The sequence below is a fragment of the Talpa occidentalis genome, unplaced genomic scaffold, assembly GCF_014898055.3.
Source record: "Talpa occidentalis isolate TD23 unplaced genomic scaffold, MPIMG_talOcc4v2.1 talOcc4.2, whole genome shotgun sequence".
Classification (NCBI taxonomy): Eukaryota; Metazoa; Chordata; class Mammalia; order Eulipotyphla; family Talpidae; genus Talpa; species Talpa occidentalis.
Genome location: NW_023602073.1, coordinates 148,585,306 through 148,716,969, shown reverse-complemented (window position 1 = coordinate 148,716,969; position 131,664 = coordinate 148,585,306). Strand labels below are relative to the sequence as shown.

Genomic DNA, 131,664 nt, shown 5'->3' with positions numbered 1-131,664 from the left:
AAATGCTCTCCATAATACAATAACCTAAGTACAGAGATAATGAAAATCTAGGCAAATGAAGACTCTCATGGAACAGAGACGATTTCTACTAGCTGTGGACCCCTGTCTTAATCTTGGCACTGCATGTTCAGAAAGCTGAAAGGCTGGAAGTCTCATACTTGAATGGCAGCTGACATGATCTCAGAGAGGAATGGACTTTCCAGTCAGACATGAACATTCCAAAATCTGAGCAGATACCAGTATAGTTAATTAGCTACTTCCATGAAAGGAGGGACTTAGATGAAATTTTAAAATCTTTGGTGTTCAAGAGCTAGCAAAAGAAACTGGATGCTTTTCACAGGAAGTTATCGCAAACTTATTTCATGGTTTGTGAATGATGGAGGGACATTTAGCACAACCTGAATGTTAGTTGTTGCCGGTTGCTCTGGGGTTTCAGAGACACAGTTTGTGGAGCAAATGGTACATTCTGGTAGAGGGCTCTGCCTGGACCTGGGTAGTCCTCTCTAGGGACCCCTGGGTCATGGGACAAGCTTCTTGGGGGCTAGGTGCTGTCCCATCTGGAGCACATATATGGGTAAAAATGATTTTTTTTAATTTTTTAAAATTAATTTTTTTTAATTTTTAAAAATTTTTTTTAAAGTACCACTTCTTGGTACTCCTTCCCAATTCTGAATGTGACTTCACACCTTTCTTTGAAGCTGTAGTATAAGACTCAGGTTCGGGGTGAAGATTGAAGAGATTTGTCATTCTCTGCATCTCACATGGGGTATGTGGACCTATCAGTTCACTGCTGAGTGACAGGAACACAAGGAACCCCAGGGTAGGCTGGGGAATCCACTTTAGCCGAAACTTTGTGCAGGATAAGCTGAACAACCGTGTTTACACTAAGACAAATGCAGTGATATTAGGGAGTAAGATGGAGAAGTGCACATGATTTCTGTCAGTGAAAACAAGGAACTTCAAAGAAATTTCTGTCTTGCAGAGGCTGCCTCTTGGTCCTTGGAAGTAAAATAGATGCTTGTTTGATTTCTTTCATTAGTGGTACTTTAGAAGAAATGTTTGGAATTTTTGTTGAACATTCTCATTTGACATCCGTGGAAACAGAAGCAACCAAGAGGAAACGTCTAACTTGTGAATGTGACTCTAACTTGTCATGTGCGTCCCTTCTTCAACGTAGCCTTGGCTGTTTCTTCCCACTCTCAGCCCTAGTCTTGGTCAACCAGAACATCCAGAGCAAACCTGATCTAAGGTCCAAGGAAGAGCAGAAGTCAGCCCCAGCTCGTCATCCCTGCTCTGCCACTAACCACGGTGTCACCTGAGTAAGGAGCTTGATGTCTCCTCCCCTCAGCAATAAAGAAATGCACTTAAAAATAATGAAATCCAAATGCACTGTCCTCACCTTGCATGACTGCTGGAAAGGTCAGATGAGGTAACAGATTTGAAATGAAGTTTGAAGTGCTGTAAAAAGAGCTGGAGTCCACTTTTCAACAAATGGTGCTGCTAAAATCGAATATCCACATGCAAACAAGTGAACTGGGATCATCACTTAACACCCTGTACAAAGATTAACTCAAAATGCCTCAAGAGCTAAACATAAGACAAAAAACATAGGACAAAACCTTCATTACTTTGGATTTGCAATGGTTTTGGGATATGACACCAAAGGCACAGAGAGCCAAAGAAGAAAATCGATCAGACTTAATGAAATTTCAATAACCGTGTATATGAAAAACATTTGCAGAGTAAAAAGACAACCCAGAGAAAGGGAGAAAAATATTCGCAAATCAAATATTTTCAGCAATTGATATTCAGAAACACAATTGAACTTCTACAACACAATAACATAAAGAACTCTTAAAACACAAAATGCAAATAACAAAAATGCAAATAACCTGATTAAAAAATGGGCGAAAGACTTGAAGAGACATTTTTTGAATAGACATTTCCTTACAGAAGGTGTACAAATGACCAATAAGTACATGAAAAGGTGTTTAACATCACTAGTCATCGAGAGAAATGCAAATCAAAACTACAATGAGATCCTAACCCACACCAGGTAGGCTGGCTACTGTCAAAAGCCCCAGAGAACAAGCGCTGGCGAGCAAGGATGTGGAGAAATTGAGGTGAGCTCACAGGGGTGCGAGCTCTCGGCGGGAATGTAAAATAGTCCAGCTGCTGTGGAAAATGATGGAGGCCCCTTAAAGAATTAAAAATAGAATTAACATATGATCTAGCAATTTCACATGTGGGTATCTCCCCCCAAGAACAGAAAGCCGGGTCTCAAAGCGGTATCTGTACACCACGTTGAGGATAGCGTTATTCACAATAGTTAAAACATGCATGAGAGCGACTTGTGTCCATCGAAGATGAGTGAATGAGTAAAATGTGGTAAATGCATACAAAGAAGTATTATTCAGCCTTAAAAAAGGACAATTTTCAATAGACTACAAGACGGGTGACTCCTGAAGACATTATGTTGAGTGAAATAAGTTAATTACAAAAAGACAAACACTGTGATTCTACACACATGAGGAACTTTAGGTAATCAAAATTATAGAGACAGGGCCTCCCTGGTGGTGCAAGGGGTTAAGATGCAACCTATGAAGCTATCCACAGCCATTGCAACTACCAAGTTCGATCCCTGGACAGGGAGCTACCCACAGGGCACAGCAGACCTCTCGTGTCTCGCCCGCTGCTCCCCTCAGCAGTGGATTTCAGTCAGTCTGCCTGTTCTGCTCCCCACTCTGTCTCTGGTGAATCCTCTCATCCTCCATACCTCTGGCCTGTACCCCAGTTCTTGTATGCATAGTTAAATAAATCTTCAAAAAAATTATAGAGACAGAAGTATTAGTGATGGTTTCCAGGAGATGGAGCGGGGGGAGAACGGGGAGTTATTATTGAACAGCTACAAAATTCCAGTTTTACAAGGTAAAGAATTATGGGGATGAATGGAGGTGATGATCACCATGAAACATGAATCTAATACCACTGAACTGTCCTTGCAAAACTACAATTTTGTTATGTGTATTTTACCACAATTTAAAAAAGAGCGCTGTGGCCCAGACTCTGAGTCTAGAGCTTTAAGGCCATTGGATGGGTGTTCGTGGGCTACACAACCTAGTCTAGTTCCAAGCTAGTTCCTTGACCACTGGGGATCCACCAGTTGCCTCCACTGCTGAACTTTGCTTTGTTCCTTTACTTCCTCCTGGTTCTGCCCCGGATGCTGCAGGGGGAACGGGCCAGAGTCGAAGGAGACTCCCGGCCTCCCCCTCTGCTGGGAATCTGCAGGCGTCTAAGCTCTGAGAGCTTGAGGAGGCCCAGCCCGGCGCTGCCCCCAGGCTCTCTCAGGCCCGGCCTGCTCATTCATAGATACAGCAGAGGAAGATTGGGGAGGTCGGCTGGGGTGACCTCCTGCTCCTCATTAGGACCCAGTTCACCTCCCCCACATGGGCCCTGGGAGCCCTTGGGTTTCGGGGCCCCTCTGGGTGTTGCTGTGATGGGCACACACGGTCCCCTCACCCCCACCCTGCCCCCAGCGTGTGCTGCTTCTCCTGAGGCGGAGTGAGGTCAGGGGCTGCGCTGGTGCGACTGCGTGTCCCTGTCACCTGACACAGAAGAATGTCGTGAAATCCACGAGTGAGAGAGCAAATAGATGCACGAACAAACACGAGTCATATTTTTCAATTGTAGGTTCCCCAGTGAGAAATTCATTGTGGTTCATGATTCCCTGAACTTCTTATCAAGTCTCTCTCCACAGCTATTACCAGCCTTGGCCCCAGCCCAGCTGGTGGGGGCTCAAATGTCACTGAGACAGTATTTAGAAAGGGGAGTTTGTTTAGCTGTGCTGGTTCCGTCCAGTCCATCCTTCTGAAGCCGCTGCTGAGCCTCGTGCTGGAAAGCTCCCCGATGGGGCAGGACTCGGCAAGAACACACAGGCTTGGCGGAGGGACGGGCCGGTGAGGCAGGGCACCAGCCACAGTAGCTTCCGGCCCCCCATGATTAATTCCATGCTCATTCATTCTGTGTGGTCTTTAGAGAGACAGCAGAGTCTCCAGGTCACGCTGACGTTGATGACCCCAAGAGTTCTCTCCACCGGTGAATGAAGTAACGGGGACTGGAAGGCTGTGGAGAGGCTGAGCAACACCCTGGGCTCGGGGTGGCTTTGCAAGGTCAGGTGGGGCAGTTACGTGACTTCTGGCCATGGTACCCCTGCAGGGAGAGGAGGCGGCCGTGCCTCTGAGATGTTGGCAGCCAGCAGTGACCAGTGACAGGAGAGGGACATTGTCTGGGGAGAGTCTCTCTTTATGGTTTCTCAGTCATGGGCTCCAATTCAGGGCAGTTTGCTTCAGAAACCAACCAGCAGGGGTCCCCATTTCGATCTACCCCCACTTCATAGTTAAACAGTTAAAACTGCTGGGTAACAAGACAATATTTTTCACAAGTTCCCAGAGACAGGTATGTCAGGAGCCCCGACGCCCAACTCCCCTCAGTCTAGAAACACGGAAGGGGAGGCACCCCGATGGCTGGGCCTTTTTTAAAGGTTGCTGTGTTTGTTTTTAAAGACAAAGCTGGGTTTGCGGCTTGCCCTGGAAGGGAGACGGCCGCTTCCACCAAGGCTTGTGAGCATCTGGGTTATTTACTAAGACTCTGAAGTGGTTTAAACGCTAGTCTTCAATACGGTGTTCAGTTAGGGTTGTTTCATTGCTGTAAAACCTGCGAGTTAGTGCCCAAGAGGAAAGGCTTAGAGGATCTTCCAAGGCTGAGGGGTATTGTCCAGGTCTTCCTCTGGCCACATGGCAACAAAATTAGTCTGGGGAAGCCCAGTCCTGCTGTGGAGAGCAGGCCGCCCAACGCTGCGCCCCGTGGACGGCCACTTCCCAGCTTCCTCCCGGATGGACCCTCCTTTCTCCCCACTCCTGGGAGCTGGAGCTCCTGGGAGCATCATAGCATGATCCAATAATAGTCATAACAGTCATCACCACACTGGTAGCCGACACCTGTTTACCCTGACTAAGCTCAGGCAACTGACCAAGCAGTGCACACAGACCCCTCTCGTTGAAGCTTTGTCACAAGGCTGTGAGGTGGGTACGGCTTCATTCTCTTTTGTTTTTTAATATTTATTTATGCATACAAGAACTGGGGTGCAGGTGGTGAGAGGACTCTCCTTAAACATTTTATTATTCCTACAACATCTCCAAGCACAGCCCAGATGTCTGCTCCAGGAGAGGCCGACTGCCCCACAGGCTCCTCTTCTTTGAACCTGGCAGGAAGTGCAACTGCTAATCGTGCTTAGAGGTTTGGTAGCTCCTGCTAAGTTTCAGGGGTAGAGGCCACCCCACTTCAGTGCTGTTTGCCTGTTTTCCTGGGAAGGCTTCCAGGGAAAAATCGGTTTCCTGGGTCACTGGCAGGCGCCCCTGGCTGTTCATAAAGGTGTTTCTGCTGGGATGGGCCCAAGGGGCTCTGAGGCACATGATCACAAATTAATGATGAAAAGACCCTTCCCTGGGCTAGAGGGATGGATATTCAAATAAATACAAGAAAACTGTCAGCATCAGCGGTGACGGCTGTAACGTGGGAGACAGGGTGGTGAGCAGAACAGGCAGATCGACTGAGGTACACTGCTGAGGGGAGCAGCAGGCAAGGCAGGAGAGGTCTACTGTGCCATGTGGGTAGCTCCCTGGCAGGGATCGAACTTGTGCTGCAGTGGCTGCGGATTGGTTCCTAGTGCTGTATCTTAACACCTTGCACCGTCGGGGAGGCCCCTTTATTCTTATTTATAAATTGGGATAATAACACCAGGGTTAGATAACCAGGATCAGGTGTTAGTGCTCAAGTCAACATTCAAACTAAGTCTCTCTGACTCCAAAGTCAATTTGCTCCCCAACCCCCTGCGCCACCAGGGAGGCCCCCGACCCAGCAATCTTGAACTGTTTATTTTTCCTGGGAACAGAAAGGGGCCAAGGACGCCCACCTTATGCAGGGGTCACTCCTGTTCTACTTTCTTGTCTTAGGAACAGGGATAGCAGTGGGGGAAGGACTCACAGTCCTTGACGGGTGGGGGGAGGGAGATGTGAACCCCAAGTCCAAGCTCAGAGTGGAAGTCAGTCCTAGAGATGAGGAAGAATGACTCTAGGACTTCTAAATGCTCTGTCCAGGCTGTCTGTTTAGCTCGTGCTGGTTTCCCCAATTTGAAAACACAAGGGAGGCTCTATGGACTTGCTTCCTGGGCAGCAGAAGAGCTGAGGGGAGGGAATGGAAAGGTGGAATTGACTTAGGGTATGGGGGGAGGGGAAGAGAGCCGGGGGAGGTGTGTGAGGATGCTCTGTCAGGAGATGATGCAGGCTGAACCCTGTCCCCCAGAACAGACAAAGAAATAGGAGCATGGGGTGACTTGGGGTCTCAAAAAGGCCCCACAGAGTTGCTATGAAACCTTCTGTGGGTAAATGAAGTTGGTCAGGCTTTTATGCCACTGGCCTCCGTGGCTATCACCTGCGGCCTTGATCTTGTTAACGCAGAGGGCGTGTGGCTGTGGACAGCTGAGCGTGTGTGTGTGCGCCTGAGTCTAGAGGTCAGGGGTATAAGGGTGGCGTCATCCAGGGACCGGGGGTGCTGTGTGAGAGGAGGAGCCACAGCCACGAGGGAAGAGAACACGAGGGCGCACCAGAGACCAGAGCGTGGAGAGATCCGCAGGTGCTCAAGTTGCCGTCCCCCTGCGGGCTCCCCTGTGTAGGGTAAGTCAAGGGTCAGGCTTTTCTGCCTCCCGCCACCAGGACTGATGATGGATCTGCGGTCCTGAATGCGTGCCCGATGGCGGGCCCCTGGAGCGGGGTGCGGGCCTATGTAGGTGGGGGCCCCTGGGCTGAGACTGGGCCTATGGGGCGGCGTCACGGGGACGCCAGGAGACCAGCCCAGCCCAGGGAGAGAGCGCGGAACAGCAGAACCACGAGGAGAGAGAAGCCGAGGCTGCGAGAGAAGGCCGGAGAGCCCAGGAGGAGTGAGGACTCACCAGGGCCTGGGAGGTCAGCCCGCCTCCCGCCCCCGGCACCCCTGCCCGCCGTGTACCTGAAAGATGTCAACTAGAGCCTGCAAGAGCCACCGAGGGCTCCAGGACCCTCCTTCCTTCCCCTGCCTGCGCGGGTCAGAGACCCTGCTGTCCCTCCTGCCGCTCCCCGCGTTACCCCTGACCGCTGGGACGACGACGACGCGCGGGCCCCGAGGGCTCCCTCACATCACTAGGGCTGCCGTGCACCTGCCCGGCCTGGGGTGGCTGCGGACACCTCCACACATGGTCGTTGCTTTTCAACACACGGTGGACTCAGTGACGTCTCCGAGACCATGACGTCTCCCTGTAAACCCCCGGGTTGAAATGGGGTTTATCCTGGTTGCTGTGTTTCGTCTGCTCTGGTCCGAGACGGCTCTGTGCATGGAGAGGGCGGGCGGGGGCAGGAGAGGAAGCGTGTCTTGGAACCAGGTTCCCAGCGGAGCAGGAGGGAGCTACTGAATGAGGAGAGCAGAGCCAGAAAGGAGGACAGAGAAGCAAAGGGAGGACGGGGCCACACCCTGGCGCCGCAAAGCCCCTGCGTAGCCTTGAACTCACCCTGGGCTTGTTGGGGGAGCGGGCGTGGAGCAGGGAGTTGGGGAGCAGTGAAAGACGCAGGCCCCGAGCGGGCACCGGGCAGAGCGGGGCCGGGGCTGGCTCAGCTGGGGCAGCACAGGGACGGCTTGGGCAGCAGGAGGCCAGAAAGTGGGGCCTTCAGGGACAGCAGGTTACGTGGTCATGGACACGCTCGGCAGGAGGAAGGCGGGGCCCGAGGCCCAGGAGAGACAGGGCAGGGCCCCGTGAGAGGCGAGAGTGGAAATAGGAGGAGGTGGAAGAAAATCACGTTGGAGTGAAGGCCAGACCCAAGGTGCAGAGGTCCTGGAATTCCTTCATTTGATGGACAATTTTATTCCCCAGGGAGCTCTGGGCTTGGCAGCGGATGGCTGGGAGACCCGGGGGCAGGCTGTGGGTGATGCTCTGGTGCTGGGACATCCAAAAGCCCATCTCCTCCTGCTCCCGGGGGGTGGGGACGCTTCTGTGTCATTATCAGGACGCCCGGCACCCTCTGAGGGCTGCAGCTGTGGCTGCTGCTGGGACAAGAACCAGGAGTGAGGGAGAAGTTCTTGACATTAGGGCCGAGGCTAGACGGCTCCGTGCGGTGGAAAGTGACGGAGTCTTCCGAGCCATCCACGCTCTCCCGGCTGCGATGTGCTCTGGTCATGCTTCTCTTTCTCTTGTTTCGCAGTTGAACGATCCCTTGCATGGAGGCTCGCACACCGAGCTTTAGGGAATTGCCTGGCAGCTCACGTCTTCACCCTCCACACGCTTCCTGTTCTGGGGTGACAGCTCTGCCTCCCAATCACCTTGACCTTCCAAGCTGTGGAATTCTGAAACAATGAAGTGATTTTGGAACAATTTGTGGAAAAAATACGACCACAGATCAGCACGTTCCAGTCTCCCGCATCCCTAATTTGCTCTTTTCACCACCCAAGAGGGAGCAGTCCTGTGGCTACAATGAGCATTTTGGAGAAGCTGAGTATCCGTGGACCTTCATGGAGCTCGGCACGCCACTACCCACTGCTCATTGTGAGGAGGAATGGGCAACGCGTGGATATAAAACTGAAGGCAACACATGGCACAGGCTGGGCCCTGGTTGATGGCCGCAGCTGAGTTCCCTGCTGGCGCCAGTGCCAATGAGCCTTGTGCTAAGCTGCTGACTTCAAAGTGTTCTAGTACCGAGAATTCGTCATAGAAGTCTCCAGAAGCCTGGGAGCATTGCCTGAATCAGTGGGTCACAGGGAAAAGGAACTTACTCCTTTTGCTAACAGCTGTTGCGGCTGACCTGTGAGGAGCCACACGTGAAAGGAACCCTCTTCCCTGAGCCCCGGACCTCATTCCCCTTTCACTGGCTGGAGTCACGCTGTTGATGTGTTGCTTCTTACTGATCTGCCTTCTCCGGTGAGCGCCTGCAGCCAGCGGGGTCTGTCCCTCCTGCTCCCGCTGGGTTATGCCCGGGGCATCGTGGATCTCCTCCCATTTGCTGGGTGCTGCTGTCTGCCCCTCTCCAGGGTCTCATCTCCAGAAGTGAGGACTCTTCCCAGCTCCCTTGCTTTCCACCTTGGAAGCCAAAAGTGGGACCTGCGTGAACAGGGGCTCACTGAGTTTGTGTTCGACAGCGAAGGCTCTTGCCTTTTCACTGACGACCTGTGGCACTGGCTTACATTCTATTACCCAGTTGTCTCTGTTATGGATTTATATAAAAATATGTTCTTGTTTTCTAAACACATGCTACTTCTTAATGACCTGGGAATGGGAAGGCAGGTGGTCGAAGACACTTGAGGCAATGTCCGCCAGGAACGGACCTACAGTTGAACAGATTGGAGTGTTAGTGAATGTGGTGTAGGGGTGGGGTCATGTACATGGGAAATCTTGGGGTGTCTGAGTAAGAGGAATCACAGGATTCGTGTTGCAGTCAGTGTTTTTGGGGCTTGGAGGAAGGGTAGCTTTGCTCGGCTGTGGAAGCTGCCAGGCGGTAGGTATTGGGCACTTAATGTTTTATCCTGAAGGGAGTGGACAGAAGAGACAGGAGCTGCGATTGGGAACGAAGCAGCAGCCTCTCCTATTACCCAGGACAGGGAGATGTTGGGCATTTGCAGTGTCTCAGTCCATCTTGGTGACAGAAAGGCTTTGATGTCTTGTTCCGTGACATTGCTTTAATGAAATCCACAAAGAACAAAGGGATAAATCTGCCCTTCTCTAGCTGTCCCCCTTGCCTGCAGCTGGTCCTCTTCCTGGGCCTGACCAGGTAGAACAAAGGCCTTTGCCAATCTCTGGGGCTGGGCCCAGCCCATGGAGACATTGGGCTCCTTGGTGAAGTTGTTTCCTATGGGCCTAGCTGCAAGTGTCAGGCCTGGAGGCCCAGGGCGCGGGGCTCCCTCACCGAGAGTCACGGAGAGAGATGGGGAGGCCTCAGCCTTGACTGAGCTGAGGCCCTAGGGAAGGTAAGTGATCTCAGAGCTGACAGTGGAAAAAGCCTGCCTGAAGCTCAGGTGTGACCTGTAACTCTGTGTAACACACACGTGTCCTTTATGAAGGTTAATTTTGATTTAACATGTTGGTCGTTACGGCCTGTAGGGGACATGGTGAATTCTTCTCTAATTTGGCCTAAATAAATGGGTCTGTTTTTTAAAATGTTCACTAGAGACTCACCTTCTTAAGGTCTCTGTTCTTCTGATCCCATCAGAATCTTTGCAGTGAATCACGGGTGTAATTTTCTTGGGCTCTAACACCTCAGATCCACTGGGCAGCAGTTATGCCCTCAGCTAGCAGACTGGGGCTCAGCAAACAGATTTGAGCTGGGGCGTGGTTGCAAGCATTTCAGTAAGATTGATTTCTGTTAAAACTTGGTAGAGGAAGGGCCTCCCCTGGTGGCGCAGGCGGTTGAGCGCCACGCTGTGAAGCTGTTTGCAGCCTCTGCAGCGCCTGTTCAATCCCAGCTGGTGGGCTACGGTCCCACATGGCGCAGCAGACCTCTCCTGTCTCGCCCGCTGCTCCCCTCAGCAGTGCATTTCAGTCAGTCTGCCTGTTCTGTTCCCTACTCTGTCTCTGGCACCCTCCCGCGCATCTGGCCTGTACCCCGGTTCTTATGTAAATGAATAAATAAATCTAAAAAAAAAAAAAACAAACTTGGTAAACAGGAGGGTAACAGAGGCAGAAGGCACAAGCTTTGAGGCCAGACATCCCTGGCCTCCCACTTCTCTGCTGTGTGACCTTGGGCTAGTTACTGAACTTCTCTGAGTCTCAGTCCCTTCCTCTATAAAGGGGAGATAAGTTTTCCTACCCAGGAGTTTGCTGAGAGGAGTCACCTGTGACAATGGGAACCATGTTGCTCACAAGTACCGTTCATGTCCTGTGTGGTGGCTCTATTTACTGCTACCGGATAATTGCCGCTCCCTGGTCATCCCTCTAGGTGGGGGTCTGTTCTTCCAGGGTGTTTGGGGTGGAAGGGAGACGACGCTGAGGGCTTCCCTGGGGTCTTCTTTTCATTCCTGGCTGAAGGGGAGATGCTGGTGTTGTGGAGGATTTGATCTGGATTCAGGTGAGCTGAGGTCTGTCCTCAGTTGAAGGAGGGCAATACTGAGGGCAATACTCAGGTGTATGACTTTGGACACATCTCTTAGTCTTTTTGAGTCTCCATTTGCTTGTTTATAAAGTCAGAATGGTGATGCCTGGACACTTTGCACCACCCACAGGTACTGTAGGAATGACATGAGAGGCAGTAGCAATCAACACGGTATTTATGGTGCAGGGGCAAAGTGTGTTGTGCAAGTGTGGCATCCGTGATAACAGGTGACATGTAAGCTTCCTAAGATGTACATGTGACCTTCTACGTTGAAGCTGCCGTTAGAAATGTAGGAATTGGAAATAAATTCTCTCCACAATGTTGCCATTAAAATGCATGTCTATAAAGCATATTCTTTTTGTTTCTTATTTTTCTTTGTGATAAAACATATCCAGGTAGAGATTTTGTGGGTTTACCTCTGTGTAACTGCCGCTCAGATTAAAATCAGTGTTTCTAGCCCGAGGAGGGATCATCTTGCCCCTTCCTTGCCAATGCCCCTCCCTCCAGGTCAGCCCTCCGTCACCACTGAATGGTTTTTCACCTGTTCTTGAGCTTCATATAACTACGTGTCCTCCTGCTCATGTCTGTCTTTGTTCTCATCATGATGATGAGGTTATCACCCCCGTCACCCCAGCCTTTGTCTTTACGGGGATGGTGGAAACGAGGCCTTTGATGACCAAGCGTCTGCCGTCTGCCAGCCATTATGTTGACGGGCACGGTGGCTGCTTCTGGTTTCTAGGGATGGCAAGTAAAACTCCCATGAACTTTCTTATCTTTTAATATGGGCTCTTACTATAAAATTACAGCTGTGTTTCCTAGAAAACATTTTGACCTTGGCAAGTAACAACAAGCATTTAAATGAAGGCATCCAGGGTAAAGCACCATACTAATTTCCAGTCGGCTCATTCTTGCAAGTAACTCACGTTGTAAAGCGGCGCTTCCGGCATGACTTGGCCTCTGGCGCCGGGTACATGGTCCACAGTGTTTTCATGCCGCAGAGTGGGAACCGTTAATGTGTTATAAAGTTAAAAAAAATTAAAGAAATAGAAAATAAGAGAAAAACTTGAGCTTTGTTGACTGGCTAAAGTGTAAGTATTTTGTCTTAGCCCTTTGCGTTCTGCTTGCAGTTATAAAGGGAAAATTGTCCCAAGCCTCGTCTGGACAGAATCCTGAGTGTGGTGAAGTCACGACCTCTTTCTGCAAAGAAATGAGCATTCCAGATGAAACACTGAAGTGCTTTCTGCTGGACTTTCATGGAATTAACCGCTTAAGCAAACCAGTTACCTGCTCGCCCAGATGACTGCATTAGTTAAGAATCAACTGACCTCTACCCGAGCATTGATTTTCTTGGCTTAGTCTCGCTCTAAGCATCTTCTTTTTTTTAAGTTCTCCACTGCAAATGGATGCTTTACCAAAGACTTTTTCATTTGTAGCCAGATTCTGAAAGTAACTCAGGAATGGGCTCCTAATTAGACTGATAAGAAGTTTCCTGAACACTGTGTAACACATACTTGTTTCTGTGGATCAGGATCAAAAAGGTGTGAAAGTTACTGATTTGTTGTATTTTTTTACAAAGGTAAGTTTATAACTCTAAGTTTCAATGACTAGTTTCTCACCCCAGCAACTGAACACGCATCACAGCACACCCACCCCCAAATATCCAGCACCCCTGTACCCACCAGAGGCCCCTCTGTCCCCCCCCTCCCCCAGTAACCAATATTCTGTGGTCAGAGTCTTTGCTTTTTCCCCCTTTATATTCCACAAACGAGTGAAACCATACAGTATTTGTCTTTCTCCTTCTGACTTACTTCACTTAGCATAATCCCCTCAAGGTCCATGTATGTTGTCGTAAAAGGTGAGATTACGTCCTTTTTATGGCTGAGAACTATTGCACTGTGTATATGCATCACATCTTCAGCCTTTCATCCATTGTCAGTACCATGGGTTATTTCCACATCATGTCCATTGTAAGCCGGGGTGATGGGGGGGTGAGAGGATTCACCAGAGAGAGTGGGGAGCAGAACAGGTGGATCTACTGAAATACACTGCTGAGGGGAGCAGGTGAGGCAGGGGTGGTCTGCTGCACCATGTGGGTTGCTCCCTGGCCGGCTGGGGATCAAATTCATGCCGAGTGTCTGGCAATAGCTTGATAGGGCTGTCTTTAACCCCTGTGCCACCAGGGAGGCCCCATATGGTATTTCTATTTTTACCTTTTTGAGAGCCTCCATCCTGTTTTCCATAGTGGCTGCACTGATGTGCATTCCCACCAGTGGTGTCCAAGAGCTCCCACGTCTCCACTTCCTCACCAGCTCTTCTGAAGGTCACTGAATTCAGGGAAGCATCTTGGTGGCTGATGGAGGGAACAGAACATGTGGGGCTCAGTAGTTTCCTGGATTCTGACACTAGATCTCCGTGGTGGTCAGAAGAAGGGGCCCTCACCCACAGACAGCAACTTTGAGAGAGGAGTTCAGGTGAGGGGCTGTGGCTGACACACAGATGATGCACACAGGCCCCTGCCAGGAAGCCCCTATGGGCTGCGTGGTCTCAGACAGAGCTGTCTGGTGTGGCCGACCGGGCAAAGGTGGGGTCTGAAGGTAGAGGCTGAGAAGCTGAAATCAGAAGCAGCCACTGGGATAACAGTCCATGGATCTTGGATCTTCTAGAAGGTTCTGGCCACGGCAAGCAGCAACTAGGGGCGTCACTAGATGGTAAGGTCCAGGAAGGCAGGGAGTTGCCTGTCTTACTCTGTGAGGTGTCCCCTGACACGTAGTGGGCCCACAAGGAACAAATCACCAAAATTGGCCCTTGCTTGTTCTCCAAGCCCTCCAGGAAGAGTGCTGTGGTCCTGCTGCTCCTTCCTGCTCTGCCTCCCCTCCCTGCAACCTTTTGGGAAGCGGCTCTTGGGCACGCAGGACTGTTCCATTTCCCCATGGGCCAGTGTCTGTGGCGTGCTGCGGCCATGACTGTATCACACACCTGGAGCTGTCGGGGCTCGACTTCACCCTCCAACACAGACACCTCCTGCAAATATCACAGAACACCAGCCAGGAAGTAACGATCCGTCAGGACTTTCTGGCTCTTAGTCTGGCCTGAATTTCCTGTCCTGCTTGCTGGTTAAAAGGAAAATAAGATAGTTTTGGTGAAATTCTCTGAGGAGAGGAGGGAAAATTCAAGAGTATTGCTGAAAATTTGAAAACTAATGACCTAGAATGGCCCTATACTTTATTATTTTTTAAATTAATTTATTCAAACTGTGTCCTTGAAACACATACCAAGTGATTTTGATGGATGAATCAACCAAACCAAGATGAATAGCCTGGTTGGCTGCACACATTTCTCATTCCAAGCCACAAGCCAAACTAAACTCGCCCTCACTTTATAGCTGCAAAATGTGCTTTGGAATATCAACTGCTGCATCCACTGCGGTTATTAAAGGGACAGTGACACGTGTCAGGGTGGACTGGGTTATACTTGGGAACAGAGTCCCCTAAACCTCTGCCTCAGTGATGACTGCAGTGGTTGCTCTGGGGTCAAGGATATAAGTCCAGCAATTCCATTTTTCTAGACTTTACCTGACAATCTCGGTTCGGTAATTCTGTACCTGATGTCAGTTTAAAAGCTATGACCCCTTCTTTCCCTCCCACCCCACTCAGTTAGGATTTTTATGGCCCCTGTATTTTACACCATGTGAACTATTCTCACAGTGACCCTGGACTGCGTAGACAATGGTGGTCCCGGTAGCCGATACCACTTAGCCTGGGTGTGCAGTGGACTGTACCGTCTGTGTTAGTGCGAGCTCACTCTGTGAAGCTTGCCCAATGATGAAATCACCCAGTGACGCATTTCTCAGACTGTATCCTTGTCGTTAAGTGATGTGTGTCTGTAATAAGAATTTCTTTTGGGGCAGATATGTTTAATCTTGTAAGAGGCATTGTGAGAATTGTAAAGTGCATGAGATTGACCTATTCCCCCTCAAAATGCAGAGGGCAACTCGTACACACAAGAGCCAAGTCAGGGGCCCACGAGTTAAACTGTGTGGGCAGAAATAGAAGAAGTTAAAGGAGATTTTACAATATCCTAGACGTGTGATCATGAAAGAATTGGAAAAATATCTCCTCCCTGGCCTTCTATTGTATTTTAGAATGGTAACTCACAGTATATCAATGTGTATATTTTTCTGATTTTCTTTTCTTTTTCTTTTTTAAAGACTTATTTATGTATACATGAACTGGGGTACAGGCCAGAGGTGTAGGAGGGCGATAGGATTCACCAGAGACAGAGTGAGGAACAGAACAGGCAGACTGACTGAAATACACTGTAGAGGCAGCAGCGGGTGAGACAGGAGAGGTCTGCTACGCCATGTGGGCAGCTGCCTGGATGGCTGGGGATCAAACTCATGCTGCAGAGGCTGAAGACAGCTTCACAGTGCTGTGCTTAACCCCTTGCACCACCAGGGAGGCCCTGATTTTTCTGGTTTTCATAGTGTATTGAGAAAACATTTTACCCGATTGGTGTTTCACTGAAAATTCATCAGGCACCCTTTCTTGTAATTCTAGTTACTAGCTATTTTTCTGTGATGCTAAAACAGATGAATGGAGAAAAATTCAATCATCTGTTTTTTGCTTACTTTGCATGATTGAATTTTAAACTCTTCTCCCAAGTGTTGGCAGGATGTAGACTGAGACATGGCAGTGATAGAGATTCTAATCATGGGTTAATGAAAGCTGCAAGGATAATCATGGACATGTTGTCTTCTGTTTACTGTATGACACTGAGATTAATTTTATTTTAATTAGGATCATTACTGTGGCCTCAATTTCCTTAACGAATGCCAGGTTAAGTTCATTACTTATTTCACAGCTGTGAATATTTCCATTCTTTGTTAACATTTGTCTATTCCAGAGATCAGATTTTTCTTTGTTTATGTAAGAATTTTTCCTTTTGTTTCATGCTTGTGATGTTCAGCTTGTTCATTCTGTCAAAAACTGAATAGAAATAGCATCTATGATCACTGTCCCTTAGGTTGAATGGACTCATTTGACTTAGGGTCAACTTTCCATCATCTAACAAAACTGATTATTTATTTATTTGTCTATTTTTAAAGATTTATTTATTTATACAAGAGCTGGGTTACAGGCCAGAGGTGCGGGAGGGTGAGACGATTCACCAGAGACAGAGTGGGGAGCAGAACAGGCAGACAGACTGAAGACACTGCTGAGGGGAGCAGTGGGCCCAATAGGAGAGGTCTGCTGCCCATGTGGTTATCTCCCGGCCTGCTAGGAATCAAACCCGCACTGCAGAGGCTATGGATAGCTCCACAGCGCTGCGCCCAACCTGCTGCACCACTGGAGTGGCCAAAAAAACTGATTTATTTTTAAGAATAGCCTTAGGTGACCCCTTCAGTTACGTCAAACACAAAATATCAATAATGGGCTGAACTGTACACCCTCAAATTCATGTTGAAGCTCTAACCCCTAATAAATCAGAATAGGACTGTATTTGAGGCAGGGCCTTTAAAGAGGTGATAAAGTGAAAATGAGGCCTCCAGGCTGGGCTATAATCCGATAGCCCAGTGTGACTGGTGTCTCTATGAGAAGAGATTAGACACGGACAGCAGCGGTGGGCACAGAGGGAGACCATGTGAGGATATACCTTGTAGGTGGCCTTCAGCAGAATCCAATCAATACTTTGATCTTGGACCTGTAGCTTCCATAACTGTGAGAAAATAAAATTTCTCTTGTTAAAGCCATCCAATCTGTAGTATTTTTTTTTTTTTATGGTGGCTCTTACCAGCTAATACAACTTCCAAAGACAAATTTATTGTTTCCCCATCCAAGCCCACTCACTCTGCGGCAGAGGCACTTGCTGTCCTCTGGTTACTGCGTCATCTGCCTGATAACCCTGCCTGCTGCGAGCAGGTGGGGCTGTGCACGCCTTCTGGTCTCTGGGCAACATGGACCACTTCCTGCTAAATCAATGAAGGGCTTGTCTGAGACCCTCCAACTATCTTGTCACAACAACCAAGGAGGTGTTGCTCCAAGAAGGTGGGGTTTCCATCAGGTCCCTGAGAGGCCACGCATTACAAAACATCCCCGCCAGTGTGGGCTGTGACTTCCAGTGAGAAACAACTCAGTGCCTTAAGGCTGGGGGTGGGGTGGGTGGGGGGATCTAAGTTATTTCTTAAGCTTCACTTTTTTTTTTTTTTTTTAATCACGACCAGTACAATGAGTTCTATGGGAGTATATACTTAGCCAATATTTGAATTCCTCTCACTTCATAATTTTATATCAGATGATCATCAGTCTTTTTTCCTACTTTCACAACATTCCACAGCCCCTCCCTTCCATTGAAGGGGCTGCCATAGTTATCTCCTTGAAGAAACAATGTGATGATGCTAGAACACTGTCCAGACTCTGTTCTAGGGCTTTATGAAGTCATTTAATCTTATTACCTATGTGATGGGTACTATTATCATCACCTTTTTCAGATGAAAAATTTGAGGTACAGAATTTACGCAATTTGTTAAGTTCACCCAGCTGGTGAGTGGCAGAACTGGGATCTGAACTTTGTCAACATGATTTCCACTACTTTAGAATAAATTCATGGCATTAAAAACATTACATTCTAGTTGCAGAGCATCCTCTCCACCTCTTCTCTCATAAAGGACAACCCACTATCCCTTATCACTTCTAACCTTTCACCCTAGTTACTGTCTAGATTACTTTTGTTCTCCAAGCAAATCCTGACTTGCCAACCTCTGATTGCTCAAGCTCTTCCACCGAACATGGTATTTCCTATTTTTTCTCATCCCAGGCCTTACCTGTCAACATCCTGTGAATTCTGTAATGTCCCACTCATTTGCCACCTCTTCCAGGAAGGCTTCCTTGGGCCCTCTTCATTCAGCATTCCCATAACCCCTTGCTTCCCTGTGGGCACTCATGGTTCTCCTATCTGTGAATGTATCTGTTTCCCTAAAGATAAACTCCCTGAGCATGGGACCATGCTTTCTTCGTCTTTAAATCTCCTCTGCAAGTTGTGAGTATAGCACATCACACCTAATTGTTGGATAATAAATGTTGCATGCAATTAATTGAAAGGAAATTTCCTTGGGTGCCTTGCCACTTGAAGAACAAAAAGATGTTTCCCTTCTCTCTTTGGTCACCATGCTTAGAATTCCCAAATCACTGTGTGAAAGTGACTTTGTTCACATCAGAACATTTTTTTCTTCATTTCTCTCTCTGCTTTCATTTCTCTGAGTTTGATGCTATCATTTCTCATCTGTGTCATGTTAGCAAATTGCTCCTTTGGTCTTTATATTAGAACTGAATTTCACTGGATTTAATTATTTCTTCGCTTCTAGGTATTGATTGAGTCTTTTATCCTAGTGGTACTTTTCAAGTATGTGGGAATATGTGTTCCAGTGAATTGAAAGGCAAGAAAAGGATGGTGTTCCTGCCTCTCCTCTTTTCCTGTCAGTCTCACCTCTGAGTATTTCATGAGGCCTTGGTCCTCTACTCTCAGGTGTGGGCAGAAAGCTGCTCAGTTGGTCATTCCCCCCAAGAATGTATCTGTGTTAATTACATGCTCACATGGGCATGCTTCTTCCATGGGGTGACAGTTGCCCTGTAAGATGGTGTCCGGTGCTTTTGCTTGTCACCTCCCTCACTCATTAGGGGTGCAATCCCATGTAAGTCATAAGATTTTGTGGACATGATGGGGTGTGACTTCCAAGACTAGGTTATAAAAGACATTCTGCTTTCACCTTGCTCTGTTAGATCTCTTGCTCTGCGGGACACCAGTAGCCCAGCTAAGAGGATGCAGCGCAACTCTGCATAGTGGGGTAGGCCTCCCATCAACAGCCAGCACTGACTGGGTAGTCCTGGGAGTCACCATCATGGAGCTAGACCTCCAGCCCCAGTCAAGCCTTCAGCTGATGGCAGCCCCAAATGATATTCTGTTTATAATTCGTGGAAGAGTGGAGTCAGATGAGTCCAGCCAAGATATTCCCAAAATCCTAATCTGGAATCCTAGAATCTGTGAAATGAAATATGTTTGTTTGTAAGCCACTGAGTTTTGAGATGGTTTGCTGCGAACCAATATATAACTCATAAATATTGCACATGAAGTTTGGTTTTACTTTGTGAGTTTATAGTCTTTTGCATTCAGTTCTAATAGTATTTGGGGTAATTACACAGAGTGTGACTTTACAGTAGAAATAAAAATCAGTGATCTAGAAGGAAAAATTGCCACAGTTTGTTCAGATGCTCAGTACAGACATGTTGCCTGAATTTCCTATTTCAGTTGTACCTGAGCACCTGGAACTGCCCCCAAGGTATACGCCCCTCTCTGCTTCACCCCCAGACTCCTTGTGCTCCTTCCCCAGTTACCCTCATCTCTCTCATAGGTGCCCAGAGGCACCTACCAACTCCAGGTCAACCTGGACCCCCGAGCTCTTCATCTACCTGACTGCTCTGGTGAGGCAGCTGTGACTTCGATGAATTTGCTGAAATATTTCCATCAACCATAGAAGGAGCAAAAACATGCTGAGAAACCTCTCTAGGTACAAAATCGCCAAAGAGGACAAATCTTTTGGCAACTAAAAGAAAGCGCTAAAATCAGTGGAGTCTGCATTTCTTTACTTAAAACAAACTAGCTCCATGTCCACACTGCCATACTAGAAAAACCAGAAACAACAAATGCTGGCGAAGATGTGGTTAAAAAAGGAGCTCTCTTAGCTGCTGGTGGGAATGCAGACTGGTCCAGTCACTATGGAAATCTGTGTGGAGGTTCCTCAGAACCCTAAAAACGGATCTACCACATGATCCATAGATTCCACTCCTAGGAATCTACTCAAAGGACAAAAAACACTAATTCAAAAGGAAACCTGTGCCCCTCTGTTTATCACAGCCCTGTTCACAATAGCTGAGATACGGAGACAACCCCAATGCCCCCAAACAGTGAAGGGATCAAGAAGATGTGGTGCATACACACAACAGAATACCACTGAACAATCAGAAAATATAAACTCATTCCCTTTGCAGCAACATGGATGGAGCTCAGTGAAATAAGTCAGAAAGAAAAAGATAAATATCAGATGGTCTCGTTTACATGTGGACTATGGGGAAACCAAGCAAAGGGTTAGGCAAAAGACACACCTTGCAAGCTGACCGCAGATCTGAGACATGGGGACGGGGGAGTGGAGGGGTCAACCAGGGCAGGCAGGAGCACAAGGGACTGTGGTGAAGGTTCATGGGTGCCGTGGTGGTGGGAGAACCGTGGGGAAGATACCTGAGGGAAGAAATCAAATATTTTCCCAAACTTTACAACAATGTATGAAAATAAATATAAAAAAATGTGTGCAGACATTTCCAAATGTTCCCAGGGAGCAAAATTGACCCTCACTGAGAAACACTGAAATAAATAATATTTTTATGTAGTATATACATAAAATGTAAAAATTCTTTTGAATATTTTAGATATTCCATAACAAAACAAGGTTCAAAAGTGATGAGTAGAAGTATCACTCTGCGAACAAACAACTTGCTCCAGACACCGAGGACTCCATGTCGGGGGGCCTCCCCAATACTCATTACCTAATGAGTAAATGAAATCTCCAGCTTACCTGACAAGGCAGACACTTTGGCAAGTACATCTAGATCCATCCACAAGTCACGGGCTGCTTCTCTCTGGCCTTGAAAAAGGTGACCTCCTGACCCCTGAGTGTTCCACAGGTGGCAGAGGCAAGCTGCAGCACCTGCTTTACACCCCAAATCTTTCCCGCCTCCCCCGTCAGTGCATTCTTACACCCTGATACGATTATAAAACCTGTGCTAACAGTTATAAATAGTGCATTGGAGACACTTATTCAATTAGTGGGAGTTCTGCGTCGCCCTAGAGGTAAGGAGTGTGGAAAAGTGTGTAAAATTCTGTAAGGATAAATTCTATTACTTTAGAAAGATAGAAACTGAAACAAACACATGAAGTGTCTACCTGCTTCCTGCACAATGTTTAAGAACACGAGTCATCTGTAACTTAAATATTTGCTGTGGATCTGTATGATTTAGAGAGAATGAGAGTTAAAATCCACATGGTGAGTGTATTCTGTATTCAAACCGTACTGGGTAATTTAGGCAAGAAAATATACTTCGTCGATTTTGATTCAATCTGCAGGATACTGCATTTGCCAACACTCCACTTGGCTCTACTCTGCACAGATAGGTTTTCTGGAAAGCTAGAATCAATCATTCCAGTGACAGGGATGCACACACCTGCCCCGCCCGCCGACGTCACTTCGGGTTGGAATCTGCTCATGCTCACTAGGCACGGACAGGTCAGATTTGGCTCAGGGCGCGTTGACAGTGCCCTTCGATGGTAACTTATTGGAGGCCAGTGTCTAGAAACAAAAGGGTTCTGGTCCTCTCACCTCCTTGGGATGCTGGTCAACTCTGGGCCTGCCTGGCTGTGGCCCTAACCTGGGAGGCCTGGCCTGGGACCCTGGGTCTTGACGTTCTTGTCCACGTGGTCTGGGTAAGGGAGCTGCTGCCTGGGCCCGTGGGGCAGGGTCTCCCCTCCAGCCCCTGTCCTCTCATCCCTGGTCAGACAACCCCCTCAGACTGGGTCCAGGTCACAGCTCGCTCCTGGGGCAGAACAGTGCACGATGGCCTTTTCCTGCTCACAGTGTGCGCCCCGACCTGGGCACAGTGTGTGTTTACCAAGCTGTCCCGACCCCACCCCAGGCCACTCCAACAAGGCCTATTGTGTTACTGAAAGCGCGTGGAATTCCTCAAACAGAAACTCACATGAGAAGCAGGAACCAACTCTCCGAGTGTTTGTTCCTCTCGGGGTGGCTGGGGAGGGAGGGCACATATCCCCCCACAGATGCCCCTACACACGCGGGCGACCCCCACGCCTCTCTGTAGCCCAGCAGCCACCTGAGAGAGACTGTGCAGCCTCACGGAGGGGACGTGGCTGTGGGCGGCTGAGGGGGCCACCTCAGGAGGCGGCGCGGGCACCCTGCAGCTCACCGCCCTGGGGCTCAAGGAAGCCTCGCGCCTGCAGTTTCGTTACCTTTTGGTCAACATTTTAAAGTGAGATTTCACATGGAAAAACCCATTTCTGGATTCTCTTGAAAATCCAAAGACACGGTCTGTCTTGCATAGACAAGGGCCTGGATAGACACTGTCGCCTGAGGATGTGCTGGTATTTATTTAATCTTTAAAACAATTTTAAGTTGAAACGGCGTTACAATATATGCCTTTCTCGAGTTCATCGTCCAGCGCCGCGACGGCCACTGCTGGAGTCCACATGCTTCCTTCAGGTCATTGTGTCCTTTCTCCTGTTTGCTGAGCCCCCACCCTGACTCTTCTGGTGATCACAAATGGGTCTCCCAGTCCAAGAGTTTGTGTTTGGTTCATTTAGTTCATCTGTTTACTTGCCTTCTCTGTGTACCCCGCACGAGCGCTATCATGAAGGTGGGGGCGGCGGTTGTGTACTTCTGGTTCAGAGAGGCCAGGCAGGGACAGGGCCCTTAGCCCTGGGGGACAGGCCTGGGCGAATGTGGAGGGGCCAGGTCAGGATCCCCAGCCCAGCGCCTGCCTGCCTGGGGTCAGAGAATCACAGAGGGGGCACATGTAAGGACGAACTTGCACCTGAACAAGCAGTTTCACAAGGAAGCTGAGGTGACACTGGCAAGGCTCTGAGGCTGTGTGACTCAGGGAGGTCCTTGGAGGTCAAGGAGAACCGGCTCTGGGGAGCGGGGCTGTGGCCCCAGGCCGGCCTCTGGCCTCCGAGGTGTGACCTGTGCAGCCAGGAGGCCCCGCAGGGAAGGTCCACTCCGGCTGGATGTTCTGTGATGCCGGAATGTGACTTATTTAGATACAGGGTCTTTATAAATAATTAGTGAAGATGGACCGAGACTTAGTCTTAGTCTCTAGTTGAGATGTGGCTAGTGAGATGTGGTGACAGATGTGATCTAACTAGTTACGATGAAGCCAGGCTGGAGCAGGGTGAGCCTCTAACTCAGCTGTCTGGTGTTTTTAGAAGAAGAAATTGGGACCTGACCTACAGGGGAGGCACCAGAGATCATGGTGGAGCTGGAGTTTGGGGGCTACCACTGTGGGGGGCCAGGGCCAGCTAGGAGCGAGGGAGCAAGGGAGAGGTTAGGAGACCTCTTCCCTGCGAATTTCACAGGGACTGCAGCTCTGTGACCTGCTAGCCTCAAAACTGCAAGAGAACAAATTTCTGTTGTTTTAAGCCACCAGTCTGTGGTGTTTTGTTGCAACCACCCCAGGAAACTTATGTATATTCTTCAAGTATATGTATTTATTTTGGGATAAGTCTAGTTCTTCCTAGATGTCCACATTTAGAATTATAAAAGAGGGGCCCCCTGGTGGTGCAGGCAGTTGAGCGCCGCACTGTGAGGCTTGTTGCAGCCTCTGCAGTGTAGGTTCGATTCTGGCCAGCCAGGGAGATACCCACATGGCGCAGCAGACCTCTCCTGTCTCGCCCACTGCTCCCCTCAGCAGTGTATTTCAGTCAGTCTGACTGTTCTGTTTCCTGCTCTGTCTCTGGTGAATCCTCTCACCCTCCTGCACATCTGGCCTGTACCCCAGCTCTTGTATAAATAAAATAAATCTTTAAAAAAATATAAAAAGAATTATAAAAGAGGTATGCTATACCTTTAGATACCTGGATCTCATATTAAGCTGCTCAAATTTTTCTCCTACATAAACTTCAGTAATTTCAGTGTATATTGTCGTCTCTAGCACTATAGCGCCATGAAGCGATTCTAAACAGTCTCCCAGTGTTAGGTTAAAAAAATAGCTGTTCTGAATGAGTGTGTAGCTAGCACAGTGAATGTGGCAGAGTCCTGGGAGCCATCATGAGCAGCATCATTTTGGTCTCTCATTGTCCCTTACATTGCTCTGTGGGCCTGTCCCTTGTGCCAGGGGAAAGAACTTGGAGTTTTCAGAGTTTTTCTGGTCACTCGCAGGTGACCAGGCTCAGCCTCGCAATGAGTCAGCGCAGCAGCTATCGCATCAGAGCTGGGACCTCCTCTGCAGCGTCCTCTTTTTGGCAGCAGGTGAGTTGGGGTCGCAGTGGGGTGGGGTGGGCTTCATCTCTGTCTTCATTCAGGGCTTCTGGGCGCGTCCCCAACAGCCTCCTTGGTGTTCGAGTCCTGCAGGGTAGTTCAGAATGGTCCATTATTATTGGAAGTGGGAAATAAAATTCGGAGTTTATTCATTATTTCACAATTCTGCTAAGGTCTTGCCGCAACCCGTGGCTTCCTTTCGCCTGGGGCCCACAGCTGAGCTACTTCCCAGCCGCCCTCGCAATCAGCAGGGTCCAGGTGACCCAGTCCCACCCAATAGAAGGTGCTGTGTGCCCTTTCCTGGCCGTGAAACCTACCCCTGCTGGCTTCCAGGCTCCCCCACTCCCCGCTGAAGGCTGGATTTCCACACCTTGGAATCCATGCATTGAGGGTGCAGAGCTTTCTTGTGCTCTCTTTCCATGATGGTGTGTAGGAGGGCTGTTCACCTACCTAGAGTTAATACTCAAGTATGGAATAAACTTCTATAGCGGCAGGGCCTTTGTAATTTTGGGTCTCCACCACAGCCATTAGCGTGTTCTAATAAACACACACTGTGTTAATAACACGTGGGGAGGCGCATAAGCAGAGTGGGTGGCTTGTGAGCCAGATGGAGATCAATTCCCCATAGAATCCAGGCCTGGTATTTATGCCCCAGAAAAATAAATGCATCAATTAAAGTTTTGTGGAATAGTTTTAGGATATTATTTAATGCCAATAAAATGTCAACTAATTAGCTATAGCCTGGGAGGTGTCCCTGGGGACGGTTAAAAGAGTCTATAAATAAACATGATCTATATATTATCTTGAACACATCAGCAAAATGCCCTCCAAGAGCAAAACTCCCATCCCCCCTCAATGCCATTCTAATTTCTCCTGTGCACTCAGAAAATTTTCCCAAATCTCCAGGAGGCTTGACAAGGGGAAGTCATCAGTCTTGATTCTGCAAATGGAATTATCACTGCTGTCCTCTTGCTTGTCTGTTTAAATTTAATTTCAGTCCTGGTCATTCTAACCACGTCCAGGAGAAATGTGACATCTGGAAAGATAGCTGTTTCAGTAACAAACAGCTCAGCTTTTTGAATACGCTGCATTAATTTATTTGCAAACACTAACTTTTTGCTTTAGGGAGACAAGCCGCATGTCTAGGTCCTTCCTGTTTACACCTGTGATTTGCACCTTGTTCCTGGGCGGTGCATTTGAAAGGATCCCCTGCCTGAGATGGGGGAAGGCGAATCGAGTGAGAGCTTGTGGAGTTTGGGCTTCTGCTGGATGAAGGAGGCTGCAGAGGGTCTGAGCCACGGGTTTGGAGCTCTGTGAACAGGCTGGAACCAGGAAAAGCTTTCCCTGCAGGGACTCCCTGGTGCTTCCGTGTCTCAGTGTGATGGCCGCTATGTGGTACCTGCACACAGTGGTGCTTGATAAATGTTTGCCGGAGGAGCAACAATTAAAGAGAAGCCACACAACCTAAGCACCACACTGGCGGCCTCTGCCTCTTACTACCTGTGTGATTTGGGCAAGTGACTTAACTTCTCTGTGTTTCCATGTCACCTGCAAATCATGAGTTGTTGTGTGGATGAAACAGGAGATATAAAAGAATGCAGTTATGACATTAGCTGGCTTTTAGTAGGGTGATATGGCCCTGCTATTGTTATTCCAGCCGTCTCGTTAATATTCTCCTAGAATATCGACTCTCAGGATGTTGGAGTGATTCTCCATGTTTCTCTCGCAATAAACCGAATAGAAGCATACAGAAGAGTTACAGCTTATCAAGATGATATATTATGTCCAAATAGCATTTGGCATTTAAATATCTTTATTTAAAAAAATTAACATGTGCAGTCATGTATTTATTCATGAAGCCTGCTGCTTGCCAAATGTCAATCCAGGGGCTGGGGTACCAAATGAATCCTGTCAACCACGGCATTCTCTTTTTCTTCTGAGATCTTATCAAAACCCTGTTGGTTAAAAACTGTTTTCCAGTCCTGCACATCTTCCGAAACCACTTCGTATATCTGAAATCTTTCTATTTAAAATATATTGGAATGAAAACACTTTAACTAAAAATGAGTTGTGTTTTTTAACCTGAAGCTGCTCTGGCGTTAGGACTTAACTGCTTGTGGTCAGAGGGCTTAGGTGCCACCATGCTAATTCCCCAGAGCCCTCCTAGCCGCGTCCTCGTCCCTGGACACCCTCGTCCCTGGACACCCTCGTGGCAACTCCAGGGGTTTGATTCTTATCAGACATTGAACTACGCTCACTTTTGCATTCACTGAAGGGATTGTGTCGTGACTTGGGGAGTGTGTGCTTTTTTCTAATTGACGTATATTTGTCTTTCCCCCAATATCGACACCTTTTCATTCTAGTGACCACACACAGTTTTTGAGGGTGCTGGGAATCCCCACTGTATTTTTCATGATCCGCAGGTAAAGGCTGGGACACTTCACCTGGAATTCTTGACTTGGTAAATTTGTGACACACCAGGTTGCACAAGTGACACTCCACACCTTTGTCACCATCTGCTGCCGGCCTGGGGCGGAAGGGTGGTCTCTAAACGCTTGAGCACGAAACCCTTGCCGCATGTGGAGACTGTCATCTTCAGAGGCAAGGATTGCAAAATGCTGTTCTGGCTGAACTTATATCTCAAGGCTTTAAATTTTTACAAGTCGGTCTTTTCTCAAAGGATTCTTCTCCAGCATGCTTGGGCCTACTAACTAGGGACTGGGTCCACTTTGCAGGAATAAATCCACTGAAGTTCAGGGCATTTTGTATGAAACAATAATTCTACTTTGGACCCAGGTCACTGACATTTGAAAAAAGATCATTCCTAATTCTAAGTGTGCTGTCTGGAGTCTCGAAGTCCCAAACGCATGGTGTGGCAGGGCCATGCTCTCCTGAAGGCTCTGGAGGGTCCTTCCTTCCCTTTCTGTTCCCGGGGTCCTTGGCTTGTAGGTGTGTCCCTCCCCGACCTGCCCTGTCATCACCTGGCACTGTCTCTGTGTCTCCACACTGTCTCCCCTGGGTGTCTGCATCCGTCTCTTTTCTAATTATTAGGAAACCAGTTGTGTTGATGAAGGGCCTGTCTTGTTGTCCTGACCCCAGTGATTTCCAAGTCACATTCAGAGAGTCCAGGTGGGACATGAATTTTGGGGGTGGGGTGCGACACGATTCAACCCAGTATAGACTCTGTGCTTCTGTCATTATCCCATGACTGGCTTGCCTCAGTTTGTACTTGTTGCCTTGGGGCTGGAGGATGAGAAAGAGGGCTGGCAGGCAGGAGCCAGAGGCGTGGGGGACGTGTGGTGGGGGAGCTGTGAACAGCCGTGCCAGCAGAGGCCTGCAATGGAGGACCAGGCCTGGACACATGCTCCTGGGGGCGGGGAGGCCTGGAAACTAAGAAAATTGCTGTATTTCCCCCACTCACAGCTAGGCCAACGCTCAGAATCGACCTTTACTACATTCTTTTTTTTTTTAAAAAGATTTGTTTATTCAAGCACTGGGTACAGTCAGAAGCGCGGGAGGGCGAGAGAATTCACCAGAGCCAGAGCAGGGAGCAGAGCAGGCAGAAGACCGAAGTACACTGCTGAGGGGAGCAGCGGGCGGCAGGACAGGTCTGCGTGCCATGTGGGACCCTCGCCCGGTGGCTGGGGATGGAACCGGCGCTGCAGAGGCTGCGGGCAGCTTCACAGCCAGGGCTCAACTGCTGCACCACCAGGGGAGGCCCTTCACTACATCCCATGAGCAACTGCAGATGCCCCTCGCCCCCACTCCCACCCTGCCCCTACTAACCTGCCCGCGTGGGGTCTGACTTGTGCCTTGCCCAACCTGATGATTTTACAGGACAACGTGGCACCTCCTGCAGAATGGGTCAGTTAGATCCTTACCCAGGTTCCCACAACGACTCCACCTTTCTTGATACACTAGAGTCCTGAATTTACTAGAATTTTTTATTTTTTGAAATAATGGCTGCGATCATAGCCACAGTTTTGCGATATATACAGTGACAGCTGGGAAGTACCCTCAGGCTTATCTTCATTCATTATGCTCTACAGCATTTCTGGGCTCTTCTGTAGACAATATCACAAGGGTTCGGGCAGCCCAAGGGCATTGCAGAATTTTCTATAATTTTCTTTCTGGGTTGGGCAGTCAGGAGGTGAGGGCCATTTATTACCGATTCTATAGCTTATTGCTCTGCTGTCTACACCGAGGACATTATGCACACTTGTTTGCTTTATTTTCTGGGCTGCAGCCCTCTGACTAGGCAGGACATGTGCCGTTATAATACGTCATGTTTTTCAAACCTTCTGTGTACAACATAGTGCCATGGATTTTCTAATATCTTCGGTATCAAATGTGGAAAGAAATTCCATTTTCTGCTTTTTCAATACACTCTGAATCCAGGATCCATGTCTTTCTTCAAGCAGCTTTGTTTCTTTCTAATGAAGTGGTTTTCTTAGTGGTATGGTAGATTTATGTATTTGTATAACTAATTACCTCTATTTTGATCCCTTTTATTATTTTGTAATCGAGGTGTTCTTCCATCAAAATCCACTTTTTCTATATTTCAAAACAGTTGCCAAATTGCTTCCCCAGTTTTGAATTGTAGAACGAAGTCACACTGGGATTGAATAGTGCTTTTCCCTAGAAGTCAGTGTATTTGAAGAAACACTGCTGAGGAGTTGATGAGATGACTCTGAGGGTTTGTGGAGCAAAGCCAGATAGCGGCTAAGGATGGGAAAGAATAGAAGGAATAGAGGGACCAGGGTTTTGGGGAATCCATTCGTCACACATAAAATTGTCCCAAATGGCCTGGGGAGGTTGTCCTCAGCCCTTGCCACACAGCGGAATCACCCAGAAGCTTTGTGCAGCACCAGTGCCCAGGCCTGCCCTGCAGAGACACTGATGTCTGGTCTGGGTGGACTGACCATCAGATTTGAATCCCCCCCTATAAGGGAACCGGGAACTGAACACCTATACATATAATTCTGATAGATTCCAGAAGCTCTCAGTTCTTGCAGCAGAGAAGTGGAAAGGAAAAATTGCCTTGATTAATAAAATGGAATCTGGTTACTTGAGATTTGGAACTGGACCAGCAGGCTGTGTGAGGGCAGAGCTTATATTCACTGAAGCCGATTGTCCCAAGACTTGCTCATAATGACCCCAGGCTCCACCAAGCCAACCTAGAATAGAAGGAAATGGGATGTTTTATGCCCATTACCTTGTGGCCCTGCCCTAAGTACACAGCCGAGCCTTTAAGACTGTGCCCTAGAGGTGAGTGGAAGCTGGAACATTTGAGAAAGATTTCACAGTTGATTAAGCCAGGAGATAAAAAACAGACCCCAAACTATTGTCACCAGGATATTGGCTCCAGATCAGGCTAGCTCAGGCTCTGTCCACCCTGGCTGTGGGTCCATTTCCTCATGGACACCTGCAAGCATAGTTATGTAGACATCTAGAGTGTCACAATGTCAAAAGAAAACCATTTCTTGCTTCCCCTTCTGCAGCACCCAAAGGAGTTTTGGCTTCTAGAAAGATCTTTCAGTTTCTGAGATAAGTAATTAACCCTGGACTGTCAGGCCCTTCGCAGACTCTCAGACTGCCTCTGCCTGTCCATTGGACTGGAGTCTGTGTAACACAATGCAACACAATCAACACAACACACCATCCCAACAGCCAGGGGCCCACATATGCATGTGGGAAGTGAGTTCCAAGGAAGGATGCTCAGTCCATCTTCTAGCCCGTGGTGTGCGAACAGTCAGAAGCCACTCGGCCTCCCTGGAAGGTGAACGTCTCTGTGGGTTACTAGGATCTGCTCTGTTTTTATCAAAGATTTGCAGAGGAGGAAATTAAAACAAACGTGTCAGTCTATCAAGCTGGAGGGCAATGCACATTGTTAAAGCTGTTATTGCAGCTGTTAAAGTTTTAAGCCTTTATAATTACAAAATGAGACCTTTGGCACTGTGTTTCTCAGAGTGTGGTTCCTGAATGGATGCCAGTTGGTGAGCTGTCTCTTGTCCTAGCAAAGCCAGCAGAGAGCTTGAGAGTAGGTGTTGAGAGAGACCTTGGAACCAGGGCTAGAGGCTGGTGGGAAAGAGTAGCCTGAAGTTGGCTCAGGCTGCAGCTGAGTAGTGCCCTGCAGGCCATGCCTTGATGGACAGTGACCTGGAGAGAATCACATGGCCTGGGGGGAAGCCTTCTGAATCACTCCTTTTTTGCAGCTGCAAAGGCAAGGAGCTGGAAGTGTTATGACTGATGGTAGAGTTGCGTAGGAGTAGAGTTGTGTGCTTGCATCCCTCCCAATTAGTAGCTTTGCAGTCTTCAGTTAGGTACTTAGGATTGGAATTTCTGGATTATCCGGTAGTTCTATTTTTAATATTTTAAGAGACCTCCTCTATAGGGGCTGAACCAGTCTATCTTCCCACTTAGGAAGATGGAATACTATGCAGCTATGAAAAGAAAGGTGAAATCTTGTCATTTTCAAAAGCATGAGTGGAACTGGAGGGAATTATGCTAAATGAAACAAGCCAGAAGGAGAAAGATAAATACCGGGTGGTTTCACTCATGTGGAATATGAAGAAACAAAACAAAGGAACAGGCAAAATTAAACCAAAGCAAACCATAGAAATCTGACTCCAGAATTTAGGCTACTGGATAGGAACAGGATGGGGTTGGGGGAGGCACAAAAAGAGAAGGAGGCCCCAACAGATGGGCATCAGGAAGTCAGGTTGAGTAAGCACAGACCCGTGCACGCAGGGCTGGCCTCCATGGAGGTCTCTGGAGACCTTGGTGCGGCCTTTGGTCAATGGCCGCTGGACTTCGGAGGATGGGGTGAGGGGAACACAGAGACTTTGATAGTGAAAACAAAGTGGACAAGAGGTCATGGGCTATACAGGGGTGACTGGCTGCTCTAGTAACACATTTGATCCTAGTTTTTCAGAAAGAGGTAGAAACATTCATAACCGAGGCTTCGGTAGGAGTGGGAGTACCTAATCATTTTCTTTTATTCTTTTTAAAAAAGATTTATTTATTTGTGTATATAAGAACGGGGGTCTAGGTCAGAGGTGTGGGGGTACGGGGATGAGAGGATCCACCAGAGACAGAGTGGGGAGTAGAACAGGCAAAGCTACTGAAATTCACTGCTGAGGGGAGCAGAGGAGAGACAGGAGAGGTCTGCTGTGCCATGTGTGTCTGCTCCCTGGCCGGGGATCGAACTCACTCAGCAGTGGCTGGCGCAAGCCACAGCCCACCTAACCATTTTAGACAGGATGAGACGAAGCTTTGGATTTAGCCCCAGCTCCCCACCCCACTTTTCATCATCTCTGAACCCTCAGATAAAAATTTCTGTTAATATCTGAGATGAAATTTTAAAATTGTAATAATAATTGCCATTGCTCTGGCTATTTACGTAAGGGATGGTGATGTTTATTTTGGAGTTATGATTCCAAATTGTAGAACATCACACATCAAAGGCCCAGAATTAGGTAGAGGGTAAAAAGAGGATGAAAGAGTAATCAAAAAAACACCTACATTGTTACACTGTGAACAGTGCTGCTTTCACTCCATAAAGACAAGTGAAATGGGCAGCCCACCTGTGACTGCGCAGGCACCTCTGCCTTACACCGACCCCTTCCAAAACGCAGCGCTTGTCTTTCAAGCCTCCCCATCTGGGTCTATGCAGGCATCCCTCTTTCCTTCTCCCCTTTTCCTTAATAAACTTGTCGTGTGATGGTTAGAACAAAAAGGAATAATGAAATGATGCACTAAGGTCTGAATCTGGAAATGCTGTGTAGGTAACTGCTAAAATCCCAAAGGAAAAATTATTTTTTTTTTTTACTTTTATAATGAAAACCAGAATAAAATGACATTCGGTTTGTCTTTTTGCTTTATCAAATCTTAGAGAATTCAGAAGTAGGCAACTTACCACTGACATTTATTATTCAAGATAAGAATTCTGCGTTGTGTTTTGTAGACTTTGGGAGTGTAACTGTCACAGCCTCCAGGTATGGAGCCAGGTGTTGCGTACAATTACTGTGACATCCTGTCTTTAAGGAGTGAGAAAATTTGCAGCTGAGTAATAATATTTGTATTTAATCCTTGTTACCCCAGAAATGAAGGAAGTCCTGAAACCTCTGATTAGGTCACCTTGTCTAATAACCTTTGGGCTTAAATATCTGTTTTTAGAGGTAAGAGCCTAATAGTTCCAAAAACAAAAACAGTCCCCAAGCCAGAGAGAAGGTAAAACTTATCCAACTTAAGAAACCATAGAGCTATGAGAAGAGGATGTTGACAACTGAACCTTAAGCTGCTCCCACAAGCAGGAGTAATTGCCTTAAAAGCTCATCTCTTACATTCTAGAAAATTCTAAGACCATTCAATTCAGTAAAAACATTCATTTTTGGTTTTGATTAACAATATTCATGTTTTCTATTAACTGGCATAAAAAACTGAATGGATTAGTAATAAAAGTGCTTTGAACATATATATATATATGTATGTATCAGAGGCCCTTATATATACATATATAAGTAGATGAGAAATAGCATTGATTGTGCTGAAATATTTCCTCAATGTTATTATATTGCCAACATTTACATAACTATGTAATTTACATAACTATGCAACTTCACACCTCCATATGTGCACATGCTTCACACACCCATCCCCCAAAAAAAGCTTTCAGGGCAACCTTCTAAACACCTTCCTTCTCCTTTCTCCCTCCCCCAATGGGGGGAAAGGATGTTCTCACATTGGGGTTGCCCTGTAACACCCCCATTCCCTCTGACAACCAGTATACTTTTCAGAGTCTAAGAATTATTTTGACTATAATTTCCAGTTTGTTTTTGATGGAAGTTTAGGGTAGAAAAAAATTAGTGTGGAAGTTTTCACAAGAAACCAGAGGTGGGGATGTCACAGAGTCTTAAGCTGGTTATGGAAGTTTCCGGGAATCTGAGGGGGGTGAGGTAGTTAGAGAGGATCATCAGTCCCTGAAGACAGCCCAACCTGACCTAAGACAGAATATCCCACAGTAATCTTGTTATAGGGCAGGGAGAGGGGAAGCCCAAACCCCGCAAACCTGCCTATTCTAAATGGGTTCTGCCATCCGCCGCATCAACACAAAACATAGGAGACTTTAATGGGAAGGAACTTTAATACAACTAGGAAACAACACAGGAAAGGCAAAGAGTCTAGTTTCTAATCAAGCACCCAAAGTCACCCGTCCCCTCGTGGGTAAAACTCCATCCAAATGGGATTGGCCCAGAGCAAGGCCCCAAAGCCTGCCACAAGTCTAAAGCATCTTCCAGTGGGGACCCACAGAGGGTCAGAAACAACCAGACAAGCCCGGAAGGAAAAGAGCAAAATCAAAATCAAGATAAAAACTGCCATTGTCACCTCCCCACGGGTCTCACCCACATCTGTGTCATCCTGTCCACGACCAAAAGACAAGCACAGTTTCTTCACGTGTCTCTCGGCTCCATGTGCCTCCTCCAGGTCTCCTTCTGGCTCCATCCTGCTTCCTTCCTCAGTCTCCTCTGCAGCTTCTCCTCTCCCTGCTCAGCTCCACCCTCCCTTGGGTGGGGCAGGGAACCTGGAACCTCCCCCTTTCCTGGGGACCCCCCTGTTACAATCTCATCAAAGAACACGCTAAAACGACACCCTTTGCTCTGGAAAAACCCAGCCCCTGTCCTTTAAGACTGCCCACCTGTGTCGATGCAGGCATCTCTTTTTCCTTAATAAACTTGCCATGTGCCACAGAAAGGGAAACTGCAGGCCTCTTTCTCAGAGGGAACCAAGTCACAGAGTCAACCTAAGTGCCCAGTGATGGATGCCCGGATATAATACTCAATGAATACTGCTCTGTTATGGAAAAGGATGGAATGGTATCTTTTGGTTTTGCTGAAGTTAAATAGTAAAGGGGACCCTTTGGAAAGGGTCTCTGCCCTGGGAATAATTCACTTATTCCCAAATATTTGGTTTTCTGGTTTTGAAATCTGCAAAACCAGTTTTTCTATAGTCAGTCAAAATTTGAACATTGAGCTCAGAATGTTTGAGATTTGGGAGGAGACCAGGCTATAGAGGTCACTTCAAATGTAAATTATGTCTTAGGCAGAGGAAGCAGATTTATAGAAAGAAGAACTTTTCTTTAGTTCAACCCCTATTTGCAAGTGAAGACGATTTAGTGCTTATCTGAAGGTCAACTACCTGTGGGGAAAGACGAGTCCTCGCTGTTTTCCTAAAGATACCTAAAGCCTTACATTTCTTCTCAGATGTTTCCAGGTACCTGTCCCTTTTGGCAGCCCATGTTTGGGGAACAACTTGACCCCAAGCAAGGAGCTGGAATCCCCCACTCTGCCACAGGCTGGATCATATGCACAAATTTCAAAATAATTGGCACAGCCAGTCCGAACACCAGAATGAGGCAGAGATTTTACACAGTTTCACCTTCATTTATTTGGCTGGTTTTATCTTGACTGAAATTCTGGTGAGCTCAGTGGGTTAAAGGCGATGGTAGGTAGCTTGAATATGCTCTCGATGCCTGGCGTTGACCTTTCTGCTCCTTCCTCCTCCTTCCTGTACAGCCCATTTGTTGAGGTGCTCGCACTCACGGCCATGTGCTCAGAGTTTAAAATTATCTACAGCACCCCCCTCCAAGGCTGCTGGGGTGGAGGTCATGTGCAGAGCAGGCCCCAGTCTCTAGGGACAAACATAGGGGTCCATCTTGATCCTGAAGTGTTGGGTGGGAACTTGTTAAGTGGGTCTTTTGCCCTCTAGAGAAATAATTTACCAGAGAGCTCCAGGTGTAGTTGAACCAGGCAAGGCTTTATTAGAGCTTGTGTATGAGGGAACCAGGAGAATCCAGCCTGGCCCCTGGAAGGGAGTTAGGAGGAAATATTTAAAGGGCAGGTCTAAGGGGCAGGGCAGAGGAGGGCAGCATCATAGATTGTTCTGGGTTGGGCTACCTGTGGGCATGTGCAGGTTAGTTACATTCCAACTTCTCATACAGCCTGTCAACCTTCTCCCTTGAGGAAATTGTGAAATGAACCATTAGTCAGAATCTAATTTTTTTTTTTCTAGCATGGCAACTTATGGCCAGAGGGGCAGGCCAAGTTCTTGGGACAGGGCTGGCCAGCCAGTCCATGATTTAGTCCACCTGTTCAAACGGGACTTGGGGCAACTCTTATCCTACTGCTTGCCATTTCTTTTACCCAGGCTGCCTCAAACCCAGCTTTTCACAGGCAGCTGGCTTCTTCTGTTGTAGAGCAACCCCGATACAAAACAGGGTGCCTGACTGTGGGTCCTCGCCCGCGCGCTTAAAAGGACTTATCAATGCTCTACTGCAGGCACACGTGAAAGGTTCATAAAAGGTTTATTTACAAAGGGAAGGGGAAATGAGGAAATGTACAGCTCTGGGAGAAAAGTGGGAGACAAAGTTTTAAATGAGTCCTACCCGATCGGCCGATTAGGAATCCCAAAATGGCGCTCTGAGAGCTGGCCGCCAGCCAGGAGCGGTGAAGCCAGGAGAGGTGAAGCCAGGAGGCGAGCGATCGCGAGCCAGAGAGCCCAAGGCCCACGTGTTTGGTTTTTTATAGCCAACCTGGCTGCCCAACTCCACCCTCAGGTCCCAGCCACCCTCCCTTGGTGGTGATGGGATTTGTCTTTCCCAGAGTCTTGATGGCTTTAGTCTGGAGTGGGGGTGGAGTCCACAAAGTTAATCCTGTATGGGATTAACTCAGGACATCACTTCCCCCTAACAATTCCAGTGGGGCGTGGGCCTTTCAGGGTGACCCCCTTCTATTGAGACAGGGGTCCCAGCCCACACCAGCCACCCCATTTCACACAATTCCACTGGCTCCCCTTCTGCCTGACTTGACCTGATGGTGAACTTCAGGCAGGGAACAATTTGGGAAAATCCCTACTCAGGCTCTGCTGGAAAACCCCAAAGGGAGGGGACAAAGGCAACCCTAAATCTGGGCAGAACAGAACTGATCGCTGTGGAGCAAGGCCAGAGGGGCCAGGATTAAGGTGCAGGTCATTTTATTTTCCTTGTGTTTACACAGTGGAGGGTCCAGACTCTCCAGAGATCCTCTCAGAGGAAACTCACACGATTATCTATTTTATCTCTGATAAACTTCGTTGAGTAACTACCAGTAACCTTCAACAGCCTGTTTTTAAATAATTCATAAAAGCCACTTGCTTTATTTGAGCATCATTGGGGTTTCTTTCAGCAGCCTGAACAGAAATGCATTGTTACAGTCAACAGAAATATGTGAATGTCTCCCTATAATTTTACACGCAAACACATGCACTTCTCTGTTTATAGCTTCCCTCCCCATTCCTTTGCCCTTAACCTTATAATAAGCTCATTCATCCGCAGCCCTGCTTGGCTGCCTGCTGTTTTTAAAGCAGAGTTAGTCTGCGCAGTTGCTGTCCCCGGTGAAAGGGGTTTTGGAAGCGGCTCGGCGAGGCCGGCGGGGAGCGCAGGGCTGGCAGCGGCGGCAGCAGCGAGACGCAGCCCGACTCTTAGGAAAATGTTTGCTGTTCGCTCGTGTCCAGCCCCTCGGCCGAGCGAGGATCGAGCCTCTGTCCTTTATGTGTGAGATGCCCGGGACGAGGCAGTTCCCCAGGCGAGAACCCTGGTCTGGACGGACCTCCCCAGGCGCGGTGGTGGCCTGAAGCACAAGCATCTCCCGATCTTTCGTTTCCATGCAGGGAGGACGGGCATGAATAGGCACGAGTGTTTGGGGCGGCGGGTGGGGCCGGGATGGGGTGGGGGGAGGCGCGCGGGCGAGGAAAGCCTCCGGGGGGCCCGCGGCGCGGCCCCGTCCCACGCGCTCTTCCCGCAGCCCCTGCCCGGCGGAGGCGCGCGAGGCTGCGGGGCGCGGGCTCAGGTGCCGGGGCGCCGCGAGAGCAGCCGATTTCTGGTCCCCGCTGGGCGAGGACGCGACCCCACGCGAGGGTCCCCCCGCGCCGGCCCCCCCGGGCGCCCGCACCCCGCGATCGCGCGCCCCCGCGCACGCCGCCTCCGCGCGCCCCTCCCGCGCCCGGGCGACCCGCCTGCGCGGCGGTTCCGCCTCCCGGGGCTGGACCCGAGGGTCCTCGGCGGCGTCTTTAAGGCTCGGGCCCGCCCCTGGCTCCTCCCGCCCGCCGCGGCCGCGCGCCCTGCCGGGGTCGCCGCGCTCCGGGCCCCGCGGAGCGGCCGTGCGAGCGCAGCCGGAGCAGGTGCCCGAGCTCGCATGCCGCGGCCGGCCGGGGGTGGTAGCGGCGCGGGGCGCTCGGCCCGCGTCCTCCGCCGCGCTCGGGCCCGCGGGGACATGTCGGTGGCCACGGGCAGCAGCGAGGCGGCCGGCGGGGCCGGCGGGGGCGGCGCGCGCGTCTTCTTCCAGAGCCCCCGGGGCGGCGCGGGCGGGAGCCCGAGCTCCGGCGGTGGCCCCGGCGCCTCCCGGGAGGACCCGGCGCCCGCGGCCTCGGCGGCGGCCGGGCAGGTCCAGCAGCAGCGGCGCCACCAGCAGGGAAAAGTGACGGTGAAATACGACCGCAAGGAGCTGCGCAAGCGGCTGGTGCTGGAGGAGTGGATCGTGGAGCAGCTGGGGCGGCTCTACGGCTGCGAGGTACCCGGCCGGGCCGGGAGGGTCGCGGGCCTCCCCGTCCACGGTGCCCGCGGGCATCCTCCGGGCTCCGGCTCCCGGGGCGCCCTGCCCCGGCCCCGAGGCGCGGGGAGCTCGGCGCGGCGCGTTGCCTCGCCAGGCGCTGGGCTCGGGATGGGGGCGCCCCTCGGTGGGCTCCGCCGACAGGTTCCCGGAGAACCGCGTTGGTGTCGCGGGGAGGGCTGCGTCTGGCTGAGCGCGTTGCCTTTTCTCGGGGCCCCGGGCGCGTGTTGGCGCCTCACCTGGCAGCGCCTCGGGGGTCCCTGCAGCCCGAGGGCCGTGGAGGGGGAGCTGGGGAGAGACCTGCAAGCAGCGAAGCCTAGGAGAGGAGGGGTTCTGGGGATCTCAAGAGGCCCCCCCAGTTCCTGAAAATATGCATCAAAACCTGAGCTGAATGTTCTCTTCCGGCCAGCCCCAGTGCGCGCCCCCATAATTCGCTTTGCCTCCCCAAAGCTGCAAACGTGGGCTTTGTGGAAGCCGCGTTCCTCTTTCCTGGCCCAGCCCGGCGGCTCCCCTAGGTGCGCGCAGAGGGAAAGCCTTGGGCAGCCTGGAGGGCGCCCGGGTGGAGGGCGGGGGGCCCGCGGGCGGGTGCGGGGTGCCCGCGAGGGCCCGGGAGCGCGACTCCCCGCAGTTCAGGGCCGAGACTCACACGAGTCTCAGGGACGCGCGTGCCTCTGGGGTAAGAGAAATGTTTGGAAGAAGCCGTAGCAAGCATGCGAGGAGAATGACCGAAGCCAGGATCATCCCCCAGGAGAGCCCCTAATAACAGCAGCTCCACAGAAGCGCCTTCTCTGGGGGACTGGAGCTTGGAAGGGGCGAGGGAGGAAGAGGATTAATAATGAAGGACGTGGCTTCTAAGTTGAGCTGGGGTTGTGTCCCCACCACTGCGCTGTTCTTCAGCAGAAATGAAAGCCAGATGAACTCCCTGGCTTTTCCACTGGCTTGGGGATATTCTGTATTTCACACATTGGATGGTCTATTGTGGATACATATTTTCCTGAACATTCTCATTGCGCAAGGAAACAGCATTCTCATTAGGGACTAATGATGAATGATCAGGATATAATGAAGCTTGACTGTATGACTAATGGGCTTGTAAAAATATATGGCTTCTCCAACCCAGCTCTTGTAAAAAGCCACTTTAATTGCATAAATAAAAACTGGCCAAAATAGGAAGTGTTCATGGGATATTTTTATAGGAAGTTGGTAAAACTCTTTCAAGAAAGACTAGATTTGATTTAGGTGGGTTTACTGTTGCGTGGGTGAATGTGTTCAGTCTTGCCTTGAGAATTCAATAAATTTTCATTTATTTCATTCTGGGCTTTATACTCCATTTTAGATTTGAAGAAGATTGGAGTTAATAGAAAAACTGTTGTTGAAATGAGCCGTCCTTCAGCAGTGCTCTTTTATGGGAGACTAATTAGGTGTCCTTAGGAAGCTAGAAAGAGGTCCAGCCCCTACGAGGGTTGGCAAATCACGTATTTTGAACATTCTTCAGAATAATTAGGGGAAAAAGGAGGGTTGAATGTTCACTGTATTCAACATGTAGGTTAAGTACACATTAAAGGGTAAATGTGACCTTGAATCTTTTCCTTGCCCTCCTCACCTTCGTGTCTAGCAACCAGCTGGAGATTGGAGAGGTTTTGTGGTGAAATGTTCCAAGATGCTGTATGTTGCCACATGCCATTAAAATATGGCAAGTATTTTTCTTCAAGTTATTTGTTGTTGATTTAGGCTGATGGAATAAAAACCAGCAGGAAGGTTGTTGGCAGTTTGTAATGACTGTGCATCAACAATAAAAGACCTGGGGGCGAATCCGGGGTGCCGTAAAGACTGTCTTCTTTCATCTTCGTCTCCACTGGTAGGCCTCTATTTTTAGCTTAGACCTCTTGTCTTGTCTGCTTCCCTTGCTGATTGCCTCAACTGTTTCAGCATCTGGCTTGGGATTCCAGTAGGATCTAGCCAGGCGTCTAAGCTCTGAATCTCATGAACATGGAGGTTCAGGACTGTTCTTTTCACACTCAAAATTGGTCATGTTTTCAAATGTTTGTTGTATAAAATGACACAGAAAACCAATTTGCCAGACTTCAAACTCGCGCGAATACATATTTAATTTCAGAAGGAGTTGCATCCGGCAGGTCTGCAGTTAGGGGACTTGTGCGTTTTGGAGTAGAAATCATGATCTCTTGAAGCAGCAAGAAGCATGGTACGTGAAATTAGGAAGGAGTGGAAAGAAGAAACAGAGTAACTTCCCGACTGTGGTCTTATCTAGAGCTTGCAGTGGTTGGTCCTTTTTGCGTGGAGAGTGTCATAAGACAGCATTTGTGGAGTGCTTGTGAGGGACCAGGTGCGGTTTAGACACCCATTTGTTCAGTCTTTACCACAGCCCTATCACGAGGGTGCTATCTTTTCTGATTTGCAGATGTGGGAACCGAGACACAGAACGATTAAGAGACGTTTCCTAGCGCATGTAGCTGGTGAATGGTAAGGGTGGGTGTGGAGTTAAGAACTCTGGTGGTGCGGCGCTCACACCACTTTTAACCAGCACACCTGCCTGTAACTTTGCACTGTCCAGGCAGGAGAACAAATGGAGGGCCATATAGCAGATGTCAAAATATTTAGAAGTGACAAACTAGGCTAATGAAACATTTACGTGCAATTTGTTCTACCTGCCTACCTGGACAGCAATATCTTCCTAAGAGTTGAAATTTGAATTTTCAGACTTCCCAGAGCTCAGAGGTATAAGATGGCTGGAGAAACTGCCCCCCACCTAGGATCCCTTTCCTTTTGCTTCCCACTCATATAGTCCCACCTGGTGAGGAGTACAGTGTCCACTTGCATGACCGATCTCTGTCTACACCCTCTGCCACACCACTTTGGCTGGCACTATTGGCGATGTCCCCACGCCCCCAGCCTTGGGAGAACAGATCTGCTAATGCCCTAGATGTGGCTTGGTATTTTGACCAGGGACTTTTGGGGACCTAGAGTGTAGCCTAGTGGCTACAACCAGGTAGAGGGACCCCAGTTCTGGCAGGAACTGTGTGGGGAGACGGGTGTGGCAGGCTTGGGCTTCAAGGATTCTTACCCCGTAGGAGGGTGGTGGCATTAAACACAGCATCTTACAGCTTTTTGGATACATAGTTACATATTTTTTATAAATTCTGCAGTGATTAATGATGTTTATCGTTATTTTCCATTTCACCTTGTACTGTAGTTAAGTTTTCAGCTGGGAGTTTAGTTAAACTGGGAATGTTAAGTTAAATCTACATCTACTTTTAAGGATTTCTGTTTCAAGCTATCACATTTCCAAGAATTTTTTTTTTTCAGATCTCTGCCAAATCCTGATAGTTTTTAAAGCATTTGAAACCTGGCACAAAGTCTGCCTTGGCATGTACTGCAAGGTGACTTACTGGATAAGTCATATCAATTTTCCACATCTTGCCCAGTATCGAGATAACATCTGTACTTCTCGTTTTGCAGTTTGATTTGTGTTGGGAATAAGAACCTGGTTAACAACTTGATTGTTCAGCTCAGATTGTTGAAACGCCTGTAGCAGCCTCGCCATAAACAGACTTGGGCACGGCGGGCACTTGCTGGCTTTCCCTGGCTGTCATTCTGAGGATCTGCCCTTTTCTCTGAATCTAAATTAGTGGTTTCTGGCCAGTAAAACGTTTTCATCCTCCTTAAGTCCCGACCATTGTCATTCTGTATGTAAATCAGTGTTTTCCAAAGTTTTTTGATGGCGACTCATAGAAAGGAATATGTTCCGATCATGGCCTGATCCATCACAGACCCAGTGGATATGAAGACAGCTTCCCAGAGCACCACTGATCGTTGGTATGGACTCTAAAGAAAATAAATCACAAAGGAGTATGAAGTCTATACCCTTAATGTTTTAATATAATATTCTGTGGTTAATTTCTCCAAAATTGCTGATTGTGATCATCTAAAGGGATTTTATACCACATTTTGGGATTATGACCTATGGTTACAAAATATACTACTCCAGAAAAGGAGAAATCTAAACATCGGTAGTAGAACTTGGCACTTATCAAGTGCTTTCTATGTGTGGGGTGTGATCCTAGCAACAACCTCTGATGTCCCATCTGATGGATGCGGAGCTGAGAAATCAAGAAGTTGCTCAACTGGGGAACTAGGGCCCAACTGGGACTTGGCAGGGCAGGGCTGTGTCAGGAGCCTCTTCACCAGTGCTCCGTACTGCTTCCGGAGGTGGAATGGAGTCAGGCATCTTCTGTGAACCCCTGTATCACATACTGCCTGCGCTCTGGATGTGGCTGTTGTAACTTGCAAGTTGACTGGGATTGCAAGTGGGGGGTCACCACCTTCAGTGGGTTTGTCCTTTTCCCTGGATCAGGCTTCTTGTTGTAAGTTCTGGATTCCCGGTCTACACATCAGATTAGCCTGCTTTGCTGCTTTGTCAGCATCTCAGCTGGCAGGGAGAAACTGCTGCTGGCTGGTGGAGTCTTTGGTGAATCTCCATTTGTGTAGTTACTTGACAATGAAGAGGGGTCTAAACAAAACTGCTTTAAAAGAAATCCAAAAAATATTATGGATTAAATCTAACATGTTTAAAACCTAGGAATAAAAGAATTCTACATTGTCGAAGGATGGAAAGAAAACTGTACTGAACACACTTCCCTTTGGAACAATGGTTCTTTTAGGGCAATGTGGTGTGGGAGTAAAGGCTTTGAAGGGAGATGAGCCTGGAGTTTCATCAGGCCCCAGCATTTAATAATCGTCAGAGATTAGGCAATGGCCTTAACCTCTCAGCGCCTCTGCCCTCCCCAGCACCATGTTTAAGGGAACCCTCTGACCCCTTTGCAGGGGGCTATGGGAATGCATGGGCAAGACTGAGCATATGTGGTGGCTGGGCCATGGTTGGTGTAGTCAGTGTTGTAGTTTAAACCATAAACTTCCACTGACTGTTGGTTGTTATCCATGGCATGGGGGAGGGCAGACGGGGAAGAACAGTCTTCACTTACCTGTCGGGTGTGAGAATCTGGAGAAGGCTGTGTGGGTCAGAGGCTGTGTGGGCCAGAGATTGTTGGTGTGTGCTTAGACTTGATCACGGGCACGTGGTCTCTGTATTATTCCCCCTTTTCCTAGAACCTCACTCTGTAAATCCCAGTGGAGACTCCTCGTAGACTTCCTTGCATGTCAGTGCAGTCTTCAACCATTAAGCACTGGTTTGAGTGAATGAAAAAAGGTCCATCTTCAGAAAACCTCAAAAAGCCAGGGAGGCTTTGTATCCAATTAGTAGGTGGCATTTCTTTGTCTTAGTCATGATTAGGGCAGACATGCTCTCTGGTTTTGATATCATAACCCGAATCATTGTCTTGCATCATTATTATTTTGTATGCAACGTGGTTGGAAAAAGACACCAACCTTTATTGACTGAAGCGCTCTAAGCAGGAATTTAAAGATAATAGTGGCAGCTCATTTTTTAGCCCAGGCTGTCCTGTCCCTGCCATGCTGCTTTCTGATGCAGGTTTGCTCCGGGTGTCCTCTGTGTCCCCCAACTTTGTAACAGCCTGACTGTGTATGGCCTACCTTGGCCAGCTCACAGTTCTCCACAAAGCAGCAGTCTCTTTCCGGGTGGAGGGCAGGGAGAAGCTGGATTGTTGTCTGTGTGTGCTGTGTGCACTCCGCAGGGTGTCAGTTTGTGCTTTCCTTGCTCATCTATTGGTTTTTGCGCTTGGCTGCTGGAAACCTTCACCTGTCTCTTCAAGGTGCCTGATCTGCTCTCTCTGCTGCTTCCCCTGCCTGGTGTTCTTGCACCTCCTCCTGCTCCAACCAACCCTGCAGCTCTTCAGGGCACCTCCTTTCCTGGTGCCTCCTTCCTGGTTGCATTTCCACCTCTGCCTTCCCACCGGCACTTGCGCCCCGGCACATGCACGAGATGAATTCTAACCCCACATCCCCTCTCGCTGCCACCTCCCTCTACCATCTATTTTTCCAGATCCTTCTCTACCTGCAACACACACTGTATATTCACCCCTGTCTGAAGTTGGGGCCCCACTTCCCTGAGGACCTTGTTTCTCAATCCCATGGACTTATTTGGGCTTCATTTTACTGGGCCTTCTGCAACACCAGGTGTCCTTACTCTCCCCGCCTGAAGCCCCTCTCTCCCGCCTCACCCCACTCTCTAGCTCCCTCCTCTCTCCCTTCTGGATTTTCCTCACCTTCCTGCCTCTTCAGTGCTGCACAGGGTCTGTCCTGGGCCCCTGTGCTGTATTTTTTCACTCCTTCTTGCTCTTTCTGGGCATTAAGAACCTGCTTGTGACCTCAGTTACGTCCATATGTTGCCAACTCTTAAATCTGTCCTTCTAGCCCAGACCTGTTTTCTGAGCACCAGACACAGGGGTTTGAGATGGACAACACCACGTGGATGTCCCATGGGAACCTCAGACTCAGCATGTCTGTAAATGAGTTTCTTATCTTCCTCTGCACACCTACTCCTCTTCCTTGGTTCCCCCAGACAGTGGCAGGCACGCTCTCCACACGTGTCCTGAGCTCAAGTCCTTTGGATGGACGCTCCTGGGATCTGACTCCCTGGCTTCTCACTGCCCCTGCTTTAGGCCAGCTTGGTGGGGGTGGGGGGGGACGCATTTCACTTCAGTGTCACTTCCTGCAAACCACTGCCAGTGCTAGCTCTGGCATCATGCCGCCGCTGGCCCTTCGCTACTGCTGCTATTATTGCTCTGATTTCTGCCATGAACTTAGCTCTCACTGAGGGCCAGGTGATTTATCCATTTTTTTTCCTCCTACAATTAATACTCACAAGAGCTTTATGCCGTGGGTGGTTCTGTCTTCATTTAATAGAGGAAGGCACCGAGATCAGAGAAGTCGCTCCTTGTCTTTGCCCAAGGCCACCCTGACGCCAGAATCACGTAGCCACGATGCTCTCAGTGGTGCCGGCAGCTACACTGGTTGAGCCCTTACGGCATAGCCCATCATTCACAAGCCCTCATTTACTCCTCAGAGGGATTACTTAGCTCTGCAAGGAGGTGAGGAAGCTGAGGTACTGGGCGCTTGAGCAACAGGCCCTCATCAGGGGCCACATCACACTGAAATGGTGAGTCTGGAGCAGACTGTCTGGTTCTGGCTGGGGTCTCCTTCTCTGAGTCCTTGCCAGGTGTCTTGAAAATCCAGAGTGGATCTTGCATTCCCCACAGCCTTTAGGATAAGGATTGAGCTCTTAGCCCATGGCAAGGGCTGTAGGTTTGCCCTGCTCACCTCTCTAGCTTTGTCCCAGCCTCTGTCCCCACCCCTACTTCTGTTATCCACGGAGATCCTAATATGGGGCAGCAGGAACCCCTTTGCATGACCTCTCCCTCTGCCACAATCATCTCTCCCACCTCCACCTGGCCTGTCTACCCCTTACCTGTTCTTTGGGCTGGCCCTGCGGACCCTCCTCCAGGAAGTCTCCATGATAGGCTCCTCCCAGCAGGCTGGCTGACCCGCCTTTGCTGACAATGCTCACTCCTTTCTCAGCACTCTGCTGTCTCCTGTCTGCACCTGAGCTGCAGCTTCGCCAGGGTAGAATCTTGTGGTCCCAGCAGCCCAAATGCCTCTTGCACTGAGCTCAGGTGTGTCCTGTGGCTGACTGTCAAGTGAGAGACAAAAATCTGGCTCTCGAGGGCACGGAGTCGCGTTTTTCTGGTTTGTGTGTTTCAGAAACATGCCCCACGTCAGTCCCATCACCGCGGTTTGGCCCTGCCTGTGTCTTTCATGGCTGACCTGAAGTTTCAGCTCTTCACGGTGACGCAGCTCTAGGTGCTGCTTGAACCTGTGAACTCGCAGGGAGCGGTGGTGCGGAGGGGCTGGAAGTCCTCAGAGGAAGTGACCACAGGCGGTGGCCATTCTTCTCCATAGTTGTAACTTTCCAGCGTCTGCAGGAGCACCATTTTCTCCGCACAGTGACTGTTCATTTCTCGGGGAGTGGAAATGTGGGTTGGGCCGGGCCGGGGAGTGTTTCCATCAGCAGATACGATCCGGGGCGACAGGCTCACACAAGTCTTGATGGAACAAGGAGCGAACGCTTGGATTCCTGCCTCTGCCGAGATGTTCGGGCCAATCAATTCTCACCAGGTTTTTCTTAGTCAGCACTGGCATTTGAGAAATCTGTTCCCCGGCATGACAGCCGAGGAGAAGGGAGCGACCAGAGGGTGGATTAGTCTCTAAAGCGTCACTTTATGGTTGAGGGAAAAGGGATCAAAGAGGGCCTTTTCTTTATGAAAGAATCGTGAAGGCAAACTGCAGAAGGAACTGGAGGGCGGGAGCGTTCATCCGTCTGTCAGTCCATCCATCCGTTCATTCAGTCATTCAATCAAAAGGCATTTCCATAAGTGAAGAAAGGGGAATAAGAAACCTTCATCCTTTTTGACCGTTTTCGAGAAAGAGTGGAAAAGTGCAGGCTCCCTTTCCCCTGGGGGGGGGGCGGAGGGGTCCTTCTGGTTGAAAGGCCTCTGAGGGTGTCCCGGGGTGTAGTTATTACACCCTTTCTGCAGGGAGGTAGATCCTTCTTCCTCTGCTCCAAGCCTGTCATCAGGAAAGGGTGGGCTAAAGTACTTGGCGTTACCATGTAATGACAAAAACCCTGAGTTAGCTTTCATCTCAATACGGAGTAAAGTCTGCGATGCGAGAAAGCAATCTCTTAAGAGTTGAGCTTGGGGAGTCAATAACCCAGGGTAGGCCGTGTTATCCGTGGACACCAGGACCTGGCTAGCATCTGGGAAATCAAAACATCTTGATCATTTTCAGTGTCTTGGGAAGGACCCTGGCTGGAGAAGCTGTTCTAGCGGGTGCTGCTTACCAGCCAGAGGACCCTGGCGAGTCACATGGGTGACAGACATGTTTCCAAGCTTCCTTTCCTCGTCTGAAGAAAGTGAGGGTGGTTTAGCGCTCTCAAGCACTACCCTTTGGAGATTTTATGATAAAGCTGGCGGTGCATTGGCAAAAGTGAGATTTACCAAGGAGGGTGATGTTGAAAGCAGAAATACAAGTGTTTTTCGCCCCCAGGGCAGACCTGAGACAAGGACTGCACTGTTTCTCCATCTAATGTACGTAGGGGGTTCCTGTAGCTGAAGGGCGAGAGTGCCCACCTTTCTCTTGGCATAACCTTGGTCTGGTGTGACTCAGATTGGGAGGATCAAGTTGAGAAAACTTTTTGTTTTTCAAACCTTCTTTCCCTTTCAGTTCTTTCCTGCCCACTCTGGACTCTCAAGTTAAATTTGAAATCTGACAGTACAGATATTCACAGCTACCCTGTCTGCCTTATTTATTTAGGCGTTTAATTGGGTTAACCTTTAAGAAGAGCTGGCACAGTTGACTTAAAACCGTTAGACATGTAATTTGTAATATTGGCTGCTGGGGAGGCCTTCCTTTTATTATTTGTCCTTTATCTTGGCAGCTCGTCATTAAGTAATGGTGTTATTATTTTAATTTGAAGAAGGTTTGTGTTGAGATATAAAATAGCATCTGAGAGAAAATCGCAGCAGCTTTAGAAAATACAAATTTTTAAGAGGCGAAGGGTACAAATTAGCCTAAGTAAGAGACTGACAGCATCTGCGCTAAACAAACATTCACTGGGGACTTTATTCCTGGAATGTCCCTTTATAGTTAGCTTTATAACGAACATGACAGAGTAGAAAAAAGAAATTAAGGTTTTTTTACAGATGGTGCTGGTAGGAAGTGGGAAGCAGAATTTATTGCTTTTAATACTATTTGTTGCTTTTGTTTGATGATGGGATCCAAAAAGCACCAGCAAATGATCCCGTTCAACCCCCACAAGAGCTCTGTGTGGAAGTAGCGATCCTGTTTTTAAAGTGAAGAAGTGAGACCCACTGGGGCTTGATATCATTGCGCAGTTTATATTGTCAGTAAGAAGAAGATTCAGACTTGGGAGCCTGACCCTGAGTCTGCCTTTCACCCCCAGCTCTTTCCCTGTATTCTAATGTGTCTGACGAATACACTCGCCAGCCGTTTCTGCCTCATGTATTTGATAACATTTTCAAATGTGCTTCATCTTTGATGAGTAGGATTAGGTTATTTCTTTGGTGAGTCATTTATAGGATTCATTTACAGATATATTTTAGAAAAATTCAAATCTCCTAGTTCTCCAGGGTACATCCCAGGGAGTGTGCTACTTATTTCTTTGATTGATTGGAAGGCACAGTTAATAATACTGGGGCCTTAAGTCTCTCTATCGATCTACCTAGATGGAATTTTTGAGGTTTAAAGTTAGAAACTCGCTTTAAATCAACCACAGGGTACAGAGTAGGGACTTTATCCTACATGTTTGAAAGCACATGATAGAAGGCAAGAAATAAATAATGCTGCTTCTAAATAAAATGTGAAAAACTCTTAATAGCATCCCTAGCTTCTGCTCAAGGCTGTTTTTGTCTTGAGCGGCTATAATCAATTGTGTGTCAATATCTTTTGTTTCATATATCAGTGGTGCAACTGACATAGCTTCTTCATTGATTTCTGCTGTTTCAAGCCAAATAGGGAATGTTCGGCTTTCATGTTGGTAAAAATGCCCTTTCTACTTAGTTTTGCTGATACTCTACCGAATAATTCTAACAAGTCGACAGGTTTTTCTCCTGTTTGTGATGGGGTGTGGCAGCTCTGGGACAAGTTAAAAGAAAATGAGTCATTGATTTGGTGGGAAAACATGATTCTGCTTGCTCTAGTGAAAAACACCCTACAAATATTACAACTCAAAGAATAACATGTACTATCTCTGGTAGACAAGTGTCTTTGTTAAACTAAAATATTCCATTTCCTCATGAAATCCCAGATGGTTCAGCATTTAGTAATCTTGTATTAGAAGCAGTTTATATGGATGGATGCTTAGATAATGAAAATGTGTATATGTAGGTCAACAGACAGACATCATCTAAACTAGCCTGAGACTGAAAGCATTTACTTGGCAGCCATGCGTCAGACCTCCGGGATAGTCCCACATTAACCTTCAGACAGGCACAGGCGGCTGCGTTTAATAAGTGAAAGATCTCAGTGTTGACTTAACTCATTACTCTAAAGGAGAGAATGAGGAACTCATTGACTTATTGATGCCTTTCTATACATTGCCTTGCACAGGATGATTTTAAACTCCGAAGAAGGACAAAGAACGAGATGCAGATAACATGTAAAACATTCAGTGCCATGACATGCAGCTCTCCAGCCAGCCATGAGCACCAGGGCACTGGCCCACCCTGCCTCCTGGGTGAGGGCTCTGGGCAGGCTGGGTGGGCATGGGTGTCAACCTTGCCTTCCTTGAAGGAATTCAAGCGCCTGACTGTCTCTACCTCCCTCTGACTCTGCATCATGAAATCAAAACAAATTGAAAAGTTCTCAGCTATGATGTCATACTGGTGGTAGCGGTCGAAGGGTTCACTGCAGAGCTCTCTTGATTTCTGCCTCAGACTCCTTTGTGCCTGGGCCTCGTGTCTGCATTGAAGACCGAGCTCCCTCCTCCCTGGGTGGGCTGAGCTTAGTGTGCCCAGAGGTGAAGCAGCTGCCCCCACTTGACTTTATTCACGGGGTGGTATTATGAGTCATTGTCCTTGGCTTCTGTTAATTGCCCTCTTTTAATGTGATAACCTCCCAGGGGTGCTTTAAGGATTAATAATGTTAAAAAATATCCTAAGAAATGCCCAGGATACTTATGAAGGCACCGTTAGCAACATCTGTGATGCTTTTGCCATAATTAATTCTGTTTTAAATACCTATATTCAAAGTAAAGGTATGTTCTTTGACCAAAAAGAGAGCAGAGGCTTTGGAACTTACAATACTGGACTTGTTTTGATGGGGCTGGGGCCTTGATTGAAAATGCTGGTCACACACCAGGTTTTATGAATAGAGAATGATCTAGTCAGTAAGTCAGAATGAAAAATCTTCTTGTTGGGTTGCTTCAAGAGAATTACCTTCCTGGAATGTGACCTCTATCACATTTGAGTAAAGTGATAACAGATAACATGCATTCGGGATAAAAATCTTGCACGGGATAGCTTTCCTATGGCCCTAGAGAAATTCTGCAAAGGCATAGATCATACATATTAACATATCATAAATATTAACAGTGCTCTGTTAGTTTGTCATGGATAATTTTTATTTTATGCTTCATACAGTGAGCACGTGTTCCTTTTTATGGAGAACTGTAAAGCTGTGCTTAAAGGAAGGTGGGCACGGGTGTCCCTCTCTTTCTGTCACCACCGGCTGTCGCTTGCTCTGTACTGACCCACCTTCTGCCCATTACACCATCACAGGGCGTGGCAAAGTGAGGGCAGTTTTTGTGCTGCTTTGCCTTCTCTTCTATTTTTTTAAAAGAGTTATTTATGCATACAAGAGCTGGGGTGCAGACCAGAGGTACAGGGGGTGAGAGGATTCACCAGAGACAGAGTGGGGAGCAGAACAGGTGGATCTACTGAAATACACTGCTGAGGGGAGCAGCGGGGAGACAGGAGAGGTCTGCTGCGCCATGTGGGTAGCTCCCTGGCACACTGGGGATCGAACTCATACTGTAGTGGCTGCGTAGATTGGTAGTGCTGTCTTTAACCCCTGCACCACCAGCGAGGCCCTGCCTTCTCTTCTTTTGGAAGCAGTCAGGCGATTTTTGTTTTTAATTGCAAATAATTAAAGAAAAAAATAAGCCCAAATGTCTTTTTCGTACTAGGTTCTTTGTATTTGCAGAATAAGCAGGGTAAATAACACTTTTGGAAGTGAGGGTGTCTTTATCTTTTTGCCTGAGAAGACTCTCCAGTGAGGATGAAGCTTCTCCCCACCCGGCAGGTGGAAAGTCTGGGAAGGCAACCATGTGGCCTTGGACCATGGCTCGGGAGCCCAGCCCCTCCCCTGCCCAAGCAGGGACTTTCTTCATCCCCCGAAGACGGAGGGTCATCTCAAGAGCTGTCGCTTACAGTTTGCGAATCATACCTCAGCGAAGTTCTAGGACACAAAACTCACTTGCTCCTTTTGTTCTCTCTTTGGCCAAATTTAACAGAGAGCTTATCTGTCCTCTGTCCTATTTTGTCACCTTCTGCTTCCTTCGGCTGTGTCACTTGTCTCTCCTCTCCACCTACAGGGCTCATGGCCTCTGTGTAGCTGAGAGCCCAGCGCCCACCCCACCCTGCCCCACGTGCCCGCCGCAGTATTTGCCCTGATTTCCACACCCACTTCACCCGTCACCGCCAGCCGTCCCAGCGTCTGTCCGTCCTCCCCAGCCAGCGTGCCTTGCATCCTCCAGTGCTCACCCACCAGGGCAGGCTTTCCTCCACCTTCTGCCAGGCATACTTACAAAAATAGTAAATACAAGCAATTTTTGGATGGTTTTAGATTTACGGGAAAATTATGGTAGCACGGCGTCCCCATACACGCCTCGAGCAGTGTCGCCTGTTAGTAACGGCTTCTGCGAGGATGGTGCGTTTGCTACAGTGAATGAGATCGTGTTGCTGCACTATTGTGAGCCAAATGCACGCTTTACTCAGCTTCCTAGTTCTTTCCCCAGGTTCCTTTTTCTGTTTCAGGCTTCTACCCAGGATGCCGTGTTACATTTAGTTCTCTTGTTTCCTTACATTCCTGTGTAGGTATTTTTTTTTAGAATCTCCCTTGAATGGGATTTGTCTGTTTTTTCTTGCATGTCATATGATTGGAATATAATATCATGTGGCCTTTTCAGATGATTTTTTTACTTAGGAATATGCATTAAAGATTACTCTATGGGTTGTGAACTTGGTAGTTCATTCATTTTATAGATAACTACTATCCCATGGTGTAAACATACCACCGGTGTTTGTCTAGTCAGCTATGCAGAACTCTTGGTCTGCTCCAGTTTGGGTGATTACGGTCCTTGCCTTCGGGGTCCCCGCTTGTGGCATATGGTAATTCAATCAGATGGGCTTCTGATGTACCCAGTGCTTTTAGGGTCAGAAACAGGTGGGAGACAGCAGTGAATCAGAGAGGCAAGTCCTGTGTTAAAAAAACTAAATACACGTGACTAAATCAAGATCATGTTAGCTCATGGAAAGTGAAAGAAAAAGACTGGTGGAATAAAGAGTCAGGACTGTCCCCAGGGTATGGGACCAAGAAGGGCTTCTCTGAGGGGGTTTGTGTCATTTGAACTGGGGTTTGCAGCTGTGTGAAGAGGGATGAATGAGCATTTTCCAGTGGGCTCAGTTAATATGAAACCCCGGGGCAGAATGGACCTTGACATGGCTGGGTAAGTGGGGATAGAAAGAAACACGAGATGAGATCATGGATGAGAATTTCTTTTTAAAAAAAACCTTTTCTTGCAGTAGAACATGCAAAACCCACAAATGCTAGGTGGACAGGTTGATGAATTTCCTCAAATGGAACCCACCATGTCACCACTGTGCAGATCAAAACATGGAACATGGCAGGCCCCACAGGGTCCCTGCCCACTCCTGCCATCACTAGCTCACTCCAGGGTAATCTGGGTGACTTTTCCATCTTTTAAGAATCTTTATATCTGTTTCTTTCATTCAACTTCAGATGTGTGAGATATCCCCATATCACTGTGCGCCATTGAGTTGCCACATATAGTATTGCGTGTGTGAAGGCATCACAGTTGTTTTTTACTCTGTTTTGCTTTTGATGGACATTTGGGAGGTTTCCAGTATGGTCTATTCTGAGTTGAGCTGCTATAAACATTATTGCATATGTCTTTTGGGGGGTTTATCTCTGCGTTTTTGTTGGGTAATATGCACAGTGGTGGAATGGCTGACTTAGGGGGTATGCCTATGGTCAGTTTCACTGGATATTCCCAGACAGTTTTCCTAAGTAACTGTACTGAAATACAACCCCACTGCTGTCCGCAAATTCCCAGTTGCATATATTCGCTGACACTTGGTATTTCCTTATTTTCATTTAACCATTTCATTTAATCATTTAGGCATATACAAGCATCACCTTATTTGCATTTACTGGGGACAAAATGAAGTCCTGCCCCTTTTTGCATTTTTTATTGGCCCTGTGGGTACTCTCTCTTGGAATTGCCTGTTTAATTCTCCTGTTCATTTAAAAATTAAAGCTTCAGATTGGGGTCTTTTTCTTACTGATTTTTATATATCCTAGAGACTAATATTTATACTCCCTCGATATCAGTTCTTTGTCAGAAGTATATGTCACATAATGATTTTCTCCCATTTTGTGACTTATCTTTTTTACTCACTTTTTTTTTTTAAGATTTGTTTATTTATTTATTTATTTATTTATTTATATAAGCACTGGGCACAGTCAGAAGTGCGGGAGGGTGAGAGAATTCACTGAGCCAGAGCAGGGAGCAGAGCAGGCAGAAGGACCGAAGTACACTGCTGAGGGGAGCAGCAGGCGGCAGGAGAGGTCTGCGCGCCATGCGGGACCCTCCTCCGGTGGCCGGGGAGCATCCGGGGATGGAACCAGCGGTGCAGAGGCTGCGGGCAGCTTCGCAACCCAGCGCTCAACCGCTGCGCCACCGGGGAGGCCCTTTTTTACTCACTTAATGGTGTCTTTTTGTGTACAGGGGCTCTTAATCTCAGTGTTCTTAATCTCTATATTATCTTATCTCTTTTTTCACTTTAGTGCATTTTTCATCCTGTTTCTGACAGCTTTGTGTCTTAAACACGTCTGTGGACATTGTTTTTCTAGGTTACCTTTTGAATGCTTCATTGCTTTACCTTGCTTATCCAGCCTTGTAATGCACCTGAAATTGATTTTTGTGTAAAGTAAATAGGGATCCATTTTTGTTCTAGTTGGACCTCCAGCTGTCCCTGCACCACTCACTGAAAAGACCCTCCTCTCCCCACTGCACCAGAGTCACTCATCAGGGGCTTCCTGTGTGTGGGTCTGTCATACGCTCAGGTCTGTGTGTTTTAATGTTGGGTGGGGCCTCCCTGCAGGCCAACTCAACTGCAGCTCCATTTCCAGGCACAATGGCCCACGTGCCATAAATAGTAAAGATGAGCTAGTTGAAGGGCAGGTCTGAACTTGCCTTGAGACAAGAGTATTTAAAATCAGGCACAAAGAAAAAATACTCAGATTTCAGTTTAGTGAAGACTTTATTTGACAAGTTAATTATATTTATTTAACAGACTTAAATATGGTTATGGACAAGCCCTGCAGTCAACTTCAGACTGTGCACTCAGTAGGACCACATCTATTCAACCAGCCAATCAGCCACCTGGTAGTTACTTATCACAGGCCTACTATGTGCCAGGCATAGAGTAGGACTATGAAATAATGGGTTTCTTTCCAGAGGCTCTACTTCTAATTTTGGAACATTTGTTGTTTCTTCCTTTGCAAGTGGAATGCTCAGTGCAAGGAGGGTAATTTTTAGAATTTTCTTCTATTTCTGGGATAGCATTGCTGTTCTATTATAGTTATTTAAAATTTTGTGTGTGTGACAGTCTGGGTAAACAGGCAACAGGCCTAAGAATTAGAGCCTTTATGTTGCTATCAGAATATTTTAAAACAAACAATCCTATAAAAGAAAAGTTTTTTTAAAGCACATTATTTGATAGAATGAATTCAGTGAGCAGTTAAATACTTGACTTGTTTTCAGAATTTAGTACCAGTGCAAAGGTCACATTCAGAGAAGCAGAGAAACACATTCTCAGGAGATTGGCTTTGGGCTCAGGAGGGACCTGCCAGTCAGTGTTGTCACATGAGATCACACTGCAAGTTTCTCATGAGTGTGACTGCAGCTTATAAGACCCGACCATTGGGGCATCTGTCTGTTGGGGGCCTGTCCATCGGGGAGCCTGTCCAGTGAGTGATCTGTGTTGGGGGCCTATCCATTGAGGGTCCTGTCTTACTGGGGGACCTGTCTTCTAATAGCTTCTTTCTGGCCACCATCTTGATTAAGCCAGAGCCTGGGTTCACATCACTGGGCTGCTCTGCTATTTGCCTCCCTAGGGATTGAATGACATGTGGTTGGGTCAGCAGATGCCCTATGTTGGGGTCAACCCATGGCTGGAAGATGGAGCTATTTCCGCCAGCATTTCCTTGCTCACTTGTTGGCCCGTTTCTGGCGGTTGCAGTTCTAGCTGCGCAGAGCACTTTGTGGGCACAGGGAGAGGTATTCATGCAGCTGAGCTGCTCCTACTGCTTCCGGAGAAGAAAATAGATGGTAAGAGGAGAGGACAGCCACCCTCCCACAGTCACACACAGCAGGGCTTTGATTTTCTTTAGTTGAAGTTGAGTGTGTTTTCTTTTTTTCTCCATTGCCTCGATGGAATGTTTTGTATATTTAGCAAAACCTCACCTACCTGCAGGTGATTCATTCTGCAGCCTCAACCATTTGGGACATAGTCACGAACCTCAAAGAAAGCAGAATGGGTGACTTTTAGAATCTTGGAGATCTCCCAGAGTTTATGTTCTTTATTTGTTGGACAGAGCCACAGGCCCTTGCTGCACCTTGTTTTAGTCTTACCTTAGCCACAGTTCTTACAGGCTTGGTTTTCTGACTTCCTAGTTCACTGTGATTTAGAAGCAACAAATGAGGCTGCCAGATATAAGTTCTGGGAGAACATCTAGAAGTGACAGCTGACAGCCTGACAGTAAGGGAGTTGACAGAGAATCTATAAAAAGCTCAGAAGATTGGCGCCATCTTCTATGAGGCAAAAAGAGCTCTAGTGGCCTGGAGGGGTTGGGAGGGGTATCAGTGAAATAGAACATCTGGTCACAGGGCTGACCCCCATCACTAAGAAAATATTGAATTACATAGGCTTCCGCTTCCGAGGATAGGCACTTCATACATTTAAACATTTCAGAAAAGGTGTTTAAATGTTGGTTGTCAGAAGTAATTTGCTGATATAGAATCCATTGTTTTCCTTAAGATACCAAATAAATAAAATAATTCTCTTTCTCTTGGTCTCCTTTTCCATCCCCCGCTTGCTTTATTCCCTCCCTGTCTCTAGCCCCTTCTCCTCTCCTTTCTCTTTGATCCCCACTCTCTACCCAACCTTTCTGTCTCCCCTTACTGCTGTCTCTACTGCCTTTCACTTTCTCGCCATGCCTCACCCCATCAATATAATAATTTCCCATTTTTCTTATCCTTTGAAGGGCATGATTATCCATAGGCGGCTGTTAAAGGCCAGCCTCCAGGATATCCCTAGATTTATAGTATTTGCCGATTTCCTTGGTGTAAATGTCCCCTCAGTGGTTGATTTCAGGTTACTGTTTTGAAGTCACTGAATATGGAGCAGGGAATGGTATTTCCTCTGAATGAATGAGAGGCAGAAGTGACCTCAGGAGCACAGACGATGCAATAAAATCCTTAGGGAGTGATGAGTTTGATTATTTATTAACTTTCTTTTAAATACAATTAACTTACTTGTATGTTAATTTTTAATAATGACTGTTTACAGCTGACTTGTAAAACTCCTGAAAATTTAATGGATGTCTCCCCTGAGCTGGTACAAGCTAGCTCCTGAACACCATTGCCACCCTGATATCTCATAGCTGAGGAATGCTTGGCAATCTTATTTGACCGTAACAACAACCTAAACTCGAGAGAATCCCAGAAGCATACACTTAAAAAGGTCCCTAGAGAGTCTCTATTCTGACCTCTCTGCCTGACATGTTAGTTCCATCTATAGCCTGGTAAAAGGATATTTCAGGGCTTCTGCTGCTCAGATTTCTCATGTCCCAACACAGAATCCATGACTGACATCACGTTTGACAGTGAAGGGACTCTCTTCAGCCTCCAAAGCAGGACTGGAATTTAATCTCTTTCTCCTGTCACTCTCTAATTTCTTTCTCATGACAACAGCCCAATTCCTGATTTCATAATTTCGCACAAGACATATTTCATTTGGCATTAATTTTAAGCACAGAAAATCATGTCATTAAGTAAAACCAAATATTTATTAGCACTTATTATTATATAGAAAGTGTTCAGAATTTCTCCTATTTTTTGCTAAAGAATTTATTTTATAGATTCATTGCTGATTTCTAAAGGAAAGTCATATTAATTATATAGATTTTATTTAACCTATATGTTTGTGAAATGATATGTTCATTGTTAGGTACACATATATAAAAGTATATGTGTACATATATATAAAATACATATGTATGTATTACATGTCATATATGTGTGAACATTCATATATTCTTATATATACTCATGTGGATATTCATACATATCCACCATACACAGGTTATATATAGATAGTTGGAGAACAGAGGATCTGTGACTTTTCATGGTTTGACTTAACTCATTTTCAACTTTATGATGGTGTGAAAGTCATACACATTTACTGGAAAATGGACTTTGAATTTTGAATTTTGCTCTTTTTGCTTCTTGGTGATGTGTGGTGCATCGTTTCTGGTGACACTGGCCAGACATGGCTCCCTCTCAGCCGTGCAAGCAGGGGGCAAACAAGTGCTACTCTACGGATTGTTTTTCACTCTCAGGGCTGTGTCCCATACTTTACGTAGGATATTCAGCACTTTATCATAAAACAGGCTTTGTGAGAGACGTTTTTGACCAACTGCAGGCTAATGTAAGTGTTCTGACTACATCTAGGGTGGGTGGGGCCAAGCAGTGATGTTCGCTAGGTTAGCTGTGAAATGCATTTTGACTTAATGGCATAATCTATTTGCGATGGCTGTATTTGATATAGCCCTGTTGCAAGTCAAGGAAGATCTGTAAATATATTCATTATATGGTACTTTTAGAGCTAATGGTAGAAGTTACTATGGCAGGAGATATTTTATTCTCTCAGGTCAGTGAGTATACAGCTTTCTAGAAGATCTCTTGAATCCTGGGATGTTGGTGCTTTTATGAACAGGCAAGTTCTTTCATAAAACTGGAGCCTAGATCCCATTCGGCTGCTCCTAGTTGGTGATGCTTTTTCATTTGGGATTTTGGCAACTGAGATCTTTCCTTAAAAAATGTTGGTTTATTATGAGCCTCAAAATAGAAGCTCCTCAGACTGAAGTTAAAGTTCTTTGGAAACGTCACTGGATGCCCCTCCTGCCGGGGGGAGCCCTGTGACAGGAACGGTGGGTGTGGGGGTGCCATCACAAGGGTGGGGCGATGGGATCCTGACAAGGATTGTGAGCAGGTGACATGAGAGCCCAGGTGCAGCCTGTCTGCCATGAGGCTGGGTGCGGGCACAAGGTCATGCTCCACAGCTGGGGCTGGTCTTCCTTCGGCCGTACTGATGTCTGACTGACTCCGTGAGCTCATCCCCCGCATGCTGATCCCGTCCCTGCCCTGGCATCCCTCTTCCTGCTGATGCTGTGGTGAGCCACCGAAAGATCTGGAGTCTACACGTTCACAGAAGAGTTGAAAGGAACTGATGAGCTTCCCCATATTCTCTTCACCTGGCTTCTTCTAATGTCAGCATTTTATCATCTGTACATTCATCAAAACTGAGAAGCCAACACTGGTATGATGCTACTCGCAAACCAGAGTCTTCTTTTTTTTTTAAATCATTTTTATTGTGGTAACATTGATGTAGCACGCTACATGCAATTTAGGGACTTAGGCTCACACCTCTTCAGATGCATGTCACACACCACGCCCACCCCCCGAGATCCAACTACAGTCATTCCTCAGATTTCCCCAGTTTTTTCACTCATGTCCTCTCTCTTAGGAGCTAATCCAGGATATCACACTGCATTTAGTTCAGTTTGCTTTTGACTCCTTCTCTCTCTTTTCCCACCCACTCATTTACACACACACACACACACACACACACACACAAATTTTTATTGATGCAACGCTGCATTAGAACGTTATGTAAGTTTTAGGTGTGATCGTTAAGAGTCAACATCTGTATAGACTATATTAAATTCACTGCCAAAGGCCTCGTTCCATCATTTACCATACAGGTGACCCCTTCACCTGATGTGCCCACTCTCTTTCCCCCTTTCCGCTGGCAGCCGCCAACTGGTCATGCAGTCCAAGAGATAGCTTTTGTTTCAGTGAGTTCATTTGTTTGTTCCACTTCTCTGTTATCACATATGAATGGACTCACATGGTGTTTGTCTGTTAGGCGAATTTCACCAAGCAGGATACACCCTGGCCCATCCATGTTGTTGCAAATGGCAGGGTTCATCTTCTCTGTAGCTGAGTAGTATTCCACTGTGATGCACGCCATAGCTTCTTTATCCATTCAGCAGCTGAAGGGCACTAAGGTGGTTTTGCTCTTGGCTCTTGTAAATAGTGCTGCAATAGCCACATGGGTACATGTATCTCTTTGAATTGGTGCTCTGTATTTTGGGGGAAAATAACTGCTCTTTTCTTTGCCTAATCCAGCTCTTTGCACTCACCTTTCTCTTTCATTACTGGGACAAGTGCTTGAACCCAGTCCTAACCCCATGCCGCTCATACATGGACCCTGGCACATTGTTACTGGACTCCTGTCCCCAGAGTCTCCCACTTTCTGTGAACTGTCCAGAGTTGCCAGATGAACCATCATAAAAGCAAATCTCCTCAGATCACTCAAGTCTCTCCCTGAGTGAAAACTGAGCTTCTCACAGCCTCTTTCCAAACCTTCCAGCATCACCATATCCCACTCGTCAGCTCCAACTTCACCCACTTCTGCAGACAAGTCTTGGCAGCTGCCACAACACTGCTGAATTGTGCACGTTGCTAACCCTGAGTCTGTGTGCCAGGAACTGTATTAAGTCCTCACGTGTTTTATCCTATTCAGTCTTTAGGATAGTACTTTTGAGGAAACACTATAGGAAACTGAGGCACAAAGATTAAGTAACTGCCCACAGACATAACCGGTATGTGGCTGGCTGAGGACTTGGGCTGAGGCAGCCTGACTGCAGGCCGTAGGTTCTTAAGCACCCAGGCTCCGCCTCACGTGCAGGCTGGCCCCATGAGTTGTGCTCGCGACACTGCCAATATCCCCTTCCTCAGACGCTCTGTCTCTCAGGGAGGATTTTATCCATTCTCCAAAGCCCTACTCAGATGCCATCTCTGGGATGTTCTCCTTTTTAGACTGAACTCAATCTGCTTACCCAGCACTTCGCAATATGTGCAAATGTATCACAGATACATGCTACGGAACCACGCACCTGGCACTCACGCTACCTTGGGGTGTGGTTTCCTGTGTGCGGGCATCTTACACCTTCCCATGTGCGCTGGAAGCTCTAGAGGGCGAGCCCTTTGGTTTAGAATACATGGTGTCCTCTAGAGAGTTTGCAGATTTTCTCTGCTTAGTAAACGTGGTTTAAATAAGTGAGCTTTTCTGAAATGTCATTTGATACTAGGCAGTGAAGAGAGGCCTCTCTGTTGGTCTGTGTGACGCATAGTGTCACTGACTTGAAGTTGTTTGGGGCGCTGCTGTGCCATTGCATGCCCACTGACCAAACAACAAAACCCAAACCAGCCGGAACAGTGACTCTCACCGTGTTTGTCACGTGTTGGGCTTTGTTCTGAGGCTTTCCCCCGTGAACTTTCCACCCTCTTAGCCACCCTGGGAGGGTGCCGTCCCTTGTGCCATGTTGGGAGAGTGGACCCAGGCTGGAGAGCCGCGGCGCGGGTGCGGAGGCAGGGGGTCCCCCAGGGGCCCTGGGGGCACCGTTAGTGGGGTTTTGGCTCAGAGAGGTCACGCACAAGCAAGGGGCTCACCTCCTTTCTTTCTTTCCCCTTTTCCTTTTTCACGCAGAGTCGTCATTTACTACGCAGACAGAACTTTTTTTTTTTTTTAAGATTTATTTATTCATTTATACAAGCACTGGGTACAGTCAGAAGCGCGGGAGGGTGAGAGAATTCACCAGAGCCAGAGCGGGGAGCAGAGCAGGTAGAAGGACCGAAGTACACTGCTGAGGGGAGCAGCGGGTGGCAGGAGAGGTCTGTGCGCCATGTGGGACCCTCCTCCGGTGGCCGGGGAGCAGCCGGGGATCGAACTGGCACCGCAGAGGCCGCGGGCAGCTTCGCAACCCAGCGCTCAACCGCTGCGCCCTCGGGGAGGCCCTGCAGACAAAACTTTGACATGAGTCCATTTTTGGGAAAGCGAGTTTGTTAGCATCGTGAACTTTTATAAATATGTAACTCCTTGTTCTTCATGACTGTTCAGTACTTACCTTTGCAAAATATCACTTCAGCAATAAAAGGCATAAATAAAGGCGCCTTCCCGCGGGAGCTGACAGGGCGTTTCTAAACACAGGTGCGTTCTGCTCTTGGGGGTGGCTGGCCGCCGCGGGCTGGGGGACGGGCGGCTCTCAGAGCTCTGCGTGCTGTGTGTCCCTGTTCCGCCGCGTCGTGATGTCGCAGCCTCTAGCCGTGTGACGGGGAAGCCAGAAGCACGTGGCTGTGACTCTCGCTGGGCTTCAAGCTGGTGTTTTTTCTCAGCAGAATCAGTTAAAATAAAACCTGGATGTCAGACCCTTGGCCTGTTTAGGGAAATGCGGTTGGAACCACAGCACAGCAGCCCCTGTGGGATTTTTTACTGCCATTGGCTCTACAGGTCTTAATCGTCACAGCGTGTCCCGAACTTTCCGAAGAGCTGCCACACGCGCCCCAGTCACAAGTTGCCCTCCTGAAGAATTCAGCTCCCCGGGGCACTTAGAACTCTGGACCCACTTGACCGGTGTTCTTTTTCTTTCTTGTGGATTTACCCTTTGATCAGATGGTCAGTGAGGGGGGAGGGGCTCTCATAATTGGGGTGAATGGGGCCCCTGTGGGTACCACTGGATGGAGGAACGTGGGTCTTGGGGGCAGAGCCCTCGCGGTGCTAGCAGCCAGCCCTGCAGCCTGAGTGGACAGCCCAGCCCTGGAGGCATCTCCGTGGCTACGGGAGTGCCCATGGCCTTGAGCTGCCAAGCAGGGGATTGCTCTCAGCTCCAGCTTGAGGCGGATGGCCCTGGTGCCGGTGCCCGACGTCCCGAGCTGCTGCCTCTTGCTTCCTGCTCGGAGGCAGCATCTTTGGATTTAAACTGATCTTTCCCCTTGATTGTCTTTGTGGCAATGGGACTAGAGAAGCCACATCCTGCTTCCCTTTCTGCTGTCTTATTCAAAACACTGAATAAGTTCAGGGGTCAATAAATGCGGGAACCTTCTGAGTTCACTCGGGATTGTTCTTTATCTGATTCACGATCTGCTTTCTTCTGCTGGTATCTTGCTGGGTGAGTGGACGGGTGGCTCAGGGGTCAGTTAGATCTTTATGGTGGTTTCATCTAGTCACGTTCAGATCCCTTTCAGTTCTCAGGAGTGAGGTTTATCTTTGAGGCTGTTGTTGGGCATGAGGCCCAGGTAAGGGCAGGTTCCTGCTGTGGCCACAGCTCTGGGTTCAGCAGATGACTTGAAGGTGCGGGTGAATCAGGAGAACCCTATCTGCTGTGTGGGGGACGCCATGGTGAGGGCTGCGTTTTCACTAACTGACTGCTGCAGGCCCTGCCCGGCCAGCACTTGACCTTCCCCGCAGGCTCTTGCCCTGTCTCCTCTGGCTGCCTGTGTTCCTGCCTCCAGGTCCTGGTTGCTGTCTCCTTTGCCCGAGATGCTGATATTCTTGTTTCCCAGAGTGCATTTGACCGACAGGTGTCTCGCTGAGTGGTTTTGCTGCTGTATTATCCTCTGAACACACCTAAGCCAGGGTGAGCCCTCAGGAGAAAGGCCCCAGCTCTTTCCCCTTCACTGTGCGTCTGCCTGAGAGTCATGAGCTACTGTTGCAAGAGATGCATCTAGATGGTTCCAGAAGAATGAAGATACCTGCTATTGTTTCTTGAAAGCATCTGGGGAGAAGAAAGGGAAAACAAAGTGAGAGTTTGAGGCCCATATATGGGTCTTGCCCCACGGAACTCTCGGGCCAGGGTTATATTGGGAAGGAGGCTATCTTGGTAGATATGAAGTAAAAGCTCTTGCCAGCGTGGCTGAGGACTGGAATCTGTCTGTTGACAGCAGAGCAGGTGGTCACAGAGCCATGGGTGGAATTTCACATGTAGCCTCAACTCTGCCTTCCCCTCCCTGGGCTGCGTTCCCGTCTTCCTCTCCTGACCGGAGGGCCAGAGGGCAGAGGGGAGGTTGGGCCTGGGCCCTTCCTGCCCAGGGACTCTCCCGTGAGTGGCCAGGCAGACCTCACGGCCTGTCTCCAGGGACCGAGATGGGCTTCTCCTGGCTGCTCTGTGCACCTTTCCTCTTGCTGAGTGTTTGACCCCAGTTGGGGTGTAAATAAACATCCAGTTGCTCATGACCTGCTGTTCTGCCGTACTCACAGATGCGCTTTCCTCACACAGGGACGGCTGTGACCCCGTCTCCTAGAGGGCGTGGTGCTTGTGCTCCCTGGCGGCCTTTGCCCACCACCTGCAGCCCCCCGCCCCCAGGCCTTCTGTGCGGAGGCTCCGCACCCTCCTCGCTGCTGCATCCTGCCTGGTGGCTGGCATCACACTGAGAGGGGCCCATGGGAGCTGCGGGGTGCGGTCTGGACTGGACAGTCCAGCTGGTGTGTCCGTCCACCCAGCCCACGTGGGAGACTGGAGGAGACCCCGGGTGCGGGCAGAACAGCGTGTGGGGGAGCAGGGCAAAGGAACCCCCATGTGGGCTGAGAAGGACAAGGCCAGCTGGAGCCGCAGGAGGCTCCTCGCTGCAGTGGAAGGAGAAGGGGGTTGCAGCAGGCAGGGATTCCTTATTCTTCCCACATGCACGGCCAGCCTTGGGGCTAATCCTTCCATTTAAGTAAAGTCGATATCATTGATTTTTAGGCGTCCTGGAAGCATTTCGACCCGGGGCGCACTGTGGGCTAATGTGAGCGTAGTTCGGGCGCTTACCTTGGTGGCTTTTGTTTCTTCTCTCGTCTTTTGCAATCATTAATGACAGATTTACACCTGGCTTTCAAAATTATCATGGCGTACAGAATATTGCACAGAAACGCTGAGGAGGATCCCTGGGTTCTCAGGAGAGTAGGCGACACCCCACGATGAAGCAAGAGTGAGCTTCGGTGTGCCTCCTGCCCTGGAGGGCCAGCACCCAGCTACGCTCTGATCCGTGCATTTTCAGGCATCTGGGGACTAGTTCCTCATCCCCTGGGAGGGAAGAACTTGAAGGCCGTGAGGCTCTTGGGTGGCCGGCTCCAACGTGGACGCCACAGGCCAGCCAGCTCTCTAGGGAAGTCAGCAAATGCCCTCACGAGCTTTCTAGACTCTCTGTTACTGTGAGTACGGAAGTCTTTTCCAGAGCTCCGTCCTGCTTCTTAATATACCCCCCCCCACACACACACACCGTTCCTCCTGGGAGGAGGGAGACCTGTGGCTGTCCTGAGGAGAGGCAGTGTGGGGGCGTTGGGGGTACCCAGGAGGGAGGGGACGATGGGTCTCAGAGGCCTTCACAGGGAGGGGAAGGGCTGGCTTCACTTTGTGGGTTTGTCCTTTACTAGAATCTGAATCCCCAAATACCTGCTTCATGTTAAATCTCTGTCATTGTTTCATAAACTATTAAAAAAAATAGTTGGTAACAGCCAGGATGATGCTTTTGTATATGGGAGAGGAAACAGCCTTATTGTATTGTTCAGACGGCCGTGAGAAAGCCGAAGAACAGCATCGCGTGTAGAATGTGTGAGGGAAGAAAAGGGTTTGAGCCCCACTCGGTCCCATGCTGCCTCTGTGACCTTGGGAAAATGACTCAGCTTCTCTGTTCTTCAGCTTCCTTCCGTGAAATTGGAGGTCACCAAAGAGATGTTTTGAGAATTAGCTGAGGTGACCCAAGAATAAAACGCTGAGCACAGAGTCTGGCGAAAGAGTGCGCGGGGACGTCATTAGATAACATTATATGATTGCACTTGAGACAGGCTGGTATAGAGTGATACAAGTCTGGCTTCCCCTGTAGCTGTGTCACTGGGGGCAGATCGCTGGGCCTCCCCCTCTGGACCTCAGTTTCTTCATCTATAAAATGGGGGCATTGTTTCCCCCTAGCTGGACAGGTTTTCCTGAGCGCTAGCCCGGGCTGTCTCTCCACTTCACAACTAAGCATCGAGTGGAGTGATGTTGCTGGGGGACCTGCTGTCCTTTCTCCAGTGAAGTGGGGTAGACCTGTCTTCAGACCTGCCATTTCTCTCCTCTCCTGGTCTGTTTTTCTGAGGCGCTGCTGCCAGTGAGCCTGGCAGGGGACACATTCCTGAGGAGGATGGCCTCGTGGGGCGGGGTCTGCTCATCTGAGTGATTGTTCCAGAGTGCTTTTCAGGGAGGGGGACCCTGGGGGGTCTCCACTTCCTTTCTGCTAATTCAGGTGTTCTTAGAGGACACATTTTAAATCTTTTTAAAAAAGATTTATTTATGCATACAAAGAGCTGGGGTGCAGGCCAGAGGTGCAGGGGGTGAGAGGAATCACCAGAGACAGAGCAGGGAGCAGAACAGGCAGATGTACTGAAATACACTGCTGAGGGGAGCAGCAGGCGAGACAGGAGAGGTCTGCTGCACCATGTGGGTAGCTCCCTGGCCGGCGGGGGGAATCGAACTTGTGCTGCAGAGGCTGCGGATCGCTTCATAGTGCTGCATCTTGACCCCTTGCGCCACCAGGGAGGCCCAGAGGACACATTTAGTACATGGCAGAACATCTTCAAAGTCCGGTCTTGAATATTTAACTCTCTTTCTTGGAGCTCCTGGCAGCTCCCCCACTCCTCACCGCATCTGCGTGCTGTTGCCCCAGGTTACCCTCTTCTCACATTAAAAAATGTTTTTTGCACATAATGGTTTTCTTGCTTATCCCTTAATTAGGAACAATGTCACAGATGAGCCTAGCCTTCTTGTCTCTAAATATAGCAAGACTCTGTCCTGCGCCACCCCCCAGCGCTGAGCTGCGGGCGGGGCCCAGGGCTGTCTCCCTGGCAGGCACCGCCCATGCTGTGTGTCTCTTTGATGCGCCTTGATTTGCTTTTGATTTGGGGCTATGACAGGTTTTCTTTTTCATTACTCCTCTAATTTGAGACTTGAAATAAAATTACTTCATGCAGGAAATGGCTTGCCATGTGCTTAGCCTTTTCTTCATCTTCCATCGCAGTTGCTTGATGAAGGGGGAAGTGGGCAGCAGCGGCAGAATAAGAATTAGTTTTTCTGGAAATGCTGGCCGGCGCAGACTGTCTAGCGAGCTGGCTCGGGTGTGAAGGAGATGAATGAAACAGGAGAACTTCATCTTGTCGTTTGGCTCAATTCAGTTATTTTCACCAGGTTGGGTTGTGCGGGGAGATGCTTCGGTTGGAATCGGGGAGGAGATGACTGTCGTCAGCGTCACGGCCAAGGGCATGTGCGCTACCCGAGACGTGCTGGGTTTGAATCTGGTCCAGACGTGCTGGGTTTGAATCTGGTTCTGCCGCTTTCGAGCCGTGTACCTCTGGGCAAATTATTCCACCTCTTCATTCACTGGCCCAGCTGTGAAATGGAGATGAGAGAGGCGTGCACCTGCCTGCCAGGGTCCTCAGGAAGCTTCAGTGAGATGAAAGGCGGAAGGTGTGTAGAGTAATCCCTGTCCCAGGTGGGCACACTGTAACTCTGGACGCCCATAAATACCCACTTGAAGGACAGATATCCTGCTGGGTTGTGGATTATAGCCTCCATGATTACTCTAGTAACTTAGACTTTTTACATTTAAAAGGGAGTGATTTGGGGGGGCTATTAGCAAGCAACTCTGGGTAATGTTAGTCATAAATTCCACTTGAGTTTTCTACAGCAGTGTTAGCCTTAGAATTATAAAATGGAAAATGAGTTGGCGAAAATGGGCTTATAAATTCCACCTTCTGTCTCTACCTCGACAGAAAGGAAATAGAATGAAAAGTAAAATGTAGTTTGCCCAAGGACTTAGGGAAGTTGGGTGTTTGGAAAATGCTTCCACGTGTCACAATCAGCCTCCTGCCTGCATCTGAGGGTTGGTTTCCCCAGAAACCAACTGGGAAATGTCTTAAGCGGAGTAGCCAATATGGAAAAAAGTTTCAGAGACCTATGTAAGATCTCTGCTGGAAACATTTCTAAGCCTATTTGAGCCTCTGAGAGAAGCAGAGGGGACTTGCTGTGCTGTGATCCCCTATTTCTCAAGGGCTTGATGGTGCTTTTCGATGTCTGATCAGGGATTCTTCTGGCTTTTGAAGAGGGATTGTCAACACTTGAGTTAAATTGGGGAAGTAGAATTTATTTTTTTCTTTTACATAGATGGGCTTATATATTAATGTTGCCAGTAACTGGTTTACAGGTGTGGCCACACGTGCACGTGGAATAAAAGTCGCTCTGGTGAGCAGGTGACCTGTGGAGCCTGCAGCCTCCTGTAGGGGCCACTCAGCGTTTGGCTGGTGCATCTGGGCTGAGGCTCTCTGGCCTGGGCCGTCTCCGCTGACTCAGGTGGGCTCATCTGGCCACGACCTGTTGGTATATGTGGACGTCGGTGCTTCTGTCCCCTCCCCTGCACCCCCTTTATGGCCACATGGCTCGAGTCACCCTTCTTACATTTGGGGGACAGAACTTCTTCCATATATTTGAGCTGCTCTCTGCCAAAGATGTGGATAAGTGAGCCCTGCTTGGCTGCAGAAACGCTTCTCCCAGTTTCTGTCTTTCTCCACTGGAATGAAAGGCACCCGGAGGGCAGCTGTCACATCAGTTCTCTTGGGTGCTGTGTCTCGAAGCTGACATCAATGCTTTGCCCACGGCAGGTGCCCTGAGAGACGCGCGGGTGAGTTCATGGTGAATGCATTTATGCCTTTGAGCAACCAAAGTGGGACAGGCCTGGTCCTGCTGAGATTTGCCCGATCCCTCCATGGTGGGTGGGGATGGCTAAGTCCCCCTTCATAGCCCTCACGCCCATGGGCCGGCCACCAGGACTCCTCGCGGCTGAAGTAACCATCTGTTGTTAGATCTCGGCTATCACATTTTGTTATGAATCTTCCTTCTTTTGATTTTCAGATTATTAACCACACCTAGTTTCTAATGTGGGCCATTGCCATGTCCCTGCCTCTCAGCCTAGCTGGGTTGCTTGGGGCAAGTTAGTCAACTTCTTTCTCTCTCATTTTCCTTATCTGTGAAATGACAGCAACGGCACTGTCTATTTCACAGGATGGTTGCGAGGATGAAAGCACTTATGCCGGGAAGCACTTAGCAAAGTTGCCTAGCAGTCGTCGGCTCTGCTCGCTAATCATCGCTGGACGTGGAAGCCCATGCAGAGCTGCGCCTGCTGGGCATCTCGCCTTGCCAATTCCTCATTTATTTCCTCACTTTGTTCAATCTGACAAGGGACCCTCCTCACAGGAACCCCAGGGATTTTCCTGCAACAGTTCACAGTATACCTAGCACACAGCCCCATGTCTGACAACTAATGCACGTGAATAAGTCATCGCTGATTGAAGATGCCGGGGTTTCCTGTCCAGCCCCACTCTTGGGTTTGGGTGTCAGGCAATCCTTGCTTCATAGTTCAGTAGCTTCCTTGTCTGTAATAGGAAGCTGATGATCATGTATAATTGCACCAGTCAGAGACAAGTCAGTTCAGTGTGTCAGTGAAGACAGGTTAGGATGTGTTGCTATTAGGAGTGACCAAAATTTCAGTGGCTTAAAACAACAAAGCTGTATATCTCACTCCTGCTGGATCCATGTTGGCTGATGATGGCGTTCTGTGCCTCTCGTCACTCAGGGACTCAGTCTGATTAGCAGGGCCACATGAGGTGGCTCTTAAAGCTTCTACCAGAAAGGCCGACAACATCTACACACACACACACACACACACACACACACACACACACACACACACACACACACACACACGGCATTGGCCCAAGCAAGTCACATGTTGTGCCTACCGTCAGAGGGAGCAGCAAAGCACAGACTTACCTGTACCTGGGAACTACCAAATACATGTGGCAGAGAGAGATTTTGCAGGTAAGTGGAGTGCTAGTTGTCACTCCCTCCCCAAGAGGATGGCTCCTTGTCACATCTCCACGCTCATTTCTTTTTCTTTTAATTAATTTTTCTGAAATGCGGTTATAAAAATTTTCACAAACCACATGGTTGAAATAATTTTGCAGCAAATACCTTTGTACCGACCACCCAAATTCTAGCACTAGCCTCCGGCTGTGTTTGCTGTCATTTATCTATGCGTCTGTCTACCTCACTGTCTACTCGTCTGCCCTGTTTTATTTGGATGCCTTGCAAAGTTATTTCAGCATTTCTTCAATATCACGTTTATCGAGGTCAACTTGTTCTGACACTGTCTGGTTTAGGGCCATAGGTTCACTCCTTTACAGATGTGTGTTATGGAACCACTGTCACCACCAAAGCCCCATAATCCTCCACCACAGTGCAGGGAGCCTCCCACCCCTTTGCTCCCCCCACTTCCTTCTGATAGCCTCACGTCTGCGGATTTCAAGGGTTTTGCTTTTCTGGGGTCTGGTCCTTTGCTTTGTTTTTTATATTCCACATGTAAGTGAACTCACCCATTTTTTCCCCCTTTCTCTTCATTTATTTCCCTTAGCATAAACTCATCTAGTTCTAGCCATGTTGGTGCAAATGGCGAGAGTTAATTTTTTTTAATGATGGAGCCAGATCCCATTGTGTATGCACCACATCTTAGCCCAGCAGGTTGTTTCCATAACTTGACTATGGTAACCAATGCTGTCATGAACATTAAAAAAATATTTTATTTAGTCAGGGAGGAAAGACATTAATCCCAGGAAGCTGAGGGTTTTTCTGTGTGACGGCTTTACAAAGCCCTTAGGAATAATCTTCCCATCCACTTTGGAGGAAATAACTGCTGTCTGCCGGAGGAGCAACTATCGCGAATAGCCTGGTCTCAGAGGGGAGTGAGGGTTTTATAGGAAAAGTTGTTCAGTTCACCCTCTGTGCCTTCAGGCTTTCCAAAGCCAGGCTGGTCCTCCAAGTTTCTGTGGTCCCCCCTCCTGGCTTATCCTGGCTTGTCGCCACATGGATAGACTCCATGTTCAGGGACCTGCTTTCATAATCTATTTGGGAAGGAAGAGAAATAAATCTTGCGGGGGGATAAGCTCTCTGCATTTAGCCCTGTGCTAGGAATTGGGGTTCCAGGTGTGTGGCAAAGAGGTTAATAAACAAAATGGCGGCAGCTTGAGAAGACAAGGGAAGGGTCATGCTGGGGAGGATGGGGCAGGCGAGGCCCCTGCAACAGCAGGCAGAGGAGGGCCTTCCCAGATGCTGCCTGGAAGGTGAGAGGTCAGGGGATCAGGAGCCATGTTAGTGGCCAGCGTGGCGCCCTGAGGCTGAGGAGAAGCTGGAGAATGTTGGTGGACTCAGACCTTGTGGACCAAGATGGCGTCTCAGAATTTTAAGTTTACTCAGAAACCATTGAAGCAGGGCATGAGGTGGTCAGATTTGAATATTTTTTAGTGTTATACTTAATTTATTCATTGTTTTTGTTTTTTATGCATTTACTTCTTGGTTTATATTCTCACAACTAATTACTCTCAGTAATATTTCTGTTTGAACCTATGTTTTATACTGAATATGCTATTAAAAAATCTGATCCTTTCCAGTAATTTCCATTACACAGAAAATCCAAAAATGTGAAACAACTGAAGTGGAACATTGTAAACTACCAGAGATCCAGTCACTTGAGAAAGATCTGTTTATTATCAGGCTTTCTTTACTTCATTAGGTGATTGCTACACTCTGTTGTTGTCTTGGCAGAATTTAACTTTGTATGTGTCTACTTAAAGCTTTGGAAGTTTCTGATGCAGAATAGGTTAAACTGCTTTTGGTTTTGTGCTGAGAAGATCTGTTTACTTGAATCTATTTTTGGTAATAGCTAAATTAGACGGTCAGACCAATGTTTACACAACATGTTCCAAAACTGTAAATACTGTTCCTAAATGGCTGAAAGCAGATGAAAAATCTGTAAAGACCCATGTGGTTTTTGTGTGCAGAAGGGACAAGTGGACAGTGTCAAAGGTCAGGAGAGAATCAGGAGATGGGGTGGAACCCTGCTACAGACCAAGGTGTCAGTGGCGGGTGCTCTTGGGGGTAGGATTAACAGGACTGGCCTGTGATGGGTATGATGTCAGGAGGGCATGGCAGTGGTCTTTGCTCAGGGCATGCCCTCCTGGTGAGCAGGTACATCCAGAAAATGAGAAGGGAAATTCAAAGATTGATTGGTGGGAGCAGAAGAAAAGGCTCTGCCATCTTGCAAGGTGTTTTAATCATCTTCGTTCACTCACTAAATTCCCTCTCCTTTGAGTTATTTTTTCTAGATATAACTGAAATCAATCCTTGAGGCCATCCCCTTTCCTTCAAAGTGCTGCATAAAAACTGATACATTTGAGATGCTTACATCCTCTCCCAGCCCTGTGCTTCTTAATATGCTTACATGAGCCCTGTGCTTCTTAATATGTTACCTCTGATGACACAGTGCCACAGCAGACAGAGGTCAGAATGTGACAGAGCAGATTGCAGGGCTATTTGATGACTTAATTGACATCCTTGTCCCATTTTTCATGGTCACTGTTATTGGATTTGAGGGAGCCACTGCTCTCTTGATTGGATAAGGAAGACACTTGGGTGTTCCTGATTGAATTCAGCAAACATCTGGTCTCCTTGGCAGGACCAGGGAGATACCCGAGCCTCATCTGCAATGTTATCAAACCATCTTTTATGTTGGAGGAGCTTCTGGTGATGGCTCAACTCATCATGTTGCAATTGATTGTTTTAACTTTTCTTTCAGTAGGAACATTTTCAGACTCCACATTCTAGGGCTGTTCCATTTGGAATCTTTAAAACCAATACAGAATGTTTTATATCAAGTGTATCTCTATATAGTGTTTGGAAGCTGTGGATACCTTAATACCAACAACCACAGTTTGGAATCTTAGCTCTGGTTCCAAGAGCTACCATCCTCTTCCTGATAATCTTATGTATTGAGTCACACACAAATGTTTTGGGTTGTAACCCCACAGCACCCCAACACAGAACACTTTTGGAAGCTACAGGAAGGTGAAGGTCAACATGGTCTCTGTTCAGCAGGGTCTTCCAGGCCGTTAGCCTGCCTTGACTCCCTGTCTCACTTGAAGGTTAAAGAGGAGAAAGATCACCTTGGTGAATTCACCTTTGGATCAAGCTGCGTGTGCCAGGGCAAATCATGGAACTTGTTGAAATCTTCATTTTCTCCACTAAAGTAACAGCGCCCAACACTAGCACTGAGATGAGAAGTAATTAAATGTTTGATTGTAGTAGTGCCAAGCACAGAACCTGGCACAGAGGTACTGATAAATATCAGTTTTATTATTTGGAAAAAAAGAGAATGGTTTTATTCAATGTTGTACTTGGCGACCAGACCCAGGACCACGGGATGGGTTGTATTTTACACAGGTTTCTCAAAGGAAATCAACTCTCTGGCTCTAAATCACTGCCGCAGAGCTGATATATTGTTCAGGACTTTGCCTTTTCATTATTAATCAATGGACATAATAGTTTCTACTCTGGGGATTTACTGATGCCCAGAGGAGGTAGATCAGTTGGTTGCTAAGCAGTCTTCTGGACAGAAGCCAGTAACCCTCAGAAACTATGTAATAAAACTCACATTTTGAACTCTGTAAACCAAGGCATCACCTAGACATAAAAATTTGAATCAAGACTAATCTCCCTGTTCTGGGCTGCCCTTTGTCTTCAGACTTATTGTCTGTCGTTCTCTTTGGTGAAGTGCTTGCTCTAGTAGGCGAAGGACCTGAGATTTAACCCTTGAGACTCTTCAGGACACAGATTCTGCTATTATTCATCCCTTTAAATTTTTTTTATTGGAGTAAACACTGTGATGAAACATGAGGTTTATCACAGTATATAGGTTCCAGGTGTTCATCATTATAAATCAGCCTCTGTGTATACAACCTAAGTTCACCACTGAAAGTCCAAGTTCATCCTTCACTACACAGTTGACTCCCTTTACCAGACTTCTTCTCGCCATATTCCCCGCCCCTTCTGGTAACCACTAATTTGGTCTTACAATCCAAAGCTATTTGTGTTTTATTTAGTTCATACACTTGTTTTATTTCTTTACATACTACATATGCGTGAAATCATATATTTGTCTTTATCTGATTTATTTCACTGATGTCCAATGACTCTCGCAAATGGCAGGATTCCATCTTTTTTATAGCTGAGTAGTATTCCATTGTGTATGCACAGCGCATCTTCTTTACGCATTTGTTTGTCAACAGACACTTCAGTTGTTTCCAGCTCTTGGCTCTTGTAAATACTGCTGCAAAGAACATGGGGGTGCGTATTCTCTTCAAATGAGTGTTTTTGTATTGTTTGGGTAAATACCCAGAAGTGGGATAACAGGATGATGAGGAATTGCTATTTTTACTTTTTGGAGGAATTTCCACCCTATTTTCTGTGATGACCTCACCTGTTTACATTCCCACCAACAGTGCACCAAGGATCCCTTCTCTGCGTGCTGTCCAACGCTTGTTTCCTGTCTTTTGGGCAGATATTTATTTCCATTTTAGGGATGAGGAAATTGAGGTGCAGAGAGGTTATGTCCACATCTAATTGGCAGAACTAGGACCAAGCCTCTTGGTACGCTGAGTTTAAATCTGTCTTCTGAAATGCTGTTACTGCCTGAAGGTAAAAGTGATGTTGGCTTGAGAAATATCCTTTGAAAGCAAATATTAATGGTGTCAGGGGTGTGCAAGGTGAGGCCTGAGGCACACAAGAAAGGAACCTGCTTTAAATGGCAAACGACCAGCTGTCTTCTGTATTGCTGGAAACTTCTTTGGAGGAAAAATGATAGCTAGGCAAGCTCCCCTTTGTCTAGATTCTGGCTTGTCGATCTCTTCTGAAAGGTTTACTCATGTGCTCACTTGTTCAGTCCACTCTTCCTGGCCTCACCATGCACTCATGCTGAGCTCCAAGTTGGCCTTAGCGCTTAGACCACATTTGCCCAGACCACCTGCACCTCCATGTTCCTGGATGATAAATTCGCCCCATTCTTCTCTCCTCCACTCTCCGGCACCCCCTTCACTGGCCTCATCTGAGCCGACGATCTTGCTTCCTATTTCACTGAGAAAATGGGGCCGATGAGATGAAGCTTCCAAAGCTCCCACTTGCCCCCACTGACACCTGTGCCCCTCACACTGCTCGTCTCCTCTCAGACCTCGTGGATTGTCTGCATCCCACGCCAGGGGCGCTCACGTAGGTGCTGGACTCCATCCTGCGTGCCCACTCAGTGATGTTGCTCTGGTAATTTCCTCATTCTCCTGAATCATCACAATTTCCCTCTCAGCTCCATCCTTCCCATCAGAGTATAAACATGATATTATTTCTTCATTCTTAAAAAAAATCTTAAATCCTTTCTTGACGCCCCTCCACCCCCAGTGAGCACCCCTTTTCTTTTCTTCAAAACAAAACACTTTGGAAAAGTTTTATTGGGTTGTCGAGAAGTCATGTGTCATGGATGTCACCACCTCTTTTTTTCTCTTGCACTGGCTCCGGGTTTCTGCCCAGCCGCACACCCAGGCTGACTGTGAACCATGACTTCATGTTATCCAGGCCCACGACCTTCCTCCCTCCGCTCGTGTACAGGCCCTGACTCAGTTGTCAGCTCCTCCTCCTTAAAACTCCCCCTGCTGCCATTGCTGCTTCGCCCGCGTACTTCCCAGTATGCATTGGACGGCTCAGGGGTTAGCTCTTAGACCTCTTCTTTCCTGCATTCCGATTTTTGGGATTCTTATTGAGTCTAATGGCTTAAAATGTGAGCTATGGGGTTTGCTGATTGATTGTCGATAGCATGCAAGGATAGGGCAGCTCCCAGCTTCCCACCTTGAGTAACTGAAGACGAGGCTGCCACTGCGAAGATGAGCAGGTGCACAGGTGGAGCCATGGAGGGGAGAGATGGGGCTAGAGGGCGGAACTTGGTTCTGGACATGAAGGGTGAGTTGCCTACTCGGCGTCCAAATGGAGATGCTGAGGAAACCCTAAATAGGTAGGAATGATTGGGTGGTGGGGTCTCCATTACCTCTGATCTTCCATTTCTTTTCCCTTCATCCGCTCTGTCCCCGCTCCCTCCCCGTCCCTGGAGCATGTCATCTGTGTGTCCAGTTTGGGCCTTTGCAGTTTGCTGCTCCCTATGCCTGGACCACTCTTCCCTGGCTGTCGCGTGCCGCTCCCTTGCCTCCTTCAGAGTCCTGCTCACGTCGAACTGTCCACAATCAACATTTTGTGGAATTGCAACCCCCTTAGCACTTCCTGTCTTCCTTTCCTGCATTTAATGTTCCTTAGACCACACTCTCCATCTGGCAGCATTTTGCATATGGAAGGCAGGGACTTTGCTTTTCGGTTCCGTCTCCATCCCCAGGGCCTGGACGTGCCTGGCGTGGTAGGGACTCTGTACATACCTGTGGAATGAATGTATCACCAGATGTCTATTTATTGCTGCTATCACAGACAACAGAGCTTAGAATTGGCAGGGACACAAAAATAAATAAAAAATAAATAAATTTTGCTCTCAGAATGTTCTCAGGAGTAGGACAGGAAGAACATGCGTACCGCCTCCTTTTGAGAATCATGATTGAAATGTTGTGGTGATGAGACTGAAAAGAGACCTTCCCCAGCCAACTGTTGGAGAAGGATTTGGTTTCAGGCCCCAGGTGGTCTTGAGTGGGGTTTTGAGGTACAGAGGGGGTTGGGAGGTGTTCCAGGTGTAACGACCACTTGTGTGAGTGCAGGAGCTTCAGGACTCAATGCAGAGAGTGAGCCACTTGGTTTGACAGCAGTGTTTTGCTTCTAAGTTACCTGTTGGTGAAGCGCATGCTGTCTCTCCCTGGAGAGGTACTCAGTGCCCTCCCTACACATTTCTAGAAAGTGTAGAAATCCAGTGCTTGCTTGAGATTTGATTGGCTGAGATTTGGTTCAGGCTGGTCCATTTTGACTTTCCCCATCCACTTGTGGACTGGATTGGACCACTGGCCACTCTATGTGGTTAGTGAGTTGGCTTTGGTCCTGGCCCAGGTTGTTATATCAAACCTGTGTGTGCCCCAGCATGGCCCAGTCATAGCTGCAACTTGGCCTTTTTGTGGAAGGGGATGGACCCTGGAGTATTCTGAGGGCTCAGTTCTCTCTGCAAGTCTCTTACCCTCTTGCTTAACTACAAAGTAAGAATCATTTATATAGACTGTTACTGGCAGATGTGGGTCAGGCATGGTTTGATTCAGAGAGAAGGAAGCTTAGAGGTTACCACGTCCTGTGCTTCCCAAATTTGCTTCTTATCAGAGTCCTCTGGGGATCTTTTAAAAGCCACTTCTGGCCTACTTCATCAGCATCTCCAGAGAAAGGGCCCAAGAATCAATATTAAAAAAAAGAATAAAAGCAGACTGTGCCCTGGAGAGGGGAGGGCGTGCTCTACTGGCCTCTGCTGGGTCTTTCGGAGCTAGAATGTCCAGTCAGCGCAGCCCTTTCTGACTGGAGCAGCTGTTCCTGGGAACAGCCCATTCCCCTGTTTTCTTCAGCTACCGTCCCTGTGATGTGGCCGCTGACCCCTGACCTAAGCTCCTCGCCCGGCTCTCACCCAGCCCTAAAGCAGACATTTATTGAATGGCCGATCCCTCTACTTTGATAACCTTTCCCTTGTCCCAAGAAATGGCCACTCAACCAATTCTGAGGATTTGGACACAGGTTGAGCCAAGATTTTAGCTTTGTATTGCACACCCTGCGTGTTCCACGTGCTCTGCTCCCCACTCTGTCTCTGGTGAATCCTTTCACTCCTCACACCTCTGGCCTGCACCCCAGTTCTTATAAATCCTTTTTTTTTAAAAGCATGTATATGAATTGATCCTGCAATAGGGTCTTTAAGGGGTGTGTGTGACTAAGTGAGAACCAAATGATGTTCCACAGTTTGCACGTCAACAGCAGCAGTTTACTCGCCCAGGTATGAAAAAACGATGAGGGAATTTCCGTGTTCTGCTCTTCACTAGGTTATGGTGGCCTCTCCTGACTCTGAAATCACTGGGCTTCTCCCTCGGAGGCCGCTTGCCCTTGCCTCAGCTCCCTGGAAGTACAAAGAGTTCTGTTGTTTGCTGACCTGATAAAATGCCTATGGTGCCCGGCTACAAATTCGAAAAAGATGCTCCTGTGTTTGTTCCATAATTTAACACCCTGTTTCATTTGTTTAACTGCTTGGTTATAGATATTTGCTCTTCCCTAGCAGCGTGATGAGTGAAGGGGACATTGCTGGTGAAAGTACTCGTGCGTTAGATGCAATTATTGACACAGAATTTAAAGGTGAGATGGAATCAGTTCATGAATATAACAATTGATCCAAGAGGCTCTGTCTGGGATGAATCGATCAACAAAGACAAGATTATAAAAAGGATGTGTCCACTTTCCCTTTGGACTTTCTTTACTAAGATCCCCAGAGCACTTACTATTTATAGCCTCTCATATAACCCGAATGCCCAGCTAATCTGGGTCAAGTTCAAGAGGAAATTATGTACCATTTCAATGATAGGAGTTCCTCTTCCTAACTTGAATGTTCTGGAAATTATGCCTAATGGTAGTTGGAGCCCTAGGCATTTATTCGGGAGAGATCTTCAACTTATTTACTCAATAAATAATTTTACTCTGTGTGTCATGTGTTCGATACCAGGCTATGATTGGGGGTTTCAAGAATAAATGAAATGCAGTGGCTGTCCAGGGCCCCTGCCCTGCAGCTCTTTGTTGGCGGAAGCAACATGTAGATCTTGAAGGGCTTTATCAATGCGCTGGTGAATGATGGGATTTAGCATGCCAGTGACCACAGCACCAGGGGAGGCAGAGGACAATGCCAGGTGCTGAAGCAGCATTAGGGCGTGGTAGTGGTTGACCTGAATGGCCTTTGACCCACCTCCTGATAAGCGCTGGATTCGGAGGATAGAAAGTCTGACGCTCTTCAGTCTGATTGTACATGGAGAAATGGCGTTCTCCTGTCTTACGTCACAAGGACTGAGAAGTATAGTTCTCGTGGATCCTTCCCTTGCTAAACAGAAGCACTCACAGGGCCTTACAGAAGGGGAGACTCACATCGTGAGTCATCGTGCTGCTGAGCTACTAGCTGGGCCACTGGGAACAGCCGAGAGGCTGGCAAGGATTTATGGTCCTAGGGGGCAACTAGGCCACCATAAATCTTCAACCCTGTCTGCCTTTATCACAACTGAGTTAGCTGCTTCTGCAGAGAGCCATTGGGACTCAAAATAAATCAGCCAGTCCGTCACTCAAGAGATCATTATGGAGTGCCCACTCAATGGGAGGCATTCTGTTTCCTCTTTCGTTTATGTCAATATTTAGCGAGTAGGAGCAAGGCATCGGAGTCTTGAATCTAATTTCTGTTCCAAGGACTTTTTTTTTTTAATCTTCAAGGTGGTTTTGAGTGTGTTGTCTTTAGTCCAAATTGTTCCCTGCTCAGGACAAAAGAAATCAAGCTTTGGGGAAAGATTTGACTATTCAGCCCCTTTCTGGGAATATAAAGGTGAATTAGTGTAAGGAATGTGGCCCCTTGTTACTTGCTACCAGATTTTTTTTCCCTTTGAAAAATAGATCTGTATTTCAACCAATTCATTTGTTAAAATTAAAGATAAAATATGGCCCCCCCTTCTCCCTTCCCATCTGCCCTACTTGGGATCTAAAATGAGTCTGTTCCAAGTAGCGAACGTAACAGATGTAGGTGAGATCACAACTTGCCGTCTTACTAGCTGAAGCTTTCTTTTGTGACTGAATCAGAATAACAAGATTGGAGCTTTGGAATGATTGAAATTATGTACAACTTGTCTGACATCCAAGACACAAAGCTGTTTTTGTAAAGGTGAAAGAAATCATAGTCGGAACTGAGCGCATTTGAGGGAGACAGAGAATTTCCGGGTGTGAGGAAAACCTGCCCTTCCTCCCTTCCCCTCCGATCTGCCTAACCTGCAGCCAGCACCAGCTCAGCCTTGAACTTCTGCTGCCTGCTTCACCCCTTTAGTTCCCAGACACATAACCTTGGGGAATGGCTCAAACCTCCACCCTTGAAGGAGGACTTGAGAGTGTTAGAAGGATCATCAGCCCAGCTTGCATCCTTGGCTGGGTAGGGGATGGGCAAGTGCTGGGGATAGAAGGAAACAGCAGGAGGGCCCTGTGGAAGAGGCTCCGCTCCAGCCTGATTTAAGCCCATCTTGCTGCCAGTCCAGAGCATGTGAAGACTGACTTTCCACTTCTTGTTTGCTGGGAAGTTAGCCTCGGAGTCTCTGACCACTGGTCACTGCCAGAGGCTGCACCAGCAGTTCTCGGCTCCAGAAGGCCATGACTTGCCCGTGGACGTCACTAAGTGTTTGAAGTTTGTGTTCACCACTTGCTGGATCTGTGAGATTGGGAGAAGGGGTTGTGACCCCATCATTAAAGCCTTGCTTTGTAGATCGGCAGTTACTGATTTCCAGACTGGCGGGGGATGCCCGGTGGTGGGGGGCGGGATGGCTGAGGCCTTGCTTTCCAACGTGGAGGCAGCCTGGCTACGACAGCTGTCCCTTGGCGGCCACAGTCGATGAGGAGGAGGATGGGTTGGGGGTCTTGGTTCACCCTGGACTGACTGCACCCTTACCAGAGCAGCTGCCTCCCCCAGAGAGGGGGCCGCTCCTTGGTAATGGGCTTCCCTGCCAGGACTTCCTTCATCTTTGGCATTTTCACTGATCTCGCCTCCTCCTGTGTTTAAGCCTGTACAATCACAGAAGCTGTGGAAAGTGGTTTTTTGGACCCATTTTAAAATGAAGACTCCAGCAGGAAGTCTGAGACACACTCGGGCGACCTCGGCAAAGGCATCTGTTCACAAGGGTCTCAGGAGATGAGCAGTGGCAGACCAGGGCAAGGCTTGGGCAGGGACAGACTCCGGTGGCCCCCCACTTAGCCAGGACAGCTCAGCCAGCTCCACTCACACACAGCAGCACTCTACCTGTGTGATGGCCTTCTACCTGTGTGGCGGCCATCTACTTGTGTGACGACCATCCACCTGTGTGACGGCCATTACCTGAGTGTGACGGCCATCTATCTGAGTGTGAAGGCCATCTACCTGTGTGACAGTATCTGTGTGACAGCCATCTACCTGTGTGATGGTACCTGTGTGACGGCCATCTACCTGTGTGACAGCCATCTACCTGTGTGATGGTACCTGTGTGACGGCCATCTACCTGAGTGTGATGGCCATCTACCTGTGTGACGGTACCTGTGTGACGGCCATCTACCTGTGTGACAGCCATCTACCTGTGTGACGGCCATCCACCTGTGTGATGGCCATCCACCTGAGTGTGACAGCCATCTACTGAGTGTGACGGCCATCTACCTGTGTGACGGTACCTGTGTGACGGTCATCTACCTGTGCAGTGGCCATCTACCTGTGCGATGGCCATCTACCTGTGTGACGGCTGTCAACCTGTGTTGTGTTGTCTGTGTGCAATCTTATCTTACCCCTGAAGACTTGAAAAATCATCACCACTATGTGGAGGAAAGAAAAACTTCTTATTGGAGTCAAATGTGAGGACTGACTTGGAAGAGGACAGCCTGGTGGGAAAAGGTTCCCAATCAGATGCTTTCCTTGCCGGCACCCTGAGGGAGAATTCAGCTTGTATAATGCTGGGACAGACGGAGATTCTCAGGGGGGGAAAAGGCTCACACTTAGGGAAGCACATTAGAGGAACAAATCATTTGTTTTGGGGGCATATGATAATTTCCTAGCAGCCTAACAAAGTAAGATGCGCACGCTTTAACTGCGGGCATCATTAGCTTTGTGACAGATGCAATCTGTATGTGAGAAAGGTAAGAACTTTAGAAGATAAAATCTATAATGAGGAAATACTTGTTTTGCTTGAACACTGCCAGTTGTTCCCGCAGGGAAAGAACCCCAGATTTTCAGACGGAGGATGGCAGAGTCTACAGGCCAGGGGCATCAGGGCAGGGCTGGCCACGGGGTGCCTTCTTCACACACGCTCTCTTTGATCTGCTGACTCAGCCTCTGCAGGTCGATTTTTGTTCTGTGTTGATTTTTTTCACATCCTCAAACTTCAGGTGCGGCCTTATGTCTTGCTGACCTTTGAATCAGTGCTCGGTGTAGTGCCAAGCCTGAGGTAATTTGGCAGCCAGTAAATGTAGAATGAAGGTTCTAGGGACATGGAAATCAGTGGCTATATAAGGAGTGTTTTTCCCTTTTTCTGTTGTTCACTACAGATGGAATGATTTCCTTTACATGCAAAACCTTCTGAAGCAGTGACTTGTGACTCCCCGCGGGGATTCCTGAACTCTGATGGGGCACCCAGGAATCTGCATTTTCACTGGGCATGGGGGGGTCATGGGGTAGGTATCATGACCTGAGAATAAGCACGTGAGCTTCTAGCTGGTGTGCTCTCTCGAAAGAGATTCTCCGGGTGGAGACCCACCAGCTGAAGACGGAAACTGCCTCACTCCCCTGCTGCTCTCAGACCCCTGGGCTTCTCATACTTGCGCTTCTTTGTACTGCCCCCCTGAACCCCTAGTTCACTTTGAACTTCTAGTACACTTTACATTTTCAATGGTGTGGTGGAAACCAGTTGACATTTAAAACATTGAGTGCTTTGATAGGAGACCAACAGCAAAAAAAAAAAAAAAAAAAAGAATCTCTAGACATACAATTAAAAACCAGTTAAGTATCCAGTTAGGTCTCAGATCTTAAAGTCTGTTTTAGCCCCTGGAGCCTGTTGCACATCACAGCCACCCCTCCTGGCAGAGGGGCCTCATTACTTGCTTTTATGGAACAGTTGCCTTTTTTCCTCTCCTGTAATCTTGGCTCCACCCAAGTCTGTAGTCTTGCGTTTATCTTTGCACCCTCAGATCAACCTGTCCAGGTGAGTTTCCAGCCCGGGGCGGCACTCCTTTCCCGCTGCTGAGGAGTGGAGACTGGTACAGCGACTGGTCCCTGGCCCAGCCCTGGCGCCCGCCCCTCTGGACATGGATGTGGGCACGGATGTGGCCTCCTATGTGACAGGCCCAGAGAAGAGCGATGATAAATCAGCCATTGGCACCATATTTGTAACAGCTTTGGCCCATGCTAAACTCTAGTTGGGGGTTTAGACGTGTTCTCCAGAAAATGTTAGTCGTTCCTGAGCTTGTCCTGAAACCCTGAGTCCAATCATGGAGATGTCTCAAAAGGGGGTGGCCTTGGGAACTTAGGGTTGCATTCTGGCTTCCAGATGCTGTGGATGCCTGGAGGACCCCGGGCTGCTGGGAGGTGCTGCCGTGCTCACTCATTGCCCCCAAAGTCACTGAAATCAAAGGGGAAAAACCTGGCACCTCTGTCTCCTGCAGGGCATAGAGCACACGTTTGCATTGGCCGTCCATGCTGGGGGTGGGTTACTGGGGTTAGAAGCTTTGCCCCTTTGGGCAAAATTCTCAAAAACGGGCCTCTCCTGGTGGCACAGCCGTTGAGTGATGGGCTGTGAAGCTGCCCGCAGCCTCTGCAGCACTAGTTCGATCCCCGGCCAGCCAGCAAGCGTCCCAAATGGCACGTAGACCTCTCCTGCCGCTCCCGCAGCTCCCCTCAGCAGTGTATTTCATCAGTCTGCCTGTGCTGTTCCCCACTCTGGCTCTAAATTCTCTCACCCTCCTGTGCTTCTGACTGTACCCAGTGCTTGTTTAAATAAATCTTTAAAAAAAAATTCTCAAGCACCCCTTGGAGATGATAACTGCTCACCTTACAGAAGTGTTTATTCTTTACTCAGAAAGTGGTTATCAAGGGCTTCTTGTGTGCCAGGTGCTGCTCTGTGGACCCACGCTAGGGAGGAAGACCAGCAAATGTAAAAGTTTACTGTGCACTCAGCTCACAAAGGAGGGGTGCATGGGGTTAGGACCAGTCTCAGGGGTAGGGAGACCAAGGAAGTGCTCTCTTAGCAAGTGAGTGCTAAGAAGCCCTGCGTGAGCAGGCCAGCAGCACTGGGACAGCATGTTAAATGAGGCCGTAGAGGATGCCCTGACCCGGAGGTTTGTAGGCTGTGTTAGCATTTTGATCTTCAGGGCAGAGAGCAAGTGCCTAAAGGATTCTCAGCAGGGTGAGGACCGATTTGTTTTCTTTAAAAAAAAAAAAAAAGATTTATTTATTTTACTTATACCAGCACTGGGTACAGTCAGAAGCACGGGAGGGTGAGAGAATTCACCAGAGCCAGAGCGGGGAGCAGAACATGCAGACTGAGGAAACACACTGCTGAGGGGAGCAGCGGGCGCAGCAGGAGAGGTCTGCATGCCATGTGGGACCCTCTCTGGCGGCCAGGGATTGAACTGGTGCCACAGAGGCTGCGGGCAGCTTTGCAGCCCAGTGCTCAACCGCTGTGCCACCAGGGAAGGCCCCCAATTTGTGTTCTTAAAGTTGCTACTCTGGCCACAGGTGGGCTAGATTGGAGACGAAGGAGAGTGGTTGTGTGGAAGGGTGAGAAGGTTCCTGTCATAACGTGGGCTTGAGGTGACTGGGCTCGATCTCAGGGCAGTGGGGGTGGGCAGAGGTGCAGATTCAGGAGACAGGGAAGCCTTGGCACGGATGGACCAGGCGATGAGTCAGTGCGTGAGGGCCAGAGGGGAAGAGGGCGGGGCAGGCATCTGAGAAGTCCCATTATCAGCACAGAGTAGGCAGCCATTAGAGGCACGTTATGGAAATTATTACAAAGCAGCTCTCCCTTTGATCTGCTCATTTCACACAGAAGCTCTGGTTCAATGACTGCGGTGTGGGGCGGGGTGGCTGGGTTCTTTTGCTAAGGCTGGAATTTGACCAAAGTCAGCTGCGCTCAGGCGCCCAGGACCAGTGCTCTACAGTGTAGCCCTTGCACCCAGCATGAGCCCCTTTCTCCCCCTCCTCCTGGGATGGCACGAGGGAGGCTGTGAAGGGGCCCGGAAACCCTGCCCCTCGGGCAGCCAGGCTGGAAGGCCCTCAGGCCGTCCCGTTGCGATTCGGGCACGCAGGGAGTGCTCTGGGGTGCTCCTGCCACTGCCCCCTGAGCCCACACCTCCATTCTCCAGACTCTCTGGGCCCTGACTGGCATCTCTCTCATTTGCACCATGGAATATGCTTCAAGTTGGCACCTGCTGGGTTCTTGTCAGCCGTAACTGGCTTCTTTCCATACAAAGTCTCCACTGGGGCGGAGCTGGCTTTCCTGACTTAGCGGCCACTTCCCTGCTAGAATGCCCTCCAGAGACCTCCCTTCCAGAGTGTTTCCCCCTCCCTTGCCCTAGTTGACAGAATATCAGTTTGCACCCACATAGGGCTTTGGTACAGTCGTGTCATCATGGATCAGTGTGGTCATTAGTGGGACTGCTGTTAGAGCTTCTCTGGTTGCTCCGAATTGTCACCCCCAAAAACAAGTTTTTTCTACGTTCTTTAATTCATAGACTTTATTTTTAGGGAAGTTTAAAGCTTGCAGAAAAGTTGAATGTAAAGTTCAGAGACCCCACATGCTCCCTCCTTGCCTCCCCTCACACTCACATCAGTCAGGCTGGTGTCTCTGTCACAGCGGATCAGGCCAGGCTGATACATTACTGTTAACTAAAGTCCACGGTGAAATCAGGGATTACTCTTGTTTTCCAAAATCATTTTTTTAAAAAAATCGAAGTAACATTGTGTGATAACCTTGTAGAAGCTTCCGGTGCGAATCATTGTAGAGAACATCTGGAGAGAGGACATTATTAGGTTCCCACTGAAGGGCTTCTTTGTGTTGTCCATTGTTGGGATTGGACACCAACCACATGTCCACACCACACAGGAGCTACAGGAAGATTTTACCACCCGATGCTTTGCCTGCTCACCCCCTCTTTCTCCCCAGCCTTGGGTACCCACTGATCTTTGCACCGTCTCCGTAATTTTCGCCTTTTCCAGAACGTCATCTATCTGGGATCATATAGCAGGGGGTCTCTTCAGATTGGCTCCTTTCGCTTAGTCACGTGTGCACCCGGCTCCCCTGAGTCTCTCTGTGGCCAGCAGCTCATTTCCACAGTAGTCTCGCAAACTGCAAACGGCGCGGGGCCACCTGGTTCCCATCTGGGGTCTCCATCCGGGAGTCACAGGAAAGTGCCTTGGGCTCCTCCAAGTGGCATTTCCGGATCACCTTCTCCGGCTCGCTCTTCAGTGCACCTGTAGGTTGTTTGTGATTTGGGAGCCTTTCTCTTCACAGGAGGTGGAAATGGGTGGTGGCGACGCCCGTCTGTTCCTGGAGAACGCCCCTTTATTCTTCCCCGGGCCCTCCCCCGTTGCCTGCGGCCCAGAACCCGCGTGCAGCTTTTGAACAAGTTGCTAATGTGTTCGGGCTTGTGATCTGAGCTCACGGCTGAGCTGCTCGTCCACGTTCTCGAACTGCCGGTCCGTCCTCACTTTGTATGCCGCGCTTGCTACTGTCCGTGTCCATCAGCTCGCTCAGTAGCGGCGCGGGTGCCTATGTGGGGTGCTCCCGGGGATGTAGGTGCTGCGTGCAGAGCTGAGGGTCTGGAGGGAAACACTGCTATAAATCATCCCTGGGGCAGGAGGCTGGTGACTAGCACCTTTAGGGGGTCCTCACTGTCCTCGGTTGCGCCACGGTGGAGTGGGGAGTGCCTCAGTGATCACTTATGTTCAAACACCTTATTAGGAACAGCCTCCTTGTTTTTTGGTCACGTTGGCATCGCTAACGACCAGCTGTGCGTGTTTCATGTTCATATGCAGAAGTACCGAGTGTTATTGTTTCCAGAAAGCTCTGCATCTGGGGATTTTTGCTTACATTTCTTTTTCCCCTTTCAGTTCTTTTAGTGCTTTTGAACAGTTGGTAATGGATTAGGCCTTGCAATTTTCAGGCACCAGGAGTGGAAGATTCCCTGGAAAAGACATTTGTATTGAATTTTTTAAAAAGAGGATTCAGTTGACGAAAGCTCGCAGTCCACTCAGCGCCACCTGCTGCTGTGGGACCGCCGCATCCGCCGAGTTTGAGGCCGTGCCTGGTGCCCAGGTGCCAACTTTTTATCCAGCCCCAAGGATTAGATATTTGTCCACACGTACAGGTGTGGGAAATGAGGGTTCAGAGGTTGAGCTGCTTTGCCCCAGCCCCGCAGGGTGGCAGAGAGGGTCTCGTGCCTGTGGAGTCTCACCTGCGCCGAGAAGCAGGGCAGCCTGGGGTAGGAGCCGCGGGACAGTTCGCAGGGGCTGGATTCCTATTCTATGTCCTGTCACCCCAGCACCCCAGGATCCTTCATCACAGACAGATGCGCCTCCCAAGCCACTGAGACCAGGCACAGCACTTCAGAACCCCATTTCTGCCCTGACTCTTGAGTCTTTTTTTTTTCTTTTTAGTCATGTCTGGAAAACTATGATGATGATCTCTTCAGAGACATTCATCTGTTCAAAAGAATTGCTAAATATCAGGTTTTAGGGAGAGAGGAGATTTGGGTGAGGCGGCCTGCCCCGTGCTGGTGGTGTCCATGTTGGCCCTACAGAAGAGGGGCAGCTGCCATTGGGGTTCAGACTTGGGAAAGAACCCCCCGCCCCTCCCGCTTGGCTCCTTGCTGTCCTGTGCTCTCCCACGCAGCAACTCCTTCCCTTAGTCAGCGTTGCTGTCACCCCTCTAACTCGAGTTGTCCTGCATGCCCGGGCCGCAGGCCCCACTCTCCAAGTGTGCTCCCTCAGCACTAGGCCAGCATTGCCAGCAGTTCCCACCCAGATCACACCCCCTATCCCTACCCACAGCCCCCTCCCTCCTCCCCACCTCCCATGCTCCTGGGTAGCAGATGAGCCTTTGGGAGCTGCACCTCCCAGCGCTCCGGCCCCGACAACCGCCTTAGCCGGCGCAGCTGAGCTCCATCCGGCTGCGCGTTGAGGTCTGGATCAGCACCCGCCCAAGTAGACCAGAACCGGGTTTGTGCGCCCCCCACTCTTGTCTGGACCAGAATCGTCTCCTACCTGGTTATTTCTGCGGTCTCCTAAGTGGCCTCTACCTCTGCCCCGGGCGCCCAGAGCTGTCTCCACTACCGGCAGGTGAATCAGCTCATGCTGCCCTCTGTCAGCCCTCTATGGTGTTTCTCCCTTGGGGGCTAAGGCAGAGTCTTTATGGGGCCCTGTCCCCAGGCTCCACTCGAGTGACTCTGGACTCTTGGCGGCTTCTAGCACATACCTGGGCACACCTGAGCACACCTGGGCTGAGCTTGTCCCCCAGAAGTCGACACACCACCCTCCTTCAGGGCTTTCCTGTGGGTGTTCTCCACGGCCCTGTTTTAAAATTCCAGCCTCCTACTCCCTGTTCCCTCCTCTGCCTATTTCCCCCCTAAATACTTGTCAGTATTTACTGCGTACTGTGTTCTACTCCTGTACTTATTGTCGGTCTTCCCCATCAGGGCCGAGTCCCCAGGGCAGGAGGTATTTTGGTCAATTGTTCATTCTCTGTCCCTGGAGTTTAAAAAGTGACTGGAGGGTCCATGTCACATGGGTTTGCCTGGTGCTCCTAACTCCTGATGGAGACGTGCCTAATTCCAGAATAATCTGCCTTTGCCAGGAAAGTGACTCCTTACCTCTGAGTTGGTATCCGTCTTACTTTGTCAACGGCAGGGCAGCTGTTGTCATCGGGGCCGAGGTGGCTCGTGACTGTCACCATCCTCTGTTGAGTGAGCGAGAAAATGTCAAATAAAACTGAAAAAACTCAGACATATTCTAGGGTGTTGTGAGACCATGTACGCCCTGTGCACTCTGCTCTCGGTGTCTTGTTGAAAGGGGTGGCTCTCTGTGGGGGCCTGGGATGGCCTACCCTGTGTGGCTTTTCTCTCTCTTTCTGCAGCTGCCCTTGGCATTGGCCCCGAGCACCCCCAAAATGGACCTTAGCCATGGGCTGTGTGGGACAAGGGAGGACCAGGACGGCACTCCGGGGCAGTGAGAACAGTGGCCTCCATGGGGATGATTTAAAACAACCCTTCACTTGTGTGGGGTCAGGCTTGGTGAGGCAGTTTTGATTTTGTGAAAGGAGGAGTTGGGGTTTTGCTGTTTGACGGAGTGAACTTCCCCCATTGGAGCTTGGGTATCAGGGCTGTCTGAGGACAGTGGGTCCCGTCATTGGCCAGGGGAATTGAAACTGGAATTTTCTACACTTGTTTAGTTATCCAGTTTAGTTCCCTTCGAGGGCTCCTCTGCTACCCCTCTCAATGGCTGGGCGTCCTGCACAGCTCTATGTCCACCAGGCCTGGACCCCATTCCCAGGTTAAGAAATTAGGGTCAGCTTCCTGGCTCTTTAAGCCCCCACTGCCTGGTTCTTCACTTCCTGGCCTCCCGGGTACCCTTTGGTCTTGGTTTAGTACAGCCTCCCGGCCGGCACGCTCCACAGCTCCCAGACCAACACGGGCGTGAACTGCACAGATCCCCTGAGGAGGCTGTCTTGCATGCACCCTGTGCCACCACATGCAGCGCGGCACTCCAGATGTGTGGCCTCTCCCTGAGGATTGCCTTTCCTCTAAGCTTACAGTTTGTGTTCATCAACTATTTATGCTAGCAGCAAGACTGCCAGTCAGCAAGCAGCTGCTAGCAGTTAAGTTTTCGGGGAGTTCAAAGTTATACTGGGAGTTTTGACTATGCAGGGGTTGCTGGGGGTGGGGACCCCTAGTCCCTGGGTTGTTCAAGGGTCAAATGTCAGTTTATTTCTTCTAAAAATGGGAGGTGAATACATTGACACTTAAGACATACAGGTTCTCTCTAAGTTGACAGTTTGGGGGGATGAGACTTCCAGGTTGGAAATTGTTGCCCCTCAACATTTTAGCCTCATTGCTCCCTTGGTGTCGGGCCGTGAGCAGTGCTGTGGGAAGGCTGGGGCCAGGGGCTCTCTGTTCTATGTGTGACATGTTTTCCTTTCCAGAGCTTCCAGGGGCTCCCCTCCTCCCCCCATGTTTTTACGTCTTGCCGTGATTTGCGGAAGGGTAGGCTGGGTTCCTGTTTAACTGGAAACATTTTCTTGCAGATTCCAAGGCTGATTTAATCATTTAATATTATACTATTTAAATATGCACCACTTAAAGCCAAGTGCAAACTCTTTATGCCTATGATTCTTTGAATTATGAAATAGATTCAAAATCGCAAATTAAACAAAGTACCCAACTGATTTTTTTTTTTTACTCTGGTGGCAACATCCTTCCTTCTCTGACAGGAGCTAGACACAGACGTTCCCGCTCTGTGACCTTTGCTATGGCTTTTGGCTTTACTTGTCATGAATGAGTCACGTATATTAAATCTACCCTTTGGCCTTGTTCTCACCAGCCCATGACAGTTAATGTCACGCTGCGTGACGCTGAGCCAGCCGGGCACATCGTGGCTACTCCCGGACAGCTTCCAGCTGATTCTTAGAATACTGTCTGTACACAAATCTTTTGGGGTTGGCATTAAAGTGGAAATGTTTGTGATGTGTCTGGTGTGTATGTGTGTGTGCACATATTGAGTGTGATGTGTGTAGTGTGTCTCAGTGTGTGCTTGTGTTGAGTGTCATGTGTGTGGAGTGTGTAAGTGTGTACATATGTTGAGTGTGACGTGTGTGTTTACTCACTGCAGGGCCGCTGTGTTTTTTTTAAAGATTTATTTATTTATGTATTCAAGCACTGGGTACAGTCAGAAGTGCGGGAGGGTGAGAGAATTCACCAGAGCCAGAGCGGGGAGCAGAGCAGGCAGAAGGACCGAAGGACACTGCTGAGGGGAGCAGCGGGCGGCAGGAGAGGTCTGCGCGCCATGTGGGACCCTCGCTGGAGGCCGGGGATCAAACCGGCACTGCAGAGGCTGCGGGCAGCTTCACAGCCCAGCGCTCAACCGCTGCGCCACCGGGGAGGCCCAGGACCACTGTGTTTTGAGAACCTGGATCTTCTCTTTCCTGATCCTTTTCCCTCCTCCAACATCCAGTTCATATCCAAATTCTGTTTTCCCTCCGTAGTTGTCACTGTTTAAGATTGCTTTTGTTTTTGTACCACTTGCTTGCGAGCCCCGTTAGCGCACACAGCAATGAGAGTGGCCGCTCCTGGTGCCTCCTGGCCTCCTTCCTTTTGCTGGGCCCTGCAGCTGGGCTAGTCTTCCCTTCTGTTTTGTCCTAGGAGTCAGACAGCTTGAGGCCACAAATATTTTGTTTTGCGCCATTGCTCTGGAGCCCTCAGTGGCTGCAGACTTTGCAGGATGAGGAGAAACTGGCAGCCTGCGCACTGATAGTTTGTCCTTTCAAAATATTTTGAGGAATGGTTAGAAAAATCAGGATATTTTTACATTAAAAATCTGCATTTCCAACTTTCCCTCAAGATGTGGACAGTGTAGTAGCATTGAACGCATATTCCTAAAAGATATAAGGCAGAATGAAATGTTCTTTGCTGCCTTGGGGGTGGGGGGACTTGTTTTCTGCAGTTTGCCCCACTCCCCACTCCCCCTTATAGCTCTCCAATCTGCCCAGTTCTTATTTCTGTTACCTGCCTGGCCTCCATAGGCATTAATATTTGCAGTCTGAGCTGTCAGAATCATAGGCCAAGGGCCTTTCTACACCCTGTATTTAGAATGAATCTTGTATTTTTGCCTAATGTGTACCACTCCCTCTTCCCCTGCCCAGATCCTGCCATTACAGGAGGTAAAGCCAGCTTACATCCTTTTTCTCCTGCACAGTCCTCCCTGCCTGCCCAGGGGAAAGTTTTCCCTCCCCCTAAAGCACTCAGGTTTGCTGCTCTCTTTCGTGACATTGTAGGTTATGCTGTTTCCTACCTAGACTGCCACTTAATGCCTTGCACTGGTGGATCCCCAACAAATGTCTGAACAGAGGATGCATAGTCATGATCAAGGGTTCTGTTCTGTGGGTGCCAACAGAAGCGCCTCTGACTAAATCTAGGGTGATGTTAGCTGGTGACCTAGTGACCCTGAAGAGCTTGTTTTACTTCTTATCATCAGAGCCACAGCTTGGGGATCTGTTCTTAATGCAGGGAAATCCCCACACACAACCACACACTGGTACACCTCAGAGGATTGTGGGTGTGGTCACGCCCTTGGAAGTGGTGTATAATCTGTCATGTTCAGTGATCTGTTTTCAGATCAACATACTAAAAGTAGAACTAAGGAGAATCTCAGCAGACTTTAGACTATTTCCATGCTCCTCATTAAAAAAAATGCAATACTACATATACATGGGATTCTGTACTTGATACTTGATCCGTCCTTTCTTCCCAGGACTCCCCCAGATGTACAGTCTCTCTGTCTTTCTGACCACAGGTTTCATTTTGGCATCTCCAACCTTCAGAACACACCCCTGCTCCTGCTACTGAGGGGAGCTTGTACTCCTTCTAGCTGATGGCTACGGGAGGGCACAGTGAGAAGCAGCAGGGTTGGTAGGAAGTGCTGATGCCTAGGGTGGTCATAATTACTCAGGAAGTGCTTAGCTTGCACCAGCTTTCCCACTTGGAAAGCCCAGTGTTTCTGGATCTGTGCCCTTGAGTGGTGCCTGTGACCTCGCAATGCTGGGCATTTTCTTTACTTCCTGTCAAGTTCCTTTGAGAGGGCTGAGCACTTTGCTTTCTAATGTTTGGGCCAGAGTGTGAGTGGACTCAAGGGTGGGGCTGTCCAGTGGAGCCTTCTGTGATGACACAAGCTCTGTATCTGTCTTGTCTAATGCGCTGGCCACTGGCCACAGGTGACTGCTGAACGCTTGAGATGAGGCTAACACAACTGAGGAATGGAATTGTTCATTGTATTTCATTTTAGTGAACTGAATTTTGGCAACTACCATAGAGAATTTTGAGTTATGGCTGGAGCATCACTGCAGTGGTGATGGTACAGCTCTTGCTTAGCCCTTCGAGTTTTCCAGCTCCTGCGTTTATTCTGGGCTCTGGGGCTGCAGCTAGGGAGATGCAGACTCAATGGGCACCTGCGCTGAAATCCCAGAACTGGAGGGGGTTGGGTGAGGGGTTAGCAGGGTGCTTTATCAAATGAAATTTTCAGTCATGGAGTTTTGATTGTCAAGCAGCGATTGCTCCGGTGTTGATCCGGGCGTGGCTTGCATGTGGTTTCCTTTTCCTCTCCCGTGGGCAGGTCCGCGCAGGCCTGGGTGTATATATGGAGCCTAGGACTTGACCCAAAGCTGCCTTCTGGCTCTGGTTATCACCCAGATTGGGGATCACTCCATGTTTATTTTTATTACTTTATTTATCAAATTTAAAGGCTGTGCAAGTAACCCAGCCCAGATCTCCTGGATTCAGGATGTGTTTGCTCAAAACTGCCTGATCCTCATGGGGACCCTAACTGCGGTGCCCCCCGGGTTGGTGGGATGCCCCGCTTTGCCTCATAAGTAAAAAGCCTTTTGACCAACCCCACAGGAAAGCTGAACACCTGTTGCCATGCTGATCCGAGAAGGGTATTGCTTTTTCAATGGTTAGCGGGGAAGGATGTCCTGAACAAATGCCATACAGACTTTGTGGACTCCACCAAGACACTGGGAACTACAAATCCCAGGATCCCCAGAGGGAGGTTGCGAGGACCTGAGGGCAGAGTTAAGCAGCCATGTTCTCTGTTTGAGTATTTAACTGGCCATGTGGCGGGGGTTGCTCTCTGGGCCTGACGGCACATGGTGTTTCTCCACCTCTGTGGGTCATTGGGATTCCAGGTCAGCAGAAGGGGTAGGACGCATTTACGAACTTATCTCCCTCTTTTTCTCTCTGAGTTATTCTTTCCCCCATTTCCCCTTCCCTTGTAAATAAACCTTTTATTAACCTTTTGTGTGTGCCTGCAGTGGAGTGTTCATAAGTCCCCTTTCAGCGTGCGGGTGAGCACCCACAGTCAGGCCACCCGTTTTATATTGGGGTTGCCCTGTAACACTTTTATTTCCTTTAATTTTAGCAAACACTGCGCTCCCGTCAGCCGTGACTCCTTGAGTGGGTTCTGTGTCCTTGATTTCATTAAGCCGTGATTTTAGAGACTTCGCGCTCACACTGTGTGTAAATACTGAAACCAAATGACTTCCTGGGGAGGAGTAGGGAAACTTCCTAGTGTGAAGACCATAACACTTATCAAAACTTTTGCTTGGTTTTCGTGAGCGAGTCACCTGAAACTGGCTGTGGGTATTTTGGGCCGTTGTGGTGGTGGTTCAACCACACTGTGCTGTGGCTGTTGCTGAACTTGCCAGGACACACGTGCAGTGTGGACCCAGCACTGCTCGGCGTTGGCAGGGGAGGGTCTGAGAGGTGCTCCCTAGCTGCCATGGATATTCGAGTTCACTGCGGGGAGTGGGGATGCAGGTGACTCCTCAGGGGAAGGTGAAATGTGAAGTGACAGCACTTTCATAAACGTGATGATTTTGTATCAATGTCCTCGGAGGTTCGGGGCAGGTGGGGTATCAGAAGAAAGGAAAGGCAGCGAAGACCCACTCTGGGTTGGAAGTTTAGATTCCTAAATTAGTGCGACTGGCCACCACAAGCCAGCTGGGCTTTCCTGCCCTGTGTTCTGGAATGGCTGACCTTGGTGGCAGGGAGATTAAATTTGACTGCCCTGGGCTGGCTGGAGGGTTGGCGAGCATCAGAGGGGTTTGAGACCTTAACTTGGTGGCATCATCCAGACCCTTTTGCTCCGCCCCAGGAGTCACGTTTGCTGCACGCTGGCACCAGCAACCCCAGCCCCCTCTCCAGCAGGGATGCGTCTGTTGAAAGAGCATCTTTCCCCAGAGCCCCCCAGTCTCCATGTCTTCTATTGAGTCAGTGACTGGGACCAGGGTCCTGCTGACCTGGCTCCCCCACCTCAGAAAGCCAGTGGGGATCAGATTTTCCCCTGACCCAAAACCCTGAAGGGAGAGAGGGCTCTTGATAAAGATCACATCGCTGCCTGGGGAGGAAGCTGTGGAGCGGGAGCTGTGTACACCCAAGCACAGTTTACACTGCAGAAAATGGGCTTTTTTGAAATATCACCGCTTTCTGCACGTTGTGACCTGAGTCTCCCGATGCCCCAATTTTCCCTTCTCTTCTTTCCCCTGGTCCTTCCTTTCCCGCTTCCTTCTGCTCCACACCTCCTCCCTCTTCTCTTTTCTTCTGCTCCCCCCTTTTCTTTCTGTCACTTCCCTTTCCTTCTCCTTCCTCCCCTTCCTACTAGGTGCCCCCTCCCCCGTAGCCCCTGATGCATTGGTGGCCTAGTCATTTATTTAACTCAACTAAACGGTTCAGTGCAGACAGTTTCTCACTAAATAGATGCCTTCACCTTCGTCCCCCAGGAAGAAGAAATGCCAGATGTAGAAATTGACATTGATGATCTTCTTGATGCAGACAGTGAAGAAGAAAGAGCTTTAAAATTACGGGTAAGCAACTTTCAAAATCTAGAACCCTGGGTCCCGGTTGCTTGAATCCTTGGGTCTCCAGAGCTTGGCATGCTCTGATTCTGCCCCAGGCCAGTGTTGGCACCAGTACTTGGGTAGTTTTCAGAGAGGAAAGCAATGGCTTGCTAAGTATTCACCTTCAAACTACATCTTTGATGATGAGGAAGTACTTGGCGCACATTATGAGTGTGAGTTTCTCCAGCATGACCTTGGGAGAGAGCTGGTTCTGTGTCCAAAGATCCAGTTGCCTGAGAAGGAACTGAGACCCCACAGCTGTATGAGAGGCAGACAGGCCAAGAGAGAACTGGCATATCCAAACCCCGGACTCTCGAAACTGTGGATTATATTATTCATTAAATTAATTTCTAGAGATGATTATTTATACCATAATTTTATTTAATAAAACTTTGTTCCACAGAGTATGCTTACCACTAGTACAACAGTGAGTACTGAGATGTCTCATGTTTTCTTAGTCCAGAGCAATAAAATATTTATTTCTGTTCCCACAGGAGGTCATAGCCATCATTTTAAAATCTGCTTGTGGGAGTTTCTAAAACCAATTAACCTTTGACTTGCCATTGTTTTTAAAGTTCTCTGATAATTACTGTTTATGGCTGTTGGTTATCACCAATGGCAAATGATCTCGTAAAGGCAATTAAAGAGCACATTTTAATGTATTAATGTGCTTAATGTGTTAATAATAACTAGAGTCTCTTGAGTGCTGAACAGTCTCAATGTAATGATTATTGTTGGTTAATTTTGTTGGGAGATGCTGGTATCCTAATTAAGAAATAAAATATAATGCAGGTACTAGCTCCATGGAAAATATAATGACAGATTTTTTTCCTTAAAATGCAGAGCTTGAAAGGGGCCTTTGCTACCCTTTGGCTCCCAGGTGAGGGAACTGCCACCTGCAGAGTTGTGACAGCCTGGTCTGTGGTTGAGTCACTGCCAAGTCCCCCGGGCTCCCCATGTCCAAAGTGATTGTCCCTCCTCACATCCTCACGCCTCTGGCTCTGGCTGTCTCAACTTAATGTAGCCAGTTTATTATTAACCAGGTTGGCAGCCCAGGGGGAAGAGGGGTGTGTGTGTGTGTGTGTGTGTGTGTGTGTGTGTGTGTGTGTGTGTGTGTGTGTGTGTTCATTCTGAAGAGTGAAAGGCATTCCTGCATATGAAAGGTACAGCTTTTGGTATCTTCAGAGGGTCGAACAAATGCTGAATGTGTGATTCTGTATTGTTAATGTGAAATTTTGAGTTACCATGTTTAGCATAAAACTTTATAAAGCTGAAATTATTTTTAATTTCACTTTTAAAATTATATCAACTTTTAAAATAATAAAACTTACCTTCTGTGTATTTCATTCTAGGAAGCTCTTGTAGACTGCTACAAACCAACAGAGGTAAACAAATCACTTTTCCTAAATGCTATGTTTGAATTAAGTCAGTTGACTGCTTTTAAAGTTTAACATCAATAAATGGGTTGCTTGTGTATATACTAAGTAGCACGTGTTATCCTTAAATGACGTGTGTGTCTGAGTAGTACTAATGTCCTAGTTTGTACACCTAGACTTGTCTGGTTTGGGAAGACTTCAAGCCAATGGAATTGATTGTGTTTCTTATTTTTATATACAAAAATCCATTTAAAGGTAATTGTGAGAGGATTTAGAGTCATTTTAGTAAGTTTTAAATGTATAATTAAAGAATATGATCTTTTAGTGCTGACATATGTAGTTGTAAGGAATTAAAGCCACCCCTGTCATTTAAAAGGATTAACTTCATGGGAAGACACCTTTCCTTGCATGGGAATTTCTCTGGTGTGTCAGGGTGAATAACAATGGACACCATGTGATTAGACCAAAGCATTTAATACGTACCATAAAAACCAAAGCACGAACAATATAGAAATTAAGGATTTGGTAAATGAAGTCCTTTCGGTGTGTTCCTGTGATAAATCAGAGAAATTAGAAGGTCCATCAGATGTTTTCTGTGACATCAAGCAATGATGGTAACAGTTGACTTTGAAGGGGCATAATTACAAGGTGGGAGGAAGCTTGCCTCACAGGAGTGTGTAAGATTTAAATGATGAGGATAATTGATAAGCCTTTGTTTTTAGGCCAGTTACTTATTTGAACTTTATTATTAATATTTTTCTTATTTTCCTTTATGTTGATTACTTCTTACACAGAAATTTAGTAGTCACAGAGATTTAAAATTTTAGTCTTAGTTAATTAAAAATAGTTTAATTAATGCAACACACATTTGCGGTTTTGAAAACCAAAAATACTATTAGGTTTGTAAAGAAAAAGTAGCACCACCTTTCCCATCACTCAGTTTCTCCTCCTAAAGGTATATATTTTACATTATATATTATATTTGATGAGTTTTATACAACCAACTCTTTGGTTATTTCCTTACTATATTATCTTGCTTTCCTAAATATGCCTTTATTATATTTTTTCATTTGTTGACCTAAAGGAAAATATGATAGCTCCCTCTCTTCACACATTTCATTTCTCTTCATCCCCTCAATAAAGTTATATAGCAGTATTTTGTTAAATCAGTAGTCAAGGTTTATAATATTACAATTTAAACAAATATTTTTTCAGTACTAAGCCAAACAGTGAAATAAGGCAGTGACTCCTTTCTGTTATAGATCTTTGTTTTTCCTGGAATTCATAACTACTGTCTTTTATTCATAAAAGACATAGAATTCATAACTGTCTTTTATTTTCTCTAATACCTATTGCTACTTTTTTGTGGAACTCTCCAATGGCTTTGTCAAACCCGTAATATATTTTCTGTATGCTCAAGTACATCATTCCTTTACCCTGCCCCAGCCTTCCTTCTTAAATCCTACTCTTCATCATTTTTGTTAGAGTGCCTCCTCTAGTAGCTTGTTGGGGAAGGATGCATAAAAGGTCAATTTCTTGGATCTTTACATGAAAATATCTTGATTGATGGCTTGGATAGTAGAGAGTTCTAAATTAAAATTATTAAAACTCAATTTTAAAGTCAATGCTGTATTGTTTTATCACTCTGGTATTAACAAGTCTGATTCCATTTCCATTCTTAGGCCTTAATATGTAATATGTGACCTGTTATTTTTCTTCATTAATTTTTGGGGTATCTTAGTATTTTGAAATTTCATTTGTGCTAGTGTGGGTCCTGTTCTATTCAGGTGCTGGATAATCTTTTGTCTGAAGATTTATGTCTTTTGGTTCTTCAATATTTGTCTTTTATTATTTATTATTTTTATTATTTCCCAATATTATATGTTTCTGGTTCTCCTGTTATTTAAATGCGATAGCTTCTCTATGGAAGCTCCAGTCCTTATCTTTTTCTTTTGTTGTCCACCTCCTTGATCATTTCTTCTACTTTCTCAAGGATTTCCCTGACTTGATCTAGCCCATTTACTGACATTTTGAAATTGCAATTGTCTTAATTTTAATATCTAATACAAATTTCAACTGTCTTTATTTTAGCAAATTTCAACTGTCTTCCTTTAATATCAAGATCAGAAATCTTTTTTTTTTTAAACTTCTTTTTGTTTTTAAAAAAGATTTATTTATTTATACAAGAGCTGGGGTATAGGTCAGAGGTGTGGGAGGGTGAGAGAATTCACCAGAGACATAGCAGGGAGCAAAACAGGCAGATAGACCAAAAACACTGCTGAGGGAAGCAGCGGGCGAAACAGGAGAGGTCTGCTGTGCTATGTGGGAATCTCCCTGGCCGGCCGGGATCGAAACGGTGCTGCAGAGGCTGTGGACAGCTTCACAGCATGGCACTCAACCCACTGCGCCACTGGGGAGGCCCAAGGTCAGAAATCTTAAGATTAGAAATCTTAATTTAAAAATTAAGTACTTTTAAATATTTCTTCTTTATTCTGGAATGCATTTCATCCTTTTTTTTCTCTTTGAAGATATTAATAAATGTTTTGTCTTCATTGCTTTTGTTATAATCATGATTCTGCTTACTGCATTGCCTCTGTTTTCTCTCATTCCCATCTCTTCCTGTCTATTTTCATGTGTCTTCACTGATTTTTGACAATACAGTCATGTTTAAGTGTTAGGAGTCAGTAAGTGAATTGCAATCTGTGCATGTGAACACAGCTTGCCTACTGGTGGGTCTCCCTATGGAGTGACCAGGCTGCAAACTAGATTTTTGTGGGGAGGGGTATGTGTGTCTAGAGCAAGAGGACTATTTAAAATGTAGATATTTGGACCTGAGGGTTGCTAGTCTGATTTTAGGCTCTCTGGAAGCAAGGATGGGAAAGAGGCAGGAGACCTAGCCATTTAACTCTTTTGGGAATATTCACACCTTTATACTTAGTTGGGGAACTAATTAGGTTTAAACAATTGACTGTTTGGAGATGAATATTAAATTGTTGTGAAGAGTTAGAATAGTAGGTTGTATTCCAGAAAGGCTATGGCTTGTGCTGATGAATTAACATGTGATGTCAGAGCGGGAGGTTTTCTCTGAGTTAACCTGAATTGGCAGGTGTGTCCACGCCACTTACCTGCTTCATCGTTCCCTTCTCTTCATTTCTCCTCCTGGGAGAAGTTTGTTTTGTATGTAGGTGAAAAAGGTTGGGCTTTGAGTCCCACTCTCCCCCAGTTTTTGCAGTATCTCAGCAGCAAAATATTTACACTTATTAACAGCCATGCAATTAAATAAAAATGGGGAGTCTCACCCCTGGAATGTAAGTATCTCTCATCTCTCAGGAGGCCTGTAAGATGAGTGGGTGCATAACTGAGTGATCTTCAGAGTCCAGAGGAAGAAAGAAGGAAAAGACACTGGGCTTTATGAGTGAGTGTCACTGTGTTCTTTGTTTAGCTTTTGGTTTCTAGGAATGAAAATTGTATAAAGTGCTACAGAATTTTAGTCAAGTTCATTCTTCTATTAAATAGCCGATTCAGAAAATGTTGACTTGTTTTTTCTTTGGTTTATGATGTTCATAAAAATAGATTTTATTGGCAATAGGGTTATGATGATAAAAATAGTATCTTATATTTCCCCAAAGCTCTATGGTTCACATCACAGTAACAAACGCTATTTTAATTAATCCTCAAAATCATGACGTGGAGTAGAGGGTTGTAGCACTTGTCTAAAACCTCACAGCAGTGAACAAAGGGGCCAGGACTGAGCCCCGAGTTTCTGACACCCAGTCTTGTGCTTGTTTCCACCCTACCAGTCTCCCTAAGCTACTTGAGTCAGCAAGACATTTAGGACATTAAAGGACGGCGATTTATCTCAACTAAATGCCTAACAATGATGTTCTTTTTAAAGCAGCCGTCTGTGGAGGTGCTATTTTTTGATCAAAGGATTTTACATGCAATTATTATGCCCCTTTGAAGTTAGAAATGTAGGGAAGATGTCTTTGCTGACTCATATACATTGATTTATAGTCTTATTGCAAAGGCAGGGTGTGTGGGGGTGGGAGGTAGAAGGAAGACTGAGTTTGAGTCAAGAGTCTTTGCTGGCACCAGTGCTATGGGCGTGTGACTGAGCTGAGCCCTCCATTTCCTTCTCTATTAAAAGGAGATAGTGATAAACACCTCCCTGAGTTTAGTAAGGATTATTTGATAGTAACAGTAATAATACCGAAACAATCACTAAGCACACATTAGGCCCCACTCAAATCACATGACTTGCACTCATTCATTTAATCTTCACAGCAAAGCTTTGAGGTTGACACTGCTGTTATCAGCAAAGGCATTTGGGATAGAGGAAAGCTGTGTCATTTGCTCAAGCTTCCGTCACTATTAAGTGGAGAAGTCAGGAAATGTTTGAAAGCACATAGCATCAAGCACATGCTAATTGAGTCTGATTCTACAACAGATAATGTTTTCCATAACATTATATATGCCCAGTGTCCACATTCATCAATAATAATATTTTGAGTCATTCAGTGTGAAGAATAGTCTTTTAAAAATCTGCTAATTTCACAGAATGAGATGATGTTTGGCGTGTCACTTTCTGCCATAGCTTTTGGCCCCATGGTGTCTTCCTTTCTGGGCCGCTGGCTAATATGCAAAGGAGTTGTATTTACCTATTTTGATTCTAAATCCCGAATATGGGGTCTTGGCATGCACATCTTTCCTGATTTGGACCCTTGAAAACACAGCAGTAGAGTCGCCATTGCCATACTAATGTCATAGTGATTGACTAGTAAGAACGGTGTTTTTTTCCCTTGAGTAAATGCCATTTTATTTGAGTAAGTGCCAGTGAAATACTTGATGTTAAAATAGAGCTGATTTAATGGCAGAAAAAGGATGTTTCTATATAAAGAAGAAAAGGAGGGACTTAACTGTAGTTAGGACTTGGATTTTGGTGAAAGCCTAGGCACATTGTGGGAGTGGGGGGGTGCTGGGGTGCTGTGCCAGCTGACCAGGGCAGGGAGCTTCAATTCCTGTTTTCCCACTCTTACTTTGCATGGTTTTCAAATTTTAGGATCACATAAGTACCTCCATTGTGCTGGGGTAGTGGACAGAAATTCATTTAATCTGGTCTTGAGGGCATCTGTCTTACCATCTGCCAGGGGAGTTGTCAGTCCGATCAATGGACTTTTAAAAATCTCTTTCTGTAGTTGAAGGTGGCTGTGCATTGCTCTCTGATAAGCACCAGATTTCTCTTTCTGTGCATTTATTTCATTTTGTGAAATAGAGGCTGTGCTATTGCCTGTCATCTCAGCAATCAAAGCCTATAAATTGATATGCATCATGGGCTCATGCAGGATGCTTAAGTCTGTGAGTAGGTGCTGAGAGGCATTTCTGGGTGCCAGTAATGCCGAATGCTGTAATCCAGTAATGCTGGGTCATGGAAGTGTCACGGCCATGAGACAGTGCAGGAAAGGGCTGTCTGAGAGTGGTTTGCAAATAGAAAGTGACTGGTATTTCATAAAGGCAGCCTCTGTGTTCTACCCGGCTGGCAGTCGGAAGGCAGTATCTCCTTTGCTGGGATGTCACAGCGATGCATCTCACTTTCCTCAAGGGCTCGCTGGGGCTACCATCAACTCACCCTGCTCACCTCAGCTCTCTGTCCATTTAGTTTTTTTAACCTGTCATATAAGACATTGTTCAATTTAGGGGCCTTCCTGGTGGTGCAAGGGGTTAAGACACAACCTATGAAGCTGTTTGCAGCCACTGCAGCATGAGTTTGATCCCCAGCCAGGGAGCTACCCACATGGCGCAGCAGACCTCTCCTGTCTCGCCCTCTGCTCCCCTCAGCAGTGTGTTTCAGTCAGCCTGCTTGTTCTGTTCCCTGCTCTGTCTCTGGTGAATCCTCTCACCACTCGTACCTCTGGCAGCACGCCAGTTCTTGTATGCATAGATAAATAAATCTTTTAAAAAAATTGTTTAATTTACATATAGATGGAAATACACGGAAGCACTCAGAATCCCTGTTCATTGGGATGATTACAGTGAAAAGAAAATATAAACTGGATATTTACAACACGGAGATTGGAAGACAAGCTCGATAATCTGCTTTGCTCTTTTTATTCATTTGCTCAATAATTTTTTAAGGATTTATTTATTTTCTTTAAGATGTTTTAACTTATTTATTTTTGTGTGGAAGAACTGAGGTGCAGGCCAGAGGTGCGGGAGGGTGAGAGGATTCATCAGAGACAGAGTGGGGAGCAGAACAAGCAGATCTGCTGAAACACAGCAGGGGAGCAGGATGCTGAGGGGAGCAGCGGGGAGACAGGAGAGGTCTGCTGCATGACCATGTGGGTCAGCTCCCTGGCTGGGGATTACACTCAGGCCGTAGAGGTGGGCTATTGCAGTGATGGTGCTTAACCCCTAGGCCACCGAGGAGGCCCCGCTCAATAAATGTTTATTGAACACCTATGCATCTGTCACTAATCTAGAGACTTAAATAAAGAAGAGAACCTGGAGGTCTATTTAAAATATTAATACAGGATCACAGTTAGTAAAGGGAAGAATTGAACTGTTCAGAGAATATTAAAATAGGAAGAGCAAGAGAGACATGCCTTTTATAAGGGATTCAACCCATCCTGTGGCTAAGTTCGGAGCCAAATGTTGGCTGCTCTCCTGCCCCCCTGTGACTATGCAGGGGCTTCTCTTTTGCTTTCTCCTTTTCCTAATAAACCTGTCCTTTAAAATGGAAAAACAACAACAACAAAAACCCCATAGATGAAACGTTGTTTTAGGGGATCTATACTTGCTAGCAAAAGCTGAACAAGCATATTTCACACCAGTTTAATCAGTTTGAGGTTCTACATGGAGAGGAAATATTTTTATCTGACCTCTCCTGGGATTTCTTTTTTTTTTTTTTAGGTTTTTTTTTTTTTTTTTTTAAGATTTTATTTTATTTACATAAGAACCAGGGTACAGTCCAGGGAGGGTGAGCGGACTCACCAGAGACAGAGCGGGGAGCAGAACAAGGCAGACTGACTGAAACACTGCTGAGGGGAGCAGCAGGCGAGACAGGAGAGGTCTGCTGCACCATGTGGGATTCTCGCCAGCCGGCCGGAATTGAACCCGCGTTGCAGAGGCTGTGGACAGCTTCATATTACGGTGCTCAACCGCCTGCACCACCAGGGAGGTCCCTCTCCTGGGGTTTCAAGAGAGAATGCAGTTTGGGGCTGGATAAAGACTAGAACTTGAATGCTAGAGTGGTGAGGTGAAGGACACTCTTTAAACACTGCCACCCACAGAACATGTTTCTAAGTAGTGAAAGAGTTGGGGGCTTCCAAAGAAAGACCAGACAATCAGATGAAAATGGCTGCAGTCCTCCGGCTGCAGTCACTGGCTATCATACCCTACTAGCTTTATTCTAACTAGGCAGGTAGGTAATAAAAGTTTGTTAACCAGAAATGTGCAACTTTACCTCATTGTCCACAAGGTTTCGGCCCCAGGATGCCAGCTACTCACAGTTTCTCTAGAATTCTTCGGCACCAGGTCCCCTCTGTCCAGGGCAAAAGAGTCAGGGCATGCTAGTGCTGGCATTTGTATCCAGGTTGGTGCCTGCATCCTGTGTCCTGCCTTGTCCTTGCCTCTCTCTGGGTTCTTACTATGTGAGCACAAGCTCTACTTTGGAATATTTACAAATCTGAGTAAGATAATCTTTGTTGAGGAAAATCAGCCGAGTGATATTTTGCCAAAGATATGCAGTTATGGATGACAACTCTGCATTCATTTCCTGGTCCATGCTCAGTGCTCTTTTTTTTTTTTTTTTTAATATTCATTTATTTATGCATACAATTGGGGTACAGGTCAGAGATGTAGGGGGGTGAGAGGATTCACCAGAGTGGGGAGCACAACAGGCAGACTGACTGAAATACACTGCTGAGGGGAGCAGCGGGCGAGTCAGGAGAGGTCTGCTGTGCCATGTGGGTATCTCCCTGGCCAGGGATCGAACTTGTGCTACAGTGGCTGGGCATAGCTTCATAGGTTGTGTCTTAACCCCCTGCCCGACCAGGGAGGCCCCACGTTCAGCACTCTTGGCAAAGTTAGGGGCACTCCAAAAGACCATCGTTACTTCTGATACCAGCTGCAGGTTCAGGAGCCCCCAGGACCATAGTCATGTTGGATAATTTGCTAGAAGGACCCACCAAACTCAATGAAAGTTGTTATACTCTTGGTTGTGGTTTATTACAGTGAAAGGCTGTAGATGAAAATCAACCAAGGGAAAATTACTTGGGACAGTCCAGCCTCCAGCTGCCCTCCCCCAGGGAGTCATGTACAGGGCTGGTTTTCTCAGCTGAGATATGTGACAATAGGTGCAGATTATTGCCAGCCAGGGAAGTTCTCCTGAGCCTGGATATCCAGCGTTTCTGTGAACCTTAGTCACATAGACATGGTTGACAATCCATGTGGCTGGCCTCAGTATTCAGCTGATTCCATGTGACCCGGAGCCCCCACCCTGAATCACAGTGTTACTCTCTAGGGTGGCCCAGGGACCCCAGCTAGACAAAACCAATTTTAATCAGGCAGGACATTCCAAGGGCTTAGAGTTCATTCCCCAGGAGCAGAGGCCAAAGGTCAGATCTCTTTTTGGGTGAGGTTAAATTCTTAAGCGCACACTCTTAGAAGCAGGATGACTATGAGAATAACAGTAATAGTGACATAAGGAAGAAAGAGCCAGATGACTCTTTATAGGAAGAGTCATGTGACTCATGCTTTTGGATGCCCCCAGGCCTGCAAAATGATTGTTATTTTTATAATAGATGTGATGGAAGACATCTATTTTAAAAGGGCAGTAGACCTCTAGGTGGCTGGCATTTTCGAATGATTGATTGTGATATTGTGGCCTTTTCTTTCTTCAATAAATGCAGAATGAATGATTGTTTAAAAACTAATCAACCCTACACTAAAAACAGCTCCTCGTTGTCTTCTTACATTTAGACCTATCATGACAGAAGAAAGAATATAAATTAAAGGTAATTTAAAATGACTTTGAAAAACCAATCTCAAATAGGTTGGAAATGGGTTTCTTTCATTTTGACAGGATTCAGCTATTTGTTGTAAATAATATTCTCCCTCTTGATAATGGAATCCTTGATAAAATTACTAGAGTAATTTCATTTATTGTGATTGAATTATTTATGTTTTTTTTAATTCTGTCTGAATTATAAGTGTATAGATTCTGTGCAACATTGGTAAGAGGGGGGAAAGTTAAATGCTGCTAAGGTTGAATAGAATGGGAGCAAGAGTGTCCTGCTGTATACAAATAAAAACTAGCATTTGGGTGTAAAATAAATTTGTCTAAAAGCAGTGGTCTGAATCTCTAAAACAGATGAATGGACTGCTCTTAATCTTTAAAGGTGGATCATCAAGAAAATAAATGGACCAACCAGTGTCAATTATTTTAAGTTAAAGGCAGGGGAACACCCCAGCAGGCAGTTAAGACTTTCAGGAATTTGTGTTGACAGAAGTGGTTGTGACAACCGCAGGTACAAACCCATAACAGATTCATAAGCCTCTTGTCAGATCATGAAAAGCAGGATCAGTTCTGGTGTGCCTTGTCAGCACAGGAGCCCCTCTGAAGATCAACACCACCCTCCCATTCACCCCGCAAAAGAGGGGGAGGGTGAGATATTTCAGTGCTGAGTGATGGTGCCCATGGTGCTGAACAATGCCTGTCACAGCAGAGAGCAAGTCCCAGCCTCCCCAGAGCAAGCATCACCCCAGAGTTGTTTGTCAGTGCCCATTGCTAATTCACCGCCTGTCCCATTGGCCTGCTGTGTAGCTGGGATATTCAAGCCAATAAAAGTTTACAGTGTGATTTTTAAATACTTTGCCAGTTAGTTGGGTCAGGACATTTGTCATTTGGAGTAGTTTTCAGCTGTTGCCACCATGTTTTAAAAAGACATCTTCTTAGCTTTTCCGAGGGCCTCACTTATGTAAACTTTGGGGGATCTGGAAATTCTCTCTCTCCACTTGATCACACCTTGCCTGATTCCCACCTTGTCTATTGAATGCCAGGCTTTTTAGAAGATGTGTCAGGGAGCTATTAGAACTTGGGTGTCATTTTGCAGTGACACTTGGGATCTGGAGCAGGTGACCTCTGTGAACATGCATTTTTACAGCAACAGACTGGTGCATTGATTGGGGTGAGAGAGGACATGACACCCAGGGGTGTCACTGCCCCATGTGGAGCCTCGCCTTCAGAATCTCCACTTGCTGTTTCTCTTCACTTTGTCCTGTGTGCTGCGGAAGGAGTGCATGGCGTTGTTTGCAAAAGCAGATTGAACATCCAGAGTTCTGCCAGGTACCTTCCGCGAGCTTGCTGGAGGGACACCGTTACTGCGTCTGTACCATCCACTGAAAAGTTTTTAATAATGTCTTTTGAGAGGTTTTTTTTAGGAAATTCTTTGAATTAAAAGGCTGAAGCATAATATGCATTTATCTCTTTAAATGACTTGAAAGATGACATAAGTGCAGTTTAATTAAGTGCCAGGCGTGGTTGTGTGGTGTCTCCTTTTCCCACTTTCCCGTGGACCATCTGGGTTCAAGCAGTGCCATAACGCCAGGCAGGGTGACAGATGACTCCCCGGGTGACCAGGGAAGGGTCCCAGACGCCTGGCCATGGTGATAATTACAGAGCTGGGGTCCATCTGCTGCCTCTGGCCCAGGCTAGCGTGGGTGGGAGGGGTGTGAGCTGAGAACTCCGGGGCCCAGAGGGACCAGGGGACAATAGCTCAGAGCTGAGAGTGGCCTCTGCAGTCTGTGCCTGTGCCTGTGGCACACAGCAGAAACTCCGGCCCTGGGAAGGACCTTCTGTTTCTACAGCTGCTGCCAGATCCCCTCAGAAATGGACTTTGGCTTCTCTTTGTTCCTAGAAATCAGGTGACTGCCTGTTACATAAAGTCAGGTTTCCAAGCTCGCTGGAAATGTTTCTTTTCTTTCTGTTGCTTCTTTGAAAGCTCTCTCCTGTGTGCATCTCTGTGTGGGGGGTGTATGTGCATGTGTGCATGGGTGTGTGTGCATGTGTGGTGTGTGTATGCTAAGTGTGTGGGGTGCACGTATGTATGTGCATGTGGGTGTGTGTTAATGTATGTGTAAGCACCTTAAGGCCCACCCTTCTCCCAGTGTTTCCCACCTTCCCTAACTCCCTCCAGGACAGCTCGCTTTCCAGTGCTTAAAGCACAACCTCTAGAACCTTCTTCCATAGTATGTAGGGCCCACTGATACTTTGCACGGTTCCACCACCCCCTAAGTGATGCACAAACATTCCAGTGTGCTCTCTTTGCTCCTTCACTCAGAGCAGAGTTGAGTGAGTTAGTTGCTTCATGCTGGTGTTCCTTTCCTTTGCAAACCTTTGCTGAGTGCCTCCTGTGTATTAAGCACCTCCTGTAGGTTAAACAAAGATGAATAGAACTCTTGCCGCCAAGTAGAGGGTGACAAATATGCACATGGATTATCTTGCATGCTTTACAGCTATATAAATATTTTGCAATTTTTCTCCTTGAGCTTGCTTATTTTACCCAAATTAGATTTCTGAGATTTGCCCATGTTGACACAGGAGGCTCGTCCATTCACTGGATTGCTGTTCAGGGTTCCTACATATCAGTGTACCCTAATATATTTATCCATTCTTCTGTTGCTAGTCCCTTAGGCTTTATTGCAGTGATGCAATAAAAGAGCTATTCTTGACCTTCTATACCTACGAACGTTTCTCAAGGAATAGGCGGAAATGGAGTTGCTTTAGTGTTTGCACTGGCGGGCATGTCCACCAGCAGGATAAAAGAATTCCCTTTTCGACCTCATTATTCCCACTTGTGGTATTGCCATACTTAGAATTTTTTTTGCCTATCTGATAATATCTCATTATTTTAACATGCCCTTTCCTGACTGTTTGCTAACCCCGAGGCTGAGCCCTCACCCCGCCCCCACCAGGCATGCTTAATTGCAGCTCTTGTTTCCTGCTCTGAGAATTTCTATTTCCCCGGCCACCGGGTGAGGGTCCCACATGGCGCGCAGACCTCTCCTGCCGCCCGCTGCTCCCCTCAGCAGTGTCCTTCGGTCCTTCTGCCTGCTCTGCTCCCCGCTCTGGCTCTGGTGAATTCTCTCACCCTCCCGCGCTTCGGACTGCACCCAGTGCTTGTACAAATAAATAAATAAATCTTAAAAAAAAAAAAAAAAATTAAAATACCAAAAATCCTTTAAAAAAAAAAAAAATAAAATAAAATCCTTTGTCCAGTTTTAACTCATTGATGTTTTCTTGTTGGTTTGTAAGAGTCCTTTATATATTTCGGATGACATCCTTTGACCTTCATGTGGTACATAGCTTCCTCAACCATGGAGTTTTTTTTACCACTTATATTATCTTTGTGAACTGAAATTTTAAATTTTAACTGAAGTCAGATTTTTCCTCGATGGCTCAAAGGAGGATAATTTGGTGGAGGGAAGAAGGATAAACTGTTCACCTGCCCTGGGACAGAAACTGTTCAAAGGTCCAGACAGTCAGAAGAAGGAAGCGTGACGGCAGGTGGGAGGTGGGGAGGTGGCTGGTGGGTGCTGCTGCTGTGTGAGTGAGCTCATGTGTGAGTGTGTGCGTGTGTGTGCATGCGCGCGAATGATCATGCATGGATGTGAGCTTGTGTGAGTGTGTGTGCATGAGTGTATCTTTGTGAGTGTGGGGGAGGAAGTGTGAGGTAGGAGAGTGGAGAATGCCCCTGAAAGGAATGTTTTCAAGCCCCTTCCCTTTCTGCCACTCCACTCTGTGAAGAGCAAACAGAGCGGCTTGTCACCCATGGAGAGGGGAAGTCACATGGGGGAAGTGGCTTTAGAGGGGTGGATTTGGGGAGTGACTGAATTGGATAGCTGGGTGTGACCTAGACCTTGGGGAGAAGAGGTCAACGGCAGGGAGCCTGGGAGGAAGGGGTCGCAACCCTAGAGCAGGTGAGGGAGAGGCTAGCGTGGATTCCCTCAGCCTGTGGAGCCTGTCACCTGAGGCCAAGGGAACCTCCGCCCACAGGGGATTATCCACTTGACCAGAGTCGCTGCCATCTTTCTTGGAAGGAGCAAGGTCTGCGCTGCCCTTAACCCTCTGCCGGGAGCACCCCCGACTCACCTGCCTTCCCTGTCTGGCCCTTCCTCAGGACTCGGGAGGGTGCAAGGGGCAGGCCTGCATTTGAATTTGTACAGACTAGAAACCTTTTCAGTGTCATCTCAATGACGACAAAGTTGATGGTAGTATCGGGGTGTCAAGGGAATCCCCCTTACCCTTTGGGGTCTTCTAGGCTGGCAAATAATCAAACAAGCACCAGACAGATTGGTAAGAGAGAGGGTCATTTTAAAGTGTAACGATAACGTGTGGTCTGTGCACATGGGGGATGTCCAGTAGGACCGAGCAGCTGCCCATGGGACCTTGGACTCCGCCTTTCACGGCTTAGCTTAGGCGAGGAAAGTTGAAGAAGAAAGGGGGCATCAGAGCATTTGCTGGGGAAAACAAAGGTTCTTTTTTTTTTTTTTGCCTTGTCAGTAAGAGAGACATAAGGGGATTAGGGCCTCCTGGTTGCACAGCTTCTGGGGTGGCACGAGGACCCCACCTTCCACATAGAGGCCCCTCCTTCCTACCTGAGATTGCTCTAGGTGGTTACTTCCCAGAGTCCTGCCATGTTTGTGATCCAAGGTCTTAGCTTCTGTTTCTCTGCTTTTTGCATCGCCCTAGGTTTTGATTCAGTTTTCAAGACCTAAGGCCTCAGCCCTGGCAGGGGGTGATTGTCCCAGGGCAGTTCAATGCGCTGTCTGGAAGGACCCGGCCTGCACCAGCCATGGGGACTTCTCAGCGGGGAGCAGACCCCAGGGAGCAGGTCTGGGAGGGCCTCAGCATTTGGACGGGGGTTTGGACAGAAGCTGCTGGGGTAGTCTGACGAGATGCCACTTGTTTTGTCTTGAAATGATAGAGCGAGTATTTGTTTGCTCTAAAGAAAATTAAACTGCAGTTGTTAGATGAAATAGTATCTTAAACCTTAGGAAGCCAAAATGGCCAGATCTTAAAAACTGGTTCAGCTAATGAAACATTTATCGTTAAGGTACAGTAGAGGAGAGAAGGGGAGGGGAGGGACCTAGAGAAGGTTCAGCCACCTAGAGCTGTGATTCTGGATTCCAGATGGATCCTGGAGGCCTTACATGACTGCAGAGCTTCGAATCTCTCCAAGTCCCTGGAACTATGACCTTCTTAGCCTGTCATGTGCTGTGCTGCAGAAGCTGTGCATTCCGTGGAAATGGCCCTCTGGAGTTGTCTCTTTTCCTGGCCTAGTGATGTGCCCTAGGATTCTCTCGGGGTGCTCAGTCCCAAGGGCAGTCCTCCCCGGTGTCTATGTTGCCCGTGTTTCGGGGTACTGTGTTTCTGCATTACGTCATGTCTACAAAGTGCCCACTGTGTCTCCTGCTTCTGGTGAGAAGAAGAAAAGCAAGACCTTTTAGGTTTCTCGTTGGTTTAGTTGAAAACCACGGCTCTTGAGATGTGACTGAAGAAAATGGCCTGGTCGTGGGCCAGTGTGGTACCTGAGCATGGCTCAGGCAGGCTGGGAGAGGCCCTAGAGCGGCAGTTAGGATGTGAGCTAGGTTGGATGTAGTAAATGCACTTTTCATTCTTTTTTTCCAACTACAATGCATTTGTCAGCTCACAACCCTCATAAAGAAGGAGCATCTGTGTTCTTGTGATTTCTTAGCTTGCTTAGCTACGCACCTTCTTATGCAAATTTAATTAACAATTTAAAATATGCATAATACAGTATATTAAGTTGTAGACATAAATTATGTGATGTAAAATTTAAATTAATTTTTCATTAATGTTAATATACTGTAAATGCATGATGAGGCATTTGAACTTTTTCATTAGGGAGCTTTATAGATAGTATGAGCAATTGTTTGAGAAAATGTTGAATTTGAATTAAATGATCCAATTACTTTTGTCTTGCAGAAGCAAGTTTTATAGTTTAGGGTACATTTTTTTTCTTAAGTGATTTTAGTCTTTGTTTTAAAGATTTTTTAAAGGTAGGTTATAAAGATAGCACAAATTACCTACCAGAGCTATTGACAAGATAAATGATAGGGTTTGTGATTTCGACCTTTGCTTTAAAAAAGAAAAAAAGGAAATCTGACCTTCAAATGCTGAAATTTTTCACAGCAGCATTTGAGTAACAGACTCCACCAGCCACACAATTGAAACTGTATGTGCAATATGTAGTATGTATGGTATAAGCCACACAGTAATCAGAAATACAATCAAAATGCATTTAACTTTACAACATGAAAATTGAATATAAGTCAGAAATTTTGGCACGCAATTGGATGAAACAGCGTTCAGAAGATTAAAGACTAGCGCCTCATTTCACGGCGGCACATGTATTCCATTTTGACTAAGTTCAGCAATGGTGGTGGTTAAAGTGTTTATGTCCTTTGACCCACTTCTGAATAGCTCTTCAAAGGAAATAATTCAAAAGCAGATTTATGCACAAAGCTGTTAATTGTGCCATTGTTCATAATTTGAAAAAGCTAGGAACCAACCACACATCCAGTGATGGGGAAGAAGAAGACATTGTAGAGTATGCTTAATACAGAACAATACATGTAGACAAGAAAAGATTGTATAACCCTTAAAAGTTTTTGAAACTATTAAATGTGGGGGAAAGCTTGTGACATAATGCTAAGTGAAAAAAAGAATGTATTTACACAGTCTGACCTTAATTAGGTTAAAATGTTAGTGGTTCATTCTGAGAAGTAATTGTTGCTGTTTTATATTTCCCAAGTTTTCTAGGAAAAACACATGTTACTTTCATAATTGCAAAAAGATTCTTAAAAAAAGAAATCATGGTGGCTAATAGAATATTCAATAATTTGGCTTTTGTATGTTGGCTTGGGGAGCAGTGCAGGGGGCTGCAGGCTGAGAACCCACCACCAGGGGTTGTAAGAGGGGCTGGGGTCTGTCAGAGGGCTGTTTCTCCGGCCCCTGGAGAGGAGGGTCCTGTAGTCCTGCTCTCAGGGGGCCCCCCGATGTGCTTTGTTCAGTCATCCACCAATTCACCCCATCAGGAAGCCCAGTGACTAGCTTAGTCTTTGACGAAGTAATTGTTGTCTAATGTTGTCTTATAAACGTTATCTAATAGGTGGTAGACTATTATTTTTATTTTTTATTTTTATTTTTTTTCAAGATTTATTTATTTATGCATACAAGAGCTGGGGTACAGGCCAGAGGTGTGGGGGGCAAGAGGATTCACCTAGAGACAGAGCAGGGAACAGAACAGGCAGATCGATTGAAATACACTGCTGAGGGGAGCAGTGGGCGAGGCAGGAGAGGTCTGCTGCACCATGTGGGTAGCTCCCTGGTTGGCAGGGGGATCGAACTCCTGCTGCAGTGGCTGTGGACAGCTTCATAGGTTGTGTCTTAACCCCTTGCACCACCAGGGAGGCCCTGACTATTATTTTTAAACATGAGGCAGCAGTGAAAGGTTCCTGAAGGTACAAAGTAGAAACTGTAAATGGGACAACCTTGGCCTCCACCTCCTGTGTGCCCCTGTGGGGCTGTTGGGGAGCAGTGTGGATTTTCCTCTAGTCTTTGGGTTGTCCCCTGTGAATAGGTCATGAAATCAATTTAGTAGGGCTCCCTTTCAAAATAAAATTAAAATAGGTTAGAAAATGTCTAGTCTATTAAGTATAAGGCTTGGTTCTTTACATTTTTATTCAGGTATATGTATGATCTGAACTGTATAAAAATTTTTAAAACTGATTTGCAGTAAAAAAAAGAAACAGAAAACTCATAGTGAACTAGATTAGTGATTCTAAGTATGATTCTGGGAGATAGAAATGCCAACCCAGGGCACCCCCTCCAGATCTACTGAATCAGAAACTGTGGGTGGGACCCATACCCTGTGGCTCAGTAAGTCCCCCTGGTGCTTCCCATGCACACTCAAACCCGGGAACCACTGGCCCAACCTTGCTACTCCAGGTGTGGTCTTGAGTTAGCACCCGCCTCACCTGGCAGCCAGCTGGAAATGCAGATTCTCAGGTCCCATCCCAAAACTACTCAGTCAGAATCCACAAGCACCCCTGGGTGATTTGTGTGCATGTAAAGGTTTATTCAGGGTTGAGAAGCACTGATCTAAATCACAGATGTTTACAGGGGCTTAGTAAATCAGGCCTAGTTTTCAAACAAATCAGCCTAGTTTTCTCCCAAAAAAGAGTAGAACATTGTGGTGTAAGTTTAGACATTCTTCATTTGTTAAAAAACATCCTTTATTGTACCAGTTGGGATAAATAATAAACTCATCAGTTTACTGTAGTGACATCAATTTGTTCAAACAGATTTTAAACCCACATTGTAACAGAGTGACCCCCTCAATATCCACTTTTTCTGATCTCTTTTAGGACTTTATCAAGGAGCTGCTGTCACGGATAAGGGGCATGAGGAAACTGAGCCCCCCGCAGAAGAAGGCTGTATAATTCTGGTCCATGGGGGACTCCCCAGAGACGAAGAAGGGACCCTGGGACTCGGACTTCATGAAGACTTTTCTTAAAGAATACTTGTCCTTATGAGCAACTTTTCTGGGGGGGATCTATTATACATTTATTCGACAGTGTTCCTTTTTTTGTTTTTAAGGGTTTTCGTTAGTGTCATATTTTAATAGTAACAGGGTCACGACTGTGGCTTCAGCCTGACCACACGTCCAAGGATGGGCTGGGCTGGAGCAGGCACATCTTCTTGGAGAAATCAGAAGTTTAGGAAGGATGGTTTTCTTACACCTAGTTTTGGTAACATTTTTTTCTTCAGTTGTACATTTGACTCAGTTGTCTAATGTCCCTACTTGTATATATCTACAGACAACTAAGTTAATATGTAGATGTGAGTTTTATTTCACCCTGATGGAATTAACTTGTGGTCGTCCTTTTGCTGGAGGTCACGGCAAGTGTGTTTTCAAGAGGCCACTAGATATTCTTCGTGTGAGCGCTGCTGACCTTCAACATTCACTTTACGCACCAAAGTGAAGCACTCGGTGTATCCGTTATTTGAATGAGCTACACTACAGACATGTTGAGTTGGTCAAGGGCTTAATTTATGGACTTGATGTTATTTCATTAATTGGGATGCTTTGCCAGGTCATGTACTTATTGCCTCATTTGTGGTATTTTAAAGTTTAATGAACCCTTACTTTGAAGGACTATTTGGATTTCTAGAGAAATGCCCATGCTATCTGAGTGGAGCTTTGCAGTGGAAAAAGGAAGCGCTGTGTAGCAACTAACTCTGCTTTCAACCAAATACTGTGTATTGTTCTCTCTTCATGAAAGCACGTCATAAGGAAGTTAGCAAACTAAGTCTCTTCCTCCTTAGAAGTAGATTCTGGTCACTTCTGTGCCTGGGCAGCATCCAACCAGAGGGGGTGAGCTGAGTGTGCAGCGGGTGTGGAGGTGAGGAGGTGAGGAAGACATACCTCCTCGCCTCAAGAGTGGACACAGGAGCATTTGCTGGTGTGGAAGTGTGAGGCTCGCGTGTCTCACTTGTCTCAATAGCATACGGTAAAGACTCTGGCTCCTGGCCCTAATTCTGCACCCCGATCCCCTTGCCTGGTGCACCTGTCCTGTCCCTCTCAGTTACATCCCAGCTCCTTGGAGAAGGATCAAAATCAGATGGATGTGGGTGGGGGTCAAAGGTGAGAGCAGAAGCTCTTCCTTCCCTCCAGGAGGTGGCCACTGGCTCCCCACAGATACCCCACCCCCACCAGGTCCTAGGTGGCCCTGTCCGAGGACAGGGGTCAGGCATTTTATATCAAGGGTGCTCTGAACATATTTTATTTTTTAAAAGAACTATGTTTGTGAATTTTATGTATACTGGCAAGCTTTTGAAAATGTATTTAATTTTGTAATGTTTACCAATGGTTTATTTACAAGCTATTTACTCAAATAAATGGAGCTGCTTACACTCTGCTTGCATGTTTGCCTTGAAAAGTACGTTAACGTGATCATTTTGCTCTGTTGGTTCTCTGCCTTGTCCAGCTTTTCGTTTGGGGGGATTTCAGGTGGTATGAGCACAGGAGCTAGGACACCTTCCGGGCTGAGAAGGAAGAGAAACCAGCTCCGTGCACACGGCCCTGCCTGGTGTCTCCTAGGCCGTGATTAAAATTCCCTTTTGCTCACCTGGTCCCAATGCTCCAGATTTCAAATTACTAGAGATTGCAGTTGTTAAACACACATACACAAAAATACAGACCTTGCAGGATTTCCATTAGGCTTGACAAGCCCAGATTAGGATGGAGAAAAATGAACTTTTCCTCCAGAGGCCTTGGACGTACCCCCTAACATACTCCCCACCTTCTCTTATTCAGGCCTGGCATCACCTGACACCCCCAAGTGCTCAAGCCATAAACTTTGGCTCCTTGACACCCTGTGGGATAAATGAATTAATCAGGCTTTTTATGCCATCATCCTCTGTGGCTGTCACCTGTGGCCTTGACCGTGTTAACGCAGAAGTGGGTGTGGGGCACGTGTGCCTGATTGTGGACACCTGGCACATGGGTGCATGTGCCTGTGCAAGTGTGCAGACCTGTGCCTAGGAGGGAGGGAATGAAAAGACGGCATCACCCTGGGGATGTGCGGGGCCCTCAAGTTGCTGACTCCCTCCTGGCTGTTTGCCCTGCGTACTAGTAAAACTTGTGAAGACGACACCAAGGGCTCCAAAGTTCTCTTTTAAATTCTCAGAGCCAATGGCGAACCTACTCGGCCTGGGATGGTTGCAGAACACTCCCCAACCCAGCTGACCGCTGGCCCTCAGTCCCCAAGTTCTTTTCCACCCATAGCCCTCAGCTCTGTCCTTGGGGAAATCTTGTCTCCCCCTCCCTCTCTACTCAAAACCCAGACCCTTCTGCATTCATGACAAGGAATGGGACCCTGCCTCTCCCACCTCATCCCTTAGTTTTGCTCTACAGTCCATCCTACTGAATTCCTTGGGGTTTCTGGAACTTTCTTGGATTTTCTCCTCCAGGGCTTTGCTAAAGTGGTTGCCTCTTTCTGGAACATCCTCTCCGCTGTATCAGTGGCATCTGGAGAGCTGAATTTGATCCCCTCCTGTGTGTCCACAGTTTCCAGCCCTCATCCTGGGATGCATCCAGTGTGGGTCGTGTCTCCTCACCTGTGTGGCTTTTCTGTTAGATGCCAGGATCCTGGAGTTGGGACTGGGCCTTACAAATCAAGCATCTGGTCCTGTGCTTGGTCCCTCAAAGGAAGCAATATATGTTTGCCAATTGAATAAACAGGATAAAATCCTCTTCAAGAAAATTCCATTGCATCCTTCCCAGGTAGGATAGGGGTTCTTAGGCCTGATTATACATGTGAATCACCTGGGACACTTTCACCACTGACACCGAGGCCCTCGTCCTGTCCGGTGGAAGCAGAACCTGCAGGAGCAGAGCCGAGGCATTCTTCCCAAGTTCTCAGCCTGAGCTCTGCTGGCCCCTGGGCCACTCCTGTGTCATCAGCTCACCACGTTTATGCTGCTACAGCAGGTGGCAGCGCTGACATTGGCACACTACTTCTCATTTCATTTTCTCCTGGAGAAGCATGAAAGCACAGACCCGGGGAATGACTCAGAGTATCCAGATTCTAGTCCAGTGCTCAGGTGAACATTGAGAAGTCTGAGTTTAAACTTCATGGAGTGGCGTCCAGCTACAACAATCATCATAATGGTTCCCATTATCACCTTGCTAAATCCGTCCCTGCCTTATTTAATCCTGACATGAATCTTATGAGGTAGATGGCATTAATCTCATCTTATGGATGATAAAACCAACCCAGAGAGGTCGAGCTGCTTACCTGAGGTCACAGAGTTCACACAGCTAAGAGTCACACCCAGTCCTGTTTGACTCAAACTACTGGACCACTAGACTTTACAGCCTCTTGGAGGTAGATGCTGTCAGTTCCATGCAAGAGTGAAAACCTGGAAATGCGTCCAGTGAGAAGCACCCCTGAGATGGTTGGCGGGGCGGGGGGGGGGAGCGAGGGGGGTGTGCTGTAGCTGCATGGGATTGCTGGCCTGGATCTCTTGAGAACCCAGAGGGTCCCTGCTCTTGAGCTGAAACTCAGCCAACTGGTGCTGCTGCCCCCGTTTCCAGGCTCTTTTCTTCCCTAACAAAAAGCTTCTGGGCTTAGCAGCTGAGCACGGACTCGACTTTCATGCGAATCCTGAGAACTTGGGGAAAAGAGCAGCTCGAGCAAGGTGGTTTCAATTCCTGTTACACAGAGAGATCTGATTTTCACCAATCACCTCAATTCCCCACGAAAGTGTGTGTGCTGCCCAGGGCCACTTTCTCGTGATAGACAGAGTGATGACACCGCTCTTTCCAAGATGAGGTGGTTGGGAACCTGCTCCTTTTGAGCCAGGGCCATTTCACCAAAAGATACTGACTGTGGGGGCCACTGCCGAGGAGAGCAGCCAGTCTAGCCCACCACCTGCAGAACTGGGGAGGGGTGTCTCCTGGGGGTTGACCCTGTAGGGTGAATAAAGATGCTCAGTCTTTTGCGCTGTTGGCCTCTGTGGCTATCACCTGAGGCCTTGAATGCAGGAGGCACTTGTGAGTGTGAGCTTGGGGTACGCATGCTGAGGGTGGATGCCTGGAGTATGGTGTGGGCATGCGTAAGTGGGCACACCTGAGGCTGGAGGCGGAGCATATAAGGGCAGCATTGCGAAGGGCGGCAGGCAGAGGAAGGTGCCACAGAGAGTGGCGGTATGGCCACAAGAAGAAGAGACTGCGGGGTGACACCAGAGAGAGCCCAGAGAGAGCACAGATTCCCTGGGGGCTGAGAGGTCTCCCCTGCACCAGGTGGTCTCATTACAAGTGGTGTAGAAAGATCATTAAAAGCCTGAAAAAGCTGCTGAGGGCTCCAGGACTTTACCCGTCTGCCTGGATCCATAGAGAACCTGCCCTGTGCCTTCCTGCTGCTAAAGACCCCTTCTCCTTTCAGGATGCAGGAGCGGCTACAAGTGGAAGCAGACTTTGCCCTGAGGCTGAGTTCTATGCTGAGTCTGCTCTGGCCCAGCCCTGGACGAGTTTAGTGATCTTCACTGTCCCTCCAGTGCCAGCAGCCAGCCCTCAGGGTGACTGAAGCTTGGAGAAAGGCAATCCAGATGGCTGAGGGGCACAGCTGCCACATTTTTGCTTCTGAGTCAGTTCCTGGGTTTCCTCTGCTTGCTGGGAGCCGCCCCTGCCTGCGGTCACCTAGGGAGTGCTGCCCTCCTCCCTGTCTCGCCGTCCTCCTTTGACCCCTATTCTTGGGCCTTTGGGTGGTCCAAGAGGCATGGCGGGAATTACTGAGTGGATGGGCCCCTGGTCTGTGATGTAAAAAAAAAACCCCACGCATTTGGTGAGAGGACCTTCACCGAAGCCACTTTCAAATGAGGCTCAGCCAAGGACTACAGCGTTTCCCCGCTGCTTTCTCCTCCTTACTTGCATTTATTGTCACCCACATGACCCTGGGGAGTTATTAGCAGAATTAGTGCCATTTCCGTTGGGATTCCGGATACACCTTATTGTGTGTTTGTAATTTGCCTGTGAAAAAATTGATGGCTTCTAAGTCTTCTACGGGTGAGATTTTGTGGACTTCTACACAGATTTTGTGGCATCCCCTTCCGCCCTCATCACTCAAGTGCTGGAAATGCCTCTCTTTGTTAAGTGTTCTTAGGCGGCCATAATGTATCTTGCCCAGGATAGATTGTTTTTATGAGAAATTGTTCTCTACCTTCTTGGCTTTACGGGTGTTCCCAGGACAACAGACCAAGCAGACATTTCAATAGACTTAATACTAAACCCGCTGCTCATTAGGCCCGGGAAACCGGGTGCCGTCACTGGGCCCCCAGATTTATCTCTGATGCATGTTACTGACAGCTTCAGGCCCTTCAGGTATGATGTCAAATGACACAGTTGGGTGGACAGAATTTACTTTCACAAAAGCCACTTTTTTCTTCCTTGTTAGCGTCAAAAAGGGAACACTGCATGGTGGAGGCTGGCGACAATAGGCTGGTGGGAAAGAAACTCAGTGTCCAGAAAAATGACACCCTGGCATGAGGCAGAACAGGCAAGCAAAGTGGACGGGTTCGTTCTCTTTAAAATAGGTGCCTCCTAGTACGGGAGCACTTGACCACCTGCTGTTTAAAGTTCCCATGTTCAACTCCAAAAGCAGTTTTGCAACCATAATTTATTTGTGGTATCAGTGTCCAGCCGGTGTTTATTGAAACCAAAAATAGAAAATGAGCTCGTGGGCTATCGGGCGTCACCAGATTGGTTCTTGTCAGGTCACAGAATGAAACCTATACATGCCACCACCACCACCCCCCCAACCCCGCACGCCCTCGGGGTCCCGGGCTGCAGGAGTGATTGACTATTTGGTTTTTCTATTGTTAGCAGCAGGGAGGACACGCTGGTGCTGGCTGGATTCTGAAACGGGCATTAGTGACTTGAGCCTCCTTTCGGACAGCTCAGGGGTGAGAGGACAAGCAAGAGAGTTTACCTTTCCAAAGGGATCCGTTTCACAGCACGCAGCACAGCGCCGCAGGCCTTGGAGCTGTAATCCAAGCAAAGGGGACCCGTCTTGACGTGCATCACCCTAATAGAAACCCCAGCGCCTTAGGGAACTGCCTCCCTCTGAAATGGTGAGAAGTGGAACAAAACCTCTCATTTTATTTTCTGTTTCAGACGTGCGCGCCCCTTTTACGGCTGAGGACTCTGCTGTTTTTAAGTGAGGCCATCCTAAGGCTACAGCTCATGCAGACGTAAGGGGGTCCCTAAAAGCTTTAAAACTTTGCAGGAGAGAGAGAAGAAGATGGAGAGAGTCACACACACATGCAGGAAAACAGAGAGAGAGATGCAGAAAGACAGGAACATGTCCGGGAGAGGGGCTCTCTCTCCTGGGGTCTCAGTATGCACATACCTAGAACAGGTGAAGAGTCAGAGCCGGGAATGTGGGGGGGCCCAGCCTCTCAGGAAGCCAGGATTGCCAGGGTCCCAGGACAGCCAGGAGCAAGCCCAGCCTCCCATTCTTGGCCTCAGAACCCCCCTGGTGAGATTGCAAGATCCCCTTCCCTGCACTCACTCAGGGAGGTTCTGACGCTGCTGGATTCTTTGCAGAGATGATAGTTCCTCCAGAGATGCTGCCCCGGGAGCAAGGAAGCGCCTGCCCAGCAAGGGAGCCCAGCATGAGGCTGACCCCTCACCCCCCACTGGCTTCTTCAGGACGTGGGTCCTTCACGCTGGGTGTCCATCTTCCCGTGGCTCTTGTGGGCGCGGGTCCCAGTGCTCGGCCCCACAGTCTGCTTCATTTGCCCTCGGCCTCTGTCTAAGCGCAGGGGCTGAAGCGACACCTGCAGGTACCTGTCCTCCCCCTCCCGCTGCTCGCAGCCCCTTTGCTCGTGTTTAGGTGACCGACACAAGTCAAGACCAGCCTGTGGCTGCTAAGCAGCGCATGGAGGAAACGCCATGCTCGGTCCTCCTGTCCCTGGGAAACAAGAGACGGGTAAGACCCTGGCCTGTCCTGGCACAGACTTTCATTTCATTTTAATGCAGTGCCACTGTTCCACCTCCTTCGGGATGTCCTGACACGGGGATCTTTCCTCCGGTGTGGCTGTGGCTCTCCCCACCAAAGCACCCCAAGTCCCCCACCAGGGTCTACTGTGTTCTCCTCCGCCCCTTTTTTCGTGATGCCTCAGCTCTACGCCTGCTGTCCAGGGCGGGACAGACTTTTGGGGTATATTCTTTCGTTTCATAGGTGTGTAAAGAAAGAAAGTGACCGTGTTATATTTGGACTGAAAATTTAAATCCCATAAAATTTTTTAGAGCTTATCTAGGGGAAAGGAAGCCCATAATTGCTCTTTTTTGCCCACGTTTTATCGTGAGTATCTTTAAATCCAAAGCTCTGCTCCCTATGCAGGATCCTGATGTGGAAACACGGAAGCTACTCTTAATGTCTTTGACAAGTCGGCTGCCCTTGAAGGTCAGGAACAGAACGGCTGCGGTGTAAGTCCAGGCCCGCCCTCCCGCCCCCTGAGCCTCGCACAGGACGAACCAGACAAAGCCGGATCACTAACCTGGTCTGGAGCTCGAAGGCAGAAACCCGTTTAGGAGCTGAAATTTCCATTTTGTGGCTGACGACAGATATTAAAGTTAATGTTCATTCAGTGATGACGGCCTGGGAAAAAAGCAGAAAGGAAGGGGCTTTACAGTCAGAACCAACCATCTATGCAATCACCTCCCTCAGATGCTTCCTCCACCACTAAAGGGTTGTCACCACCAGTTTTAAAACCTCCTTGGGTGGCGGGGGTTATTCATCGGCATTTGGGAAAGTTAATGTTAATGTCTGCTGCAGATGAGGAAAGAATGTTTTGTTGTTACGGAGAATATCTCTGCAAAAGGGGGAGGTTCCATGTACCCTGCCCCACCTGATGAAGGGTGGAGTTGAGCAGAAGCCTTGGAGAGCTCAGGCAGAGACACAGGTGCAGGGACATGTGAAGAAGAAGCCCCACTTGCTTCTCAGATTTGGACTTGGGCCGGGGACACGGAGGACATGGAAGGAGGCATGTGGAGGCATCTAGAGATGCTTCAAGGAGACACGGATGAGAGACCGTGGGGAGGCTGAACATGGCCGCCATTACCTTGATTTGTGCTTTGATTTTGCTCTTTTCATCCAGAATTGCCTGGCCCCTTCTGCCCCTTTTCTATGCTCCCAGCCAAAGGGTGCCCTAGATGTGTGGCAAGCTTTCTGGCCTCCGTGGCTGCTCTGGGCCTTCCTGTTTGGCTGGCAAACATGAGGGGATGGGTAACTTTGGGTGTTTTATTGGGAAACTATTATCCTTTCTTCTCTTCTTTTTCTATGCACACTTTTCTACTCAAGTTCTTTCACTCTAAGATTATTCTTTGTCTTTATAAGAATATGGCAGAACCCATTTAGAGTGTGAAAGCTTGGGGGGTTCCGTGTGCCTCTCAGTCTGCACACTAACAATAACTTTCAGAGGCTGGTATCGAATTGGCCCAGCTGGGAAGTTCTGTTGATTGTCCACCCAAGCTTCATCAGAGCTTTTACATTAGCGGTTCCTGTCATGGGGACTGGTCTCCTGCAGGGGACTGGAGCTGGTCCACTCAACTGCATTTTAGGGTTTTCAAATAATTTCGCTGCTACCTCCAACCTCTTCCTCCCCTATTGTAAATGGAGGCTCCAACGTCAAGTTCTGGTGCCAATGATTTTAAAAGAAAGAACTCTCTAGAAAATAAGTTCTGGTTGTTATGAGTGGTAGCGCTTACAGGCACCTACAAGGCACCTTCCGCTGCAGCCACAGTGTGCCCGTTGCTCCCTGCCCTCCTTCCTCCAGCAAACTGCACCCCCCTTACCATGTTAGAGTCAGAGGTGGTGTTAGAGGACAGAAGGAGGGGTACCCCCAAACCTATCTGCTCTAAATGGGTTCTGCCATCTGCTGCGTTAAGACAAAACATACTCTCGCGCCTAAGACCTTCAATAGAAAATAACTTTAATACATTTGGTGTGCAATAAAGAGAAGAGAAAAGAAAGAATATAGTTAAAATAACTATATTGCCATGAAGGACCCAAAGTTACCCATCCCCTGGTGGGTAAATGCCCAGCAGACAGGATTGGCCAAAAGCAGGGCCGCCAAGGCCCTAAAGCTCACCACAGGTCTAAGGCGCCTTCTGGTGGGGGCCCACAGGAAGGGGGCAGAAGGGCCAGGTAAGTCTGGAAGGAAAAGAGCAAGTCAAAATCCAAGTCAAGATAAAGGCTGCCATTGCCAGTCTCCCCAGGGGTCTCTGACCCACATCTCTGTCCTTCCAAGTGTCTCCTTCCATGCCCCCCAAGTCCCTGGTACAGCCCAAGGCCAAGAGGCAGGTGCAGCTTCTCACCTGTCTCTCTGGTCTACATGTTTCCTCCAAGACTCCCACCTTGTGTTTTCTTCCTCTTTCTCCTCAGTCCTTCTCTCAGTCTCTTCTGGCTTCTCCCTGCTCAGCTCCACCTTCCTTAGGGTGGGTCAGGGAACCTGGAACCTGCCCTTTCCCCGGGGATCACCCCATTTAGGTGCCACAATCCCACATTTGCACGCTTTCAAGTTTATGACCACAACCTCCTGGTAGAAGTATCTTGGCTAGCATCAAATTCCTCCCTGAGAGGGAGGGACTGGGTAAAGGTGGGGGGAGGGGACCCTTAACAGCAGTCATTTGAATGTCAGTGGGCTGTTTCGAAGTTCTCTCTTACAGCACCCTCTGGTTGAGCGGCATAACGTCTGCATGTACTATTAGGAGTCAAGCTGAAAAAAGTTAAATTCTTTGCAGGGTAGGCATATTAACTGGAACATACTTTTGTATAAAAACTTAGAAATATTTATTAAAATATCATAATTCCCTTTGATTCAACAGTTATACTTTTTTAGAGTGTGTCTAATCCTTGTGCCAATATATAGGTAAAGTTTCTCTCTTACAGTCTTTTATTAATAATAAAAAATATAAATTGAGGGCCTCCCTGGGTGGCGCAGGCTGTTGAGCACAGCTCTGTGAAGCTGTCCGCAGCCTCTGCAGCGCTGGTTCGATCCCGGCCAGCTGGTGAGGGTCCCACATGGTGCGGCAGACCTCTCCTGTCTTGCCCACTGCTCCCCTCAGCTGTGTGTTTTGTCAGTCTGCCTGTTCTGCTCCCTGCTCTGTCTCTGGTGAGTCCTCTCACCCTCCCACGCATCTGGCCTGTACCCTGGTTCATGTATAAATAAATAAATAAATCTTTAATACATACATTATATATATATATAATATATAAATTAAATATTTATATATATATATATATATATATGAATTGGACCCAGACCCATCAGTGGAATGTTATATAGTTTTTAAAAGAATGAGATACTGACAGGGTGTATTGCTGAAAGAAAAGGAAATACAGGAGAGGATTTAAGGTAATCCCATTAGAATCATACACACATGAAGCCATATTTTTAAAAAATGGAAGAATGTTGAAGGTGCTCAGACCGGCCCTCCCCAAATGTGCCACCGTGGCAACCTCAGGGGGATGTTTCTCACTCCCTTAACTGCCTAAAAGAGTAAAAAGTGGTGGCATGACCCAGATTTAGTGTTGTCTCTAAAAATGACCTTTTTATCAGAGAACACTCCACATGGCAGGGAAAGAGCTAGTTACAGACATCTGCTTCTCATCAAGTGGGTCCCCCTCCTCTCTCCTGAAGCTCCAGGTCCCTAATGCATTCCTTGGCTCAAGATACATACTCTTGACTCCCTCGGTGAAAACCCAATCCTTACTACCTATGTAGATTTCCCTTATGCAATTTTTCTCCTGCTAATCTGTCAGATACTGTTATGATTACTTGGCCACTCTGAGAGGAATTTCAAGTGGAAATAGTGTCATCAGCCTCTACCCCTGAAATAGTGTCATCAGCCATTACCTTGGGGAAGAATTTGGGGGTAGGAGACACTAATAGTCTACCACATTTCTGTATCATTTAGTTATTTGCAATAAGAATATATTCACTCTTTCAGTGAGAAAACAAAGTTTGAAGAATAAGACGGCTTTGGGTAGGTATCCTTTCCCAGGGGCTTTGTGCTGTTGACTCTGTGAAACTTCCAGTAAGTCCAGGGCTGGTGAGGGTCATCAGCATGGGTTGGACTGTGTGCTTAGCCCCATATGACTGCACAGAGTATCCGAAAGATTCCAACCTGGCGGGGAAGGCTTAGTCAGAGGACATCTTCCTCTGGGAGAAAAGAATGATGGCCAGTGGGAACCCAGCCTCTTGATCCACAAAGGGTGCTGGTGGGAAATGTGGAAAAACAGAACAAAATAGTATCAAACTCTAGAGTTTGATACAGGCAAAAATATAGGGTGGCAAAAATATAGCCATAAAAATATGCTGAAGAATTGGACAGGGGCTGAGGGCAGGGTATTGATTTTTCTTCTCTAAAATATTTCAGAAAGAGGTGGGTTTGCTCTTTCTCTTTCCAATATTTCAAAGTAATGGTGGCTGGAATAAGTCCAAATCTTGAAGGCTAAGAATCTTCACATTCTGCTGTCCAGCCACATGACTACATGATGGATGTGTCTAGAAACGCTTGAGTGCTCAACCTGCTTTCACCAGGGTAGCTGTTATCCTCAGCCACCCCTGATCAAGCGAGCAATGGTGACATCAGCCACCTTCCACTGAGTGTTCTGTCAGTGCTATGCGTTCACAAGCATTGTCTGTGGAGTCTCCTGAGACTGCTGTTTTCCCCACCATGTAGTTAAGAATCTAAGAGTTGAAGAGATTGAGTGGACTGCTGTCACATACCCAGTAGATGATAGAGTTTTGATATCAAGGCAGACAATCTGATTACAGAGTCAATTCTTCTACACTGTGGACAGCCTGTGGTTATAAGTCAAACTGAGATCCCAAGTTAAATAGTTATCTGGGCTGCGGAAGTATGAGTTATCTTGTCTTTTGACTCCCATCTTGTGATGTGAGTCTCCCCAAACAAAGTCTGGGTACCTGCCAATGTTAAAAATAAAAAATAACCCAACCAAATATGTATTGAGGCAAGCCCTATCTTGGTGCTAGAGTGAGTCATCTTTCATTCCGATACACCAATCTGAATATTCCCTCCACAAACCATTCCATGCAACGCAAATGTGGTAGAGAAAGGTCTAGCTCAGAACCATACCAAGGGGCTGAAACTGAAGCTGGCAAGGGCTGGGTGGAGAAGGTCAAGGTCTTTATTGTGATTTTCCTGAGCATCTCAAGTGGGCTCCAGGAGGTTGATGGAGCGAAAGGAACAACCCAGCCTGCTGTCCTTGGCAAGCGATTCTGTCTGGGCGCCAGTCTCCTATCTTTACTATTAAGAATATTTTCTTGCCTTGATTATCTTATGGCATTGAAGAAGCAAATGAACAATTGATCTGAAAGTTCATTGTAAACATTGACAGAAACAAGGTAGTATGCTCATTAGATGGGAAGCTTAGGTAGAGGCAAATATGTGGTGCCCGTCAATTCTCAATCATGCAATCAAGCAATAGCACTGCATTGGAATCAGCCCTGCATGCTTGTCCCAGCTCTATCGATGATGTCTGGTGCCACCTAGGTGCCTGTCCTTTGTTTTCTTCTGTGAAGTGGGACCTAAGTGTGTGTGTACACAAGCATATACTTATATACTGCACCTGTTTACTATTATATAATAGGAAGGTACCGCAGGTGGTTACTTAGAATCCTTTTCTGGCTCATTTTAAATTTGAAAAATGATCATCCTCTTCAGGCTCTTTTTCCTTCTGGGTCTTCCCCATCATCTGATTCTGCTAAACCACAGTGTGAAACCTGGGTAGTTGGTTTGGTGACGTTGATCATGCACTCTAAGTCTTTGAGGCCACAATTAGATATCTTGAGGCTACTTGTAGGTACATCTGTAAGTGAGACTTATCTGTGACCAGTGTCTTTACCCCAAGCTCTCAAGAGCTTGAATTCTGTAGTGAGACACTTGGAGGACCTTAAACTTCTGTTTCTCTCTTTGCTGTTTGTGCGTTAAGACACTGTCTCCTTTTTAATATTGAAATGTGTTGTTATCATTTCTCCCTCTTGGGGTCATTTTCAGATCGGGGATGGAGGTGATCATTGAATAAGAAGCCAACATTCAACAGCCATCCCAGTGGGCCAAATTATAGGTGGGGAAATGGCCTGCCATCTCTCAGGTTCAAAGAACGAGGGATCCACTAACAAGGCACACATGCCTTCTCAAGCATTTCTCAGGGCCAGTGTTTTTTAAATTAAGGACAAGGTTATGGAAGATCATCCTTAATTAAACTTGCAGTTGGCCCCTCTAGGGCTTTGTGCTGTGCTCACCTCTTACAAGATATACTCCAATTAGCAGAAGCCTCCCTCCTGGCCTGCAGGTTTTATTTGCAGGCGTCGCCATTCTCAGGTGGCTCCAGTCTGTTTGATGCTTACAGTTTCTTCCCCTACTGCCTGGTTGCATTCTTTGTCTTTCCCAATGTGTCTTGCGAGACCAGCAAGGACAAGAGGCTGCTCTATCTTCTGAGCACCCCCTTCCCCCCATCACCACCCCCTCCCCCCTCCATGTCTCCCCTGGACTGAGTGTTTTAATAAAATCTTGCACAACAGTTCCTGCTGCTTCCAGAAACAAGTTATGGAAGCTGTGTTTCCGCTTTCAGTTAGAAACCCAGAGTATAAAAGACTTGGAGAGAAGACAGAGGAGCCTCCTTAATCCAGGATCAACCCTGGGGACCCCCCTCCCAATGATTAGAAAAAATTAATTTTTAAAATCTTCATCATTCTATAAATTAATCACTAGAAAAATGCAGAGTTCCTGTCATGGAATTCACACACTAACCCTAAAAGATTTGGGTTTCCTCTAGAATGCCTAGGATGTGCCATTCATTACTCAGCATTAATATTTTTCAAAAACTTCTGGTAAAATAGTTCTGGTGTACAGAAAAATTTAGAGAATAACATTGAATTAACTATCTATCAATAATCTATCTGCTTATCCTCAATGGAAGCCCTCTCCCCGCTGGCTAACCCACCCCTCGCCCTCGGTAGAAGTAGCTGGGGACCCAAATAAGATCTTTATCTTTCCTACGCATTTCTTTAGACTTTTATCACTTTTGTGGGATCTATGAGCTATTCTGCATTAAAACAGAGTCATACTCTATCTGCAAATACTTGTCACATGTGAGGATTTCCTGCATTAATTACCATGGTCCCTTCATCTATTCTAATCACGGTGGCGTCCATTCTCTTGTGGATGGACTTTTAGGCCAGCCCAACTTCTAGTGACAAGAACAATCACTGTGACAGGGATCTGTGTGTGTGTGTCAGTCCTCACAGGTGAGTCTTAAGGTGAGCAGGCAAGTTTGGGAAACTGGCGCAAATGTTTTCTGAAAGGGGCCAAATCCTAAGTGTTTTTTTTTTTTTTTTAAAGATTTATTTATTTATTTATTTGTTTGTTTGTTTATTTATTTATTTATACAAGCACTGGGTACAGTCAGAAGCGCGGGAGGGTGAGAGAATTCACCAGAGCCAGAGCGGGGAGCAGAGCAGGCAGAAGGACCGAAGGACACTGCTGAGGGGAGCAGCGGGTGGCAGGAGAGGTCTGCGCGCCATGTGGGACCCTTGCTGGTGGCCGGGGAGCAGCCGGGGATCGAACCGGCTCTGCAGAGGCTGCGGGCAGCTTCGCGACCCAGCGCTCAACTGCTGCGCCACCGTGGAGGACCCAAATCCTAAGTGTTTGAAGCTTTGTGGCCACCAAGCTTTTGACAGGCTCTGACACTTCCCTGCCCTCCCTGCCTCCAACTCTTCACAACAAATGTAAAAACCTTTTGAACTCCGGGGCCACACACAGTGGGCAGCTGGGACTTCTTCCGGGCGTGGCGCCCTGGCCTGCTCTGGGCGCTGCGGGAGTGGGACTCCGTGGTTGTGAATCTACTTGATGTTGTCAAGTACTGCAAGGTTACAAAATCTGTCTCCCTGGTGGCGCAGGGGTTAAAGACGGCGCTGTCAAGCTATTGCCAGCATGAGTTCAATCCCCGGCCAGGGAGCTACCCATGTGGCGCAACAGACCTCTCCTGACTCGGCTGCTGCTCCCCTCAGCAGTGTATTTCATAGATCTGCCTCTTCTGCTCCCTCACTCTCTCTGGTGAATCTTCTCACCCCCCCACACCTCTGGCCTGCACCCCAGTTCTTGTATGCATACATAAATAAATCTTTTTTAAAAAACCTGTCACCTGTCCTTTCTCCTTGTTTGTCCAAAACTGACTTCTTTCCTCCCTCTCGCCTTCCCCCTGTCCCTTCCTTCTTCCTGACATGCTGCTCACACAAGCATTTGATCATTTCTTTATGCCACACGAACTTGCATGGGCTCTGGCACTTGAGCACACGAGAAGCAGCAGCTAGAGTTGCTCTTTCTCCCTAGAATCCTTAGAGCATGGGGCTTGTTGCACCTCCAGAAGCCCGTGCGTGGCAAGGCAGGCAGTTGGGTGTGGAACTAGATGCCAGAGGGCACACGGGCTGGAGAGTATCGCTGGACACAAAGCAGGAAACGCACTGGAGTTAAGCGCCACCCCTAATGGTGATGCAAGTTCAGGCTTTTAATTTTTTTTATTATCTCTGGGGAAACTTGTGGGAAGTGGCGGAAGACAGGAAATATTAACACAGAACAGTCTTGAAGATTCAAATACAAGACAAGTCTTGAGAGGGGTGGGTGTGGAGTTGGTGCGGTGTGAAGTCTGGGAAGGGGCTCTGAGAAAACGAGGAAACCCCAGGCCCTGGGCAGCGGGACTCTGAATAAGCTCGTGCCAGTCACACTCAACACTTTCAAAGTTAGAATTGTAACAGGGGGTCCCCAGGAGAGGGGGAGTTTCCAGGTTTCCTGCCCCAGCCGAGGGAGGGTGGAGCTGAGCAGGGAGAGAAGCTGCAGAGGAGACTGAGGAAGGAAGCAGGATGGAGCCAGAAGGGGACCTGGAGGAGGCGCGTGGAGCCAAGAGAAACATAAAGAAACTACACTTGCCCTTTGGTCGTGGACGGGGTGACACAGATGTGGGTGAGACCCGTGGGGAGGTGACAATGGCGGTTTTTGTCTTGATTTTCATTTTGCTCTTTTCCCTCCAGACTTGTCTGGTGGTTTCTGACCCTTTTCTGTGGGTCCCCACTGGAAGGTGCTTTAGACTTGTGGCAGCTTTGGGGCCTTGCTCTGGGCCAATCCTGCTTGAGTGGACTTTTACCCACGAGGGGACGGGTGACTTTGGGTGCTTGATTTAGAAACTAGACTCTTTGCCTTTCCTGTGTTGTTTCCTAGTTGTATTAAAGTTCCTTCCCATTAAAGTCTCCTATGTTTTGTGTTGATGTGGCGGATGGCAGAACCCATTTAGAGCAGGCAGGCTTGCCGGGTCTGGGCTGCCCCCCTCCCTGCCCTGTGGCAGATTCACCAAGTCAGAGTGTCGGGGAGTGGGTTGGCTCTGCTGGATTTGAGAAAAGAGCATTTTGTTCTCAGAACTAATTTGTTGGCCTGGGAGACCCGCGAGATGCTACAGGTGAGGCGCCTCTGGCTTAGTTAAGGACAAAGGGAAAGAGTAAAGAGAAGGGGGTGGTGGGAAGCTGCCGCTGGGACACCTGGGATGTTAACCACCGAGCTGTCTGGAACCCACTAGGAGAAGCCAACAGGAAGTCACCACCCAGAGGAAATGAGTGAAACTACCAGTCTGGCCTCATGCTGTGTAGCCCAGAAGATCTGGGCAGCTGGTCCAGACAGCAAGGAGGGGAGTGGCTGGACAATTATGAACAGAGGGCTGGTCCACGCCCCCTTCCTCACCTGCCAGGCTACAAGCACACACCCCATGCGGCTCTCCCAGTGTCCTGCTCTCCAGTCTCTCCCCAAGTCTGCTAAGCTACTGGGGGACACCAGCCAGGGGCTACTCCGCCCAGTGACAAGCACCTCACATGGCCTGTGGCTCCTCTCTGGAGGCCTGACTCAGCTCTGAGGTAGGTCAAGCTGTTTCCTCCCTTCTCTCCAGTCTCTCACAGTCTGCCCAGCTTAGGGACCGCCTGGGACAGCTGTGTCACCGCAGACTGGGCAGCAGTCACACTGCCCCTTGGTCTTCCTGGTCACGCATCCCTAGGATATCTCAGGATGGATGGAAAAGCACTTCTTTCCCTCTGTCTCCATGCCAACCATGAGCTGAGAGCCTGCTCTGTCTTCCCCTGCCCCCACCCCCACCCCAAGGACAGCCCCCAGGGACAGTGCATTGATTACATCCCGGAACTAACTCCCTCCCTGTGACCTTTATTTATTCCGTCTGAAGCTGAGGCCTCTCTTCTCACAGCCCCACAGTGAGGCCAGTTTTGCAAAGTCTGAAAGAGAAAGAAATGGTTGGCTATCCCCTGTAAGAAATGTGCCCTTGGGACTGAATGACTGACAGCAGCATGGCCTTTGTTGGAAAGTGTTTTCTTGTGCCATTCGATAGTCACGTCAGCTGTGAAGTAGGGGCGAGGCCGGTGTCATTAAAAAAATTGTCATCATCATTTTATATGGAGGATTTAAAGCTGGAAGAAAATTTCTTTTTTTTTTTTTTTTTTACTAAGGTAACAATTGGTTTATAACATTAAATAAGCTTCAGGTGGACAGTATTCTATTTGAGCATTTGTGTCCTCGACAGCGTTCCCATCACTGGAAGTCTGTGACCCACCCCTCATCCACTTCATCCGCCACCCCGACCCCTTTCCGCTCTGGTCGCCCTGATCTGTTTTCTGTATCTGTAAGTTAGTTTTTGTCTTTTATTTTTATTCCACATGTAAGTGAGATCATATGGTATCTGTTTTTCTCTGTCTGACTTATTTCACGTAGCTCAATCCCCTCCTGGCCCACCCATGTTGTCACAAATGGCAAGAGTTTGTTCGTTTTGTGGTTGATTCGTTTTCCATTGTGAGCAGAGATGACGTTTTCTCTAGCTGGTCCTCCTCGGGTGACCCTTAAGTTGTTTCCTTATCTTGGTTATTGTGAAGAAAGCTGTAATGAACATGGGGGTGCATATATCTTTTTGAATTAATGTTTTTGCATTCTTTGGATAAATACCCAGACGTGGAAGAGCTGGAATACATGGTAGTTCTATTCTTATTTTTTGGAGGAATCTCTATACCATTTCCTATGGTGGCTGAGCCAATTTACATTCTCACCAACAGTGCACGTACAAGAGTTCCCTTTTCTCCATCCTCACTCACACTTACTGCTTCTCATCTTTTTTTTTTTTTTTTTTTAAAGATTTATTTATTTATTTATACAAGCACTGGGCACAGTCAGAAGCACGGGAGGGTGAGAGAACCCACCAGAGCCAGAGCGGGGAGCAGAGCAGGCAGAAGGACCGAAGTACACTGCTGAGGGGAGCAGCGGGCGGCAGGAGAGGTCTGCGTGCCATGTGGGACCCTCCTCCGGTGGCCGGGGAGCAGCTGGGGATGGAACCAGTGCTGCAGAGGCCGCGGGCAGCTTCGCAACCCAGCACTCAACCGCTGCGCCACAGGGGAGGCCCTGCTTCTCATCTTTTTGATGGTGGCCATTCTAACAGGTATGAGGT

The 131,664-nt window shown here is 47.8% G+C and overlaps 1 protein-coding gene and 1 long non-coding RNA gene across 5 annotated transcripts; one reads left to right on the top strand and one right to left on the bottom strand.

Annotated features, from left to right (window-relative positions):
• Nucleotides 1-10,258: 10,258 nt before the first annotated feature.
• LOC119253494 (uncharacterized) lies at nucleotides 10,259-17,534 on the bottom strand. Of its 4 annotated transcripts, none has more exons than XR_005127098.2 (6): nucleotides 17,436-17,534; nucleotides 17,009-17,127; nucleotides 16,815-16,877; nucleotides 14,139-14,272; nucleotides 13,373-13,512; nucleotides 11,937-12,679 (listed from the first exon to the last, which is right to left on the bottom strand). It is a non-coding gene; the product is annotated as an uncharacterized LOC119253494 (long non-coding RNA). The 4 variants fall into 4 exon arrangements; XR_005127099.2 differs by lacking the exon at nucleotides 17,436-17,534 and adding an exon at nucleotides 17,410-17,431; XR_008552835.1 differs by lacking the exons at nucleotides 11,937-12,679; nucleotides 17,009-17,127 and adding an exon at nucleotides 10,259-10,395.
• Nucleotides 17,535-37,467: 19,933 nt separating this feature from the next.
• Nucleotides 37,468-114,411, top strand: PPP1R14C (protein phosphatase 1 regulatory inhibitor subunit 14C). The gene is made up of 4 exons (XM_037521017.1): nucleotides 37,468-37,856; nucleotides 94,010-94,093; nucleotides 95,479-95,511; nucleotides 112,951-114,411. The coding sequence occupies exons 1-4, from the start codon at nucleotides 37,482-37,484 to the stop codon at nucleotides 113,023-113,025; spliced, it is 567 nt and encodes a 188-aa protein (XP_037376914.1). The 5' UTR covers nucleotides 37,468-37,481; the 3' UTR covers nucleotides 113,026-114,411.
• The last annotated feature ends 17,253 nt before the right edge of the window (nucleotides 114,412-131,664 follow it).

What these genes read in the sequence shown, in the direction of transcription:
- PPP1R14C (XM_037521017.1), top strand. Translation starts at nt 37,482, where the DNA reads ATGCCGCGGCCGGCCGGGGGTGGTAGCGGCGCGGGGCGCTCGGCCCGC. An exon ending in GGCGGCTCTACGGCTGCGAG is followed by an intron (nt 37,857 to 94,009) that starts GTACCCGGCCGG and finishes TTCGTCCCCCAG; the next exon opens with GAAGAAGAAATGCCAGATGT. An exon ending in AAAGAGCTTTAAAATTACGG is followed by an intron (nt 94,094 to 95,478) that starts GTAAGCAACTTT and finishes ATTTCATTCTAG; the next exon opens with GAAGCTCTTGTAGACTGCTA.